This window comes from Hemitrygon akajei, chromosome 12, assembly GCF_048418815.1.
Source record: "Hemitrygon akajei chromosome 12, sHemAka1.3, whole genome shotgun sequence".
Taxonomy (NCBI): Eukaryota; Metazoa; Chordata; class Chondrichthyes; order Myliobatiformes; family Dasyatidae; genus Hemitrygon; species Hemitrygon akajei.
In genome coordinates this window covers 14,616,300-14,752,429 of record NC_133135.1, presented here as the reverse complement: position 1 = coordinate 14,752,429, position 136,130 = coordinate 14,616,300, and the positions used below count along the sequence as shown (strand labels likewise).

Sequence of the window (136,130 nt, the reverse complement as noted above, 5' to 3'; positions counted from 1 at the left end):
ACAGCAGTTGGTCAGGCTACAGAATGCATATTAATTGCCATGTGAGTGCACCAAATATGCTGGACAAACATAGAAACATAGGAAACCTATGGCACAATACAGGCTAATGCTGCACTGAACATGTACTTACTTAGAAATTACCGAGGGTTACCCATAGCCCTCCATTTTTCTAAGCTCCATGTACCTATCCAGGAGTCTCTTAAAAGACCCTATCGTATCCTCCTCCACCATCATTGCCGGCAGCCCATTCCATGCACTTACCACTCTCTGCATAAAAAACTTAACCCTGACATTTCCTCTGTACCTGCTCCCCAGCACCTTAAACCTGTATTCTTTAGTGCTAGCCATTTCAGCCTGGGGAAAAAGCCTCAGACTATCCACATGATCAATGCCTCTCATCATCTTACACACCTTGGATTGAGGGATGACTGCACAAGCATGTGGACATCAGCGAGTTAGACCAGCTCGAAGAGTTTAAAAGGCAACCAGATATTCAGGTGGAGAATAAATTTTGGTTCAAGATGGCACTGCTGAAGCTCAGAGACTACTTGCTGGTGGCCAATGAAAGAAAGACAGCAATTAAATACTTCACTACTCACACTTTTTTCTGGTAAACAGTTGTTTGTGGCTTCTCTGTCTGAGTTGAATCACCTGTATGACCTGATATTTTTGCGGTGTGGGCTGGGGTCTCAGAGACGCAGGACGATTGCAGCATGTCCAGGCCAGAGATGCTGGAGCGGACTTGGAGAGAATTCGATTTGACAGAGTGGAGGTGGGGTGAAGTCAAAGAAAGAGCAAAGGTTTGATCTATTTAAGAGTCGAGCCAAATTGGTTGCCACTAGGTTCCGATATGGCCCAAATGTGGAGTGATAGACACTGAAGCAGGTCGATAGTTTACAGACTTTAATGCAAACAGTTTTAAAGGGAAAAGAAAACAATAAACTCTAGGCCAAACAGGGCCATTAATTAAAACTGTCAAATGGAAAACAAAGCCTACACTGCAGCTGAAAAGAACAACTGGGAATAAAATGAATACCATGGGTCTTCAGAGTCAGTTGACTCGACAGTCCAATTTCTCAGGCAAGGTAGAATGCAAGCAGGTAGCAAAGTGTTGCTGTGTCCAAGTCTCAACAAATACTACGACAAAATGAATGAGTTAAATACTATCAGAATAAAATTATAATTAGCTGACACATGCATATTCACGAGTGCAATTGTTGTATCTGCTGCACTGCCAAATCCATGGTTGTGATATTGGTAAGTCAGGTACTAGCTGAATCAAGGTGATGGTGCCCAAGCCTGAGGGCGTATCAAAGCAGTAAAGAATGAGGAACTACCCGAGGTTGGACAATTTAAATGCCAGCCAGATTGAAATGGCCAGGGAGTCAGGGTTGGAGTCCATGGACAGTCCAGTTCGGCTCACTGCTCTACAGGGTTCGCTGCTCTCTCTGCTGGACTGATGCTGTGGCCTGCAACGAGTGGACTTCTGGATCAGCTTCAGTGATGCCTGGCTTTGTGAACTTCAGTTCTGAATGCTGTTTCCTTGCTTTTATTGTTTACATGAAGTATTTTTTCTCTCTCTCTGCACACTGGGTGTGTGATGGTTTTCTTTTATTTTTAATGAGTTCCATTCGATTTCTTTGCTTTGTGGGTGCCTGTAAGGAGACAAATCTCAAGGTTGTATAGAGCATACACCCTTTGGTAATATGTGTATTTTGTACTTTGAACTTTGATTTGGTGAAAAGAACAGTGTTTGTCACTGTTCTATCATCTGACACAAACATAATCAAGAAGCAATTGTTAAAATTTGAATATTTGCTGAGCATGTGCAGAGTTCCACTATCCATGTGACTTTTCACGTTTCCACTGTCTGGAAGGAGTTTGTACGTTTGCTCCATGACCATTTGGGCTTCCTCTGGGTGTTCTGATATTCTCCCACATTCTAAAGATGTGCGGGTTAGTAGGTTCATTGGTCACATGGATGTTGTTGAGCAGCACAGGCTAGTTGGGCCAGAAGGGCTGTTACTGTGCTGTATCACTAAATGATTGGTTTTATCCATCTTATCCGATGATGACAATATCTGAAACCTGTGTGGGAGAGTTTTTAAAAGTGGAAAAGCCATTGCACTTGGCAGTTCCACTCTTCTGACCTCATAAGTCCATTAGGAGTAATCTTCCTTGTTTGCAATGGGTGGCCATGACTTCTGTGCCTTGTCTTTTGCTCCTTGTGAAATGTTGCAGAGCCACCTTCCTGGTCATTGAATCTCACTGTTGGTCTTATCCTGACTTTGCATGCTAGGACAGGTATGTATGTCCTTATCTCACCAGACTATGAGGCCTGCCAGCTATGCTCACCAACAGTAGTTTAACCTGCCTGATGAAGCATTAAAACAGGATATAGCTGCTGTTGCATGCAAATAACTATATGGAGCAACTGGTGAGAGCTGAGTGTCCCTTGTGGACGAAAGATGGGGGAACTGCCCCAGAGTGGACATGACAAGCCTCTTCACCAGAGCTGCTACCACTCACTCTTACACCATCTCTAAAAAAAATTAAAATAAACACTCTGCTCAGGTTTACTTTATTGTTCAAAAGACTTTCTGAAAAGTTGTTTCCTTTGCATTGTGAATATGTCCGTTTCACATGATGTATTATGAAAGCATTTGGAATTAATCCTCAGCTGGGTTTATGATCAGTGCTAAGGAACTTGGCAAGTTAAGACTGGGCATCAAGCCATCGCCTTGGAGTCCTGTGAACAGAAGTTTTGTCTTTTGCTGTTGACTTTATGTGACTTTTGCATTTTTTTATTTACAACAAAACTGAGATTTGTTGTAAATCTCCACTGTACTAGTTTGATTTTTACACCAATATTAATTAGACCTGAACCATAACCAGAAATGTCTGTGCTGACATAATACTCCATAATACACAGTTCTTTTAGCATCCAGATATCTTCTGATCTCAGCTACGAATATACTCAGCAAGTGTGCTTCCAGAGACCTCTTTGATAAAATATTGACAAACCACGAGATAAAGAAATTTCTTCCAATCACTGCCCTGAATGCCTAACCACTCATCTTAAGAATGAATTTAGTTAGATATGAGAAATTTCCCAGAATTTCTGAAAGGTTTGATATGTCTCCCAGAATTTCTTGGAAGTTTGATATGTCCTCTATGAAAACTAAGTATAAAATATACTATAAAGTATAAGTATAAAAACAGGAAAGTAAGTGCCAGTTGGTACTTCCTTACTAACTCCAAAAGGATGTGATTTATTTTATGAAACTTTTTCATTTTAAATACTGAATGAACTCATAACTGTCAGTTTCTATCCTACTCTGATACACTATTTGACATTATGATGTATCCACCATCATACACCATTATCTGCCTGCATCCACCAACATCAAAGACTCCCATGCTCCAGACCATGATCTCTTTTCATTACCACCATCTGGTAGGAGCCTTAGGTTTCACACAGTCAGGTTCAAGAACAATTATTACCCTTCAACCATAAACCTTCCTGAATCTGTGTGGATAACTTCACTCACCAAAGCTCCAAATTGATTTCACAACCTACAGAATCACTTTCAAAGGTTCTACTACTCACGTCCTCAGTATTATTTACTGTTTTATTTGCAAAACTTGCTTTCTTTTGTAGAACGGTTGTTTGCCAGTCTTTAGTTATATTTTTTTCATAAATTGTATTGATTTTTTCTTTATCTTCCTGTAAGTGTCTGCAGGAAAATGAATGTCAAGGTGACATATGGTAACAAACGTGCACTTTGATAATAAACTTACTTTGACTTTGATTTAATTCTCCCTGCATACTTCTGAGGGAGAAGCCCAAGAAAAGAGTGCATTAACACCCAAATTAATACTGCAGTTGATATACTGTATCACCATTGGACACACACTATTAACGTTATATGAAAATGAATTCAACACATCATAACATCTAAGTTGCATAGATATGAGGTTGAAATTTTTGGTTGTTCTTTCTTCCATGGTTATCTGTTTATTTCAGTTCCCTTTCCAGGGCAACATAATATTGTTTTAGTTACTTGCAAACTATGAGCATTTGAAAATGTTAGAACTACTGTCCGAATTAGAAATATAGACCTAGAAAACCCACAGCACAATTCAGGCCCTTCGGCCCACAAAGTTGTGCCCAACATGTCGCTACCTTAGAAATCACTAGGCTTACCTATAGCCCTCTATTATACCAAGCTCCATGTATCTATTTAAAAGTCTCTTAAAAGACCCTATCATATCCACCTCCACCACTGTTGCCGGCAGCCCATTCCACTCACTCACCACTCTCTAAGTAAAAAACTTACCCCTGACATCTCCTCTGTACCTACTCCCCAGCATCTTAAAACTGTGTCCTCTTGTGGCAACCATTTCAGCCCTGGGGAAAAGCCTCTGACTATCCACATGATTAATGCCTCTCATCATCTTATACACCTCAATCAGGTCACCTCTCATCCTCCATCGCTCCAATGAGAAAAGGCCAAGTTCACTCAACCTATTCTCATAATGCATGCTCCTCAATCCAGGCAACACCCTTGTAAATCTCCTCTGCATGCTTTCTATGGCTTCCACATCCTTCCTGAAGTGAGGCGGCCAGAAATGAGCACAGTACTCCAGGTGGGGGTCTGACCAGGGTCCTATATAGCTGCAACATTACCTCTTGGCTCCTAAATTCAATTCCACAATTGATGAAGGCCAATACACAATTAACCACAGAGTCAACCTGCGCAGATGCTTAGAGTGTCCTATGGACTCAGACCCCAAGATCCCTCTGATCCTCCACTCATATTCTGCCATCATATTTGACCTACCAAAATGAACCACTTCACACTTATCTGGGTTGAACTCCATCTGCTACTTCTCAGCCCAGCTTTGCATCCTATCAATGTCCCACTGTAACCTCTGACAGCCCTCCACACTATCCACAACATTTCCAACCTTTGGGTCATCAGCAAATTTACTAACCCATCCCTCCACCTCCTCATCCAGGTCATTTATAAAAACCACAAACAGTAAAGTTCCCAGAACACATCCCTGAGACACCCCACTGGTGACCGACCTCCATGCAGAATATGACATGTCTGCAACCACTCTTTGCCTTCTGTGGCCAAGCCAGTTCTGGATCCACAAAGCAAGGTCCCCTTGGATCCCATGCCTCTTTACTTTCTCAATGAACCTCGCATGGAGTACCTTATCAAATGCCTTGCTAAAATCCATATACACTACATCTACTACTCTTCCTTCATCAATGTGTTTAGTCACATCCTCAAAAAATTCAATCAGGCTCATAAGGCATGACCTGCCCTTGGCAAAGCCATGCTGACTACTCCTAATCATATTGTACCTCTTCAACTGTTCAAAAGTCCTGACTCTCAGGATCTTCTCCATCAACTTACCAACTACTGAGGTAAGACTCACTGGTCTTTAATTTCCTGGGCTATCTCTTATCCCTTTCTTGAATAAAGCAAAACCTCCAATCCTCTGGAACCTCTCCTGCCCCCATTGATGATGCAAAGATCATCACCAGAGGCTCAGCAATCTCCTCCCTCACCTCCCACAGTAGCCTGGCGTACATCTCATCTGGTCCCAGTGACTTATCCAACTTGATACTTTCCAAAAGCTCCAGCACATCCTCTATATATTGTATAATTTCTCCTGATTGACAGATCCCCCTCCTCCTCTAATCCATTTCAAGTCATCTTGAGAAGTGGGTGTACCCTGCAGATCTATTACTTGCATTGCAGGAAGTTGGTAGAGCAGTCCTCAGTAAAAGAATGACTCTCACCCTGGGATCGCTAATCTACTCTCTCTTGAGTGTCTGCGTTATCAAATGTTCCAAGGTCAATTGGTCAAAAAATGGATATAGAAATACTGTTTTTGCTATAAATCCTAGTCTCCAATATAATCCCAAACTGATTGAAAACATTCAGGTGAGGTGATTAATTTTGTTACACTGTTTTATTCATTGTATGCTATTTGCATCAGGTTTCTCATCTTGGAGTTTACAATTTGGTGAGAGTTAAAGATATATTTATGTTCCTTTTTCCCTTCCCTGGGTGGGTAAAATGCATTTACTTTCAATCCTGAATTTACTTTGCAGGAAATGATGACTGAAGTCTCCTCCTACCTCTACAAAGCTACAAAACATCAACTTTACTACTCAGATGTAAAAATTCTGCTGCCTGCTGTCTGGCCATCGAATTCAAGTCTACTACTCAGTCATATGAGAAGGTAAGAACAGAGTGATGAGAGACCAAAACTGTTCTTAGTGACTTTCCAACAATGGAACTTCTTATAAAAATTTCTGTTCACACTTGTGAGTTTCAGTGGTGGAGCAAAAGACATTTCATGGAAAGACCGAACAAAACAATTTCTGGAGATATTCTGACAAATATAATCTCTGCTCCAGTTAACAGTCTGATATAAGGTCACAGAAATGCCACACTGATGTAAAAAATAGTGCAAATGATTGCTTGATATTCAGTGCAGAATCAGTGAGCCACAAGAACTATTTCTATGTCGTATGACTATGAGTCACATTTAGATAACTGCTGTGAGGAGTAAATTGAATTCTGAAATTTTTGCTGGTGCATTGGAGACAGATTTTTTTCCCTTGAAATATTCAGACAATTGTTATACATTCCTTTATTTGCATATTTGATATTTTTGTCTTATCTATCTGGAAGTCTGTTGCAGAAAAACATAAAAGTATTGATACCTGAGCTGAAGGATTCTGGAACTGTAATTGGGTTCTTGCTCTTTGATGACATGAGGCTATTCTGGAATCTGGCAGGAATGTTGTGGCATGCCTATCGTTTGTTAAACTTAAGAGAATGAATTGTGACTAGCTGATGACTTTTTGTGGAGTGTGTATAGAGTTTCACAAAAGTGCGAATCTGCAAATGAGGGTGGGCAAGTCGCAGATGGTTCAGGTACTGGCAATGAGTATGGCTGGGTGAGATCTGGGAGTCAATGAATTTCAACAACTGTGTCTATGCAGGATTCAAAAATTTGTGCATTTTGTGGTAAGAGAGGTACTTGGCATATAGATATTACCAGAGAAGTAGCCTCAATTCCAATAATGTTTTTGACATACCGTGTCAGAGAGCTTTTTGAATTGTGGAGTATTAGATACTTGAAAGGAAGATCTCAGTCATAGCCAGATATCACATAAACAAACTATTTCAGCTTACCATGCCCATGCTGAGAACAATGCCTATCTATGCTAATCTGAGTTGCAATATCATTTTATGTGTTTCCTTTCCAAGTACGGGTCCAAACACCTTTTAAGCATAGAATTGTAATTGCCTCCACTACCTCTTCTTGCAGCCAGTTCAAAATATTCACCACAGATCTCCTTTAAAAATTTCCCCTCTCACTTTGAATCTGTGCCTTCTAGTTCTAGACTCCTCCGGGAAAAAAATATTTTGCTATCTATCCTATGTATGGCTCTTTTAATTTTATAAACCCCTATAAGGTCACCCTCAGCCTTCTGTTCAACTGAAAATAAGCTCAGTCTACCCTATCTATTCTTATAACTACAGACTTCCATTCCAGGTAACATAGTAAGAGGCATTGATCATGTGGATAATCAAAGGGTTTTGCCAGGGCTGAAGTGGCTAACATGAGAGGGCAGAGTTTTAAGGTGCTTGGAAGTAGGTACAGAGAAGATGTCAAGGGTAAGTTTTTTATGCAGTGAGTGGTGGGTGCATGGAATGGGCTGCCGGCAACATTGGTGGAGGCGGATGTGATAGGGTCTTTTAAGAGACTCCTGGATAGGAACATGGAGCTTAGAAAACTAGAGGACTATCAGTAACCCTAGGTAATTTTTAAAGATAGAGCATGTTCGGTACATCATTGTGTGCCAAAGGACCTGTATTGTGCTGTAGGTTTTCTATGTTTCTATGTTTCTAACATCTTGGTGAATCTCTTCGGTGCTCTCTTTATAGCTACCACATCCTTCCTGTAGTGTTGCACCAGAACTGTACAAATGTGGCTCAGGTCCCAAGTCTTGTGCTCAAATCCTCAGCCTAGAAAGGCAAGAATGCCAAGAATAGCATGATCAGTGCCGTCCATATAAACATCATCACTTTCAGAAAGTTATGGATGTGCATGCCAGAGTCTCTCTGTACATCAATACTCCTAAGATCCTCCCAGTTACTTCGCATGCCCAATTAGATTTTGACCTTATATCTGGCTACTACTTCTCAACACACTTTTAAACTTAACTATGTCCCATTGTATCCTAAGACAAGCTTCCTCACCATAAACGACTCCGCCAATTTTTATAAGAGCATAAATCATAGGAGCAGAATTAGGCCATTCAGCCGATCAAGTCTGCTCCGCCATTCCATCATGGCTGATCCTGGATCCCTCTCAACCCCATGCACCTGCCTTCTCGTCATATCCTTTGACGCCCTGACCGATCAGGAACCGATCAACTTCCACCTTAAATATAAACACGGACTTGGCCTCCACCGCAGTCTGTGGCAGAGCATTCCACAGATTTACTTTCCTCTGGCTAAAGAAATTCCTCTTTACCTCTGCTGTAAAGGGTCACCTTTCAGTTTTGTCGCTGTGCCCCCTAGTTCTGGAAACCCCCCATGATAAGAAACATTCCCTCCACATCCACCCTATCTAGACCTTTCAACTTTTTGTAGGTTTCAATGAGGTGCCCCGCGTTCTTCTAAATTCCAGTGAGTACAAAGCTGCCAAATGCTCCTCATACGTTAACCCCAATGTCTAATAACACATAATGTGTTAAGTCCATAACACATGAGACATAGGAGAGGAATTAAGCCATTTGACCCATTCAATCAGCTCTGCACCTGTGTCATCTGCAAACTTACTGATCGCACCTTCTATATTCTCATTCAAGTTATTTTTATCTATTAAAAATAACTAAAGTCCCAGCACAGATCTCTGTGGTCTTCTGGCTCCTCACTCTTGGCTGACAAAGGCACAAATTCTCTGTCGGAGGCTCAGCACTTCCTTCCCTTTCTCCTTTGGAGATCCTGGGATAGAATCATTTAAGCCTTGGGGGGTTTCCACCACCTATTTTGCTGCAAGATGTTGAGCACTCCCTTCCCTTGCTCCCTTGGAGATTCTGGGATAGAGTCATTTAAGCCCTGGGGGTTTTCCACCACCTATTTTGCTGCAATATGTCCAGCACTTCCTTCTTCCTGATGCAAACGTGCTTCAGAATATCAGAGTAACCGTTAACTCTCCATCTTCCACATCCTCCTCCTTGGTGAATACCGATGAGAAATTTTCACTTAGAATCTCCCTTATATCATCTGGCTCTAAATAGATGACACCCAATCTCCACCCCCAGATCACAAACAGCAAGGCCAGTCAGCAAGTATGCAGCAGGAGGCTGGTTCTGTTTGCCTTCCACTGGCTCACGCATGTTATGATACTTATAAAACTGCTAAACTGCAGAGAGGCAAGAATGCATGAAGTCTACCACCGGATCACTGTCTACCACCAGAGTTCCATTAAAGTCCTGAAACTTATCCTATTTGGAAAGAAAGTTCAACTCACTTTTCCTAATAGATTTGTAGCATTTCTAAGTGAAAAGCAGCTTAGACAACAAATTGTTGCTGCTAAATCTGACATAATTTTCCTGTCAGATCTATTTGAAAAACTGAAATTATTAAAGCATCTACAAGGAATCTCAATCATCCAAAGAGACTATTACTGCTTCCTTGGATAATTCAAACATTTCAGCAGCAATATTGGAAGTCGCTAGTTATGCAATTTCCTTCACTGGCCACTCTTAAAATAGAATTGCAAGATGATGATCTGATTATATATCTTGATCATTTGAAACAACTGGACATTGATACGGAATTTCAGTTCAGAGACCTGCTGGAGATGCATATTACAGATTGGGTGGTGGATTCATTTGGGGTGAATGTGAATGATGTTGACATCACATTACAAGAATGTCTTATCGAGCTGCAGAGTGATATAACAGCTCAAGCAAAATTGAAACACAAAATTTCTGGATAACTCATGATATTCAGAATAAACTTCCATAGCTCTGGGAGAAAGCAAAGTTGTTTTTAATTGGACTTAGTTAAACACTTCAACTACAATCAAAGCTTGTAGCAGTCTTGATGTTGTGGAAAGAGGTGATCTTCGATTATCTTTAACCTAGTTGCAACCAGTTTTTCAAACGTTCACAAGCTTGCATCAGTCACAAGGATCTCACTATATATGCAAAGTAACAATACAAAGTGCTTCTTCATCACTAGTTGGAAGCATATTATCTACATTAAAAGTAAAATATCCTATTCAGAGTTTTGAAAGAATTGTTTTATTTGTCATATACACCTGTAACATTATATTTAACATATAATACCTATAACCTCTTAAAACATACATATTGACTGTACATTACAATAATTACTACAGCTGACCAAAAGCAACTTTAACAACTAACTGAGACTATGGAGGATGGGGGCCACAGAGGAAAATGAAAGTCACAAGTGGGCCACAAGAAGAAAAAGGTTGAGACCACGGTTTTAAAGCACTAACATGAGAACCTACATTACCTTGGACTTCCTAAAAGCTTATAGAGCTATGATCACTGCCCACAATTGCTGCTGATACATCAATCATTTATCCATCCTCATTCCCTAAAATAAGATCAAGTACTGACACATTTTGCTTCAGAAAACCTTCTGAATTTTATGAATTTCTCCTCATGTAATCCCCTTGTACCAAGGCAATCAGAACCAATACTGAGAATCTATTATTACAGCAACCCTATTCCTTTTCCACCCTTCTGCAACCTGCCTGCATATCTGTTGTTCTAATTCCCACTGACAATTGGGAGGGTTGTCGTTTCTCATTTAACATGGACAGAGTGAGTGCTCCTTTCTTATTCCTAATTTCTACCCATACAGCATCATTCACCTATCCCTACCTGCAGAATTTTCTGCCTGGGAAATGCCATTATGCTCACTAAAATCAGCAGTGAACAGCTATTCCACTTTTGCAACTTCTGTAATGCTTCAAATATCTATACCCAGCAGTGTTGAGCTTTCAGACCTGCCTGTCACTCAACCACATTCCTGTAATTGCAATAACATCATAATCTCATGTCCCATTCAAAATCTTGGAATGTTAAATAAGAGTTAGTCCTTTAATAGAACACAGCAAAAGGATCAGGAGCATTTTGGCATCTGGCAACTAGGAGAAGGACTTTGAAAGATTCAAAATTGGTTAAGTAACACACACAGAATGCTGGAGAACTCAGCAGGCCAGGCAGCGTCTATAAAAAAAGTAAACAGTGAATGTTTCGGGCCAAGTAACAGTATATCCATTACGCAAGTGTAATCATTCATTTCAAGAGGTCTAGAATACAAGAGCAGGGATGTGATGCTGAGGTTTTATAAGGCACTGGTGAGGCCTCACCTTGAGTATTGTGAACAGTTTTGGGACTCCTCATCTCAGAAAAGATGTGCTAGCATTGGAGAGGGTTCAGAGGAGATTCACAAGGATGATTCCAGGAATTAAAGTGTTATCATACAAGGGATGTTTGATAGCGTTGGGTTTGTTCTCGCTGGAATTTAGAAGGATGAGGGAGGAAATCTCATTGAAACCTTTTGAATGTTGAAAGGTCTAGTCAGAGTAGATGTGGAAAGGATGTTTCCCATTGTGGGAGATTCTAGGACAAGGGGGTTCAGCCTCAGGATAGAGAGACGTCCATTCAAAACAGAATACTCAACTCAGAGTAGTGTTAAATGGCCAGACCTACTCGGCCGGAAAGGACTTGGACAACGAGGAGATAAAACCACACAATGACAGTCCATTCGTATCTTTGCTCGAAGTGGCAGCAAATGGCCAGCAGGTCTCAGCCAGCCACGGAAACAACAGAATTCGTACCTTACTCAGAGCAGTGGCAAAACAGCTGGCACCTCAGCTGGACACAAAAACGACTGAATTTGCTAAGCAGCCACAGGCACTGAAGCGACTACAGTCCACGAATCTCAGCGGTCCCGGAATGAGCAAAGCCACAGTGGCTACAGTGAGATGACTGGTTTCCAATGACGTGCTTCTGGTGACGGTTCAGCAATCACCGCTGTAACACAGAGCCTTTTAAGTTGCCGGTACGAAATGAAGATCAGGTGCCTCAGTCAAGGCACCCAACGGAACACAGGGAAAAGGAAATAACTGGAATGAGGAATCCTCAGACTGGACCGTGACACTACCTATCATGGGAAAGCATGGGTAATTAAGCTCTAGGCCCTCAAATGCAGTGAAGAAGAAATGTGTCTATCAGTATATTGGAACCTGTTAAGGATTCAGAAATATTAAGAGGTGGAGTTGGATGAGGGTGGTAAAGAAGAGCAAATCAGAGATGAAGGGAAAGAGGAGAAAATAAGCTATTCTGAAGCTTTAGGCACTCTGGTACTAAGGTCTCGGACTTAGCATATGTGCAGTGTTGATGTTGCCATTCATTTCTTTTCATGTGCAGGGATTATTATATGGAAACATGCAATTTCCTTTTCATAGGTGAATGTGATCATTGCTGAGCCATACCTTAAATATGGAGATGCCCCGTACACCCTGCAGTATGGTGGATGTGGTGAGAAGGGGCGGTACATTCATTTCACCCCAAACTTCATGCTAAATGATGAAATGACCTCAGTTTATGGTCCAAAAGGTAAAATAATTTAAATAAGCCTGCATTGATTAGCATGTATTTTGAAAAATGAGTTAGGGACATAAGAGCAGGTGCCTGAAGTATCTTCCATCAATCAATGATATGATTGCCTCAACGTGACAAATTAGTCTAAGCATTTAGCCTATATCTCTCTTAACCTTTCCAATCCATGAACCTGTTGAAATGTCTTTTAAACTGTGTAATTTTACTTGCCTCCACAACCTCCTTTGGCTGCTTGTTCCATATAACCACGAGACCTTGAGAACCTGCTCTTCTGGTCCTCAATAAATCAAACTTATGCCCTCAAGTTTTAGACTTCTTTACATGTGGAAAAAGATTTTGACTAGGTATTCTATCCATGCTTTCATGTGGTTTATACCTCTCTAACGTCAGCCCTTCACCTCCTTTGCTGATCGCTGCCGGTGTCTCAGTAATATTTTCTTGCTTCCCACAATGAAACATTACACACCTGGTCAGGCACGAGGAATTTTCCACCTGTAGAGACTTACCAATACCTCTTTCACTATGACAATATGATTGAGTTTCGAAGAAATGTGTCCGTCTGAAACATCAACTGTTTATTCTGTTACGTACCCCGTAACTGGGTGTCAGACCAACAAAGACAGAAGTATCCATTGGAGTCTGGTGGTACTATATTCAAAAGTGATTATTAGTAAAATAAGCAAAACAATACCAATAATGCAAATATACATATAACACAAGTGAGCAGTAATAAACCTAAAAGTGTAGGAATAATAATAAGCAATAATAAACAAGCTCTATTGATGTCTAGGGGTAAATGAATTGTCATAGCAAAGTATAAAGTTCAGTTCAGTTCATGCGTGCTGAGGTAATTATGGTTGTTGGGTAGTAATCATTGGACAGAGAGAGAGAGCGAGAGATTAAGCAGCTGCAGTCAGCAAACCTTGCTGTTGCCTTTTGATTCCATTGCACCGTTGTTGAGGTAGTCATTCAGCTATGACCCCTCCGTCCTTCAGCTAGATCGTTCTTCTATGGTGGACTTGTCACTCTGGCATGAGTGGACACACACACAAGTCCCCACCGGCCCTGCTGTAACACTGTGAGTTTTACTCACCGATCTCCTGGTTCGGTCTCTGAAGCCCCCACCTTTCCTGTGGGTTCCAACACTCACTCAGTGTCCACTGGTGTGTCTGAAGAGTGTCTCTACAGACCTGTCTTTTTACCCCACTCATGGGGTCTCAGCTATCCATCAACTCTGAATGACTGTGTCCATCAAATCAGGCCATTCCTGCTATCTCCTGAGGAATGTTAACAAGCAAAATAGTAGAAGGTAAATAATCCTTGTAGAAGTCATAATACAGTAAATCAACAGTCTCTCTCCCCCTCTTATCTGTAGCAAATGTTCTTGCCTGGGCTTTATCTCTCTCTCTCAATAGTAGCATAACAACAGCAATAGTTCGTAGTTCTCAGGAGGGGGGTTGGGAATGGTTAACTCTGCACCCCATTGTCCATCAGGTCTATTCATCACTCATAACACCCCCATCCTTCTGGAAATTTTCACCAAGTTGAAAATTAACTAATAAAGCACATTACTGAATTACAGAATTTAACAAAATACAGAAGTGGGTTTAACTACAAGAGTAATACAGATACATTTTCAAATTAACATCTAGATAGACAATCAGCAATTACATTGTCACTTCCCTTTACATGTTGTATTTTAATATCGAATTCCTGTAACAACAGACTCCAACTTAGTAACCTCCTATTTTTATTTTTCATGTTAGACAAAAATAGCAAGGGGTTGTGATCAGTATAAACAATTAATGGTCTCTGTGCTGAACAAATGTAGACCTCAAAATGCTGTATCGCCAAGATAAGTGCCAACAATTCTTTTTCCACAGTGGAGTAATTTCTCTGATGCACATTGAACTTTCAAGAGAAATACGCCACTGGGTGTTCCACTCCATCCCCTGCTTTCTGCAATAGGACTGCCCCTGCAGCCTCATCACTTGCATCAGTCGCCAGGGAGAAAGTTTTCAAAAGGTCAGGTGCATTTAACACAGGGTGATGGCACAGTATGGTTTTCAACTTCTCAAAAGCTTCCTGACAAGGACTGCTCCACTCAAATTTTTCCTCCTTTCGTAGGAGTTTTGTAAGCGGGATGGCAATATCCGCAAAGTTCTTACAAAATTTCCGATAGTACCCCACCATGCCCAAAAACCTTCTCAATGCCCTCTTATTTGTTGGGACAGGAACCTCGGAAATAGCCTGTACTTTAGCCTGCACAGGAGCCAACTACCCCTGTCCTACCACATACCCCAGGTATGTGATCATGGCATGGCCAAACTCACTCTTTGCGAGGTTCACTGTGAGATGGGCTGCAGACATTCATTTAAACAGCTTCTCCACAGCCTCAAGGTGTTCATCCCATGTATCACTCCAGACCACTACATCGTCAATATAAGCTTTTGTGTTTGTTAACTCTCTAATCACTGTGTCAATCATTCTCTGAAATGTCCCTGGAGCCTTTTTCATTCCGAATGGCAACACATTGTATTCATAGAACCCTGATGGTGTGACAAAGGCTGAAATTTCTCGAGCCCTGTCAGTTAAAGGAACACACCAGTATCCCTTTAGCAGGTCAATCTTAGTGATGTATCTTGCTTTTCCCACTTTATCAATACAATCCTCCACCCTAGGGATAGGATAAGCATCTGTTTGTGTGATGGCATTCACCTTTCTGTAATCTGTTCAGAATCTTATATTACCGTCCGGCTTCGGTACAACCACGCATGGAGATGCCCATGCAGAGGAAGATTCACGAATAATACCAGCAGCTAGCATATGCTCAATTTCTTTTTCCACTAGCTTGCTCTTTTCCAAATTCATGCGATAAGGGGATTGTTTAATCGGCTGGGCTGAGGTAACAATTACATCATGCTCTGTTACTTTGCACCTCCTGGGAACATCTGGGCATAAATCTGCATGCCGATTAATTAGCTGTGTCAGCTGCTCTCTTTGTGCAGGCTCCAAATGACTGACTTTATCAGCAAAGTTGGCCAAAATAACAGAGTTCTCTAGTCTGGTGGGCACTATGCTTATCTTTTCAAAACTCTCAGGCCCCTCCTTATCAATCCTTTCTGCCTCATCGGTCTTCGCGACAACACCGACCACCGTGGGGGTCGCGTTATGATAACCTTTGAGCATGTTAACATGAACCAACTGGCTCGGCTTTCGCCTATCAGGTGTTTCGATCACATAATTCAGTGAATCTAGTTTCTTAATCACTTTGTACGGCCCTTCAAACCTTGCCTGTAGGGGGTTGGTAACTACAGGGAACAGGACCAAAACCTTATCGCCCACTTGAAATTCTTGCTCTCGGGCTCGTTTATCATACCATTGTTTCATTTTAGTCTGGGAGTCTTTAAGATTTTGCTTTGCAAACTCGCAAACTTTATGGAGCCTTTCACGGAACCTCAAAACATAGTCAATCACATTGACTTGCACGTTCGGACTAGACCATTTTTCTTTGAGTAAGGTTAAAGGTCCTCTGGGCCTGTGACCAAAAACGAGTTCAAATGGACTGAACCCCAAAGATTCCTGAACCGTGTCCCTCACTGCAAATAACAGAAGTGGTAATGCATCATCCCAGTCTTGAGTGTTTTCCGGACAGTAAGTTTTAATCATGGTCTTTAAAGTCGCGCGGAATCTTTCCAACGCTCCTTGAGATTCCGGGTGGTATGCAGAGGCTAGAATTTGTTTAACTCCCATCTGTGTCAACATTTGCTGAAATGCATGGGATGTGAAGGTACTCCCTTGATCTGACTGTATCTCTCTAGGTAACCCTACCGTGGTGAAAAATTTAATGAGGGCCTTTACCACCGCAGGAGTCCTAATGTTCCCCAGGGGCACAGCCTCTGGGAATCGAGTAGCAGCACACATCATGGTCATGACATACTGCCGCCCGCTCGCAGTTCTAGGCAAAGGACTCACAAAATCCACGATGATTCGGGAAAATGGCTCCCCAAAGGTGGGTATAGGTCTGAGAGGTGCCTTAGGGATAACCTGATTTGGCTTTCCTACCACCTGACAAGTATGGCACCTTTTACAATAGTCAACAATATCCTTCCTCATGTTTGGCCAATGAAAATCTTTCATAACCCTATCTACTGTCTTCCTTACTCCCAAATGTCCACCTAGCGGTCCCTTGTGAGCCAAGTTCAAAATTTCATCCCGATAAACCTTCGGAACTACCACCTGGTGTACCACTGCCCAGTCCTCATCGACTGGCACCGTGGTCGGCCTCCACTTCCTCATTAACACTCCCTCCTTCAGGTAGTAGCCCTCTGGTTCTTTATCAATCTCTACTTCAGAAAGAGCGGATTCTTTCAACACCACAAGCTCCTCATCACGACTCTGTTCCTTTATAAAGTCCCTCCTTGCTAATAGTAGATCTACCTCCTCTCCTTTACTCTCATTAGATCCACTATCCTTTTCCTTCTCATCCGGTAACCCCTTTTCATACAAGGACGGCAAAAATGTCTCTGCTAAATCAACACTGGACTCATTTAAACTGTCTCCTTTCTCAGCCGCCTTTCTAGACATGCTGCGAGTGATTGCGCATGCGGGATAAATCTTGGAATCTATGGGCGGGTCCTCAGCATTTACAGGCTTACTTGTCAGCTTCACTGCTGAATACACATCACCACCTGCCAGATCGTTACCAAGTAGGACGTCCACGCCGTCCATCGGTAGTTTCGACCGCACCCCTATTTTGACTGGTCCAGATACCAGGTCACATTTCAGAAATATCCTGTGCAAAGGTACGGCCTCGGTCCCTTTTCCGATACCTATTAATACAACCTCCCCAGTCTCAGTCTCAGGACCGAAGTCTAACATCTTCCTTAGAATCAATGACTGATCAGCCCTAGTATCTCTCCAGATCCGCACTGGAACTAGGGTTTCTCCTTCCTTCACAGACACCGTCCCTTCCGAGATAAACTTCTCACGCCCCTCATGTGCTCTATCTAACTTTCCCTTCCTCATCGATCTGTTGATCGGCTCAATGCAACCAGTCAGGACTGCCGTTTTCCCTTTTCCTGCCTCTGTCTTCGGAGCAAAACACTTAGATGCTATATGACCAGCTTTCCCACAATTATAACACGTAAAGTTGGGAACCTTCCTGCCAGCCTGTTTTTCCTCCTCCTTACCTCTTCCACTAGCTCCCAGCTTATTCTCTACCTTAGCCGGTGGGCTTTCTCTGCCATCCCTACTGCCTTTCTGGTAGCTCTTATTTGAGGAAAACTTTGACTCGTGGGTTAAAGTATACTCGTCTGCTAACTTGGCAGTTGCAGACAGAGTCTCTGTCTCCTTCTCATCCAAGTACGTCTTCATACTCTCAGGGATACAACCTTTGAACTGCTCCAGCAGTATTAACTGATGTTTATATGGAGTTTATCATAATCTCCAACAACCTCTTTTGAGGCGCACCAACGCTCACAATACATTTGCATCTCACGGGCAATCTCTAAATACGTGTGGTTCCATGACTTTCTCAAGTTCCGGAACTTCTGCCGGTATGCCTCTGGCACCAACTCATAACTCCTCAATACAGCCCTTTTTACTTCCTCATAATCCTTAGACTCATCCATGGACAATGCTGAATACGCTTGCTGAGCCTTCTCCCTAAGTACGCTCTGTAACAGAACAGCCCATTTTCTCTCAGGCCGGTTCTGATTCACAGCCACTTTCTCAAAATGGAAGAAGAACTTATCAACATCCATCTCCTCAAATGGAGGTACCAACTGGATCTCCTGACCAATCTTGAACCCCTCATTTGGGTCGGCTGCCCGGTCTCTTCCCTGCGATGCCTTTAACTTCTCCATTTCCAGCTCATGCTGCCTCTCTTTCTCTTTTTCCTCCCTCTGCCTTTCAGCTTCTTCTCTCTGCCTTGCAGCCTCCAACTCCTTTATCTGGAACTCATGCTCCCTTTTCTCCTTCTCCACAGCCAACGTTAATCTTTCCATCTGTAACTGAACCTCACCCTCGACTGGTTTCCTCTCAGGGAACAGGTCCAATGCCCCCGACGGAAACACACCTTGGGATACATAATACTCAGCTATTGCTCTCTGAATTTCCACCATCACGGGTTTCACCGCCGAGAGATTCAATCGTCTTGCAACACTCACCAATTCCACCTTCCTCACATCCTCTAACGCCCCCGAAATCGGGTTTTTTAGAAATTTGTCTATTTCCATCTCAGCTGGTTTCCCATCTGGTTATCCACACAACCAGAGCAGATAAGGGACTATTATCCCGATTCACTGGCCCCCCAATTTGGTAATCAAATTTTGAGACGAGGCCCCAATTTGTTACGTACCCTGTAACTGGGTGTCAGACCAGCAAAGACAGAAGTATCCATTGGAGTCTGGTGGTACTATATTCAAAAGTGTTTATTAGTAAAATAAGCAAAACAATACCAATAATGCAAATATACATATAACACAAGTTAGCAGTAATAAACCTAAAAGTGTAGGAATAATAATAAGCAATAATAAACAAGCTCTATCGATGTCTAGGGGTAAATGAATTGTCATAGAAAAGTATAAAGTTCAGTTCAGTTCATGCGTGCTGAAGTAATTATGGTTGTTGGGTAGTAATCATTGGACAGAGAGAGAGAGAGAGAGAGAGAGAGAGAGAGAGAGAGAGAGAGAGAGAGAGAGAGAGATTAAGTAGCTGCAGTCAGCAAACATTCCTGTTGCCTTTTGATTCTGTTGCACCATTGTTCTGGTGGTCATTCAGCTATGACCCCTCCGTCCTTCAGCTAGACCATTCTTCTGTGGTGGACTCATTCCTCTGGCATGAGTGGACACACACACAAGTCCCCACCGGCCCTGCTGTAACACTATGAGTTTTACTGACCGATCTCCTGGTTCGGTCTCCGAAGCCCCCACCTATCCTTGTGGGTTCCAACACTCACTCAGTGTCCACTGGTGTGTCTGAAGAGTGTCTCGCCAGACCTGTCTTTTTACCCCACTCACGGGGTCTCAGCTATCCATCAACTCTGAATGACTGTGTCCATCAAATCAGGCCATTCCTGCTATCTCCTGAGGAATGTTAACGAGCAAAATAGTAGAAGGTAAATAATCCTTGTAGAAGTCATAATACAGTAAATCAACAATCTCTCTCCCCCTCTTATCTGTAGCAAATGTTCTTGCCTGGGCTTTATCTCTCTCTCTCTCAATAGTAGCATAACAACAGCAATAGTTCGTAGTTCTCAGAAGGGGGGTTGGGAATGGTTAACTCTGCACCCCATTGTCCATCAGGTCTGTTCATCACTCATAACAATTCATTTCCATAGACACTGCCTGGCCTGATGAGTTCTGCCAGCATTTCGTGTTTGTGTTATTCTGTATTTCCTGCATCTGCAGAATCTCGTGTGTTTAAGCTTTTAGTAAAATGTTGTCGGAGTAATTATGGGCCATGAGCCAATGAGTAATATATGAACATTTTCATCTATTAACTATAATTACTTTAAATCTTTCAAAATTCACACTTGCAACCTGATATTGGTAGCAACACACACAAGATCATGAAGAAATTCAGCAGGCCAGGCAGCATCAATGGAAAGAGTAAGCAGTTGACGTTTTGTGCCGAGGCCCTTCATCAGGACTGGAAAGGGAGAGGAGAAGTCAGAGTTAGAAGGTGGGAGGAAGGGAGGAAGAAGTACAAGGTGGTAGGTGATAGCTGAAACCAGGAGTGGGGGAGGGGGCAAAGTAAAAAGCTGGGAAATTGATAGGTGAAAGAGATAAAAGGCTGGACAAGTGAGAATCTGATAGGACAAATTCCCAGTAAGGATATGTGGCTACGTTTGCAGGTCTGGGTGAGCATATGGTCAGAGTCAGAGGGGCGTACAGATCATAGAGGGGGTGCAGTGAGAGACAGTATCATTGAGCTCTCATTGAAGGGCGGATTTAAACTTCTTTGGGGTAGGCTTCATAGTAGTAGTAGTAGTATTACAAACACGAGAAAATCAGTAGATGCAACACGCATGAAATGCTGGAGGAACTCAGCAGGCCAGAGAGCATCTGCAGAAAAAAGTAAGAAGTTGGTGTTTCGGGCCGAGATACTTCTTCAGGACTGGAGAAAAAAGATGAGCAGTCAAAATAAGAAGGTGGGGGTAGAGGAGGAATATATAGCTTTTGATTTCCCTTCAGTCAAGTCAAGTTCAGTCAAGTTTATTGTATCTGTATTAGTATAGTAACAGGTACAATGAAAAACCTGCTTGCAGCAGCATTACAGAACGTGGGTGCTGACAACCTGGAGTGGATGCTTGCTGGCTAAATGAATAGCCAAAGTTGTTGCTGTCATTAGCTATGGCAAGTTCTCAGTTAAAACTATATTTCACTGCAGAATTACATGGGAATGAGAGGATTTTCAACTGATTTAAGCATCCATTTGAAAATGTCACCAGCACAGGATTCCAAGTGCTTGAGGGAAATTTGCTAGCAAGAATGGTGAAAGTGCCCAACCCGAGCTTGAAATATCCATACTTTCATGGGCAAATTGTGGATGCTTGATCTGTTCCCACTGAAGCTCTCTTATCTTATGAATACAGCTCACATTTGATGAGTCAACTTTTGGGCAAAATAACTGCCTATTTATTTTCATGATGCCAGAGAAAGAACTTTTTATCCTATCAAAAGCATCTTGCCTTTACAAGCAAGTTATGTCAACATTGATATTGGCAGAATATTAGTTTCTAACTCACAGAATTTCAAAGCACTGACTAAATTATCTTTAAAAATTGTTTTTTTATAGAGAGAGTATTCGTTTATGATTGGGCCAGATTCCGCTGGGGTGTGTTTAATGAACATAATGACTTGATTCCGTTTTACAACTCCAACGATGGAACCTCTGAAGCAACCAGGTATGACAAATCTAACTTGTATTCGGTCATGGGGATATCCCTTCTCAAGATTATGGTACATGAAAAGGAATAAACTTACAATTATCTAGCAACCTTCTGTAGAAATGCAAGTTTTTAAGTACAGACATGCAAGCAAAGAAGCATGGGATACTTGGGAAACCTGGCTGCATGGAATCAGAATTGGCTAGCCCACAGGAGGCAGAGGGCGATGGAATGCATTCTGCGTGAAGGTTGGTGACCACTGATGTTCTGCAATGGTCTGTTCTGGAATCCCCGCTCTTAGTGATTTTTATAAATGGCCAAGGAAGTGGAAAGGTGGGTCATTAAGCTTTCAGATGACATGAAGGTTGGTGATGTTGTGGATGATGCAAAAGTGTGTTGTAGATTACAAAAGAATGGTGACAGGATAGAGAGGTGGGCTGAGAAGTATCAGATAGAGTTCTATACCGAAAAGTACAGTGATAGGCTTTCAAAAGTCAAACTTGATGGCACAATGCAAAGTTAGTAGGAGGATTTTTAGCAGTGTAGCAGAATAGAGGGATCTTCAGGTCCAAATCCATAGATCCCTCAAAGATGGTGCTCAAATTGATAGGTGGTTAAGAAGGTGTATAGTACATTGACCTTTGTTAGTTGAGGTCCTAAGTTCAAGAACTGTGAGGTAATTTTGCAGCTCTATAAAGCTTTAGTTAGACCACACTTGGAGCGTTGTGTTCAGTTTTGATCACGTCATTAGAGGAAGGATGTGGAAGCTGTAGAGAGGATGAAGTGGAGATTTACCAGGATACTGCCTGGATTAGAGTGCATGTCTTATGAGGAAAGGAGGATGGGGGGTGACTTGATAGAGGTGTATAAGAAAATAAGGTGCATTGATAGAGTGGACAGCCAGAGCTTTTTTTTTCCTTGTGAAATTTCTAAGGTAAAGATATGTACGGCACAGCACTGTGGGCCAAAGGGCCTGTATTGCATTGTTGTTGTTGTTCGTCCTTCAGAGTCGAAGACGACCACGACTTCTGTCAGGTGGAGGGTTTGTGACTGTGGGTCCGGAGGTGACTGGTAAGGCCAATCCGGGCCCTGAAAGCTCGCCCACATGTGGGACGCATGAGGGTAGGTGCTGCAGTGGAAGTGGAGGTAGCTCGAGCCTTGCACGCGGCGCGTTTCCTCTGAGCCTCTGCGGTGCGTCTGATTTCTGCTACATACGCTCCTTTAGTGGTCCTGCTCCACCAGGTTGGGTGGTCCAGAGCGAGCGATTCCCAGCTACTGGGATTGATGTTGAGGTCTTTGAGGGACTCTTTGAGGCAGTCTTTAAAACGTTTCTTCTGCCCTCCAACTGAGTGCTTGCCCTGGCTCAGCTCTCCAGACAGCAGCTGTTTTGGTAGTCGACTGTTAGACATCCTGACGACATGGCCAGCCGATCTGGCTTGGGCTTTCTGTAGGAGGGTGTAGACATTGTGGGTGCTAGCCCGCTCCAGGACCTCCGTGTCTGGGACTTTGTCCTGCCATCGTACGTGGAGAAGTCTGTGGAGGCAGCTCAAGTGGAAGTGGTTGAGCTGTTTAGCGTGTCTGCTGTAGACAGTCCAGGTCTCGCTGGTGTAGAAGAGGGTGGTGAGAACCACTGCTTGGTAGACCTTCAGCTTGGTGGTAAGGCTGAGTCCTCTCCACTCCCATACATTCTCACGGAGTCTCCCAAAGGCGGCACTGGCTTTGGCAATTCTGTTGCTGATCTCTGCAAAAATGTTCACTACTCGTGATAGAGTACTGCCCAGATAAGTAAAGCTGTCGACTGCCAGTAGCTTCTGCCTTTTTACTGTGATGTGTGGTTCCTGGTAGGGCTTTCCAGGTGTGGGCTGGTACATAACTTCAGTCTTTTTGGTGCTGATTTTAAGTCCAAAGTGGTCACAGGCTCGTGAGAGGCAGTCCATTTCTCGCTGCATCTTCTGCTCTGTGCTGGCGTTGAGGGTGCAATCATCAGCGAATAAGAGGTCTCTGATGACGGTCTCCTTTACCTTTGTAACAGTCTGTAGATGCTGGAGGTTGAATAGCCCACCGCCAGTCCTGTATCTGACGTGTATACCATCCTGACAATCGTGGAAGGCGTCATTCAGCATAGCAGAGAAGACCATGCTAAAGAGTGTAGGGGCGAGAACGCATCCTTGCTTCACACCATTCGTCACTGGAAAGGCTTCTTACTCGTCACCATCATCCAAAACTTTCACCATCATGCCATCATGGAACTGCCAAACCTGCGAGGGCAGCCAAACTCCTCCATTATCTTACATAAGCCATCTCTGCTGACCGTATCAAATGCCTTGGTCAGATCGACGAAGGTCATAAAGAGGTCGCTGTGCTGCTCTTGACATTTTTCCTGGAGTTGGCGTGCAGCAAATATCATGTCGACAGTTCCACGCTCTGCAGGAAAGCCACACTGGCTTTCTGGGAGGAGACCTTACTCAAGGTGTTGGAGAAGGCGATTAAGCAGAATGCGAGCCAAGATCTTCCCAGCTATGGACAGGAGAGAGATGCCTCAGTGATTGTCACAAGACTGGTGGTTGCCTTTCCTCTTGTAGATGTGGACTATGTTGGCATCTTTCAATTGTTGCGGGACCTTTCCTTCGTTCCACATAGACTGGAAGAGCTCAGTCAGCTTCTGCATCATGAATGGGCCTCCTGCTTTGTAGACTTCAGCAGGGATTGCATCTGATCCTTGTGCTTTGCTACAAGAAAGTTGCCTGATGGCTTTTCTGACTTCTTCTGTGGGGAGGTTGTCAAGGTCCAGGTTGATCTCCACCTGAGGTAGGCGAGCAATGGCCTCATCATTGATTTTGGCAGGGCGGTTGAGGACCTGGTTGAAGTGTTCAGCCCATCTCTCCAAAATCTGCTTTTTCTCTGTCAGCAGCCGAGTCCCATCTGCACTGAGGAAGGGGAAGGAGCCAAAGGACTGAGGTCCATACATAGCCTTCAAGGCGTCATAGAAATGCTTGGTGTCGTGACTGTCTGCTTAGCCCTGGATCTCATCGGCCTTATTGCTGAACCAGATATCCTGCATCTCACGGAGTTTATTCTGCACTTTCCGTCTTGCACTGGCGAAGGCATCTATCTTTGCGTGTGATGTGGGATCATTCTGGTGCGCTCTCAACAGTTGGTGTTTCTCTGACAACAGTGCCTTTATCTCCTCATTGTTCTCATCGAACCAGTCTTGATGTCTACGGACTGCTGCTCTGAGGTGTTTGAGAGTGGTAGAGTAGACTGCATCTCTGAAAGCCATCCAATGCTCTTCAATGCTGGTGTGGTCATCCTGGGGTGTGTCAAGCAGCCTGCTGTCTAGGTCTTCACGAAATTCTTCTGCAACTACGCTGTTCTTCAGCTTGGAGATATTGAGCCTCTTTGCAGTCTTCTGACCTTGGGGTTTTCTCACAGGCAGGATGTGAAGTTTAAATTTGGGCACTATGAATCAATGATCTGTCCAGCAGTTGGCACCACACATGGCCTTTGTACCTCTCACGTCTTGCCAGTTCCTCTTTCTGGTGATGACATAGTCAATCAGATGCCAGTGCCTAGAGTGTGGATACATCCAAGATGTTTTGTTACGGGTAGGGAGGCGGAATAGGATGTTGATGATAACAAGGTCATGCGTAGCGCATGTCTTGAGGAGCAGCAGGCCATTGCTGTTACACTTGCCAATACCATGATGTCAAGCAGAGTTCGCACGTTGCAGGTGCCAAGGTGGAGTACCTTCACTTTCGTCTTCTTTGTAGTTCGACCGCTGAGTGGAATCCCTGCCAGCCGCAGTGTGCTGGCCAGGGTAAGATGAAGCAGGCTATGTTTGAGGCACCTTTTCTAGCAAGAATCCCTTCCCAAGTCTGGTAATCTGTCCCCACTCTAGTGTTAAAGTCCCCGAGGACAATAAGCTTCTCTGACTGTGGGACTGCTGCTACAAGGGTGTCAAGTTCTTCATAGAACTTATCATTGATGTCATCTGGGTTGGTCATTGTTGGGGCATATGTGCTGATCACCGTTGCACTCCTCTTATTGCCAAGTGGGAGCCGAAGCGATCATCATCAGGCAATCGTTGATGCCCTCTGGAAGCTTGGCAAGTTTACGAGCGAGGTGGGATCGGATGTCAAATCCAACGCCAGCCTCTCATCGTTCAGTGCTGCTGCGACCGCTCCAGAAGAAGGTGTACCCACCACCACGTTCTATAAGCTGGCCCTTGTCTGCTAGGCATGTTTCGCTGAGTGCTGCAATGTCCACGTTATAGCGGGCTAGTTCTTTGATGACCAGTGCTGTGCCTATATAGCTGCAACATTTCCTCTTGACTCTTAAACTCAATCCCATGAATGATGAAGGCCAATGCACCGTATGCCTTCTTAACAACAGAGTTAAGCTGCGTAGCAGCTTTGAGTGTCCTATGGACTCGGACCCCAAGATCCCTCTGATCCTTTACACTGCCAAGAGTCTTACCATTAATGCTATATTCTGTCATCATACTTGACCTACCAGAATGAACCACCTCACACTTACCTGGGTTGAACTCCATCTGCCACTTCTCAGCCTAGTTTTGCATCCTATCAATGTCCCACTGTAACCTCTGACAGCCCTCCACACTATCCACAACACCCCTAACTTTGTGTCATCAGCAAATTTACTAACCCATCCCTCCACTTCCTCATCCAAGTCATTTATAAAAATCACAGAGTCTGTGTCTCAGAACAGATCCCTGAGGCACACCACTAGTCACCAACCACCATGCAGAATATAACCCGTCTATAACCACTCTTTGCCTTCTGTGGGCAAGCCAATTCTGGATCCACGAAACAATATCCTCTTGGATCTCATGCCTCCTTGCTTTCTCAATAAGCTTTGCATGGGGTACCTTATCAAATGCCTTGCTAAATCCATATACACTACAATTGCAATTTCTAGATATGTTATCCATTAATGGTTGAAATATTTCTTACAATGGTAATAACCTGCATTGCTATAGTGTTTTTAAAAGGAATGAAGTACACCTGAACAGATTTCGCAGAATCCAAGGTCAGTAGAAGTGGCTGGATGCAAAATATTCTAACAGATAGCTAAACAGAAATGTTTATGAACTATCGAGTTTAAACTTCCTCCGTGTGGCACCATAGGTTTAAAATGGCTTAAGGTAGCAGGCAGAGTAGAATAGCTGAAGACTATTGAGAAAATTACCCCAGATGATATATTGGACAGAATTATACAGAATGGATTAAAATTTGCCAATTCCATTGAAAGGTAATTTCTGGACTTTATACAGACACTAAGAGAGGTAACTTAGCTTTTGATGCTGAGATATATCCTATGATGTGCTGGGACACATCATCAGTGATGTAACCTATGGTCATTGGCTGCTTCAGGTCTTACACAATCAGGCACGCTCAGCCAGGTAACCCAGCCAGGACTGATCAAGCACTTACTTGTGTCCCAGCAGCAGTGGTCCATGGGTCATATCTGTTAATCTATAACCATCTGGAGGCTTGCTTGGCAGCCCCTGTCATGGTCCTAATGCCTCTTTTCTTTGCAGTCCTTGTAATGCCAAGGAGAGAACAACCAGCAAAACTTCTAAAGCCAACATTGTACTGCCCTACTGTCACTTGTCCAGCAACAATGATTATATAATTGAGTCAAGTTTTATAAACAAACATAAACATTTATTAAGCTCTGCTCAACAATACCGAAAAGTATTCAAACACCTAACTTAACCAGAAGTTAACTGCTATACTGCAACTCTGGAACAGTTCTTAAAGTGGTAAATTCAAACACAGTCTTAAAGTGGTAAATGGGAACACAGTCTTAAAGGGGTAAATTCAAAAGTCCAAGTAATTTATACAGTCAATTAGGAGAGACTTTCCTGAAGTAAAGAATTCCTTGACGACGTGACATTACTGCAGATCCCAGCCGAAATATGCCTTGTCCGAAGGATTCATAACAATGGAAATAGAATGGTTTAAAGGAACTGACCTTTTTATTCTGGAGGATAGACACTGCACCAAACCTTCCTGCTCTTGCAGAGATTATCTCAGATGCAGGCCACTATTCTTGAACAAAGATTCAATAAGGTTAATCTTTTATAAAACTGCTAAACAACACCAAATTTCCCCACTTCTTTCTTCACTCTCCAATCCTGGACTGTAAAGGTAAATCAAAGATACCCTAAACAAAACTGGCAGCGATTGGTGAAACTGCCGGCACAACGATTTTACCTTACAGTAGAAGGTAAAACTCTACTTTAAAACGAAACTGCATCATGAGACAAATACACAGCAAAACTACAAACTAACAAAGTAACTGATGAACCAACCAACACAAAACTTCTGCTTCACAGCAGGGCTTTCCTCTTTTATATCTGTTTGAACAGGCCATCACATGACCTTACACTGGCGGGAAAATTATATCACCCACCATCAGAAGACAATTAACATCATGCTCACAAGATATTCAATTACATCATGCTTATAAGACAATCACAACATACCCACAGAGTATGTAACACCTCCCTCCAAAAAAAGGAAAATTTTGGTCTGTTAGGAACAAAATTTTAACAACTATTTACAAAAAAATACAAATGTATAAAATCTACAACATGCTCAATATACGTAGAATTATCATACAGCATCCTCCAAACTACTATACAGTAGGAGTGTTACAAATATTAAAATACCATTCTGTAAAAAAATTACATTGTACATTCAACATCTAGATAGACAGTCAGCAATCACATTATCTTTGCCTTTAATATGAGTTATCAAAATATTATATTCCTTTAACATCAAACTCCAGTTTAGTAACCTTCTATTTTTGTTTTTCATCTTACTCAAAAACACTGACGGATTATGATTGATGTAAACTATGAGTGGTTTCTGAGTTGTACCAACATACACATTAAAGTGTTGTAAAACCAAAACAAGGGATAATAATTCCTTTTATATAGTTGAATAGTTTCTTTGATGCTCATTAAATCTCTTAGAAAAGTAAGCTACTGCTTGCTCAACCCTGTCACCCTCATTCCTTTGAAGTAATACTGTTCCTGCAGCCCCATCACTAGCATCTACAGCCAATGAAAATGGTTTTTCAATGTCAGGTGCCCTGAACACAGGTTGATGACATAGCATAGTTTTCAATTTGTCAAATGCCTCCTGACAAGGCTCTGGCCAAACAAACTTTTCACTTTTTTTCAAGAAGTTAGTTAATGGAAGGGCAACGTTAGCAAAATATTTACAAAATTTACGGTAATATCCTACCATTCCCAAGAATCTTCTGAGAGTCTTTTTACCAGTTGGAATGGGTACCTCTAAAATTGCCCGAACTTTTGCCTGAACAGGAGCTAACTTACCTTGACCCACAACATAACCAAGATAGGACACAGTGGCATGACCAAATTCACTTTTAGCTAAGTTAATAGTTAACTTAGCTTTTGAAAGCCTTTCAAATAGTTTCTCCACCGCAGTAATATGTGCTTCCCAAGTATCATTTCCTGTAACTAAATCATCAATATAGGCATTTGTATCTTTTAACCCATGAATCACAGAATTAATCATCCGCTGGAAAGTCCCTGGGGCATTCTTCATCCCAAAAGGAAGAAAATTATATTCATATAACCCAGATGGGGTTACAAATGCAGAAATCTCTCTACCTCTATCCATCAATGGAACACACCAATAACTTCTTAACAAATCAATCTTTGTAAGGAACTTTGCTTTCCCCACTTTATCCACACAACCATCCACCCTAGGGATTGGATATGCATCAGTTCCTCTAACTCTAGGCCCAAACACCATTTCAAAAGAACTAAAACCTATGGATTCCTGCACTAACTCCGGTATTGCAAATACAAGTAAATATACACCCTCATCCCAATCCTTTTCATTTTCCACACAATACATCCTGATCATGGTTTTGAGAGTAGAATGGAACTTCTCCAAGGCTCCTTGCAATTCTGGATGGTATGCAGATGAAGTAATCTGTCTTGCTCCTAGCTTATAAACTATCTTCTGGAACAATCCAGACATAAAATTACTACCTTGATCAGATTATATTTCCTTAGGCAACACAAAGTAAAGAATTTTATAAGAGCCTTTATTACAGTTTTAGCCATTATATTCCTAAGTGGTATTGTCTCTGGAATCCTAGACGCTGTGCACATGATGGTCAGCAAATATTAATATCCAGTTTTAGTTTTTGGCAATGGGCCCACACAATCTATAATAATTTTAGAAAATGGTTCACCAAATGCAGGAATAGGTTGCAGAGGGGCAACGGGAGTAACTTGATTAGGTTTACCCACAATTTGACAAGTATGATACGTTCTGCAAAATGTCGCCACATCTTTTCTTAAACCAGGCTAGTAAAAATGTTTAAAAACCTTGTTCACAGTTTTCTTCACATCTTGATGTCCACCCAAGGGCATAAGATGAGCCAAAGTTAAATTCTCATTCCGATAAACTTTAGGAACTACTACCCGGTGAAAAATTTCCCATTCCCCACTTGCAGGAATTGTAGGTGATCTCCACTTCCTCATTAACACTCCATTCTTGAAATAATATCCTACTGGCACCTTCTCAATTTCACTATGGGGAGAACTTGTTCTTTTAATTTGTTAATCTCAGGGTCTCTACTCTGCTCTGCTATCATCTCCTTCCGAGACAGGGGCAAATCTTCATGGTCAGACTTACGACAAGAATCTTGATCAAACAATGAAGATAAAAAAGTTTCTGACACATTCTCAAAATTTGAATCCCGAGTTGAGCAGTCATGGGTAACAGACCCAACCTGCACATAATCTTGTTAGCCATAGCTCGGGTTACAAGACAGGAGGAATCTATGTTAGAATCCATCTTTATTTCCTCAGAGATGGGCTTTATTGTCAAATGCACTTCAGGAAAAACTTATTCATCTGCTAAGTCATTTCCTACAAATGAAGAAACATCATTCATAGGTAAACTGGGTTGTAGTCCTACTTTAACAAGTCCTGTAAATTACTCTGACCTTAAATTTACTTTATGCAAATGTACAAGCATAAGGGCACTCCCAACACCTCGTATATAGTTCACCTCACCAATGTCAGAGTCATCACTAAACTTTAGAACACTGTCTAACATAAATGACTGTGAAGCTCCACCATCCCTAAAGATTTTTATTGGCACTGGAGTGGATCCCTCTTTCAAGGAAACAAATCCTTTGGTTATAAAATGATTATATCCCTTCTTAACTTGGTCAGACTCTGACAAAGCTTCATTTGTATGTCTCAAATTCTGAATTTACAGGTTGTTCAATATGTTGCACACAAGCATCTGGGACTGCCTCCTTCTCCTTCCTCTTCAATCAGAAACAGTTAGCTATTACCAAGGAGATGGTGGTGGACTTTAGGAGATCTAGGCCTCATATGAAGCCAGTGATCATTAATGGAGAATGTGTGGAGCAGGTTAAGACCTACAAGTATCTGGAAGTACAGTTAGACGAGAAGCTAGACTGGACTGCCAACACAGATGCCTTGTGCAGGAAGGCACAGAGTTGACTGTACTTCCTTAGAAGGTTGGCGTCATTCAATGTCTGTAGTGAGATGCTGAAGATGTTCTATAGGTCAGTTGTGGAGAGCGCCCTCTTCTTTGTGGTGGCGTGTTGGGGAGGAAGTATTAAGAAGAGGGACGCCTCACGTCTTAATAAGCTGGTAAGGAAGGCGGGCTCTGTCGTGGGCAAAGTACTGGAGAGTTTAACATCGGTAGCTGAGCGAAGGGTGCTGAGTAGGCTACAGTCAATTATGGAAAACTCTGAACATCCTCTACATAGCACCATCCAGAGACAGAGAAGCAGTTTCAGCGACAGGTTACTATCGATGCAATGCTCCTCAGACAGGATGAAGAGGTCAATACTCCCCAATGCCATTAGGCTTTACAATTCAACCGCCAGGACTTAAGAACTTTTTTAAAAGCTATTATTAATGCTTTTTGAGATAGTGATTTAGATGCATATCTTATTTTTTACTGAGTTAAGTATTGTATGTAATTAGTTTGGCTACAACAAGTGTATGGGACATTGGAAAAAAAGTTGAATTTCCCCATGGGGATGAATAAAGTATCTATCTATCTATCTCTATCTATCTATTACGTGATCAGGTTTCTTACAATAATTACACATAGGACCAAACTGTATTTCCTTCGCATGTTTCCCTTCATCTTTACCTTTCTCACTAACTTCTGATTTAATTTCTGGTTTACCTTGGCTCTCTGTGCTATTTTTCCTTTTAAAAATTCTACCCAGAGGAGATTTACTCTTATGGATTAAAGCATACTCATCTGCTAATTTAGCAGACTCCTGCAGTGTATCAGTGTCCCTCTCATTTAAGTATGTCCTTACTTGAACAGGGATGCACCTTTTAAATTCCTCCATTAAAATCAACTCTTTTAAGTTATCATTTTTCCCATTCACATTTTTAGAGGAAAGCCATCTCTCAAAACACACAGTTTTATCATAGACAAATTCCATGTAAGTTTTTTCCACAGACTTCTTCAAATTTCTGAATCTTTCTCTATAAGCTTCCGGAACCAGTTCATATGCTTTCATTATTGCTGCTTCACAATATCATAATCAAGTGCTTGCTCAGCAGTTAAAGCTGTATAAACTTGTTGTGCCTTGTCTTTAATTACACTCTGTAACATCACTGGCCATTTCTCTTTCGGCCACTCTGAAATCAGAGCAACAGTTTCAAAATGTTGGAAATACTGGTCCATTTTTGTTTCATTAAATGGAGGAGCCAATATAACTTCCCAACTAGCAACAAACTGCTTCTTAGAACCAGAGGACTAATTCTCCATCTTTAATTTCTCTATCACTTGTTCAAACTCCCCCTTTCTGTCTGTTTCTCTAGCTTCGAATTCCTTCTGTTTATTTGCAGCTTCTGACTGACTTCATTCCAAATCAACTTCTAATAGTTTCTGTTTTAAAGCAGCTTCTACTCTAAGATTTTCTAACACCACCTGACCCAGGTGCAACTGGATCACTGCTTTACTTACAAGGAAGCTATCAATGCCACTTCATCAAGAACTCCTGAATTTATATAGCATTCCGCAATTTTCCTCTGAATTACCAGCTTTGTTGTAATGTTCAAAATTCCTTTACATTCCAACCTTCCAGGAATCTCGGATACATCACCTTTTTTCGCCTTCACTAATACCTCCAGGTCTGGCGATAGCATAAACTCGTCAATATTCATTGCTGCCGAATACCACCCACAGACCAATCAAACAAAAGAATCAGGTATTTCCCTTTTCCAAATCAGACTGATAATTAAACAAGCATTTAAGCTCATAATCAGAACAATCCTGGGCGAGCCCCCAATTTTTTTACGTGTCCAGCAACTATGAATATATAATTGAGTCAAGTTTTATAAAGAAACATAAACATTTATTAAGCTCTGCTCAACAATACGGAAAAGTATTCAAATGAGTAACTTAACTGGAAGTTAACTGCTATACAGCAACTCTGGAACAGTTCTTAAAGTGGTAAATTCGAACACTGTCTTAAAGTGGTAAATATGAACACAGTCTTAAAGGGGTAAATTCAAAAGTCCAAATAATTTATAGTCAATTAGGAAAGATTTTCCTGAAGTAAGGAATTCTTCAACGTTGTGAGGTTACTGCTGATCCCAGCTGAAATATGCCTCGTCTGAAGGATTCACGACGAAGGAAATAGAACGGTTTAAAGGAACTGACCTCGTGCTGTGGCTATACGGCATTGAGGCGCGTCCCCTGGGTGGTGGATGGGGGATCCCGCATCTGAGGGGTGCACTGGATAATATGGAAGAAGGTGCCGTGAACCAACATAGCCTAGGAGAAGGAACTCCGATTCCAAACCCGGGTAGGTAGGACTCATTAGCCTTAGATGGCAGCCTATCTAGGAGAGGGTAAACTCTGATTTCAAACCCGGGCAGGTGGAGCTCATTAGCATGGAAATGCCATCACCTAGGGGAAGGTGACCCCGACAGAAAACCCCTGGTCCTCCAGGTTGGGGGTTGTGCAATGGGCTAACAACCCGTTCATGTAAAACAAGCAATTGTTACAGAAACCGTCAACAGATTGTCAACCACTTACCCAGATCTCGGGAAAAGCAGGGCCCCATTCAGGAGGCTGACGACGCGCTGCATCCAAACCCATCAGGAAGCTGCAGGGCTGACAACCCTCCTTCACCCGAGGAAAACCAAAATGGAGGTTCCAAAGCTGCTCTCACAGAAGAAATCTATCCTAATCGGAACATGGAATGTGAGATCGCTTTGGGAGACAGGTAGGTGTGCACAGGCAGTGAAGGAAATGAACCGATACCTCCTCACACTCCTGGGCATGTGCGAAGCAAGGTGGAATACTTTTGGTGAGACCAAACTGCAGACCGGAGAAACTCTGCTCTATTCCGGCAAAGAAAAAGAGGAAGACCCACATGAGGCTGGTGTGGCCCTGATGTTGTCCAAAGAAGCAGCCAGAAGTTTGTTAGAATGGGAACCAGTGTCCGACCATATCATCACAGCCAGGTTTGAGTCCAGATTCCAGAAGGTATCCATTATCCTGTGCAACGCCCCAACTAACAATGCAGAGGAAGAAGAAAAAGATCTCTTCTACACCCAGCTTCAAGCAGTAGTTGGAAAGATACCTAAGCAAGATATGTTGATCGTCATGGGAGATCTGAATGCCAAAGTAGGCAGTGATAACACTGGCAGGGAGAGAGAGATGGTCCAGAATGGTTTGGGGAATATGAATGAAAATGGAGAACTCCTTACCGACTTCTGTGCCTTCAACAAACTGACCATTGGAGCTACCCTCTTTCCCCACCGACACTGCCACAAGATAACCTGAGTCTCGCCTGACCATCAAACAGAGAACCAAATTAATCACGTCATAGTCCGCCAGCACTGGAGAAGTTCATTGCAAGATGTGAGAGCCAAAAGAGGAGCAGATATTGGATCTGACCACCATTTGGTTGTTGCAAATCTGAAGATGAAGCTGTCAGCCAAGAAGAAGCAACAGAACACGCGAATAAAGTTTGATGTTAGAAAATTACAGACGGAAGAGAACAAGAAAGATTTCCACATTGCCTTGCAAAACCGCTTTGGGGCTCTTCAAATAGAGGAACAAGATGAGAGAACAGCGGAACACGCATGGATTACCTTCAAGTAGGTTACTGTAGGAGCCTGCGAAGAAGTACTGGGAAGACCACCAGTCAACAGTAAACCTTGGATCAGGGACGAGACATGGCAGAAGGTGGAGGAGAGGAAAAAGCTCAAACAGGAGTTGAATCAGGCCAGAACCCGGCAACAGAAACAAATCGCCACCAACAGGTACAGCGTGATGGCCAAGGAGGTGAAGAAACAGCTCAGAAAGGACAAGAGGTCATACTTCAATGAAATAGCAGAAATAGCGGCCAGTAAAGGGGACCTCAAGGCACTCTACATGACAACTAAACTTCTGAGAGGGAAGAAAAGCAATTTCAACAGACCTGTTAGAGACAAGACAGGCCACCTGCTCACTTCGGTTGAAGATCAGCTGGCGAGATGGAAGGAACACTTCCAGGAAGTATTGCATAGACCACCACCACAGAACCCACCTGACCTGGAGCCTGGAGACCCACTCAACATCAATATAGGTGAAACCACCAATCAAGAAATTTGAAAAGCCCTGAAAAGCCTGAAGAACGGCAAGGCTGCTGGAGAAGACATCATTCCTGCAGAAGCATTGAAAGAGGGTGGAGAGGTTATGGTGGACCATTTGCATATACTGCTGAATTTGATATGGAGAACAGGAGAGATCCCATCAGATTGGAAGAAGGGTCTCCTTGTGAAGATGCCAAAATCTGGAGATCTTTCACTCTGTGGTAAGTGGAGGGGGATCACCTTGTTGTCCATTCCTAGCAAAGTTCTCACCAGGGTCATCTTGGAGCAGATGAAAGACGCCATTGACCAGAGACTTAGAAATGAGCAGGCACGGTTCAGGAAAGAGAGATCATGCATTGACCAGATAGCTACACTTAGAGTCATTGTGAAGCAGACAATAGAATGGCAAACTTCGCTATATGTGTGTTTTATTGATTTTGAGAAGGCATTTGACAGCCTGGACAGAAAGTCAAAGTGAAGCATCTTACGACACTATGGTGTACCAGAAGAGATGGTGAATATCATCAAGCAGCTTTATGATGGCTTCTCATGCAGGGTCATCCACGATGGGAGACTGTCCGAAGAGTTCCTGGTCACTACTGGAGTCAGACAGGGATGCCTGCTGTCACCTCTACTTTTTCTTGTGGTACTCGACTGAGCTATAAGAACAGCCTATGCTGGCTCAGAGAGAGGCATCCAGTGGACGTTAACAGGGAAATTGGAAGACCTGGTATTTGCAGATGATCTTGCTCTTCTCTCACACCGGCTTCAAGATATGCAGAAGAAAGTAGATTCCTTGGGAGAGACCTCACAGCGAGTAGGCCTTAAGATCAGTCAGGAGAAGACCAAAGTTCTACGCATTAATAACAAACAAGAGGAGCCATTACGGATTGAAGGACAAATAGTTGAAGATGTAGACAAATTCACCTACCTCGGAAGCAAAATCAGTAAATCAGGAGGTACAGATGAGGACATCAGAGCAAGGATCGGAAAAGCCCAACATGCCTTCACAACCCTGCGACCTATTTGGAGATCTATGGCCATCTCTGTCAAAACTAAGCTCCGTATATTCAGCTCCAATGTGAAAGCCATCCTGCTATATGGATCCGAAACATGGAGAATCACTAAACCAGCTGCAACAACATCCAGACCTTTCTCAACAAATGCCTCTGGCAGATCCTCCACTTCAAGTGGTACGAGAGAGTGTCAAACCTAGACCTATGGATGAGAGCAAACCAAGAGCCCATTGTATTCCAGATAAGGAGGAGGAAGTGGAGATGGGTCGGCCACACCTTGAGGAAGAGCCAGTTGAATGTCACTTGACAATCACTCGAATGGAATCCACAAGGGAAGAGAAGAAGAGGTCACCCAAAGCAAACCTGGAGGCGTAGGCTTTTGGATGAACTGAAAGCTGCCGGCCAAACTTGGGAGACTGCAAAAACATCTGCTAGAGATTGCAGAAAATGGAGGACATTTGTTGAGGCCCTATGCTCCATAAGGAGCGAAAAGGATTAAACAAAGGAACTGACCTTTTTATTCTGGAGGATAGACACTGCACCAAACCTTTCTGCTCTTGCAGAGGTTATATCAGTTGCAGGCCACTATTCTTGAACAAAGATTCAATAAGGTTGATCCTTTATAAAACCACCGAACTACACCAACTTTTCCAACTTCTTTCTTCACTCTCCAATCCTGGACTGTAAAGGTAAATCGAAGATACCCCAAACAAAACTGGCAGCGACTGGTGAAACTGCTGGCACAATCATTTTACCTTACAATAGAAAGTAAAACTCCGCTTTAAAATGAAACTGCATCATGAGAGGAATACACAGCAAATCTAAAAACTAACAAAGTAACTGACGAACCAACCAACACAAAACTCCTGCGTCACAGCAGGGCTTTCCCATTTTATACCTGTTGGAACAGGCCGTCACATGACGTCACACCAGCAGGAAAATTACATCATGTGGCTTTACACTGGTGGGAAATTGCATCACCCCACCATCACAAGGCAATTACATCATGCTCACAAGATGTTCAATTACATAATGCTCATAAGACAGTCACAACATAGCTACGGGGTATGTAAAACTACCAACAACTGGTATTTAGCTTTCTTAAGCTCAAATGCCTCCTCAATCCAGTCACTGTCAATTCTACCATGACCACCTGTTTCGAAGTTTCTGACAGAATAACCATGTGATTATGATGCAATGAATTCGGAGAACTTTAATTGCTTGTGCCAAGATCCTTTTAGCTTACTTTAAACTTTCCTAGCATTTCCTTCAAGATTCAGCATTCAAGTTGATTTGTTATGTATACGATGAAACTTACAGTGAAATGCCTTGTTTACATTAACAAAAGCCCCAGACTTCCAACTCGATACCTGGACCTTGATCCTCGGCATTGTTCTTAGGATGCACCAGTCACCAACACTAGGCCTTGAGCTACAGCCTCACTAGTTTGCAAACTCAAGGGGTCATTGGAACACCTTCCTCCCGCTCACACAGAACTCTGACCCAGAATGTAGCTTCTGCATCTCTCTGGGACCTACAGATTTTTCTTGTTCCCCTCTTGCCCTTTCTGTTCATTCCCATCACCTCTATCTGAAACCATACCCCCTTCCGTTCTCCTATGGTACACTCTTCTCCAACCATCTTCATCCGTTTACCTTTTCCACCTATCACCTGACAGCTTGTACAGTACTCCTTCCCCTCACCCCAACTTCTTATTCTGGCTTGACACCTCTTCCTTTCCGGTCCTGATTAAGGGTTTTGAATTGAAATGCTGACTTTTGGTGCCTCACCACAGATGACCCCGAATCTGCTGAGTTTCATAAGACCATAAGACATAGCAGCAAATTAGGCCCTACAGCCAATCGATCTGCTCTGCCATTCCATCATGGCTGATTCCAGATCCCACTTAACCCCTTACACCTGCTTTCTCGCCATATCATTAGGTGACATGACCAATCAGGAAACAGACAACTACCACCTTAAATATACCCGCGGACTCCACCGCAGTCTGCGGCAGAGCATTCCACAGATTTACTACTCTCTGGCTAAAACAGTTCTTCCTTACCTCTGTTCCAAATGGTCGCACCTCAATTTTGAGGCTGTGCGCTCTAGTTTTACTCCCACCATAGGAAACATTCTTTTCACATCCACCCTATCTAGTCCTGTCAACGTTCATAAGATCATAAGAATTATGAGCAGGAGTAAGCCATCTGGTCCATTGAGCCCACTCTATCATTCAGTAAGATCGTGGCTGATCTGGCCATGGATTCATCTTCATTTACCTGCCTTTTCCCCATAAACCTTAATTCCCCTACTATGCAATAATCTATCCAACTTAGTCTTAAAAATATTTACTGAGGTAGCCTCTACTGCTTCATTGGGCAGAGAATTCCACAGCTTCACCGCTCCCTGAGAAAAGCAGCTCTCCCTCACCTCCGTCCTAAATCTACCTCCCCAAATCTTGAGGCTACGTCCCCTAGTTTTAGTCTCACCCGCCGGTGGAAACAACTTTCCTGCCTCTATCTTGTCTATTCCTTTCAAAACAGCATATTTTTCTATACGATCTCCTCTTATTCTTCTGAATTCCAATGAGTACAGTCCCTAGTGACTCAGTCTGTCCTCGTAGTCTAACCTCTTCATCTCTGGAATCAACCTGATGAACCTCCTCTGCACTTCCTCCAAAGCCAGTATGTACTTCCTCAAGTAAGGAGACCAGAACTGCATGCAGTACTCCAAATGCAACCTCACCAAAACCTTGTACAGTCGCAGCATAACCTCCCTGTTCTTAAATTTATTCCCTCTAGCAATGAGGGTTAACAATCCATTTACCTTCATGATAGCCTGTTGCATCTGCAAACCAACCTTGTGTGATTCATTCACAAGCACTCCCAAGACCCTCTGCATGGCAACATGCTGCAATATTTTTACCATTTAAATAATAATCTACTCTTTCCTTTATCCTTCCAAAGTGGATGACCTCACATTTACCAACATTGTACTCCATCTGCCAGAACCTTGCCCATTCGCTTAACCTATCTATATCTCTCTGCAGACTCTCCATATATCTTCTGCACAATTTGCTTTTCCACTTAATTTAGTGTCATCAACAAACTTGGATACATTACTTTCAGTATCCTCTTCAAGATCGTTAATGTATATTGTGAACAGTTGCAGGCCTAGTACTGACCCCTGTGGCACACCTTTCACCACCGATTGCCAACCAGAGCAATACCCATGTATCTCAACTCTCTGCTTTCTATTAGTTAACCAATCCTCTATCCATGCTAATACATCACACCCAACTCTATGCATCCTTATCTTTTGGATAATTCCTTCTATCTTATCTATCTTCTGACCCACAAGTTTGCTTAGCACTGTCTCTTTCGAGATATCTATTGTATTGAGGTCCTCACCTCACATTGCATCCATAACATCTCTCTTTGGCATGTTAGATGTGTCCTTCACTGTGAAGACCGGCACAAGATAGTCATTAAAAACCTTGGCCATTTCCTCATTACCCAATATCAATTCCCCTTTCTTGTCTTCCAAGGGACCTACGTTCACTTTAGCCACCCTTTTCCACTTAGAATTAGAAAAAACTGTTACTATCCGTTTTTATATTTTGTGCTGGTTTATTTTCATATTCTAGCTTCCCTTTCTTTATTGCTCGATTGCCCGCTTAGTGGTACATTGTTACTTTTTAAATTTTTTCCAGTCTTCCTGTTTCCCACTACTCTTGGTGACTTTATATCTACAAATTTTTAGTTTAATGCATTCATTTATTTCCTCAGTTATCTAAGGCTCACTCTCCCTACCCTTACTGTCCTTGCTTTTAACTGGAATATGCTTTTGTTGAGCACTGTGAAAAATTTCTTTGAAAGTTCTTCCACTGTTCCTCAACTATCACACCGTATAGCCTGTGTTCCCAGTCCCTCATCCCATTGTAGTTTCCATTGTTTAGGCATAATACACTGGTTTTAGATCAAACTATTGCACCCTCCATTTGTATGAGAAATTTAAGAATACTGTGATCACTCTTTCCAAGATGATCCCTAACAGCAAGATCGCTAATTTTACCTCTCTGATTGCACAGGACCAGGTCTAAGATAGCACATTCCCTGGTAGATTCAGTAACATGCTGTTCAAGAAAGCCATCATGGATATATTCCATGAAGTCCTCAAACTTCCTTGACCAACATGTGCAAGTTGAAGTCCCCTATGATAGCTACTGTCCCATTCTGACATGCCTCAAATATTTCTCTGTTTATTGCCTGTGCCACTGTAAATTTATTATTCAGTGGCCTATAGACAACTCCCACCTGTGACTTCTTTCCCTTTACTACTCCTAATCTCTACCCAGATGGATTCAACTTTCTGCTCCTTAGATTTCATATCGCCTTGAACACTCTGATCTCATTTCTAAATAAAAGGGCTACCCCACCTCCCTTTCAAGTACAATGCCCTTACACTCATTGTGCTTTTAATATCTTGTAATCATTTACTCTTTTGCAGTTGACTTTTCTTCACTCCGCTCTTACTTTACTCTTTTTTCTCTGTTGCTTTTTCTTTATCTTTATCTACACTTTTCTTTTTCACTTTATCCTTACTCCTCCAATCTGTTGAATCCACTCCCCTTCTATTTAGCTTAAAGCCCTATCCACAACCCTAGTTATGTGATTTGCTAGAATCCAGGTCCCATCATGGTTCAGGTGGAGTCCCATTGATGCAGCTCCTTCCTTCCCCAATACTGGTGCCAATTTCCCATGAATTCAAACCCACTTCTCCCACACTAATCCTTGAACCATGCATTTAACTTTCTAATTTTTTTGACCCTATGCCAATTTGCATGTGGCTCAGATAGTAATCCAGAGATCATCACCTTTCTGGTTCTGCTTTTTAATTTAGTCCCTTGCTGTTCAAATTCCCTCAGCGGAACCTCTTTCCTCATTCTACTTATAACATTGGTACCCACATGGACCACGACAATGGGATCTTTCCCCTCCCACTGCAAATTCTACTGCGGGTCAGATAAGATGTCCTAAACCCGGGCACCAGACACGGAACACAGCCTTCTATCTTCTATCCCGCAACAGAGAACTCTGCCTATTCCCCTTGCTATGCTATCCCCATTTACCACTACATTTCACTTCTCTCCCCCTCATGAACTACAGTTTCATAGTTAGTTTGTTCATCCTTCCTACAACCCCACCCTCATCCACACAGAGAGCAAGAATCTTAGACCTGTTGGACAAACTCAAGGGCTGAGGCTCCTCCACCACTGTCTCTTGGATCCCACTACCCACCTCACTCACAGTTACACCTTCTTGTCCCTAGCCACAGACCGAATTTGAGACGGCTGATCTAATGGGTGTGACTACCTCCTGAAACAGAGAATCTGGGTAACTCTCCCCCTCCTTGATGTGCTGTAGTGTTTGAAGCTCAGATTCCAGGTCATCAACATTGAGCCTGAGTTCCTCGAGCACCCAACACTTGCTGCAGATGTGGTCACCAGGAAAACAATGGGGTCCACCAGCTTCCACATCAAGCAGCTACAGCACATCACCTGATCCTGCATAATTCCTACTTTATTTAATTAGCTATAAATTAGTGACTTTTTATTCAACTATTACAACAGTCTTACCTGCTACCTACTTCTGCCTCCTCACTGAAACCTCTTGAGCCTTTTTTAAACTTTACTCTCCGACCTATGTGAAGGTCTTTCTCTCTCTGCGAATCAATTGGTCCCCTGCTAATTTGGTCAGTTTCAATGAGATTCTCCAACATTCCTGTGAATTCTGGTGAGTACAGACCTAAACCTGGCAAATGCTCCTCCATGTTAACCCTTTAATTCCTATAATCATCCCCATAAACCTCCTCTGGACTCTCTTCAATGACAACACATCCTTTCTGAGATATGGGACCCAAAACTGTTGACAATATTCTGTGTGGCCAGGTTAGCATTTTATAAAGCCTCTGCATTATCTCTGTGCTGCCTTTATGGCAGTTATTTAGTTTATAATATTTTCGCTTAGTAATTTGTTAGCATTTTTTTAGTTAAACTTAGAATTGTTTAAATCAATTTATTTGTCTGTAATACATCGCGGCTGCGATGACGTCACATCCGGGTTCGCCGCGTCTTGTGGGAAAATACCGGTTTGAGATAAACGCAAGGGTGGGGGTCGCTCACATGTGCCGCCACAGCGCTGGTTAAGTTTTCTCTACGCACCAAAGACACAGTGAAAGCAACGCTGTAAGTCATTAGATAATCGATATGTTGAGTTAAAATGTTAACGCCGATTCTGTTAAAAGTAACGACGGTCGATAAGGTTTATGTTTTCGTTAGTTAAAGAGTCGGGATAGTTTGTATTGAAGTGTATTTAAAGCAGTCAATGGAGCAGCTAGATTCTGACTGTATGCTGCACTTTAATGTAATGTAGTTTTACCTTTGCAAGTATTCACAATGTAAATGTGATATTTAGAAGGAAACAAACACTGTACCAATCTTGTATTGTTTTATCAACAGTTTTCACCACACGTTAATGTGAAGAGTGAACAGTAAATGGTTAATCTTACTGCGACCTTGTTTTCATTGTCTCCGGTTTATCTCGACATTTACCTCGGCGTTACCCGCAGGCCACTTGCAGACCAGCAAATTCCATAACAGATGTACGCCCTCAGTCGTGTACCTGCGGACATGTTCCCTCAGCCCGCACGCCACTTGCAGACGAACCCGTAGCACGGTATTTCGCATGACGGGATCTCGTCACTTCAGGACTATACCAGTTCAACGATAAACCTGAAAATTACCGTGCATGGCACTCCACATTCACCAACGCTATCGACGGAGTCCAGCTCAGAGCAACCCAGGAGTTGGATCTTATGGCAAAATGGCTGGGAAAAGAATCATGTGAACAGGTGAGACGCATGCGTTCAGTGTACATCAACAAACCCGAGCTAGCATTGAAGAAAGCATGGGAGAGACTTCAGGAGGGCTATGGAGCCCCCGAAATTATTGAGGCGGTGCTATGCCAACGTTTGGGAAATTTTCCTAAGGTGTCAGCCAAGGACCACACCAAGCTAAGAGAATTCGGAGATTTACTCATGGAGATTCAAGGCGCCAAAGAAGATGGCTACTCAGCTGGTCTAGTATACCTAGACACTCCAACCGGGATTAGACAACTCGTGGACAAACTTCCATTTGGGCTGCAGGACAGGTGGTTGTCCGTTGCCTCAGATTACAAGGAAGAACACGAAGGTCGATTTCCTCCCTTCGAGTATTTCACTAGGTTTGTGTGCAAGGAGGCGAAGAAGCGAAATGATCCTAGCCTCATAGGTCCAGGAAGCAGTACAATTTACACCAAGCCAGATAAATCCACTTCGAATAATTCCAACATTATTAAACCAGTCTGAGTGCTTAAGACCGAAGTCTTTACAACTAACAACGACCCTAGCAAGAATTGTCCATTGCATAACAAAACCCACCCCCTCAAGGAATGCAGAACGTTTAGGAAAAAACCCCTTGAAGAGAGGAAGGCCCTCCTCGAGGAGAGAAGAATATGTTTTAAATGCTGTTCCTCGACCTCTCACTGTGCTAGAGAGTGTGCGATCGCTGTGAAGTGCCCGGAATGTAATAGCACTAATCACGACGGGGCCATGCATCCTGGCCCGTTACCGCAAACCGACAACGCTCCTTCACCTCCACAACAGGACGGCGGGGAGGGAGAAGCTCACTCCAGGACAACCATTGTCAGCTCGAGCTGTACGGAAGTTTGCGGTCAAGCTCAGGCAAGCCGTTCTTGTTCAAAGATCTGTCTCACTAAGGTGTACCCTAAGGGAGCCAAAGACAAGGCCATCAAAGCCTATGTAATTCTGGACGATCAGAGCAACCGCTCGCTAGTCAGTCCAGAGTTCTTTAACTTGTTCAACATTGAGAGTGAGCAGTTCCCATACTACCTTAGAACTTGCTCAGGCAACATGAAAACTTACGGAAGGAGGGCCGAAGGCTTCCAGATCGAGTCCCTGGATGGTAAAGTCCTCATCTGTCTCCCTCCACTCTTAGAGTGCGAGAAAATCTTGAATAACCGCACTGAGATCCCGACGCCAAGTGCGGTGCTACACCAACCACATCTCCACCACATCGCCAAACACATCCCAGAGCTGGATCCAGAAGCAGAAATACTCCTGCTATTAGGGAGGGATGTTCTCCGGGTACACAAGGTTAGGCAGCAAGTCAATGGACCACACGATGCCCCCTTTGCGCAACGCCTGGATCTGGGCTGGGTGGTGATAGGAGAGGTGTGCCCTGGCAACATAGACAAATCAACGGTTAACACACTCAAGACCAATGTGCTAGAGAGTAGCCGCCATTCGATTCTTCAACCCCACACAAGTTCCATGTGCGTCCAGGAAGCACCACAAGGCTTTAACAAGCGCAAAGTAACTGACGAGACGCTGGGTCAGTCAGTCTTCGCCCAAAAGGAGCATGATAATAAACTTGCTCCATCGGCTCAAGACGCCATCATCTTAAAAACAGAGGACACCAAGGTCTTCAGAGACAAAGCAAATAGTGGGGTCGCCCCACTACCTTTCAGAGAACCACGCCAGTGCTTGCCAAACAACAAAGAGCAGGCAGTCAAGCAGTTCACGTCCTTGCAAAAAACCATGAAAAGGAAACCTGAGATGCAGCAACGCACCCGATCGACCCACGAGGTACTGGGCACACTAATGGCAGAGGTCACCACCATTATAAATGCATGACCACTCCTACCCGTGTCTTCTGACCTGGAAAACCCCTTCATACTCTCGCCATCAATGCTCCTTACGCAGAAGGCAGGAGCTGCCCCTCCACCAGGGGACTTCTCCGATAAGGACCTGTACACAAAGCAATGGAGAAGGAACCTTCAAGTTGGAGATTTAGTCCTGCTCAGGGACAAGCAAATCGCCCGCAACTGCTGGCCAATGGCCAGAATCACTGCCACATTCCCTAGTAGGGATGGACATGTCAGGAAAGTCGAGTTGAAAACTACCGACCAAGGCGATGTGAAAATTTACCAAAGGCCAGTTACAGAAGTCATTCTACTTCTACCTAATGACTGATTTAGAGACTGAAGTTTGTATTATGTTCATTGTGACCTTACGAAGGTCAAGCGGGGAGTGTGTTGCCTTTATGGCAGTTATTTAGTTTATAATATTTTCGCTTAGTAATTTGTTAGCATTTTTTTAGTTAAACTTAGAATTGTTTAAATCAATTTATTTGTCTGTAATGCATCGCGGCTGCGATGACGTCACATCCGGGTTCGCCGCGTCTTGTGGGAAAATACCGGTTTGAGATAAACGCAAGGGTGGGGGTCACTCACATGTGCCGCCACAGCGCTGGTTAAGTTTTCTCTATGCACCAAAGACACAGTGAAAGCAACACTGTAAGTCATTAGATAATCAATATGTTGAGTTAAAATGTTAACGCCGATTCTGTTAAAAGTAACAACGGTCGATAAGGTTTATGTTTTCGTTAGTTAAAGAGTCGGGATAGTTTGTATTGAAGTGTATTTAAAGCAGTCAATGGAGCAGCTAGATTCTGACTGTATGCTGCACTTTAATGTAATGTAGTTTTACCTTTGCAAGTATTCACAATGTAAATGTGATATTTAGAAGGAAACAAACACTGTACCAATCTTGTATTGTTTTATCAACAGTTTTCACCATACGTTAATGTGAAGAGTGAACAGTAAATGGTTAATCTTACTGCGACCTTGTTTTCATTGACTCCGGTTTATCTCGACGTTTACCTCAGCGTTACGTTACACCCGGGCGAGAACATTACAATCTCCTTGCTTTTATATTGTACTCCTCTTGAAATACATGCCAACATTGCATTTGACTTCTTTACCACAGACTGAGCCTGTAAATTAAGCTTCTGGGTGTCTTGCATGGAGCCTTCTGAGAGACCCTTTTCACCTCTGATGTTTGAACCTTCTTCCTAGATAATAGTCTGCACTATTGCTCTTTTTACCAAAATGCTTTATCCTACATTTCCAATATTGTATTCCATCTGCAACTTTCTTATCTATTCTTCCAATTTGCTTAAGCCCTGCTGCAATCACATTGCTTACTCAGACAACCTACCCCTCCGCCTATCTTCACATCATCTGCAAAATTTGCTTCAAAGCCATCAATTCCATTATCTAAATCACTGACAAACGATGTGAAAAGCAGCAGTTCCAATACTGACCACTGAGGAACACCACTACTCAACTGCAATCAATTAGAAAAGGCCCCTTTTATTCCTGCTCACTGTTTCCTGACAGCTATGCCTTTCTCCAACAGCCTCATGTGTGGCACCTTATCAAACTCCTTCAAAAATTCCAAGTAAATGACATCCACTGCTTCTCCTTTGTTCACCCTACTTGTTACTTCCTCAAAGAACACTAACAGATTTGTCAAGCAAGATTTCCCTTCACAGAAACCATGCTTACATTGACTTAATCATTTTTCTCCAAGTACCTTGAAACCTCATCCTTAATAATAGACTCCAACACTATCCCAGCCACTGAGGTTAGGCTAACTGATCTATAATTTCCTTTTTGTGCCTTCCTCCCTCCTGTAAGAGTAGAGTGACATTTGGAATCTTCCAGACCTCCGGGACCATGCCAGACTCAAGTGATTCTTGAAAGATCATGACCAATGCATCTGTTATCTCTTCAGCAACCTCTCTCAGGACTCTGGGCTGTAGTCCATTTGGTCGAGGTCCACCTTAAGACCTTTAACTTTGCCTTGCTCTTTTTCCTTTCCAATAGCAATGGCACTCACTCCTCCTGCCTGACTCTGACAGACCTCTGGCACACTGCTTGTGCCTTCCACAGTAAAGATAGATGCAAAGTACCTATTAAGTTCATCTACCATTTCTTTGTCCCCCATTACTACCTCACCAGCATCATTTTCCAGTGGTCCAATATCAACTTTATCCTCCATTTTACTCTTGATATGTCACGTACCCTTTGACCGGGATAAGAACCCGCAGAAATGGAAAACACTTTGGAGTCTGTTATTACTAGTAACTAATAGTGTTTATTAGTAACTTAGCAATACAGTACTATAAAATGCAAATATATGAAACAGGTTAGCAAAAGTGTGGAAATAGGAGCCAAAACCAGGCTCTTTCAGAGTTAGGAGTAAATGGATACAGTCTTATGATATGATGCAGAGTCCAGTTCAGTTCAGGACAAGGTAGTTGTTTGAGTATCGTTGGAGAGAGAGAGAGAGAGAGGTGATGAGAGGTGATGCCGTTGTCGTCGATCTTCCCGTTGTCTTTCTGTTGTGGTCACCGACTATGACCATATCATGTACGACCGTTCTTGAGTGGTGGACCTGTCACCCAGGCGAGGTGGACACACAAACAGTTCCCCACCAGTTGCACCTTTACACACTGTGAACCACTGATCGGTTTCCCCGATTGATCCTCCAAAACCCCCACCTTCACGTGGGTGCACAAAGCTCGTTCAGTGTCCCATGCTATGTTTGCCTGTGTCTTAGCAGACCTTTTTATCTCCACATGCTGGACACCGGCTGTCCATCAACCGGCTCTGCCCTGCTGTCTCTGCAGGAATCTTAACAAGCAGGCAAAAAGTGTCCTTGGAGCAAAGGTAAATAATTAGCCGAAGAACCACAACATTAAATCATGTTTCTCTCTCTCTCTCTCTCTCTCACATCTGCGCTGGACGCCTCCCGCTCTCTCTCTCAATAGCAGCTCAGGTCAATAGGGTCAACTCTGGACCCCATCTCAAACTCAGTTTGCCCATCACACCCCCCTTTTTAGGAAATTTTTACAGGGGTAAAAATTTAAACTTAAATATACATTACAGAGTTTAATACAATACATATGTGATTATCATGTAGTACATTACAGAAGTGTATACAAATACTAATATCTATTTCACTTTTAAACTTAACATTCAGTCAATCTACCATGATATTGTCTTTACCTTTCACAAGCTTTTTTACAAAAGAAGTCAAATTCCTGCAAAACCAGATCCTGTTATCGAAAGTGGCATTTGGTCAACCATTGTCCCTTTTCCACTTCAAACAGAACACTTAACCATCAGGTGATCAGCGTGCTTACCAGCTTGGATAAGGCCTTCATAGACTCCCTGCACAGGTGCTAGCTTATCACCAATGTTTTCCAAACTAAGCCCATTTGCTGAACTTCCAAATAACTCTTTAATTTTAAGCAAGTCATTAATTTTATCTTCAGGATCTTTAATTCTATTAGTTTCCATAATAACACCAGCAGATGATCTCTCCAAATCACAAACATGAACAACATCACCAAGTTGTTAATCTTTAAATTCCAAAACAAACTGTAACAGACTAGTAGGCACCTTATTACCAAACTACTGTCTCTCCAACAAGGTCAACGGTCCTGAAACCAATCCCGACTTTAAATTTACTTTATTCAGAAGTCCAGTAACACTTTTCTCAATATCTTCACTAAAATTCACCTCACCAGCTTTTATCGCATCACTAACTTTTAGAACACCTTCTAACACAAGTGACTGAGAATCCTCACTTTCCACTGATACCAAGGTTAACCCCTTACTCACTGAACCAAGTCCATCTGACACAAAAGGACTGCATTCCTTTTTAACCAAGTCAGACCCCTCAGACTTTAACTCAGTCTCAACACAAGGTTCAGTACCCTGTGAATCCACAGGTACTTCATCAACCTGAACACAAGCAATCCGGACAGCTGCCTCTTCTAGGCTTTTAATACCAGTCCCAGTTTCAAATTCCAGGTTCCCCTGATCCTCCCAGCTACTCTCTGGGAAACTCCCATCCAGAGTAAACTCAACCTTGTGGGTTAAAACAACCTCGTCTGCCAACCCAGCAGACTCCCGTGAGGTAGTGGCATCTTTTCATCTCAGAATGCCCTTACATCATCAGGAACACACTTCAGTTCTTCAATTACAACTATCTCTTTCAAGCTATAAAAATCACCAGGATCCCACACTGTCCACAATGACTCGGGAAAATGGTTCCCCGAAAGCGGATATCAGTCAGAGGGGTGCCCTGGGGATGGCCTAATTCGGCATTCCCACCACCTGGCACGTGTGACACCTTATACAATAATTAACAATATCTCTCCTCATATTTGGCCAGTAGAATTCCTTCATAACCCTATGTACAGTTTTCTTTATTCCAAAATGTCCACCTAGGGTTATCTTGTGGGCCAGGTTCAAAATTTCATCCCTATAAACTTTTGGAACCACCACCAGGTGTACAATCACCCAATCTGCATTTGCGGGCACTGTAGCTGGCCTCCACTTTCTCATTAACACTCCATCCTTACTGTAGTATCCCACTGGCTCATTTGTAATTTCTTCCTTAGAGAGAGCTGTCTCTTTTAAAGCCACAATTTCTGCATCTTTGCTCTCTTCCTTCACAGATTCTTTCCTTGACAAATATAAATCTGCCTTGTCCCCTTTACTGTCCTCATCCTTACTATCCTTTAAATCCTGTTGGTACAGAGATGGTAAAAAGGTCTCAGATAAATCAATGTTTATCTCAGCAGCCTTTTTCAACATGCTTCTGGTTACTGCACAAGCGGGATAAACTTCAGAATCTATGGGTGGTTCCTCAGCAGCTGCAGGCTTGCTCGTTAGCTGAACTGCTGAGTACACATCCCCACCTGCAAAGTCATTACCGAGTAAGACATCCACATCGTCCATCAGCAGTTCAGACCGCACCACTATTGTGACTGGTCCGGATACTAAGTCACATTTCAGAAATATATTATGCAAAGGTATGGCCTCTGTCCCTTTTCCAATGCCTTTTATCCACTTACTTCACCAGTCTCTGTCTCAGCACTGAATTCCAACACCTTCCTTAGGATTAATGATTGACAAGCCCCAGTGTCTCTCCAGATTCTCACTAGAACTGGGGTTGATCCCTCCTTTACAGATAACAACCTGTTTGAAATAAACCTCTCGCTTCCTTCCTGAACGCGGTCTGACCCCTCCTTCCTTAGCAGTATGTTAACCGGCTCCATACAGGCAGTCGGGGCTGCTGGCGTTCCTTTTCCTTTCTCTTTTCTTGGAGCAAAACACTTAGGCGCTATGTGACTGGCCTTCCCACAATTAAAATACGTTAAACTAGGGAACCTTCCTCCCGACTGTTTCTCGTCTTCTTTCTCTTTTCCGCTAGTCCCCTGCTTAAATTTCTGACTTAGCCAGTAGGCTCTCTCTATTATCCCTACTACCCCTCTGGTAGCTCTTACTCGCAGAAAACTTTACCTTGTGAGTTAAAGCGTACTCATCTGCTAACTTAGCAGATTCTGGCAGGGTCTTAGCCTCCTTCTCATCTATGTCTGTCTGTATGTTGTCAGGGACACAACTTATAAATTATTCGATTAGGATCAACTCCCTCAGGTGGTAAAAATCCTCATCCACCTTTTCTGAAGCGCACCAACGATCAAAATACACACACTTCTCATAGACAAACTCCACAAACGTTTGATTCCACTGCTTCCTTAAGTCTCTGAACTTTTGTTGATATGCCTTGGGCACTAACTCATTAGCACTAAGTATAGCCTCTTTCACTTCATCATAATCATCTGCGACTTCCTCAGACAACACTGAATACGCTCTTTGAGCCTTTCCCTTAAGTACACTTCGTAACAACACAGCCCACTTATCTCTCAGCCACTTCTGATTCATGGCCACTTTTTCAAAATGTAGGAAGTACCTATCAATTTCTGCCTCCTCAAGTGGAGGTACCAACCTAATTTCCCGACTAACATTCAACCTCTCCCCACGGTCTGCCACCAGATCCTCACACTGTCATATCTTCCTCTCAAACTGTCTCTGTCTTTCCTTTTCTTCTCTCTGTTGCTTTGCTTCTTCCACCTCTAACTTAAGTCTTTCTAGCCTGATCAGTTTCAAATGCACCTGGACCTCTCCTTTCCTTATAGGAAAGTGTTCTAACACCTCTGCCTCAAATTCCTTCACCATGACATAATATTCAGCTAATGTCCATTGTATTTATACCTTTGCCATCCCCTTCTTGACCTCTGTGAGTTTCAAGGCCTCAACAACTGCCCACAACTCATCCTTTTTAGCTTTCCGTAAGCCTGCCGGGTCTGGTCTTGCCAGAAATCCCGCAAAATCCATTTCTGCCGTGTTCCTCTAGTTTTCCACACAACCAAATCAGATAAGGGAATTTACCCCAATCAATTCAACAAGCCCCCACAATTTGTCGTTCAAATTCCGGGTGAGCCCCCAATTTTGTTACGTACCTCTTGACTGGGTTAAGAACCAGCAGAAATGGAAAACACTTTGGAGTCTGTTGTTACTAGTAACTAATAGTACTTATTAGTAAACTAAGCAATACAGTACTATAAAATGCAAATATATGAAACAGGTTAGCAATGATATATACAGAAGTGTGGAAATAGGAACAAAAACCAGGCTCTTTCAGAGCTAGGGGTAAATGGATACAGTCTTATGATATGATGCAGAGTTCAGTTCAGTTCAGGTCGAGGTAGTTGTTTGAGTATAGTTGGAGAGAGAGAGAGAGAGGTGATGAGAGGTGATGCTGTTGCCTTCGATTTTCCCATTGTCTTCCTGTTGTGGTCACAGACTATCACCATATCACGTACGACGGTTCTTCAGTGGTAGACCTGTCACCCAGGTGAGGGTGGACACACAAACAGTTCCCCACCAGTCACACCTTTACACACTGTGAGCCACTGATCAATTTCCCTGATCGATCCTCCAAAACTCTCACCTTCACATGGGTGCATAAAGCACATTCAGTGTCCCATGGTGTGTCTGCCTGTGTCTTAGATGACCTGCTTTTTATCTCCACATGCTATACACCACCTATCCATCAATGGGCTCTTGCTGGATTCCTGCTGTCTCTGCAGGAATCTTAATGAGCAGGCAAAAAGTGTCCTTGCAGCAAAGGTAAATAATCAGCCGAAGAACCACAACATTACACACACACACACACACACACACACACACACACACACACACACACACACACACACACACACACACTGGAACCCCCTCTCTCTCAATAGCAGCTCAGGTCAATAGGGTCAACTCTGGACCCCATCTCAAACTTGTTTTGCCCATCACAGATATAACTGAAAATAACGTGGTATCCTGCTTTATATTATTGGCTAGTTTACCCTCAGATTGCATTTTTTCCCTTCTTAGAGCTTTTTTAGTTGCTTTTATTTGGATTTTTAAAGCTTCCCAATCATCCAATTTTCAACTCTCTTTTGGTACCTTATATGCCCTTTCTTTGGCTTTTATACAGTCTTTGACTTCCTTTCACAGCCACGGTTGCCTACCCCTGTCAATTAAGAACTCTTCTTCTGTGGGATATATTTATCTTGCAGCTTGTGAACTATTCACAGAAACTTCAGCCATCTCTGTTCTGCTGTCATTCCCATCAGTATCCTCCTCCAATCCACCTGGTCAAGCTCCTCTCTCGAGCCTCTGTAATTCTTTTTTTATTCCATTGTGATACTGATACATGTGACTTATGCTTCTCCTTCTCAAATTGCAGTCTGAATTCAATCATATCGTGATCACAATCTCCAAAGGTTTCCTTTACATTGAGCTTCCTAATAAGATCTGGGTTATTACAAAAGACCCAGTCTAAGATGGCCATTCCTTGAGAAGGCTCACGCACAAGCAGCTCTAAAAAGCCATCATATAGGCATTCAACAAAATTCCTCTCTTGCGATTTGACACCAACCTGATTTTCCCAATTCCCTTGCATATTGAAGTCCCCCATTAGAATTGTGTCATTACCCTTATTACATGCCTTTTCCAGCTCCTTTTGCAATCTCAACCCCACATCTTGGGTAATATTTGGAGGCCTATATATGATTTCCATAGTGAGTTGCAATTTCTTAACTCCACCCGCAAAGCTTCAACATTCTAGTTCCAGTTCCTCTGGCATTTTGTGTGTTCCTCTGAATTTCCAGAATCTCTTGTGTTTATTTTTACACTGGGTGTTTTATGCTGACTTCCATCAGCCATTTAAATTTCTCATCTACAATCACTGAGTTACCTGATGTACTGAACATGAATTTACATGTGTTTTCTCCCCTTAACCTGTCTATTCCTCCTTTTGGGATCAAAGACATAAGGTATTAAATAGCATTATGTTAGAACATGGAAGAGTACAGCAGAAGAGTAAACCAATCAACCCACAATGTTGTGCTGAACCAGCTGAACAGCAAATCAGAAACACCCAAACACTGCCCATAATGTTGCACAAGGTTCACATTTCAACTTCCAGCAGTTCTTAATCTTCCAGTGTTTATCAGTTTCACTGCTATTTTTATCACTTTCTCTGCTATTCTCACTATTTTGCCCCTTCTAGCAAATATTTGAAGTTACCCTTGCTCTACTTTCTATTCTATTCTTAAGCATCTGTGGAAGAATGTACTTATGCATAACCTTTCCTTAGAGAATGTTACAGCTATACAATGTTACAGCTTCAACAATAATGACCAATTAGGTACAATGAAAATCACTATTAACTGACAAATACTGTTATTGGTTCAGTTAACAACAAGCACATGAAGTTACAAAACTAAGTACCTGTGCACACACTACTGGATTTCCCTGACACTCCCTGAACAGTCAAAGTAGGAAAGATACTACCTGGGACAGGATTCTATGATGGCCAGGTATTCCTCTTGATCCCATTGTAATCTCCATGTTTCTGACATGGGGTTATCCGCTTCTGCGATGGGTATTCTCCAGAGTTAGGAACATAGAAAACCTACAGCACAATACAAAACCTACAGCCACAAAGTTATGCCGAACATGTCCTTACCTTAGAAGTTACTAGGCTTACCTATAGCCTTCTATTTTACTAAGCTTCATGTACCTATCGAAAAGCCTCTTAAAAGACCCTATCGTATCAGCCTCCACTACCGTTGCTGGCAGCCCATTCCATGCACTCACGACTCTCTGAACAAAAAAGAACTTATCCCTGACATCTCTTCTGTACCTCCTTCCCAGCACCATAAACCTGTGTCCTCTTGTCACAACCATTTCAGCCCTGGGAAAAAGCCTCTCATTGATCCACACGATTAATGCCTCTCATCAACTTATACATCTCTATCAGGTCACCTCTCATCCTCATTCACTACAAGGAGAAAAGGCCAAGTTCACTCAATCTGTTCTCATAAGGCATGCTCCCCAATCCAGGCAACATCCTTGGAAATCTCCTTTGCACGCTTTCTATGGCTTCCACATCCTTCTAGTGAGGCCACCAGAACTGAGCATAGTACTCCAAGTGGGTTCGGGCCAGAGTCCTATATAGCTGCAACATTACCTCCCAGCTCCTAAACTCAACCACAATTGATGAAGGCCAATACACCATATGCCTTCTTAACCACAGAGTCAAAGTGTGCAGCTGCTTTGAGCATCCTATGGACTCGGACCCCAAGATCCCTCTGATCCTCCACACTGCCAAGAGTCTTGCCATTAAAACTACCGTAGATTCCGGATTTTAAGCCGCTACTTTTTTCCCACATTTTGAACAACTTTGAACTTTGCGGCCTTTAAAACGGAGCGGCTAATACATGATTTTTTTCATGCCGCCTCGTAAACATTTTGCCTCATAACAGTAGACCAATAAAATTGATGAGTAGTTCACAGAGGTCCAATGAAATTGTACGATAAATCAAGCGCACTTTCACAATTAAATTATTGTAAATCAGTCATTTGTACTCACCCTCATCAACATGGAAAACACTCGAAGCATTGTGCTGCCTTATGGCAGTTATTTAGTTTATAATATTTTTGCTTAGTAATTCATTTTCTAGTTAAAGTTAGAAGAGTTTTAACTATATTTGTTTACTGTACTACATCGCGGGATGCTATGACGTCACACCCGGTTTCGCGGTGTCTTGTGGGAAAATGCCGTTTGCGAATAAACGGAAAGGTGGGGGTCGAGCGGCGGAGCGAAACGCTGCTTTTAAGTTAAAGGCGATCGATAACTTTTCCTGGTAGGCTGCAGTATATATATTTTTTACCAGTCGTTAGGAGATATTGGAATGTTGTTCAGTAAAGAAGTATACGCAACGTATATTTAAAAGTAGCCGCGTTACGGGCACGGTTCGAAAAAAAGCATTTGCAATATGTATTTGTTTTTGTTACCATATGGATTTAATTAAAAGTTAAAAAATCCTCACGTGTAATATCTTTCTGTGTAAATATCTCATATTACAACGTGGGACACCTGCGGCCGAAAATCCGGTGCGGCCTAAAATCCGGTGCGGCCTTTACAATTAAAAAATTGATTTTATTTCTAAAATTAAAGCCAGCGGCTTTTAATCAGGTGCGCTCTGTAGTCCGGAATCTATGGTATATTCTGCCATCATATTTGACCTTCCAAAATGAACCACTTCACATTTATCTGGGTTGAACTCCAGAGAAATTCTCAGTTCTCAGCCCAGTTGTGCATTCTATCAATGCCCCGCTGTAACCTCCGACAGCCCTCCACACTATCCACAACACCTCCAACCTTTGTGGCTTCAGCAAACTTACTAACCTATCCCTCCACTTCCCACCCAGGTCATTTATAAAAATCATGAAGAGTAAGAGTCCCAGAACAGATCCATGAGGCATACCACTGTTCACCGACTTCCATGCAGAATATGACCCATCTACAACCACTCTTTGCCTTCTGTGGGCAAGCCAGTTCTGAATCCACAAAGCAGTGTCTCCTTGGATCCCATGCCTCCTTACTTTATCAGTAAGCCTTGCATGGGGTACCTTATCAAATGCCTTGCTGAATTCCATATACATTACATTAATCCATATACACTACATGTCACTGCCTGTATCTCGGCATCCTCCATTCTTATCCTTTTCCTTATCAGATCAATCTATAATCTCATAATTTTGTTCGTTGAGGCTGATTGACTTCTCTGGCTCAAGGCCCCAAGTAGTATACTTGGGCCTAAGACAACTTATTTTGTTCTTTCCCAAATCAACCTATTTCAAACCAGTTTAGCCAGGTCAGCCAAACCTTGGCGCATGGTTATGTCATAACACTGGTGGTTCTTTCTACAAACTGAACAAACAGCTTCTTGTTAGGAAATAGACTCTCATTTAAATAATTGTCATTTCTGAAGATTAAGCTAATTATACTCAGTTACACAAACTTCTGGTAATCTCTCAATGAAATGGGATATTCTTACCATTTTAAATAAACAATTTGCAAATATGTTCATTTACTTTCTAATCTCACTCCTATTTTACTTAATTTCTTGTTCTTAGATTATAGTTTCTCTCATCCCCGTTTCATTTAGAAATTTATTGCTGGGTTATTCTTTCTTTTGCATGTAAAGCTTCTCATTATAGGAAGGATGTGGAAGCTTTCGAGAGGATGCAAAGGAGATTTACCTGGATGATGCTGGAATGGAGAGAATATCTTATGAGGAGAGTTTTAATGAACTAGGGCTTTCCTCTTTAGAGAGAAGGATGAAGAAAGGCGACTTGATAGAAATGCCAAAAATAAGAGGCATAGATCGATTGGAAAGCCAGAAACTTTCTTTTCCAAGGATGCAAATGGTTAATACAAGGGGCATACCTTTAAGGTGTTGGAAGGAACATACAGAGGGATATCAGAGGCAGGTTTATTTTTACACTGAGTGGTGGGTGCATAAAACATGCTGCCAGGGATAGTGATAGAGTGACTAGCACCATTTAATATACTCTTAAAGGGAACATGGATGAAAGTAAAATGAAGGATGAAGCAGGAGGGGAAAGTTAGATTGATGTTGGAGTAAATTAAAGGGTCAATACACACCTTGGGCTGAAGGCCTGTATTTTGCTGTTCTGTTCTAAGTTCCATGCTCTATGTTCCATGAATATTTTTCCCTGACCAAACCTATGGTCAGCGACCTCTCCATCCTCTGCTAGGCCTCCCTTCCCAACATTTCTTCCTGAATGTCATAGATGCATCTTGTTACATTAAGTGGCTCCACTTAATTATAAATGATTTCTGCTAATGGTGACGAAGATGGAATATTCAATGTATAAGACAGGTATCTAAAGTTTCTATCGAGACTCAACAAGCTCCAAAAAATAACCTTCATTATGAACTCCTAAAAGGTGGTATCAGAAAATGAATAGAGTAATGCTACCAATTCAGAAAATATTGTTTTTATTGATACAGAGCTCCAGCAGGATTATTCAATGATACAGATTCTACCCCAGTAGAAAACCACATCCTCCTCCAAAAGCAGTGTTTCCAATCTAAAGCATCTGATCAACACAAGAAGTTAGGCAACAAATTTGGACAGGATATACGAAGAAGGTCTTCCATTTGTCTGGGAATGATTATAGATATCTCAGAAAATCTTCAATCTAATCTGCAACAATAATACCTCAGAATAATGTAAAAGTTCAGCAGCTGTATTGTCCGTATGTTATTGTCGCTACTGGAAATCTCTTTTTGTATTTCTTCTCCACAATATAATAAATAATCCCAATAATCAAACATACAATTACTGCCACTACAACTGCAATCCATATACTGTGCAGAACCCGTACTTTATTGTCCTCCAATTCATCAGGCAAAGGCACAAAGAAAGAAGAGCTGGCAATGTTGGACATCTCGGAAGACTGATTATTTTCGTCATAAGCACATAGAGCAAAATAAAACGTGGTAGTGTTTTTAAGTTCTGTACTTCCAATGGCAATTGTAAATGATTCCTTGGAGCCATATGGTTGTGGTTTCAAACTTGTCAAATTAACCTGTTCAGCTCCTGAGAAACTGTCCCGTAGCTGCAGCAGTTTCTCACTCATTCTCATCTCATAGTAGGAGGCTGATAAAGAAAGGAAATACTGTAAGTGATTGTATTGACATATTGAATGGTATCGGATAGATGTGAGAATGTGGTGAGTACCTTTGCAGCTGATCGGTTGTGTGGTAAATTAATTGGGCTTCCTGTGTGCAGAAAGCTCTCTCTTTTTGTGCGGGCTTTCGAGTGCATATGTTTCCATCTTGGCGGGCCAAGTTCGCTGCTCCCACATTGGAAGTTGCCCACTATGTGCAGTGGCTAACATGACTCAGTAAAAACATTTAATCAGTTGTCAGTGTTTCTCCAAGCATACATAACCACTTGTGACTGACTTGCCACTTTGATATCATTCTGCAACCTTTTTAATTCTTGTTTCAATGTCCTGGTAAGCAACTTAGGATATTTTGCATTCAAGTGAAGTTGTCATTACAAATCAGAACAATGTAATGCATTTTAATTTTGAAACCTTATCTGTTGAATTATTTCCATTCCAGTTCAGTATATTCAGATTAGATTAGCTTTATTTGTCACATGTATAATCAATTACCAAAACATACAGTGAAATGTGTCATTTGTGTCAATATCAAATCAGCGAGGATTGTGCTGGGTAGCCTATAAATGTCATTACATCACATGTTCACAACTCCCTAACCCTGACCATATGTCTTCAGAATGTGGGAGGAAACTGGAGCAGCCAGAAGAAACCCACACAGTCACAGGGATTACATACACAATCCTTACAGGCAGGACTGGGAACTGAATCTTATTTTCCATGGTTTTTGACTGGCTGTGGTCTTCAATACTCACAACATGGTCATAAAATGCACTTCAATTACGAAAAGGTGCTGACTCAGGTGCTACACACACAAAATACTGGAGGAGCTCAGCAGGTCAGGCAGCATCTAAGGAAGAGTCCATGTTTTGGGCTGAGACCCTTCTTCACAACTGAGAAGGAAGGGGGAAGATGCCGGAACCAAACGGTTAGGAAAAGGAAAGAGGCTAACTGAAACATGATAGGTGTATCCAGGTGGGTGGGAAAGATCAAGAGCAAGAGAAGAAAGAATGTGATAGCAGAGGATAGTGAAGAATAGGAGAAAGGGAAGGAGGAGGAGGCCCAGGAGAACTAATAGGAAGATGAGAAGAAATTAAAGGTCAGAGGGGGAACAGAGGAAGATTTGAGGGAGATTTGTTCACCGGAAGGAGAAATCCATATTCATGCTATCGGGTTAGAGACTTACCCAGACAAAATAAAAGTTGTTGCTCCTCCACCCTGTTCTGCGGCTTCATCTTGGTCAAGAGGAAGCCATTGATCAACACATCAGGACAGGAATGTGAGTGGGATTTAAAATGTTTGGTCACCAGGAGGTCCTGTTTGTGGTGCATGCTGTGGAGGTGCACACCAAAGCAGTCCCCCAATTTACAACAGGTCTTACCAGTGTAGAGGATGCTGCATTGGGAGCACCGGACACAATAGCCAACCTCAGCAGCTTCCCAGTTTGAAGTGTTGCCTCACCTGGAAGGACTATTTGGGGCCATGAATGGAGGTGAGGGAGCAGGTGAATAGGCAGGTGCAGCACTTAGACTGCTTGCAGGAATAGTGCCTGGAGGGGGATTAGTGGGGAGGGACAAACTGACAAGAGGATTAGTGGGGAGGGACAAACCAACAAGGGGATTATTAAGGAGGGATGAATTGACAAGGGAATTGCAGAGAGTGTGAAACCTGCAGAAGGTGTAATGTTGGGGGAGGGGGAGGGTTAGGGGTAAAGATATGTTTAGTGCTAGGATCTCTTTGGAGATGGCGTAAGTTTTGGAGGATAATATGTTGGATGTGGAGGCTGATGGGGTGGTAGTTAAGGGCTATTGTGGCATTGGGAAGATGGGGTGAGTGTGGATGTAAGGGAAATGGAAAAGAAATGGGAGAGAGCAGTATCAATATTAGTGGGAGGGTTACCCCATTTTTTAAAGAAGGAGGACATATCTGATGTCCTGGAATCAAAAGTAACACCCTGGGAAGAGATGTGGTGGAGGCAAAGAAACTGAGAAAGTTGAATAGCATTTTTACAGATGATAGGGTGGGAAGTGTTTCATCCAAATAACCTTGGGAATCAGTAGGTTTATAAAAGATGTCAGTGGACAGTATGGCTCCGGAGATGGAAACATAAAGATTGAGAAAGGAGAGGGAGGGATCAGAGATGAATTGTGTAAATTTAAGTGCACAGTTGAAGTTAGAGACAAAGTTGATAAATTTGACAAGCTCAGCATGAGTGCTTGCGCCAATTCAGTCGTCAATATAGCAAAGGAAGCGTGGGGAAGTATAATAGGGAAAGGCTTTGGAGTTTGGAGAAAGTGGGAGGACCCACCTTCTGAGTCTTGAAGGGCTCTGGACTGAAAAGTCGACTATTTACTCTTTTCCATAGATGCTGCCCAACATGCTAAGTTCCTCCAGTTTTCTGTGTGTGCTGCTTTGGATTTCTATCACCTGCAGACTGTCTTGTGCTTGAGACAGGAACTATTGGTAAAACCTGCCAGGAAGACCACTACAGATATGCAGTTAAAATTGCCACATTGAAGCTGTGTGTATGAACAGCAGGTGTTGGGAAGCATTTAGAACCTGTATTTCCCCATCTGGAATCTATCTCATTGTGAATATGTAAAATCCTTTAAACTAAAATGTGATCATTGTGTACCTAATTCTAACTACTGAAATAATGTTTGACCACAAGGAATCTAATTCATATGAGATTATAAGACATCGGAGCAGAATAGGAACCATTCAGCCCACTGGGTCTGCTCTACCATTCCATCAAGGCTGATTACGGATCCCACTGAACCCCATATACCTACCTTCTCGCCATATCCTTTGATGCCCTGACTGATCGGAAACAATCAGCTTCCGCCTTAAATATATGGATGGACTTGGCCTCCAATGCAGTCTGTGGCAGAGCATTCCACAGATTTACTACTCTCTGGCTGAAAATAGTCCTCCTTGCCTCTGTTCTAAAAGGTCGTCCCTCAATTTTGAGGCTGTACCCTCTAGTTCTGGACACCCCCACCATAGGATTACTGCTGCCATACTCTTCAGTTCCCTACCGTTCTGCACTAGAGGGTCAGACTTAATCCCAGAGGCACAACTGTTGTTTCCCTCAGGTACGTTGTTCCCCATCAACAGTACTCAAAATGGAGTACTTATTGTTGAGGGGAAAGGCCACTGGATGATATCCACTACTTGACATTCGACCTTTCCTTTCCTGACAGTCACTCATTTATCTTTCTCCTCTAGATTTGGAGTGAGGGGCCCTGTAGCTCATGTCTATCATTGTTTCAGTTTCCCAAACAAGCCAAAGGTCATCGAGCTGCAGATCCCGTTCATGATTTGGTAATGATAAACATTTTTCTTCAGTTTACACATATTTCATTGAAAGTGTGGAGAGAAAACGTGGGTACAGGACTTTATCTTGCTAAGCAGCCTCGTGTGGCACCTTATCAAATACCTTCTGAAAATCCACATAAATGACTTTGACTTATTTTATCATTAGTCTCCAAATACCTCAAAACCTCATCATAATAAACTCCAACACTTTACCAACTACTGATATTAGGCTATCTGGACCATAACTTCTTTTGTCTTCTTCTCTTCGTAAAGAGTGGAGTGACATTTGCAATCTTCCAGTCCTCTGGGACCATGCCAGAATCAAGTGATTCTTGAAAGATCATGACCAATGCATCCATTATTTCTACTGCAACATTTCTGGACTCTAGGATGTAGTCCATCTGGCCCAGGTGACTTACCCACCTTAAAACTTTTGACTTTGCCTCTCACTTTTTCCTTTGTAGTGGCAATGGCACTCATTCCTGCTCCCTGACACTCACAGACCCCTGGCACACTGCTAGTGTCTTCCACAGTGAAGACTGATGCAAAGTACCCATTAAGCTCATCTGCAATTTCTCTGTCCCCCATTACTACCCCTCCTGCATCAATTTCTATTGAAATATCAACTCTCACCTCCCTTTTACTCTTTATATAACTGAAAATACTTTTGAGTATCTTGCTTTATAGTATTGGCTAGTTTGCCCTCCTATTTAACCTTTTCCCTTCTAATTCCTTTGTAGTTGTCTTTTGTTGGAATTTAGAAGCTTCCCAAACATCCAACTTCCCACTCACTCACTCATGTGCAACACATCCCTTTTGTACAGGGCCCCTCTGCCCCAGAAGAGGTCCCAATTATCCAGAAATCTGAATCTCCAATTCTTCAGCCATGCTTGTACCTGCCACCTCATTCTATTCCTATCCTCATTGTCACGTGGTGCTGGCAGCAATCCTGATATTACTACCCTTGAGGTCCTGTTTCTCAGATTCCTTACTAACTCCCTGTATTGTTTTCAGGACCTCCTTCCTTTTTCCTGTTGGAACCAATATGCACCACAACCTCTGGTTGCTCAGTTTCCTTTTTCAGGATATTGTGGACATGTTTAGAAACATCGCAGATCCCAGCACTTGAGAGGCAAACTACCATCCATGTTTCTTTTTTGCATCCACAGAATTGCCCATCTGTCCCCTGACTATAGTCTCCTGTTACTATTGCCATCCTCTTAGGTTCCCTACCCTTCTGAGCCACAGGGCCAGACTCAGCGGCAGAGACACAGCTGCTGTTGCTTCCTGCAGGTGGGATCCACGCCACCCCCACAGGACTTAAATTGGACTACTTATTGTTGAGAGAGCCCGCCACACGGATGTTCTCCACAATCTGACATTCTCCCTTCCCTCTCCTGACAGTCATCTATTTGTCTGTTTCCTGTAGCCTTGGGGTGACTATTTCCCTGTCACTCCTGGCTATCACTGCTTCACTTTCCCAAACAAGCTGAAGTTCATTGATCTGCAGATCCCGTTCATGATTTGGTAACATTAAAAAAAAATTTAGTTTACATTTATATCTTTGAAAGTGTGGAGAGAAAATGAGGTATATTGTAATGTCAGCTGTTATATGATGATTAGTGCAAATCTTTCATTCTCAAATAAAGACATTTGATTGTAGAATAAGGAATTCTGTTACATTTAGGGGCAGTATGGCAGTATAGTGGACATTGTAAAGCTATTACAGCTCCAACGACTGGGTTCAATTCCACTGCTATTTGTGAGGAGTTTGTATGTTCTCCCTGTTTCCTCTGGGTGCTCTGATTTCCTCCCACACTCCAAAGACATATAATGAATTAGCAGTTAATTTGTCACATGGGAGTAATTGGGCAGTGTGGGTTTATTGGGACAGAATGGCCGGTTACTGTGCTGTATCCCCGAATAATTTATTTAAAGAAGTCATTCACTGGTGTTTCTTGCTTTATTTGTTCTTATTCTTTCATCCTGGGGAATGTGTTTTCATTGTGTCAAATCTCAGCTGGGCAGCAGATTTGTCAACTATCTGATCACTTCTTTGCTGGGAAGAAAAATTCCATGTAGGTTATTAAAATGCAGTGTTATGATACCAGCCCCCTCCTTTGTGAGAATTGCAAGAGCCCTAGTGAAAGGGGGGTCAATGACCCGAGAGAGAGAGCAAGAGAGAGAGAGAGACAGGCCGAATGGACACAGGAAATGGAAAGACAGCGACGTGCTGGATACCGCATTCCACTGGGACAAAAGCTGGCGACTGTGGCATTGTTCTCAGGAGACACCTGGGAACTGCAGACGTGCCAACTCGCAGGGACATTGTAAAGCCCTCGGGCAAAGTGGGCTGGTTGAGAGAGAGATTGCATCACCTGCAACCTGATTGACACCTGAGATCCCGTGAGGCAGTATAAAGAAGGGTCTGAAAGAGGACGACCCTCAGACGCACCAAGGAGACACCAAGAAGCACGATACCGCTTCCCGTGGGAACGGGAAGCCATTTTGAAGGAAGCCACGTGCGTTAAATTCCGAATGCGGAGTTTGTGGCTAGAACTAACAACGGGGAAGATCGCTCCCCTGATTCCACGGATGTTTTGGGCAAGTTTTTCCGTTTATCTCTCTCTCTCTCCAACACGTGAAACCAAAAAGGGAAAAGCCTGCAGACTTCAGAGTGACTCTTTATATTTCCAATTGGACTCAGTATTATACCCTAGACAACGAAAGAGCTTATTTCTGAGTGATTATTAATGTACCTGCGTTTTAGATTGAGTATTGACGCATGTTATCTGAATGTTTGTATTAACCTTAATTTTTGTGCCCCTTTATTAATAAAACTTTTGAAAATAGTACCATTGGACTTCAACTGACATATCTATCTTTGCTGGTAAGTGAAACCAGTTACTGGTTTCATAACAGCAGGAACATTTACCTGTTCCTTGATCCAGGTCTGCTCCTGGTGCTGTCCACTGCAGCTCAATTTTGTCTTTATCTATGGTTGCATGAAGGTCTGTGACTTTGCACGGTGGGAAGTTGACGATAGGTGCTCCTGGAGGTATTGAAAGTGCTCCTCCTGATTTCACCCTGCTGAAGATTCCTATTTGAGCCACAGAATCTTCTTTACTAACTGGAGGCTTTGGAGGATTTAAGTGAATAACACCTATTTAGAAGGAAAGAAACCAGAATTGAAATTGAAATTAATTTATTCTTGAAAATATGTGCTGAGGTACAATGAAAACCTTATTCATGCAGACCAATTCATTAAACAGTTTATTAAAATAATATCAATATAGAATAGATTGTAACAGGAATAGAGAAAGTGCAGTGCAGGTGAACAATAAGGTGCAAGATTGTGAGGTAGACTTTGAGGTCAAGAGCCCATTTTATTGTATTAGGTAACCATTTAATACTATTATAACAGTAGGGTTGAAGCTGTCTTGAGCCTGCTGGCATCTACTTTCAGGGTTTGCATCTTTTGCTCAATGGAAGAGTGGCAAAGAGAGGGGAGATGTGAAAGATACACATCTCCAGGGTCCAGACCATATGGATTGAACTATGGTTGAACCATGGATGCCTCCGGCACCTATTTGTTTCTGATTGGGGGAGAATTGAAGAGTAGAACCTCACTGCTTCCTAACAGAGTGAGGGGCAAGGACACTTAGACAGCCTTCTCCTCAAGTTCTTCTTGTTGTTGAGGAATAGCAGGTTGAAGGTACACAAGCTAAATGATATTTAATCTGACACTTTCTCTCTGATACCTTATGTTAAAGGAGAATGAAGGTCGACTGGCAGCACTTGAAAAGGAAAACGAAAAACAGCAACGGCAAAATTCAGAGCTTACTGAAGCTGGGTAACAGAGAGATTGCAGAATGAATTCTTTGGAAACGAAATTCACTTTGACCACTCATACATTGAAGCAGTAGAAATCAAGGTTATTGATTTGGAGAGTCGCAGTCACAGACAGAATTTGTGAATAATAGGACTCAGTGAAGACATTAAGAGCTGGGATCTTACTACGTTTTTTTCTTAATTCTTAATGGAGGTCTTTGGCTCAGAGGTTTTTCCTTCTCCTCCTGTACTCAACTGTGCGCATCGGGTGCTGAGACCCAAACTGTCAAAAGAGTTAAAACCGCGCTCTGTGATTCTTCAATTTCACTATGTGAACACTAAGGAGCACTTAATTCAAATTGCTTGTCAGAAAGGAATTATTGAACAACAAAGTCTTAAGTTTCGTCTGGTTGAAGATTATTGTCCTGAGGTAATGCAAGAAAGATTGTGTTTTAAATTGGTGATGTCAGAATTATATCAAAAGAATTTCCAACTGGCTTTGCTATACCCCACTAGTCTAAGGGATGTTCTGCCTGATAAATCGTTTAAATGGTTTAAATCCATGGATGACGCACAACAATTTCTTGAGGATCATTGTTTGAGCTCGGATGTCTAATAAATTTACCATTCCTTTAAGGTTTGTATACAATTGATTTATTAGTTAATAACCAGCTTATAGATTTGGACATTTTAAGTTTGTAGAACTTTGCCCTTGGGCTGATTCTTCTGGTACTTTGTTTTGGCGTATGTATGTTCATAATGTTTCTATGTTAAAGTTCCTTTCTTTTTCTTTTATTATTTTACTTTTTTAATTTTAATTGTTCGCTTTTGAAAATTATTAAGACTCTGACTCGGTGATCATTTGTTTTTTTCTTGAAATATTATTAAGATTGTATTCTGCTTCATTTTTTAAGACCTTGTCTTTTAAAATGGTCTGCAAATGGTTGATTTTTTTCTTAACATGTGTTTGGCATTCTTTTCGCAATATTTTGACTATGGGTTTTTTTTTTAAACTTTTTTCAAATTTTGGAGACTTGCCCTGAAGAGAGATGGGTGTAGGGAGGTTCTTAATTTTCTGTATCTATTTCAGGTGGTATCAATCTTCATCCCGAAATCTTTTTTTGATATTATTGATTCTAAAATTTCTTCATGTATATGGCAGAATAGAAATCCCAGGTTAAGTAAGAAACCTTTACAGAAATCAAAAAAGGAAGGCGGTTTGGCTTTGCTGAATCTTAGAGTTTATTATTGGGCAATTAATATTCAATATTTAACGTTTTGGACACAAGAGTTGGATGAAAATCAATGTCCACGGTGGATGAACCTCAAGTGGGAGTCTGTACAGGGTTTTCATTGGCTTCTATTTTAGGGGCTGCACTTCCCTTTGCAATTACTAAATTGAATAAACAAATGATAAATCCAATAATTAAACATACAATACAAATATGGTTTCAATTTCATAAATTTTTGGATTGAATAAATTTATCTTATCAAGTTCTATTATATTTAATTTTTTCCTTTCAACCATCTAGAATTGATCAAGCTTTTATTTTATGGAAAACAAAGGGAATAACATGTGTTCGTGATTTATTCATGGACGATTGTACTATGTCTTTTCAACAGTTGTCTAATAAATATAATTTGCCTAGATCACACTTTTTCAGGTATTTAGATTAGAAGCTTTCTGAACGCTACTTTACTTACCTTTCCGATATCACATCAAATTGAAGTTACAGAAAAAATTTAAAGTTTAAATCCATATCAGAAGAGTTTAATAGCATTTATTTATGAATTAATTATGAAAATACACTTAGGTACTTCTGATTAAATTAAGAATGAGTGGGAAAGAGAACTTCATATAACTTTATCTACAGAGAAATATGAGAAAATTCTTCAACTAGTTAATACTTCTACAATGTGTGCCAGACGCGCTTTGATACAATTTAAGGTGGTTCATAGGGCTCATATGTCCAAGGATAAGTTAGCTCGCTTTTACTGCCATATAAACCCTGTCTGTGATAGATTTAATTCTCATCATGTCCTCGCCTAGTTCCAGGGTCCGAGCCTGAGTCATGACCCAGGTACTGGGTCCTTGTGCTATCTCTGGCTCGGAGTCCAAGCGCAGGATCCTGATTCCCAGATCAATGTCCTGGTTCTGCTATCCTAGTCAAGTCCTAGCCCAGGCCCGGAAGCGTCTTGTCCAGGGCCTGTGTCATGTCCAGCATCCTTTCTTCCTCACTTCCCTTGTTTCCTTCTCATGCCTAGTCCTGTTCCTCGTAGTTTAGTGTCTGTGACTTGCATTTGGGTCTGCTCCCAATCCCCCCCCCCCTTATGACACTATGTTTATTCATTTGAAAATTAATAAAAAGATTGAAAAAGAAAGAAGCAGAAAACACAGGAAGCTTCTCAAAGAATCAAGCAATGTGCTCTGTTCATCAACTAGAGGTGTTATCACTGTATTTCTCCCTCTACAGGTGTTGCTTGAACAGATGAGAGCTTACATCATTCAGTTCTCTTCTCATTCTCTTGACCTACCCTGCATTTCTTCTACTTTTTTTTATTTTATCCCCCTGATTTTTATTTCTCCCCATTGCTTCATAATTCCATTCTCCATCTCTGCCATCTTATTCTCATTCAATCCATGGCATATTCCTGCCTGAAGTTCATAAATTTCCTCTAGAGACTTGGACACAAGGATCGAAGTTGACACAGACTAAGGGCATGCTGCTCTGTCAGAGTTACTGCTTGCCTGATGGGATTGTACCATAGTATGGATCAGGAGGTATTTTAAAATTCCGTTGAACTTAATTTAAGATAAACTAATACATTTGGAACAAAAGAGGAGTCCCAGTAATAGTAACAATGAAGTTGTGAGATCCTCAAGAATAATTTCTTTCTCAGTATTGTCCTTCAGGACAGGGAACCTGTCATCCTTCTGGAATTTCAGATATTATTCTACAAAAACACTAGTGTACTTTAAAATCACGTTTTACAGTTTTACACAGTTCATAGACAGCATTGGAAACAAGGCTCCAGTAATTACACAAATATTCTTGAAATATTCTATACACCACACTCCTTCCCACTTACCTATAAATTCCAACTCATTTCAATTAGACCAATAGCATATTTTCAGAGTTTTACTGTAGGAACCAATGTTTTGGAGTGAAGGAGGATGAGGGGGTGACTTGACAGAGGTTTACAAGGTGATAAAAGGCATAGAACGAGTGGATAGCCAGAGACCTTTTCACAGGATGTAAACAGCTAATACAAAGGGGCATAATTTTAAGGCGATAGGATGAAAGTACAGAGGAGTTATCAGAGTTAGGGTCTTTACACAGAGAGTGATAGATGCATGGAATGCCCTGCTAGGGCTGCTGATAGAGGCAGATACATGAGGGACATTTAAGAAGTCTTAGATAGGCACATGAATGATAGAAAAATGGAACGTTATGTAGGCAGGAAGGGTTAGATTGACCTTAGAGTAGATAGAAAGGTCAGTACAACGTTTTAGCCTGATGGACCTTTATAATACTGTAGTGTTCTATGTTCGATGTTCTTTCTAAATCTGGACACACCAGACAGTATCCACAGCAGCACATTGTAGACAGACAGTGAATGCAGGTGGAGTTGTGGGATTGTGTTCTTCCTGATGATGAATGACTGGACAAACACAGGCAAGATTGCCAGAGGAATGGGCACCAGTTCACAAAGCAAGCATACAATTCAATGGCTCACCCTGACATTACATCATAAACCAGGGAAGGCTTAGATGGATGTAAGTTAATGAAGACAAATGGCACTAGCACAGTCAGCATGGACAAGTTGGGCTAAAGGGCCTGTTTGCATGTTGTACAGCTCAATGATTCTCTGACACTGTAATGATAAACAAACCTGTGTTGTCTTATTGTGAAATCCTAATATTTATTACCATTTTCTGTGTATCCTGGTATGTACATGGCACTCCCATCTGTTCTGTTTGTCTTCGTGGTAGACCCTTCCTTTCCCTTTACCCGCACTTTGAAGTTGTATCTTCCATGTCCAGTAGCTGGCAGGAAATACTTAGAGTACACCCCATCATTGCTGACAATATCAGCACCTAAAAGTAAGTAAAGGTCAATGATTTTCAGCTGAGGAGAGAATGCAACACTAATAATACAATTTGTTTAAAAGCTGCCTATAGAAGTTTCCTAATCTCATCTCATTGGTAGTCCATTATGATGTCCTCAGTATATGATCAGGTCAAGAACAAACTTCAAATTTTAAATGTTTTCATTGCTGTGTATGCTGACAAATGTGAGATACTTCTAAGGCAACATTCAAGAATGGCAATTTTTTCATTAATTTCTCTGTTCCAACTCATCCACTGAACGCATACAGTAAAAAAGCCCTATGGCTATCTTGAATATTCATCATCGGTCAAGTCCAATACCAAATTTATTTTACATGTTTATGATGTACATGTGAGAAATTCTATTTCTCAAAGAGAATTTTATATGACTTACCTGAACCATTATCTAAAAGCTCCATTTCTTTTGTAGGACCCGTGGGTGCTTCAACAATGATTATCACTCTCGCAGATAAGACTGGTAAAAATCCTTGGGAGACTTTCACATAAATAAGCACTGGACTAGTGAGATTCTTTCTGGTGATTTTTGTGTTGACTGTGACAGGGTGAACTTTCTCATCCATTGCTCGGGATGTTACTATAACTGTTAATTGTTGCTTATTTCCAGGATTCCTGATACTGTAAGTCCAAGTTCCATCCTGGAAGATGATTATGGTTAGTTCTATGATAACCAAAGGCAGGAATAACTTCTCAGTGATATTTAAAATCATAAATACTGGATACGTGGTGTGACTGATTATCTCTGTGATTGGCAGCATTGAGAAAGTTGTGGTGAGTCATTATCTTCAGTGCTGTAAAGATACTATAAGATCATAAGACAGAGGAGCAGAATTAGGCCATTGGGCCCATCAAGTCTATTCCCTTATTCCATTATGGCTGATTTATTATCCCTCTCAACCCTATTCTCTTGTCCTCTCCCCGTAACTTTTGATGCCTTTGGTAATCAAGAATCTATCAACCCCTGTTTTAAGTGTACCCAATAACTTGGCCTTCACATCCATCTGTGATAACAAATTCCACTGATCCACCCCCCTCTGGCTAAAGAAATTCCTACTCGTCTCTGTATCAACAGGATGTTCTGATGTCATGGTTTTGAAGGGAATTTAATGCAAATAAATGTAGTTCAGAAACCTAAATATATTAACCAGCATTCTGCTAAATCCAGGCCCATTTCCTACCACTACTCTTGTCAGTTTGCAATGTCAGAATGGTAATGGCTGGTAATGATGCCAATAATACATCATGTTGGAAGAGCAATATCACATGAAAGAATTACAAAGTGATATAGCTCAGAAACAGCATCTTTGACCCATCAAATATAAACCAACCATCAAGCAACCATTTTACACTAACCTCAAATCCTATTTTATCTTCTTCTCATTCCCAACAACCTTTCAAAGTCTAACCTTATGACCCTGCTGTGAGAGGTGGGAACATGTTAAGGCTGGACGACAGGGCTCTGGTGAAGCTGTACAGGACAATCCCCTGTACGGTGGATACAATGGATTACAGAAACATTGATGAACTCCAACCATACTGTACCATCAACTTTGTGAGAAGAGGCTCAACATCGAGTGAGCACATGATACAGCACAGGGAAAGTCAACAGGACTCAGCACAGCCAGCAATTCTTTTATCACCAAAGTACCTGTAATGTGAGAATCATGTACAAGACAGGAAAATAGCAAATGAAATGAAAACAGACAAACTGGCAATTCTTGGACTGAGTGGGACAAGATGGAGGTCGTCTGCAGAGACTTGACTATGACTAACAGGATAAATTTCATCTACTCAGGCCATCAGAGCAATGATGCACTACACACAGAGGGTGTAGCCTTCATGATGATGCCAGAAGCATGCAGAACAATGACACGAGAAGCCATCCATTCCAGAATCATCACTGCTAGGTAGAAAACCATGCACTAGAAGATAACAACTCAAGTTATCCATTGTTGTGTATCAACAAACAACGCTAATGAAGAAGACAAAGACGAGTTCTACAGTTCTGTCAGTGGAATCATCAGCACAGGGAAGGAAAAAAGACCTGACCATGGTCATGGGAGATTTCAATGCCAAAATATGCAAGGATAATGCAGGATATGAACATGTAATGCGAAAACACAGTCTTGGAGAAATGAATGAAAATGGAGAACAATTGGCTGAAACTTGTGCTATCTTTAAGCTAATTATTGAAAGAAGCTTATTCCTACACAACTAAAGACACAAGGCAACATGGATGTCACCTAACAAGGTAACAGAGAACCAAATCAACCATGTATGCATCTCAAAGTTGTTTCAAAGATCACTCTATGATATAAGAGTGAAACGTAGAGGAGATGCTGAATCAGATACCATCTTCTGATCACCAAAGTATCGATGAAGATTAAAAAAAATCCTATGCACCATCCAATCAGTGACAGGAGTACAATGAGAGCTACTTGAAAGACAAGGAAACTGCTCAGAGATTTGCCCTCACACTTTGCAACAGGTTCCAGGCACTTGAAGACCTTGATATCAAAGATGAATGGAGTGCTGTCAAAAGGCACAAAATGAAACTTGCAAAGAAGTTCTGGGGAAAAGGGACATTTGAGCTCAAGGAGTAGACTACACAAGAAATGAGGGAAACAATCAGTAAGTGGGAACACTAAAAGAAAAATACAACAGAAGCAGAACAAGGAATGAAAAAGCAGAGGCACAAAGAGAGCGTAACAGATTTCCCAAGGAAGTGAGGAGAAACAAGGAAGGCAGAGGGCGGCTGTAGATGATTCGTATTCTGCAAGGAGGTCAGTAACCAGTGGCGATCCCCAGGAATGTGTTCTGGGACCTCTCCTCTTTGTGATTTTTGTAACTGACCTGGATGAGGAAGTAGAAGGGTGGGATAGTAAGTTTGTTGATGACACAAAGGTTGGGAGTGTATTAGATAAGCTGGAGTGTTGTCAGAGGTTACAGCGCATCATTGATAGCATGCAGAACTGGGCTGAGAAGTGGCAGATGGAGTTCAACCCAGATAAGTGTGAAGTGGTTCATTTTGTTAGGTTGCATTTGAAGACAGGATATAATGTTAATGGTAAGACTCTTGGCAGTGTGGAGGACAAATGAGATCTTGGGGTCCATGTCCATAGGACACCCAAAGCTGATGTGCAGGTTGACAGTGTTGTTAAGAAGACATATGGTGTCTTGACCTTCATCAACCGTGGGATTGAGTTCAGGTGTCGGGAGGTGATGTTGCAGTTATATAGGACCCTGGTCAGACCCCACTTGGAGTACTGTGTTCAGTTCTGGTCATCTCACTAAGGAAGACTACAGAGTGCAGAGGAGATTTGCAAGGATGTTGCCTGGATAGGGCATACCTTATCAGAATAAGCTGAATGAACTTGGCCTTTTCTCCTTGGAACGACAGAGGGTAGGACATGACCTGATAGAGGTGTATAAGATGATAAGAGGCATTGATCATATGGATAGCCAGAGGCTTTTTCCCAGGGCTGAAATGGCAAATACGAGCGGGCATAGTTTTAAGGTGCTTGGAAGTAGGTACAAGGGGGATATCAGAGGCAAGTTTTTCACACAGGGCAGTGGGTGTGTGGAATGCACCACCACTGGGTGGTAGAGATAGATGCAATAGGGTCTTTTAAGAGACTCTTAGGTAGGTACATGGAGCTTAGAATAATTGGGAAATTCTGGGCAGTTTCTAGAGTAGCTTACATGGTCAGCATAACATTGTGGGCTGACAGGCCCACATTTTGTAGATTTCTATTTCTCTCTGAAACATTGAGATGGACAAGAGAGAGCACATGAACATCTTTAAATTTCAAGCAGAACAATCCTCATTAAATAGTAAAATGAAGGAACTGTACGATACAACCAAGGAACTAGCTGGCAACTTCAACCAGATCAACACCCAAGTGAAGGATAAAAATGGATATCTCATACTAAAGAAGATGAACAGCTCTAACAGTATATATTTTCTTTATCTCTAAGAGTGTCATAGGTTTTAGGGAGAAGACAGGTTAAAGGAAAATTCAAGCCACCATGATTAATTAGCTGAGCAGACTCAATGACCCAAATGGCCTCATTCTGCCCTCCAGAACCTTCTTTAATTCCAGAAGCACCAGCAGACTTAGATGCCAACTGTGCCAAGCTATCAATGAAGGAAATCATACAGGGAATCAAGAGTTAAAGTCTAGAAAAGAAGATGGCCCTGTCATTGGATCACCAGAGACATTAAAGGTAGACCCTAAAGTTTCAGTAAACATCCTATACACTTTGTTCTGCAACACCCTGTTGAAACTTATGAAACATGGAATATCACAGAAATGTATCAATATCACCAGGAATTCCTGCAACATCATGTCATGCAAAGTCATACATGCAGGGTAATTGTCAGAAAGCCACACTCAGCTTGGAGAAACAACACCTTATATTCTGTCTGGCTAGCCTCCAACCTGATGGCATGAACATTGATTTCTCTAACTTCTGTTAATGCCCCTCCTCCACTTCTAACCCCATCATTCATTCATTCATTCATTATTTTCCCTTTTTCTCTCTTTCTTTTTCTCTCTCTATCTCTCTCACAATCACTCCTGCTCTCCATCTCCCTCTAGTGCTCCCCTCCCCCTTTCTTTCTCCCTAGGCCTCCTGTCCCATGATCCTTTCCCTTCTCCAGCTGAGTATCTCTTTTGCTAATCAACTTTCCAGCTCTTAGCTTCATCCCACCCCCTCCTGTCTTCACCTAACATTTAGGATCTCCCCCTCCCCCTACCACTTTCAAATCTCTTAATATCTGTTCTTTCAGTTAGTCCTGACGAAGGGTCTTGGCCCGAAACGTCGACTGTACTTCTTCCTATAGATACTGCCTGGCCTGCTGCATTCCACCAGCACGTTGTGTGTGAAGTTAGATAAGTCACCGGGACCGGATGAGATGTACCCCAGGCTACAGTGAGAGGCAAGGGAGGAGATTGCTGATTCTCTGGCAATGATCTTTCTGTCACCAATGGGGATGGGAGAGGTTCCAGAGGATTGGAGGGCTGTGGATGTTCTTCCATTATTCAAGATAGGGAGTAAAGATAGCCCAGGAAACTATAGACCAGTTCTTGGTAAGTTAATGTAGAAGATCCTCAGAGGCTGGATTTATGAATATTTCAAGATATATAATATGATTAGGAATAGTCAGTATGGCTTTGTGAAAGGCAGGCCGTGCCTTATGAGCTTGAATGAATTTTTTGAGGAGGTGACTAAGCACACTGATGAAGGTAGAGCAGTAGATGTAGTGCATACGGATTTCAGCAAGGCATTTGACAAGGTACCCCATACAAGGCTTACTGAGAAAGTAAGGAGGTATGGGATCCAAGGAGACATTGCTTTGTGGATCCAGAACTGGCTTGCCCTCAAAAGGCAAAGAGTGGTTGTAGACAGGTCATATTTTGCATGGAGGTCAGTCACCAGTGGTGTGTCTCAGGGATCTGTTCTGGGATCCTTACTCTTTGTGACTTTTATAAGTGACCTGGATGAGGAAGTGGAGGGATAGGTTAGTAAATTTGCTGATGACACAAAGGTTGGGGGTGTTTTGAATAGTGTGGAGGGCTGTCAGAGGTTACAATGGGACACTGATAGGATGCAAAACTGGGCTGTGAAGTACCAGATGTTGTTCAACACAGAAAAGTGTGAAGTGGTTCATTTTGGTAGGTCAAATATGATGGCAGAATATAGTATTAATGGTAAGACTCTTGGCAGTGTGAAGGATCAGAAGGATCTTGGGGTCCAAGTCCATAGGACACTCAAAGCTGCTGCGCACGTTGACTCTATGGTTAAGAAAGCATATGGTGCATTGGTCTTCATCAATCGTGGGATTGAGTTTAAGAGCTAAGAGGTAATGTTACAGCTATTTAGGAACCTGGTCAGACACCACTTGGAGCACTGTGCTCAGTTCTGGTCACCTCACTACAGGAAGGATGTGGAAACCATAGAAAGGGTGCAGAGGAGATTTACAAGGATGTTGCCTGGATTGTGGAGTATGCCATATGAGAAAAGGTTGAGTGAACTTGGCCTTTTTTCCTTGGAGTGACAGAGGATAAGAGGTGACCTGATAGAGGTGTAGAAGATGATGAGAGGCATTGATCGTATGGATAGTCAGAGGCTTTTTCCCAGGTCTGAAATGGCTAGCACGAGGGAGGACAGCTTTAAGGTACTTGTAAGTAGGTACAGTGGAGAAGTCAGGGGTAAGTTTTTTTACGCAGAGTGTGGTGAGTGCATGGAATGGGCTGCCAGCAACAGTGTTGGAGGCAGACACGATAGGGTCTTTTAAGAGATTCCTGGACAGGTACATGGAGCTCAGAACAATAGATGTCTATGGGTAACCCTAAGTAATTTCTACAGTAAGGACATGTTTGGCACAGCTTTGTGGGCCAAAGGGCCTGAATTGTGCTGTAGGTTTTCTATGTTTCTATGTTTCAATGTTCAAAGGCGTACAAACTGTGCAAAAACAATAGAGAAAAATAATAAATAAATGAGCAACAAATATCGAGGACATGAGATAAAGAGTCCTTGAAATTGAATCCATAGGTTGTGGGAACAGTTCAATGATGGGGTAAGTGATGTTGAGTGGAATTATTGCATCTGGTTCAAGATCCTGATGGTTGAGGGGTAATAATTGTTTCTGAACCTGGTGCTGTGGGTCCTGAGGCTCTTATATTTTCAGCTTGATGGCAGCAGCAAGCAGAAAGCATGGTTTGCTTTCTGTGTCCCTAATGATGGATGCTGAATTTCTGTGAGAGCGCTCAAAGTAAATTTGCTCAAACTGGGGAGGGCTTTACCTGTGATGGAATAGGCCATATCCACTACTTTTTGAGGGAATGTCTGTTCACAAGTGTTTTGTTTTCATACCAGGCCATGATAGAACCACTCAATATATTCTCATATAATCTGTCAAAATTTCTGTAAGTTTTAGATGTCATGCCAAATCATTACAAACTTCTAAGGAAGTAGATTTAATGCACTTACCTGCTGGGCCCTGGAGAAATCCTCTGAAATGCTGACCAAGGAACTTAACATTGCTGTGCCTCTCCACTATGATTCCCTAATGAGGACTGGCTCATGGACCTCCAGTTTCCTCCCCCTGAAGTCAATAATAAGCTCTTTGCTACCTGACATTGAGCAAGAGGTTGTTGTGGCACCACTCAGCCAGATTTTAATCTCCCTCCTCTAGGCTGATTCGTCTTCACCTTTGATCTGGCCAGCAGTGCGTGTCATCAGCAAACATGAATGAGGCATTGGAGTTGTACTTAGCTTCTCTGTCATAAATGTTCAGCAAATGAAACAAATGTAGTGTGATAAACATAACTGTATACACTAGTCCAATTTCATCTGTAGATTAGAAAGTGTATGGCAGTAAACAGATAACACTCAGTCAATAGAAACAAAATGAACATGACCAAATAATGGACATTGACCGTCATGTTAACAGAAAGTAAAACCAGAAAACTCTGTGGAAACTGGACAGGTCCATCAGCATTGGTGAAGAAAGAAATAGAGAATCTTTTAAATAGGTAGATGAATACCTGTGCAGTGCCTTCAATTTCGAGCCGTGCGGTTTGTACGTTCTCTTCTATGATCAAGTCATTGTTGCTGTATACCTTTCCATTGGGGTCACATACAAATATTTGTGGTGTGGACACCTCCCAAGTGAACACAAAGTGTGTGTTGTTTCCAACAGTTTTATCAACAACAATTGAATCATTAAACCAACTGTTTCCATCAACACTCCTTCCTGTACTTTCAAGCTAGGAACGAGGAAATAAGCATATTTTATTACATAGCACTTGGTAACATAAAAACAATAGGACATTAATTGTCTAAGGTAATCAAACCTGGATTGACTGTTGATTAATGTCACCATCTCCTGATACTAATTCAATGAATGCATCAATTAGTCCATTTGTGTCCACGTTGTCAGTGGCTGCAAACTGTCGACCTCCTATTTAATGGAAAATGAAAAATAATCCATAACTCAGATATTATCCATGGTTTCCTCTTTTCTTCCTGATCAGTCCAACCGTCACTCTAGTTATCCTCCTGCTTGTCACATATGTTCAAAGTGTCATTTCATTATCAAAGTATGTATGCAGAATACAACTCTGAAATTCATCTTCTCCAGATAGTCATGAAATGCAGAAAAATTATGGAGTTGTTCAAAGAAAACACATCAACAACCCCCCACCACACACAAAATGAAGAAACAACAAACCCTGCAAACTCCAAATCCCTTCAACTCACCGTCAATTGTAAACTAAGATATCACCCACAAGGAAATAAAACAATGATAATAACATCAAACCCCCACCTTCCCTCTCATATACAATAAACTAGCAGGTCGCCCAGTTGGAATAAAAACAGCAACAAGAACATCAGACTTCAAATCCCAAACAACACCCCCCATCCGCATACAAAAACAAATGTGTCACCAACGCAGATAAACAGCGAGAAGAACACCAAACCCCAAACCCCTAGCCCACAAATTAGCAACAAGAAAGTATATGGGCAAAATTCAAGGAAAAAAACACATAGAACCAAAAGATACCAATATGACCTACAGTTAGATTGAATAACAGTTCAACCCACAAATTGCACCGTTCAACCACTCGCTCACCTCTGGATTTGCCTCAATGTTTCACTTTTTCTCAATGCTTTTATTGGCAAGAAATGTAGCTCATCATGGCCCCAAGTCTTGTTTCTGATCTTCTCTTCGAGGTAGCTCATATTCGTGCTCCTCTCCCAGAATTTTCTGGTATAAAACACCTTGGGATGTTCCTTAATCCTGCTAGCCAAAATCTCTCAGGTCCCCTTCCAGCTGTCCTTGGTCCATTCTTAAGCTCTTTTCTGGCTACCTTGTAACTCTAGAGCACCTTGCTTCCTAAACTTAAGTAAACTCCTTTCTTCTTCTTGATTAGACATTCCACCATCTTTTGTTAACCGTAGTTTCTTCAACTTGCTATCCTTACCCTGCCTCAATGGGACAAAACTATCCAGAAACCTATGTAAGTGCTCTCACCACTGCCTGTAAGGAGTTAGTATATTCTCCATGTGTCAGCCTGGGTTTCCTCCAAGTGCTCCCACAGTCCAAAGACATACCAGTTGGTATGTAAATTAGCCATTGTAAATTATCCTGTGATTAGGCTAGGATTAAATAGGGGGACTTGTGGGTGGCGCAGCTCAAAGGGCAGTAAGGACCTATTCTGTGCTATATCTCAATAAATAAATTAGAAAAGCAAACTCCGCATTTCTGTTGTGCATTTCCCTGAGTAAATCTTTTCCTATTTTCTACTCCCAAGATTCTGCCTATTAGGATCAAAATTTTCCCTCCCCAAGTAAGTACATTCCCATGCTCCTATCCTATCCACGACTATGTAACGTCAGAAAGTTGTCATCGCTCCTCCAAAATGCTTGCCCACCAAAAGATCTGTCACCTGACCAGGTTCACTACCAAGTACCAGGTCCACTATGGTCTATCCTCCAGTCAGCTTGTCCACATATTGTGCTAACAATCTGTCCTGGACACACCAAACAAATCCTGCCTCATCAAAATGTGTTACACTTCAGAGGAGCCAATCAACGGGGGGAAGGTGAAGACACCCATGACAACAGCCCTGTTATCTTTGCACCTTTCCAAAATCCTTGGTATCTGCTGCTATTGGGGGGTCTGTAGAATACTCCCAATCGCTCCATTCTTGTTTCTGATTTGCACCCATACTGACTCAGTAGACTATCCTTCCACAACGACATTGCTTTCTGCCACTGTGAAACTATCACTAATTAGCAATGCCATCTCTGTTACCTCCCTCACTGTCGGTCTGAAAGACTAAAACCCCAGAATATCCATTAGCCATTCCAGCCTTTATGACAGCCACCTTTCTCTAATGGCCACAACCTCATAGTTCGATATACTGACGCATTCTCTAAGTTCGTCACCCATGTCCTCAGTCTTCCTGCATTAAAATAGACACATTTCAACCCATCCAACAAACTGCAATTATGCTCTATCCACTGCCTCCCAATCTCGCTACACACTGCATTTACCTTTTTACCAATCTCTTCATCCTCTGATCTATCACTATGCCATCTCCACTCACTGTAAAACTAGTTTAAACCCATCACAACAGCTTGAGCAAACCTGCCCAGAAGAATACTAGTCACCTTCATGTAGAAAAAGTTGAAAAGATCTACTAAATAGATTAAGCTTTATTTCAACTGTGGTGGTGACAATGTCTATCATTCTCTTCTATACAGATGTGTGGATTTAACAAGACTTTTTGGGTAAGTGTGCTGCCATGGATGAAGATTCTTTACTGCATAGAAGACAAAAGGTTGGAATAAAGGGGTCTTTTAAGCTAGAGAGACATAACTAGAGAGTCTGCCAAGGATCAGTTGGTGGTCATCAGTTATTTTGATTAGGTTCATAACTTTGATGAAGGGACAATGGGACTTCTGTGGTCTTGTGTAGGAATCACCAAAAGTTAGCAGACAAGTGCAGCAGGTCATTAGAAAGGCAACCCGGTACAGTGTCAGCTGTATGATTGGAGCTCAGTTCTCACCACAGTCTGTAAGGGCTTAGAACTTCCTTCTTGTGACTACGTGGGCTTCCTCCAGGTGTTCCAGTTTCCTCCTATTTTCCAAAGACGTACAAGTTCGGGTTAATAAATTGTGGTTTGCTATGTTTTGGCAATTCTTGCAGGTTGCTGCCAGAACATAGAACACACAACAGTTCATGCCCTTTGGCCCACGATGTTCGGTCAACCTTTTCACCACTCAGACTGTGTTGGAAATTAATGCAAATAATGCATTTACTTGCATGTTTCAATGTTTTGATGGACATGGGAGAAATAAAATCCTTATTCTTAAAATGAGTCATTCACCTTTAGTACAAAAGGAACAGAGTCTATAAATTGAATGTATTACTACAATTGTGTCATCCCTCCTCACTGGTGAAGATCTCCACCCCTGGTGAATCTCTGCCCCATCTCCAAATATGTTCTCACACAGTTTATCCTGTTGCTTACTATCTGGCTACTTGTTGCTGGTTACCTGTCTTTGCTGAGAGCTGGTCTAGATCCTTGGCTGCACTTGGCCCTAATGCAATTGTGTGGATCATGGCTCTACTTTGTTCCACCTCTGTGAAACAACTGTTAATACTGTTGTCCTCTCCATCCGTAAGCAGAATAATTTCATCACCATTTGTATCTTCATCATCACCACGAAGTACCTGCAAGACAACGAGTTGCCAACAAGTTGAGTAAAATGTAATCCCTGAAAGGAATGTGTTAATGAAGTTTTCCAGACCTACCTGAAAGCCAGATCGAACCCCCGCACAGATATTCGTTCCCCCTCCAGTTGTTGTTGGTAGCAACTTTATAAGTTCCTTCCTCACATCAGCATTTACAATCTTTTTTAAATATGCTTTAATGCTTGCACCAGAGTTAAAAGTGACAATTCCAACTTGTGATTCCAACTTGATGTGCCACAAGAATATCACAGCAGCTTGTCGAAGCCTGCCAATGCGATTTTCCTGTTCACCAACATAAAGCACAAAGTATGATGTAAGATTAATCTCAGCCCCATTTAATGGACTAGACAGTGCTGGATACAACTGAATATCACTGCCTTTATATGTAAACCATGAAGCTGTGACCATTCTGCTGGAATCAAGCTGTTGTTGCAATTCAGCCCCACATTACTGGATGAGCAAGTGACCAGCACATTTACCTATTTGGTAAAGTAGAGGTCAACATCCCCAGAGTGTGGAATGTTCATTCGGTGCTGTTTTCAAGGTTCCTACTGCTGTCTACAACTAAAACTGGATCAGCTTATTGTGATTTTCATAAATTGTCCAATGCAATTCAATTCAAGGTTGTTGATTATCATTCTTTAATAAACAAGCATAAAATAGAACAAAATGACTGTTACTCTGGATTTGATGCAGCATAAAAACATAATAAATTTAAACATAAAAGTAATCCAATAAAACAGACTGTTGAATATTTTCTGCATATACTCAATTAGCTTATATGCATAGACTGTATGTACATTAAGTGAACACTAGGAGCAACACATTGTTTCTTTGGGTTAAACTGTGCTCCAATGCAAACCTCGTTCTCTTGTTTATGACGTGAGAGTGAACAAGGAATATTGGTTTGAAGTTTAACTTAGTTAACACAAGTCTCCCTTGGCAAGGTCAGGCTTCTGTCCTAGAAACAGAGGTTATCAGTAAGTCCATTGGTCCCTAGAAAGTGAGTATCAAGCACAAACTTTGGCTTAACTTTTGGTCTGACCACATCCATGAAATGCTATCTAAACACTCCTTGCCTCCTGTACTCTCCTCACTGATCCTAATGTTGCTCCAACCATCCATATGGTCTGAGAGGAGCTACAGCTGATAAAAATGCTGCAGAAATTGTCCTTTTCCATGATCTCAGGAACATGACATTCCACTGACTGCCAGCACTACCCTTGCAGTGGACCAGCAGAGTTGAGGAAAAAGGCAAAATCCTACCTTGCCTTAGCCCATTGCTGCTCACCAACCTCACTTGCTCTTGCTGTTCACCAAACCCGGCACTTTGACCTACTGACAGTACCTGGTGATCTCTGCACCATTATACACTGAAGGTCTGACAAGCAAACACAGAAAGTTGTCCATTTTATCCAAGTATTCCCAGCTTCTGGTTGAGGGATCAGGTTGGGTAAATTCAGTTTGTGATAAGAAAGGGTCTCGGCCCAAATCGTCAACTGTACTCTTTTCCATAGATGCTACCTGGCCTGCTCAGTTCCTCCAGCATTTTGTGTGTGTTGCTTGGATTTCCAGCATATGCATATTTTCTCTTGTTTGTGGGTAAATTCACATACAACGTGTAGCTGTTTGGAATGTCTAAAGAAGTGTCCTCAGCATAATAAAGATGGCCACACTGTCCTAAGAATCTAATTGTTTTGAGTCTCTGCATTATTCATGGCTGGTTAGCAATGAAACACTCTGGTTCCGTCGACTGCGTAAGTCTAGGGAAGACAATCTCTGGCTCCACCAAACTTGTGAGATTGAAGTGTGAGCCCTCCCTGAAACCCCCTGTTTGTGTGGATGCAGTGTGATTTATTACTCTGTTACGAATAAGTACCACAAAATAGCAGACAGTACACCACATACAATTAAACAATTTAGCTTTATAATTCTTAATCTGCCTAAAGGGTTGGAAAAGAAAAAGCAATAAAAAAGAAAAGAGCCCATTTTAGTGGAACAGTCTAACGTGCACGTTGGAGTTCACGGTTTCTCCTTCGCTGATCTTCCTTCGATCTCCCCAGGCTTCACTGGATCATGGCCCCACTCTGGGTTGAGTCCTATGACCTCTTCTCTCCAATGTCTTCTCCCTTCACCTCCCACCAAACACAAGACCCAGCTCACTGCGGTGTCAGGCACACAACACGACAACACACTCCCTTCATTGGATGGCTCACATTTCAAAGCCTGCAATATCTCTAACCATAACCCAAACACTGACTCCACAGAAGTACCGTTACGTTAGCTATGAAACCTTTCCCAGGGTGTTACAGCTAAAAATTAGATTGCCTTCATATCCACAATGCTATTCTACCATTGTCTACCCATTGGATTATAAACCATCACTGACCATCTGAGTCCAAGGGATGGTCCTACGTTCTGAGTGGTATTAATCAATTTAGATTGGAAGAAATAAAGGAAAGAAAGAAGTAACATCGGCTCAAGTAAAAAGATGGGAAAGCTGCCTGTGATCATTTACACACATCAGCCAAAATCTCACCCCATCACTAAGTGAATGTTGTCTCTTAGTCCAACAGGAATGTTAAACCCATTTAAACATTTTGCAAAAATTTGAACCAAATAGTCTCCATATGTTTGTTTCTACTCATATGCAGTAAATGAAAGTGAAATGTTGTAAACAAGATATTGTAGAGCTCCCACACCATGACCTCTCTTCAATGATCAAAAATCAAGAATCAAAGATCAACTTTATTTACCATATAATTGACATGTTTGAGGAATTTGCTGTGGTGTAGTGGTCAGGCCACAACATGCAACAAAAATCAGCAATGTTCAACAATGAATATCAGAATGCATTTACAATGTCATTCTCTTGTTACCCTTTCTACACATTGCATTGAGTGGCCTTATCATAAAAGATAGATAGATAGATAGATAGATACTTTATTCATCCCCATGGGGAAATTCAACTTTTTTCCAATGTCCCATACACTTGTTGTAGCAAAACTATTTACATACAATACTTAACTCAGTAAAAAAAATATGATATGCATCTAAATCACCATCTCAAAAAGCATTAATAATAGCTTTAAAGACCTTACCTGACTCATGCTTCCTGATACATCAAGGACTAAGCAAAGTACACGGTCTTTGGCCTGTAGAAATGTGAATGTTGGGATGGTTGAACCAGTGTAGGGTGAAGAAATGCTTCTAAATTCTTCCGAATGGCTGATCACATCCCAAGTGCTCCTGCCATTGCACATTCTATTCTGCATGTTGGGTGCTTCCCTGTTGTGGGTCTTGTCAGTGCAGAATTCAGCTGCCTAGAAAAAAAAATGTGTTAAATAGATGAGCAGCCAGAAGGAGGTCCTCACCTGAAGGTTACAACTGATCTCTGAGAGCTATCAAAGAGTAGTAAGGGGATTATTCCCAGTTTATACCTGATATTTATCTTTCAATCAACACCACAAACAACAGGTCACTTGGTCAAAGACAAAAATATGCCCTTTGACCTAACATGTCCATGCAGCTTTTTGCCCTTTTACAATAAACCCATTTGCCCCCATCTGAACCATATTCTATTTAAATCTCTTTTTACGTGTCTAACATGGTGTATTTAAAGTGGAGTTTGATAGATATTTAAGGTGTCAAAGGTTATAGGGAGAAGGCAGGAGATGGGGTTGAGAGGGAAAAACAAAGAGCCACGATTAAATGGCAGAGCACAGTCAATGGGCCAAATGACCTCATTCTGCTGCAATGTCTTCCAATCTAATGGTCCTATCAGACTTCCCAAAATGTTCAGGATTATGAGTTAGGGAATATTCTCTTGGGATAAAATGGATGCTTGTGTTAAGGATTCTGACCTACCCTGCTCAATTTGAAATGTTGATTGGTAGTCCATGCCTGGACATCATTCAGGAGTGCTTTGATGGCTGAGAGTAGAGTCACATTGAACAATGTACAATCATCAGCAACAAGGTTAAGGTCATCGATGCTGACAAATTTCCAACTGTTTGTATCACCATCTGATATGAAGATACCAATGCATAGGATTGGAGAAAACTGCAGAGGGTTATGGAGTCAGCCAGCTCCATCATGGATACAAGAAGATCAGGAACAATCTCCAGAAAGTCATCTCACATGCGAAGTGGCAATTCCAGACCGAACCTGAATCAGAGGATGCTCAACAGATGTGGAAGGGTTTGAATGCTATCAACTTCTATAAAGTTAAAGCAAATGGCATGTGTGACAAAAGGATCTCACTCCCAGATGATCTCCATGCATTTTGTGTTCACTTTAGAGTCATAGAGTCAGAGAAAAGTATAGCAGAGAAACAGGCTACTTGGCCCATCTAATCCATGATGAAACCATTTAAACTGCCTACTCCCATTGATGTGCATTGGGACCATATTCCACCACATGATCCAATGTACCTATCCAAACTTTGCTTAAACATTGAAATCCCAATGCACCACTGATGCACACTCTCATGACCCTCTGTGTGAATAAGTTTTCCCTCATTGCCTTAACTTTCTCACCTTTCACACTTAAGTCATGACCTCTGGTTGTAGTCCCACCGCACGTCAGTGAAAAATGTCTGCTTGCATTACCCTATCTGTAACCCTCATAAATTTGTAAACCTGCATTAAATCATCTCTCCATCTTCTATGTTCCAAGCAATAACATCTAAATGTATTCATTCTTTCCTTTTACTTAGGTCTTGATCCTTGTCAACATCCTTTTAAAAATTCTCTGTACTCTTTCAACATTATTTACATCTTTCCTGGAGGTCGGTGACCAAAACTGCATGCATTACTCAAAATTAGGCCTCACCAATATCTGATACAGCTTCAACATAACTTCCCATCTGCTATACTCAATACTTGGATTCATGAATGCCAATGTGCCATATGATTTTTTAATGAAACCTAGAACCTGTGACACCACTTTCAATGAATTATGGACCTATATTCTCAGATCCCTTTGTTCTACCACACTCCTCAGTGCACTACCATTGACTGTGTAAGACCCACCTTGGTTGGTCCTATCGAAGTGCAACATCTTGTGCATGTCTGTATTAAATTCCATCTGCCATTTTTCAGTTCATTGTCCCAACTGGTCCAGATCCTGCTGCAAGCCATGATAGTCTTCCTCACTGGCTGCAACACCTGCAATGTTAGTGTCATCTGCAAATTTGCTGATCTGGTTAACCGTATAATCATCCAGATCATTGATGAAGATCACAAACAACAATGTACCCAGTGCCAATCCCTGCGGCACTACATTAACTACAGACTTCATTTCAGAGAGGAACCATCTATTACCGCACTCTGGCTCCTCCCACAAAGCCAATGCCTAATAGGAGCAGAATTAGGCCATTCAGCCCATTGAGGCTACCCTGCCATTTCATCATGGCTGATCCATTTCCCTCCTCAGTACTATTCTCCTGATTTATCCCCATATCTTTCATGGTCTGATTAATCAAGAACCCATTTCCCTCCAACTTAAATACCCCCTTCTGTAACTGAATCCTCGATTTCCTCACTTGCAGACCCCAGTTCATTTGGATTGGTAGCAGCATCAGCTCCACAGTCAATGTGAGCACTGGTGCACCAACAGGGTCTGTGCTTAGCACTTTATGCTTATGACTGAGAGGCTAAGTACAGCTCCAATCCCATATTTAAGTTTAGCCACTGTTGTTGACCGAATCAAAGGTGGTGATGAATCAGAATAGTGGAATTTTGAATGAATAGAGGTGCACAACAACCTCTCATTCATGTCAGCAAAACCAAAGAGCTGATTATTGACAAGAAGAGGAGGAAACCAGATATCAGCGGAGGTAGAAACCAGATGATTTGACAGATAAATGTATGGCTGAGAACCAGTAAGGGTAGAAACAGATGATTTGGCAGATAAACGTTGGGTGAGAAGCTGCTGCTAGGGTCAGGGCTTCAGATTCTTGGATAATTGGGATCTCTTCTGGGGGAGGTATGACCTGTTCAAAAGTGAGGGGTTGCACCTGAACCTGAGGGGTTCAATATTCTCATGGGCAGATTTAAAAGAGCTGATGGGGAGAATTTAAACTAATTTGGCAGGGGGTGGGAACCAGTGTGAAGGGATATGATGAATGGTAAAAAAAAATAAAGACAGCCTGCAGTCAGATTGTCAGGAAGGACAGGCAGGTGATGGGACTTAGTTACAGCCAACAGGCTGAGCACCAAATCATTGGAATGCAGATTCAGAAAGGATAGCAAATATGGTACTCAAGATTTTGTATCTAAATACACTTAGTATAGGAAATAAGGTGGGTGATCTTGTTGCAATATTACAGATTGTCAAGTATGATGTTGTGGCCATCACTGAAGTGTGGCTGAAGGATGGTTGTAGTAGGGAGCTGAATGTCCAAAGTTACATGTTATATTGAAGGCAGATAGGGTGCTATGGCTCTACTGGTAAAGAATGGCATCAAATTAGTTGAAAAATGTATCATAGGATCGGAAGATGTTGAATCCTTGTGGGTTGAGTTAAAGAACTGCAAGGGTAATAGGACGGTGATGGCATTTATATACAGGCCTCCCAACAGTGGTTGGGAGGTGGATCACAAGTTACAACAAGAAACTTGGGAAAATTCGGTTGGTTATGGATCTCAAGAGAGTGAGTTTGTTGAATGCCGAAGGGATAGCTTTTTAGAGCAGTTTGTTGTTGAACCTACTAGGGGGTCAGCTATACTGTACTGGATTGGGTGTTATGTAATGAACTGGAGGTGATTAGGGAGCTTAAGGTAAAAGAACTCTTGGGAACCAGTGATCACAATATGATTGTGTTGAACTTGAAATTTGATAGGGAGAAAGTAAAGTCTGATGCAGCAGTATTTCAGTGGAGTAAGGGAAATTACATTGGTATGAGAGAGGAGCTGGCTAAAGTCAATTGGAAGGAGCTGCTGGCAGGGATGTTAGAAGAGCAGCGATGACATCGGTTTGTGGGAAAAATGAGAAAGGTGCAGGACATGTCTATTCCAAAAATGAAGAAATCCTCAAATAGTAAAATAGTACAACCGTGGCTGACAAAGGAAGTCAAGCTATTGTAAAATCAAAAGAAAGAGTATACAACAAAGCAAAATTTAGTGGGAAGATAGATGATTGGGTATCTTTTAAAAACCTACAGAGAGCAACTAAAAAAATCATTAGCAGGAAAAAAACTAAATATGAAAGCAGGCTAATATCAAGGTGGAAAGAAAAAGTTTTTACAAGTATGTAAAAAACAAAAGAGAGATTAAACTGGACATAGGACTGCTAGAAAATGAGGCAGGTGAAATAATAACAAGGGACAAGGAGATGGCAGATGAACTAAATAAGTATTTTGCATCAGTCTGTAAAAGATACTAGCAATGTGCCTGATGTTGTAGTGTGCGAAGGAAGAGTGGTGCAGTTACTATTACAAGGGAGATGGTACTCAAAAAGCTGAAAGACCTAAAAGTAAGTAAGTCACCCAGACCAGAGGAACTGCACCCCAGGGTTCAGAAAGAGGTAGTGTTAGGATTGTGGTGGTACTGGAAATGATCTTTTAAAAATCATTGGACTCTGGCATGGTGCCAGAGAACTGGAAAATTGCAAACATTACTCCACTCTTTAAGAAAGGAGGAAGGCAACAGAAAGGAAATGATAGACCAGTTAGGCTGACCTCAGTGGTTGAGAAGATGTTGGAGTCAATTGTTAAGGATGAAGTGATGGAGTACTTGGGGACACAGGACAAGATAGTACAAAGTCAGCATGGTTTCCTTCAGAGAAAATCCTGCCTGACAAACCTGTTGGAATTCTTTGAGGAGATTACAAGTAGGATAGATAAAGAGGATGTAGTGGATGTTTCATATAGGGACTTTCAGAAGGCCTTTGTCAAGGTGCCACACTTGAGACTGCTTACCAAGTTAAGAGCCCATGGTATTACAGGAAAGTTACTAAGATGGTTAGAGCATTGGCTGATCAGTAGAAGGCAGCAAGTGGGAATAAAAAGATCCTATTCTGGTTGGCTGCCAGTGACTAATGGTGTTCTCCAGGGGTTGGTGTTGGGACCACTTCTTTTTATGCTGTATGTCAATGATTTAGATGATAAAATAGATGGCTTTGTTGTCAAGTTTGAAGATGATACAAAGACTGGTGGAGGAGCAGGTAGTGTTGAGGAAACAGGTAGGATGCAGAAGGACTTAGTCAGTTTAGGAGAATGGGTAAGAATGTGCTAAATAAAATACAATGTTAGAAAATGCATGGTCATACACTTTGGTAGTAGAAATAAATCTGCAGACTATTCTCTAAATGGGGAGAAAATCCAGGAATCTGAGATGCAAAGTGACTTGGGAGTCCTTGTGCAGAACACCCTGAAGGATAACTTGCAGGTGGAGTCAGTGGTGAGGAAGGCAAATGCCATGTTAGCATTCTTTGCAAGAGGTCTAGAATACAACAGCAAGGAGAGGATGCTGAGGCTTTACAAGGGATTGGTGAGGCCGCACCTTGAGTATTGTGAACAGTTTTGGGCCCCTCATCTTAGAAAAGATGTGCTGGCATTGGAAAGGGTCCAGAGGAGGTTCACAAGGATTGATTCCAAGAACAAAAGGGTTATCATATGAGGAACATTTGATGGTTCTGGGTCTGTACTTACTGGAATTCAGAAGGACAAAGGGGGAATCTCAGAGAAACCTTTCAAATAAAGAAAGGCCTAGATAGAGTAGATGTGGAAAGGATATTTCCCATGGTGGGAGAATCTTGGACAAGAGGGCACAGCCTTAGGATAAAAGGGCACCCTTTGAAAAACAGAGATGCGGAGAAATTTCTTTAGCCAAAGGGTGCTGAATTTGTAGAATTTGTTGCCACATGCAGCTGTGGAGGCCTGGTTGTTGGGTGTATTTAAGGCAGGGATTGATAGGTTTTTGATTGGACATGGCATCAAAGGTTGCAGGGAGAAGCCTGGGAACTGGGGTGGAGGAGAAGTTTAAAAAAAAGTATCAGCCATGATTAAATGATGGAGCAGACTTGATGGGCGAGATGGCCTCATTTTGCTCCTATGTCTTTTGGTCTTATATCCATGGGCCAGTCCTCATCAGCAAGGTCCCCTTGGATCCCATGCCTCCTTACTTTCTCAATAAGCCTTGCATGGGGTACCTTATCAAATGCCTTGCTGAAATCTATATACCGTACATATACTGCTCGACCCTCATCAATGTGTTCAGTCACATCCTCAAAAACTTCAATCAGGCTTGGAAGGTACGACCTGCCTTTGACAAAGCCATTCTGACTATTCCTAATCATATTATGCCTCTCCAAATGTTTATAAATCCTGTCTCTCAGGATCCTTTCCATCAAGTTAACAACCACTGAAGTAAGACTCACTGGTCTATAATTTCCTGGGCTATCTCGACTCTCTTTCTTGAATAAGGGAACAACATCTACAACCCTCCAATCCTCTGGAACCTCTCCCATCCCATTGATAATGCAAAGACCATTGCCAGAGGCTGAGCAACCACCTCCCTCGTCTCCCACAGTAGCCTGGGGTACATCTCATCTGGTCCTGGAGACTTATCCTACTTGACGCTTTCCAAAAGCTTCAGTGCATCCTCTTTCTTAATATCTATATGCTTAATCTTTTCAATCCAACATAAGTCATCTCTACAATTGCCAAGATCTTTTTCCCTTGTGAACACTGAAGAAAAGTATTCATTAAGTACATCTGCTATCTCCTCTGGTTCCATACACACTTTTCCACTGTCACACTTGATTGGGTCTATTCGCTCACGTTTTATCTTCTTTCTCTTCACATATTTCTAGAATGCCCTGGGGCTTTCCTTAATCCTTCTCACCAAGGCCTTCTCATGGCCCCTTCTGGATCTCCTAATTTCATTCTTAAACTCCTTCCTGCTAGTCTTATAATCTTCTAGATCTCTATCATTACCTAGTTTTTTGAACCTTTCGTAAGCTTTTCTTTTCCTCTTGTCTCGATTTTCAATAGCCTTTGTATACCACGGTTCCTGTACCCTACCATCCTTTCCCTGTCTCATTGGAACATACCCATGCAGAATGCCACGCAAATATCTGCTGAACATTTGTCACATTTCTGCCATACATTTCCCTGAGAATATCTGTTCCCAATTTATGTTTGATAGTTCCTGCCTGATAGCCTCATATTTCCCTTTACTCCAATGAAACACTTTCCTAACTTGTCTGTTCCTATCCCTCTCTAATGCTATGGTAAAGGAGATAGAATTGTGATTGCTATCTCCAAAATGCTCTCCTACTGAGATACCTGACACCTGACCAGATCAAGTACAGCCTCTCCATTTGTAGGCTTATCTACATATTGTGTCAAGAAACCAACTTGAACACACCTAACCAACTCCACCCCATCTAAACTCCTTGCTCTAAGAAGGTGCCAATCAATATTTGGGAAATTAAAATCTCCCACCATGACAGCCCTGTTATTATTACACCTTTCCAGAATCTGTCTCCCTATCTGCTCCTCAGTGTCCCTGTTACAATTGGGTGGTCTATAAAAAATACCCAGTAGTGTCATTGAACCCTTCCTGTTTCTAACTTCCACCCACAGAGACTCAGTAAACAGTCCCTCCATGACTTCCGCCTTTTCGGCAGCCATGACACTATCTCTGATCAGCAGTGCCATGCCCCCACTTCTTTTGCTTCTCTCCCTGTCCTTTCTGAAACATCTATAGCCTGGCACTTTACATTCCTGCCCCTGAGCCATCCAAGTCTTTGTAATGGCCACAACATCATAGCTCCAAGTACTGATCCACACTCTAAGCTCGTCCACTTTTGTTCATGATGCTTCTTGCATTAAAATAGACAAATCTCAAACCATTGGTCTGAGCGCATCCCTTCTCTATCACCTGCCTATCCTCTCTCTCGCATTGTCTCCAAGCTTTCTCTATTTGTGAGGCAACAGCCCTTTCCTCCGTTTCTTCAGTTTGATTCCCATCCCCAGAAATTCTAGTTTAAATTCTCCCCAAGAGCCTTTGCAAACTGACCTGCCAGGATATTGGTCCCCCTTGAATTCAAGTGACAACAAACCACAATACATGTCAGATGAATTCTGATTGTTCATGAAGAAAAATGGCATCAGACATTTCAAGTCAGCTCCTCACCACCCAGCAACAAATGGGTTAGCTAAAGTCACAACAATATCCATGTACCTATCCAAATGTCCCCCTTAAACTTTCACCTTTCACTCTTAACCCATGACCTTGGGTTGTAGTCCCACCCAACCTCAATGAAAAACCTGCTTGCATTTACTCAATCTATACCCCCTATAATTTTGAATACATCTATCAAATCCCCTCTCAATCTTTTATGTTCAAAGCAATAAAGTCCTAACCTATTCAATCTTTCCTTCAGACATGACAACATCCTTGTAAATTTTCTTTGTACTCTTTCAAACTTATTTACATCTCTCCTGTAGGTAGCTGATCCAAAATGCATACAATACTCCAAATTAGGCCTCACCAATATCTTACACAACTTCAACATAACATCCCACCTTCTGTACTCAGTACATTGATTTATGAAGGCCAATGTGCCGAAAGTTTTCTTTATGACCCTATCTGCTTGTTGTGCCACTTTCACCAACCCTGTATTCCCAGATCAAAAAGCCTCAGTGCCGTACCATTCACTGTGCAAGACCAACCTAGTTGGTCCTTCTGAAGAGCAACACCTTGCACTTGTCGGTATTAAATTCCATCAGCTATTTTTCAGCCCATTTTCCCAGCTGATCCAGATCCCTCTGCAAGCCGTGTTAGCCTTCCTCACTGTCCACCACACCCCCAATATTGGTGTTGTTTGCAAATTTTCTGACCCAGTTAACAACATTATCCATCCGATTGTTTGATATACTGTAGATGACAAGCAACAACGGACCCTGCACTGATACCTGTGGCACACCACTAGTCACAGGTCTCCAATCAGAGAGGCAACTATCTACTGCCACAGTCTGGCTTCTCCCTCAAAGCCAATGTCTAATCCAATTTTCTACCTCATTTTGAATGCTGAGCTACTGAACCTTCTTGACCAATCTGCCATGTGGGACCTTGTCAAATGCCTTGCCAAACTCCATGTAGGCAATATCCACTTCCATGCCTTCATCTGCCTTCCTGGAATCTTCCTTGGATAACTCTATAATGTTGCTTAAACATCCAGTGGAACAAAGGAAATTACAGAGGTATGAGAGAGGAACTGGCCCAAGTTGATTGGAAAAGTAAGCTAGATGGAGGGACAGTAGAGCAGAATTGGATGAAATTCCTACAAGAAATAAAGAAAGTGCAGGAAAAATATATTCCAAGAGAAAAGAAAATCATGAATGGAAAAATGGCACAAATGTGGCTAACGAGAGAGGTTAAGGCTAAAATAAAAGCAAAGGAGACGGTGTACAAGGAAGCAAAAATTACTGGGAAAACTGAGGACTGGATGACTTTTTAAAAACTTACAGGAGGAAACTAAGAAAGTCATTAGGAAAGAAAAGATGAATTATGAAAGGAAGTTGGCAATTAACATGAAAAAGGATACTAAGAGTTTTCTTAAATATATGAAAAGTGAAAGAGTGACAAGGGTAAATATAGGACTGATTGAAAATGATGCTGGAAGAATTATAATGGGTAACAAAGAGGTGGCAGAGGAACTAAATTAGTATTTTACATCAGTCTTCACAGTGGAAGACATTAACAACATATCTGATAGCCAGAGGTATCAGGGAATAGAAGTAGGTACGGTCAAAATTACTAGAGAGAAAGTGCTTGGGAAGCTAAGTGGACTAAGGATAAATAAGTCTTCCGGGCCAGATGAGGTGCATCCACGGGTTCTGAAGAAGGTGGCTTTGGAGATTGTGGAGGCATTGGAAATGATCTTCCAGGAATCAATAGACTCTGGCATGGTTCCGGAGGACTGGAAGGTCACAAATATAGTTCCACTGTTTAAGAAAGGAGGGAGGCAGCAAAAAGAAAATTACAGACCTATTAGTCTGACATAAGTAATTGGAAAGTTATTGGAGTCAATCCTCAAGGACGAGGTTATGAAATACCTCAAGGTACATGACAAGATAGGCCCAAGCCAACATGGTTTCATGAAGAGAGGATCCTGCCTCACCAACCTATTGGAATTTTTTGAGGTAATCACAAATAAAATTGACAAGGGAGAGGCTGTGGCTGTTGTGTATTTGGATTTTCAAAAGGCCTTCTATAAGGAGCCACATAAGAGGCTGCTTAATAAGATGAGAGCCCATGGAATTACAGGAAAGATATTGGAATGGGTGATAGGCAGAAAGCAAAAGATGGGAATAAAGGGATCTCATTCTGGTTGGTTGCTGGTTACTGGTGGTGTTCCACAGGGGTCGGTGTTGGGGCTGCTTCTTTTTATACTGTATATGGATGATTTACATTATGGATTAAATGGTTTTGTGGCTAAGTTTGCAAATGACAGCAAGATAGGTGGAGGAGCAGGAAGTGTTGAAGAAATGGAAAGGTTGCAGAGAGACTTGGTCAGTTAAGGAGAGTGGGCAAAGAAATGGCAGATGAGATACAATGTTGAGAAATGTACAGATGTACATTTTGGAAGAAGAAATAATCAGGCAGATTATTATTTAGATGGGGAGAAAATTCAAAAATTGGAAGTGCAAAGGGACTTGGGGGTCCTCGTGCAGGATCCCTAGAGGTTAACCACAAGGTTGGGTTTGCAGTAAGGAAAGCGAATGCTATGTTGGCATTCATTTCAAGAGGAATAGTGTATAAAAGTAAGGAAGTATTGATGAGGCTCTATGGGGCACTGGTGAGACCTCATTTGGAATACTGTGTGCAGTTTTGGGCCCCCTATCTTAGAAGGGATGTACTGATGTTGGAGAGAGTTCAGAGAAGATTTACAAGGATGATTCCTGGAATACAGGGGCTAACGTATGAGGTGTGTTCGTCGGCTCTTAGACTGTTTTCATTAGAGTATAGAAGAATGAGAGTGGATCTCATGGAAACATTTCAAATGTTGAAAAGGTTGGACAGAGTAGATGTGGAAAGGCTGATTCCCTTGGTAGGTGAGTCCAGGACAAGAGGCTACAGTCTTAGAATTAGACGGTACCCATTTAAAATAGAAATGAGGAGAAACTTTTTTAGCCAGAGGGTCGTGGATTTATGGAATTCGTTGCCACATACAGCTGTGGAGGCCCAATCATTGAGGATTTTTAAGGAGAAGATTGATAGGTATCTAATTAGTTAGGGTATCAAGGGATATGGGGAAGAAGTCGGAAATTGGAACTAGATGGGAGAACAGTTTAGCTCAGGGTGGAATGATGGAGCAGACTCGATGGGCCAAATGGCCTACTTCTGCTCCTTTGTCTTGTGATCTTGTGACCTCCCACACACAAAGCCATGCTGAATATCCTTAATCAGTCCATGTCTACCTAAGTACTTATATAACTTCCTTTGGAATACCTTCCAATAACTTTCCCACATTGATGTCAGACTCACTGGCCCATAATTTCCAAGTTTAGGTCTTGAGGCCGCATGAACAGTGGATCATTAGTTATTCTCCAATCCTCAGTGCTACCAAAGACATGCGAAAGCTCACTTGGAGCCTGAGAGCAAATAAATTCAAGTGAAGCCATCATAAATAACACTCTTTTTTAAGTAAGTTGTGATAAAGTCTCACCACAAACAATGAAGAAATGAGCAAAGTAAATTTGTGGGATGTGCCCTGCTGTTGCATTACAAAATCAACACACTTGGAGTTGGAGCTGGCTGGTTGGAGTGAATGATTCGGAGAGGAGAAAATAGGACAGGAGTTCCGATGCCCAACCAACTAACCAGTATACGAGGGTGGAACACTCGGTGGAACACCGAGCTGAATCAGAGAGATTGAGAATGGGTTTTTCGGCAGCGAAATCCAGGTCCAAAGCAAATTGATGGGCAGCATGTTCAAGGCCCAGAGTGATTTGCTGTGCTGTGGCCTGGATCCTAATACAAGGGCACAATCTGCTGTTTGGACAATCTAAATGTCAACCCTTATAGACTGGAAGGGCAGGGTGTTGAGAGCCAGGTGTGGCTGGATCATTCTGGGTGCTGAGTCAATTTGGAGAGGTTGAGAATGCTTCCTTCGGCAGTGAAATTTAGACCCAGAGCAATTCACCAGCAGCGGGGTCTGGATCCCAGTGCGAGGTTCGGACAATTTAAATGCCGGCACAGATAGGCTGAGAGCTTCTCTCTCTGCAATGCTAAGGCTGTGAGACTGCCCCCAGATGCTGTGCTTCCTGTCTGCGAACTTTGTGGGGATTTGCCCTGTTAACATGATGAGCTGAATGCCAAGGTTTTGAGCCTACTCCAGGCTTCTTATTTATTTATTCATTTATGGGACGTGGGCATCGCCACTTAAGCCAACATTTATTGCCCATTCCTAGTTGCCCTTGAGAAGATGTTGATGATCTGCCTTCTTGAACCACTGAAATCTCTGAGGTGTAGGTACACCCACAGTGCTGTTAGGGAGGGAATTCCATGATTTTGACCCAGCGGCAATGAAGGAACGGTGATATGCTTCCAACTCAGAATGGTGAGTGACTTGGAGGGGGATTTCCAAGAGGTGGTGTTCCCAGGTATTTGCTGTTCTCGTCTTTCTCGATGGTAGTGGTTGTAGGTCTGGAAGTTGCTGCCTGAGGAACTTTGGTGTGTTGGTGCAGAGCATCTTGTAGATTGTACATACTGCTGTAACTGCTCAATGGTGGAGGGATTGGATGCTTGTGGAAGAAGTACCAATCAAGTTGACTGCCGTGTACTGAATGGTGTCAAACTTCTTGAGTATTGATGGAGACACGCTCATCCAGGAGAGTGGTGAGTATTCCATTCCTGACCCAAGCCTTGCAGATGGTGGACAGGCTTCAGGGAGTCAGGAAGTGAGTTACGCACCACAGAATTCCTATCCTATTGCCTGCTCTGGTAGCCACGGTGTTTATATGGCTGCTTTGGGTATTTGGATCTAAGGAATCAATTTGGTTTAGAACGCTGTTGTTGCTGCTCACTTCTACTGTTTATACAATCTGTTTTGTGGGGTTTTTTTCTCTTTTTCTCTGCACACTGGGAATTAGTCTTATTTTTATTAATTGGGTTATTTTGGGTTCCTTGCATTACAACTGCCTGTATGCAGACAAATCTCAAGGTTGTATTATTTATATATTAAAATAATAAATGCCCTCTGAAACTTTGAAACTTTGGTACCTCTCCTGTCACTAAAGAGGATTTAAATATCCCTTATGTAATTTGTTTATTTAATTTTTTCTTCTGTTTTACAACTGTACAATTTGATACCTTCTGCACATTAGTTATTTCTCCATTTTTCTTTGAGTGCAGTTTGTCATTGACACTATTGCACTTCTTTTTGTTTTCTGTGAATGCCTGCAAGGAATTGAATCTCAGGGCAGTGAAATATAGCTACTTGGATAATAAGTTTACTTGGTCTTTGAATAGAGGACATCTTCAAAGAGTGGTGACTCAAGAAGACAGCACCCATCATTAAGAACCCTCACTCTGGAGAACATGCCCTCTTCTAATTATTACCATTCAGGTGGAGGTTCAGGAGCCTGAAAAACTGCACAATATTTTAGGATCAGCTCCTTCAACTCTGTCATCAGATTTCTGAATGTTTCATGAACACATGAACAGTACCTCAACATTTGGCTCTTTTTTTTCAATATTAATTATTTATATATTATATTGTAATTTGTGTTTTTCATAACATATGTCAGTACTAATAGTCTCTGTCCTGAACTCTGTCCTGTCCCACTTGGAAAATGTTGCCTTATATGGCAGGATGCTGTTTATCGACTTCAGCTCAGTGTCTAATATGATCATCCCTCAAAAGCTGGTGAGTAAACTGTCCTCGTTGGGACTTAGCATTTCTCTTTGTAACTGGATTTTGGACTTCTTGACACAAAGGCCACAGACAGCAACACCCCTAGCTCCATCACACTGAGCACTAGCGCCAATACCCACCCACATGGCTGCATGCTCAACCCTCTGCTGTTCACACTTCTAACTAATTTTTACAGGAGCATACAGTGACCAGATGCATCACCATCTGGTATTGGAATTGCAAGGCACCTGGCCATAAGACCTACAAAGGATTGTAATGACTGCTGAGAAGATCATCGGGATCACTCTTCCACCCATTTGAGATAATTATGAAGAGCGCTGCATATGCAAAGCTCTTAGCATTGTCAAGGATCCCTCTCACCTATCCCACCATCTCTCTGACCCCTACCATCAGGCGGAAATTAGGACAGCAACTGTTAGGATGGAAAACAGTTTCTCCCCCTAGGCCGTGAGATGACTGAACTCCCTGCTACAAACCAGGTCTCATCACATATAATGCGTCAGTAACATTAAGTGGCTTACTTTTTGACCTGTGTGTTGTAAGTGCACCTTACGCCAGATGTTAATCTTCTGGAGTATATTTTGGTATTTGTTAGTTTATTTGTGGTAATATTACTTTATGTGTTCTGTGTGAGTTATATGTAGTGTGTGGTTGAATGTGGAGGAATATGGTTTAGTTTAGCGAGATATACATGTATACAGTTGAATAACAATAAACTTGAACTGGAAGCAATAAACCTGGTTCTGAAGCAGCTGAATTCAGGCTGGCCTGGGATATTGCACTAGCCTACAAATTACCCAGGACATCTTTAGCAAGCAGTGTCTCAGAAAGGCAGCATCCATTATTAAGGACCTCCAGCACCCAGGGCATGATCTTTTCTTACTGTTACCATCAGATAGCAGATACAGAAGCCTGAAGGCACACACTCAGTGATTCAGGAACAGCTTCTTCCCCTCTGCTATCCAATTTCTAAATGGACTTTGAAGCACTGGGCACTACCTCACATTTTTTAATATGCAGTATTTCTGTTTTTGCACATTTTAATTATCTTTTCAACATATGTAATTGATTTACTTGTTTATTTATTATTATGTTTTATTTTATTTATTATTATTTTTTCTCTCTCTCTCTACTAGATTATGCATTGCATTGAACTGCTGCTGCTAAGTTAACAAATCTCACATCACATGCCGGTGATAATAAACCTGATTCTGATTCTGACGATGCTCTGCAATGATCAACTGTAACTAATACAATGAGCTGCAGGTAGAAAAGTTCATCATCGGTGGGGAAAGCAGTCCGGTGACTCCACTTACATTCTTCAATCCTTGATTATACATTATTGACGATGATGTATCCTGGTTCTTCTCTGGATAAAATGTACAATATCCATCTGGCAATCCTGTCTTTTTATTAATGGTACAGCGTGAACAGTCACCACCACTGCAATCTTTAATAACTCCTTTTATCACCTTTGAACACCTGAAAGACCAGTGACAAAAATAAATCAGATTTGTTTCTGAGTGACGTTTATATCATTAACCATTGAGTAATTGTGTGCCAGCTTTATTAGAAGAGGCTGAGAATTGGAATTTCCCTGAGGTGGAAGGTATACATAGAACACAGAAGAGCTCAGCACAGAAACAGACGCTTCAGCCCACATTGTCACTGCCAAACATGATGCCAAATTAAACAAATCCCATCTGTCTGCACATGACTTCTACCCCCTCCACTGAGGTTGGGTGGGATTACAACCAGAGATCATGAGTGGAGGGTGAAAGGTGAAAACTGTAATGGGAACATGAGGGGAAACTTCTTCACTCAGAGGGTAGTGACAGAGTAGTCAATGCAAGCTTGATTACAATGCTTATGAGAAGTTTGGAAAAGTACAGGGATGGTAGGACAATAGTTATGGAGCAGGTCGATGGGAAAAGGCAGTTTCAATGGTTCAGCATTGACTAAATGGGCCAAAGGGCCCTTTTCTGTGCTGTACCTTTCTGTGATTCTATGACTCTAAATTTTATGGTGCAAAATTTAGCTTGGTTGGGGAAGGATGGAGGGGAATAAAATATGATATGCAAAAAATTAATTTGAAGTGCCTCACCTTGTTGCCTCAATGATTTCATCTTCAGATCTGTAAAAGGGCATCTGATCATCATATTCATTAAATACACCCCACTGGAGGTGGGCCCACTCATGAACAAATGTTCGTCCTGTAGGAAAAGAAGTGTATTTGTTCAATGTAATGCATTAATTTTAAAAATTTTATTTTGAGATATAGCACAGTAACATCATCTTCTGACCGAACAAGCCTGCACTGCCCGATCAACCCTTGCAAACAACCTACAAACCCTCACAGCTTTGGAATGTGGGAGGAAACCACAGTGCTTGCAGGAAACCCAATCAGTCACAGGAAAAGTTTACAAACTCCTTACAGACAGCAGCAGCATTTAGTAAGGAGATAATGCAGAAGTTTATAAGACACTAGTCAGGCCTTGCTTGGAATATTGTCAACAGTTTTGGGCCCTTTATCTCAGAAAGGATGTGCTGTCATTGGAGAAAGTCCAGAGGAGGTGCATAAGGATGATTCCGGGGAATGGAGGGGTTAACATATGAGGAACGTTTGGCAGCCTTGGGGCTATATTTGCTAGAACTTAGAAGAATGCGGGGGATCTCATTGAAGCCTACCGAATGTTGAAAGGACTAGATAGGGTGGATGTGGAAAGGATGTTTCCTCTGGTGGGGGTATCCAGAACTAAAGGGCACAGCCTCAAAATAGAGGTGCGAACTAGGATGAAATATTTCAGCCAAAGAATGGTGAATCTGTGGAATGCTCTGCCACAGACTGCATTGGAGGCCAAGTCTGTGGATATATTTAAGGTGGAAGTTGATATTTTCCTGATTGGTCAGGGCATCAAAGGATATGGCGAGAAGGCAGGTGTATGGAGTTGAGTGGGATCAGGATTCATGATCAGCTATAATGGAATGGTGGAACAGGCTCGAAGGGCTGAATGGCCTAATTCTGCTCCTATGCCTCATGGTCTAAAAATAGCTTAATCTAGATAACTTTATCCTAAAGCAAGCTAACACTAGGGTGCTAATTTGCTGGAAAAAGACTGAAAAACCGAAAACCATTTTTACTCACTGTCAGTCTCATCCATTCTCTGACAATGAAGATAAAGATCAGCTTCATTTATCACCTGTACTTTGAAACATACAGTGAAAAGTGTCATTTTGCTTCATCCGAAGATGTGCTGGGGCAGCTCATATGTCTCACCATGCTTGCTGCACCAATACAGCATGGCCACAACTCACTAACCCTAACTGTACATCTTTGGAATGTGGAAGGAAATTGGAGAAGCAGAGGAAACCCATGCAGTCTTGAGGAGAATATACAGACTCCTCACAGACAGCAGAAAAATTGAACCCGGTTCGCTGGCATAACAATAGAGTAACATGCAGATTGTTAACAACACTTTTCAGAATGTTTAGTTATTGGTATGATATTTCTCATATCTCTTATTTCTATAAAATGGAAAAAGGCCATTTTACCCTTTGTGTCTATGCTAGGTCTCAGATGAATAACATCAGTATTTCCCCATTCCCAATCCACTTCTCACATGCCCGTCATACCGATCAAATCCAACCTTATTCTCTGCAGTTGGAGGTGTGTGTGTGTGTGTGTGTGTGTGTGTGTGTGTGTGTGTGTGTGTGTGTGTGTGTGTGTGTGTGTGTGTGTGTGTGTGTGTGTGTGTGTGTGTGTGTGTGTGTGTGTGTGTGTGTTTAGTGAGGGGGATGGGAAAGGAGTTCCTTTCATTGTTCGTGCCTGGTGTATGTTGTCTCCGTGTTGTACTGCTGAACGTTGTGGGTCAGCTTGCTATGTTGGCCTCAGAATGTGTGGTGACACTTACAGGCTGCTCCCTGCACATCCTCAGATTGTTATTTGTTAATGCTAAAGACACATCTCACTGTATGTTTCGATGCATATGTGTTTAATAATAAAGAAATCCAAATCTAAGTCCCATCACCTACCTAGATTACTAACATCAGTCCCATTCCCCATTCATCTAGCTTGTACCTTATTAACACCCAGCAACTCCAGCGTAATCCCCCTGACACCCACCAAACAAAAGTGCAATTTCTGCATTGTAATGCTTTTATTTTCTGTCACTAAAAATCACATTTCTGAATGTTTAAATACTGCAGTGATATGTCTCATTTCTCTTAAGGGGAGATTTGGCCCAGTGAGACAGCACCGGCTCTCAGATTAGCACCATTAGTATTTCCACATCCCTGATCCACTTTTCCATGTCCTAGTCAAGCCCCCCTTCAACTCCAACCTTATTCTCTTGTCACCCACCTCAATAAAGGGTGGTTTATATGTGGTCACTTAACTTACCACCCAGCACAAGTTTTTCACCAAAATCTCTGACTTCCTACTTTTTTCCGGGTTGCTGTCACAGTAAACCACTAGACACAGCTTCATCGGATTCAAAACATATGCTGCAAAGATGTTAATTTACCTTTTTTGCCATAAACTTCAACCAGACTGTCGTTTTGTAGGAAGTTCGGCGTAAGATGAATGTTGCGGCCCTTCTCCCCACATCCTCCAAACTGTGAGGTGTATGGAGTGTCTCCATAACGAGGATTAGGTTCAGCAATGATCACATTTGCCTGTGAAATATAATTGCCCATTTCCATGTGAAAATCATTGTAATAATTATACAGTGCACAATGTGCCTGTCAGAATAAAAGTAAAGATAACAAGTGTAGGGCACTTTAGTTTTCTGTACATATTAAGGCCCTGGTTAAGGAAAAAAAGGAGGTATAGGCAGGCAGGAACAAATGAGGCACTAATGGAATATAAGAAATGGAAGCGAACACTTAAGAAAGAAATCAAGGCTAAAAGAAGGCATGTATTTCCTCTAGCAGACAAGATGAAGGAGAATCCTAAGGAGTTCTCCAGATATGTTAAGAACAAAAGGATTGCAAGGGACAAAATTGGTTCTCTGGAAGACCGAAATGGTTATCCATGCATGGAGCTAAAGCACATGGGGGTGATCTTAAATGAATTCATTGCATCTGTATTTACTCAGGAGACGGACACAGAGTCTACAGAAATGAGGCAAAGTGACATCTACTTCATGGACCTTGCATAGATTACAGATGCAGAGGTGTTTGCAATCAGACCCTATGGGAGAAGAGGGTTGCCTTTCCAACTGGAGGCCTGTGTATAGTGATGCGCCACAGGGATTGGTGCTGGGTCCTTTGTTGTTGTCATCTATGTCAATGATCTGGATGATAATATGGTTAACTGGATCAGCAAATTTGCAGATGACACCAAGATTGAGGGTGCAGTGAACAGTGAAGAAGGCTATCATGACTTGCAGAGGGATCTGCATCAGCTGGAAAAATGGGCTGAAAAATGGCAGATAGAATTTAATGCAGACAAGTGTGGGGTTTTACACTTCAGCAGGACCAACCAGGGTAAGTCTTACATGGTGTACGGTAGGGCACTATGGAGTGCGGTAGAACAAAGTGATGTGGGACTACAGGTCCATAATTCATTGAAAGTGATGTCACAGGTAGATAGGGTGCTAAAGAAAGCAATTGATTTTCACAAATCAATGCATTGAGTGCAGGACATGGGATATTATGACGAATTGTGTAAGATGTTGCTGATGCCTAATTTGGAGTAGTGTATGCAGTTTTGGTCACCTGCCTGTAGGAAAGATGTAAACAAGAATGAAAGAGAACAAAGAAAATTTACAAGGATGTTGCCAGGTCTGGAGGACCTGAGTTATAAGGAATGATTGAATAGGTTAGGACTTTATTCTTTAGAATATAGAAGATTGAGAGGAGATTTGATAGAGGTGTACAAGATTATGACGGGTGTAGATAGAGTAAATGCAAACAGGTTTTTCCACTGAGGTTGGGTGGGACTACAACCAGAGGTCATGGGTGAAGGGTGAAAGGTGAGCAGTTTAAGGGGAACTCAAGGGGAAACCTCTTCACTCAGAGGGTCATGAGAGTGTGGAATGAGCTGCCAGCACACATGGTACATGCTAGTTCGATTTCAATGTTTAAGAGAAGTTCAGATAGCTACCTGGACAGAAGGGCTATGTTCTGGTGCAGGTCAATGGGACTAGGAAGTTCAAATGGTTTTGGCATGAACTAGGTCGGCTGGCTGGCCTGCTTCTGTGCTGTATTTTCTTATGACTCTCTGAATCGTCTAGCCATTCCTTCCCACATAGTCCTCCATTTTTTATTATCCATGTGTCTATCTAAGAATCTCTTAAATGTCACCAATGTATCAGCCTTTAGCACCACTGCTGTCAATGTGTTCCACACATCCATAATGCTCTGTGTAAAAACTTACCTCTTCCCACTACGCACTCCTCCAATCAACTTACAATTCTGTTGCTTCATATTAACCATTATTGCCTTTGGAAAAGTTACAGTCTGTCTGTCCACTCTGTCTATGCCTTTCATAATTCTATGCACCAGTCTCAAATCACATCTCATTATCTTTTGCTTCAAAGAGAAAAGCCCTAGCTCGCTCAGCCTGTCCTCATAAGACATGCTCTCTGATCCAGACAGCACCTGGGTAAACCTCCTCTGCACCATCACTAAAGTTTCCACATCCTTCCTATAATAAGGGGACCAGAAATGTACTGTATGCAATACTCCAAGAGTAGTCTAACCAGACTTTTATGGAGCTGCAACATTACCTCAAGGCTCTTAAACTCAATTGCCTGACTGCGGTGGCACAGTAGCAAAATAGTTAGCACAACACTTTATAGTACCAGTGACTTGGGTCCTATTCCCACTGCTGCTTATACGGAGTTTGTACATTCTTCCTGTGAGAAGGGCAGAGCTTTGTGATGATGATGCTAAACGGTGACTCCTTTGCTTGCATCTTCGGAAACAACTCTATTTCTATCTTTGATATCTCTTTTTTTTCCCTTTCATGGTTCATTTGAAGACCCTGAGCTGGAGTTACATGCTGACTTCGGTTCTTTGCGGGAATGGGACCCACTCTTAGGGCTTCATGACTGGCCGGTTTTCAATATGCCAAGGACACGGCCTAGGAAACTAGCACGCCTTTGGGGTGCCGGATTTTCATGTCTCTGGAGGCGGGCTGGTTCCGCTGATGACTGCTGCATCGTGGGAGAACACAGAAGATTGGAAGGAGTGGCTTGCTGCTGGCTATGTACCCAGAGACCTGAGTTGGGCGCAGGGCTCAGAAAATGTGACATAATAGACTTTTAGCACCATAAATCAGTGAGCTGCTTATTATATCTCCCATCTCAGTGTGAAATGGGGACATCTCTTTCTCCCTTATTAGGGAGAGAGAGCCTGTGGTATGTCAAATACCTGGTGAATGAGTAGTGTTTGGAGGTACTGCAAGACTGTATCTTTATTGAGGCCTTGCAAGCTTGAGTGCTCAGTGGAGAGCGCCAATGAACGTGGTTTCAGTTTTTTAACTGCATTGAATTTGTAGTTTCTAAATGACAATAAATTGAAATTCAATTAAATGCTTTTTGCTGGTGGGGTGGAGGGGATTGTAGCTTTGCTGCTACTTGTGTGTGGGAGGGGGTCTGGTGGGAGGGCTTTGGGGTTCTAGTATTTACTGTCATTCATTCTTTTTGGCACTCCTGTTTTCATGGATGTTTGAGAGAAAAAAATAATTTTAGGATGTATATTGTATGCATTTCTCTGACGTTAAATACACCTGTTGAAACCTATTCAAACCTATTGACTGAGTGTGCTTCCTCCCACAGTGCAAAGATGTACTGATTGGTAAGTTAATTGGTCATTGTAAATTGTCCCATGATTAGGCTAAGTTTAAATGAAGGGTTGCTGGGTAGCATGGCTTGAAGTGCCTAATCCGTATTGTATCTCAACAAACAAACAAAGAAACAAGTAAATAAATAATGAAGGCCAACACATCACATACTTTCTTAACCATTCTCTCAACTTGAGCAGGAATGTTGAAAGATTTATGGACGTGGATCCTAAGATCCTTCTGCTCCTCCCCACTGCTCATAATCCTGCTGTTCGCTGTCATCCTCTATTATGATTTCAAGTTTGAACTTCCAAAATGCATAACTTAAAATTTTTCAGAATTGAACTCCATCTGCCACTTCTCACTCAAGCTTTGATTGCTATCAATATCCTATTGTAACCTACAACAACACCACCAACCTTTGTTGGATGGTCAATAATTGGTCAGCAGGGATAAGGTGGGTGAAAGGCCCACTTCTATGCTGTTTAAATCTATGGCTTTAAGTTGTTCTTGTCATTTATATTTGGCCTCTCTGTAGTAATGGAGGAGGTTAATGACAAACAGGTCAGTGTCAGAGTGGAAAGGAAAGTTAAAATGACATGCAGCTGGAAACTTGTGGTAGCCACTGTGGACAGAGTACAGGTGCTCGGCAAAATGGTCATCTGGTCTCTGCAGACAGACTGATGAACACCTCCACCTATTAATACACTCCAGCACCACAACATCCACAAAATGCTGGAGGAACTCAATAGGTCAGACAACATCTGCGGAAATGAATGTTTCAGGCCAAAAACTTTCTTCAGGACTGGAAAGGAAGGGTTAAGATGCCAGAATAAAAAGGCAGGGATAGAGGAAGGAGGATAGCTAGAAGTCAGGTGGGTAGGAAAGGTAAAGGGCTGGAGAGAAAGGAATCTGATAGGAAACAAGAGAGGAGTGCAGTAAAAAGGGAAGGAGGAGGGGACCCAGGAGAAATGATAGACAGGTGAGAACCAGTAAGAAGCAGGAATGAGGAATAGAAGGACAGTAAAGGCAATTTTTCTACCAGAATGGGAAATTGATGTTCGTGCCACTAGGTTGGAGGCTAACCACACAAAATATAAGGTGTTGCCTCTCAATCCTGAGGATGGCCTCATCGTGGCACAAGAGGAGGCCATGGAACAACAATTTGGAACAGGAATAGAAATCGAAGTTAAAATGTTTCGCTGCTGGGAAATTCTGCTTCTAGTGCTTGATGAAGCGGTTCCCCAATTTATGATGGATCTCATCAATGTGGAGGAATCTGCAACAGGAGCACTGGACACAATAGGCGACTCCAGCAGATTCACAGGTGAGTTGCTGCTTCGCATGGAAGGACTGCTTGCGACCTTGAATGGAGATGAGGGAGGAGGTGAATGGGCAGCTGTAGCACTTTGGCCGGTTGCAGGGATAAGCGCCTCTGCCCCCTACCCCACCTTTTTATTCTGGCATCTTCCCCCGTCCTTCTCAGTCCTGAAGGAAAGTCTCAGCCCAAAATGTCGATTGTTTACTCTTTTCCAGATGCTGCTTGGCCTGCCGAGCTCCTCTAGCATTTTGCGTGTGTCAAAACTTGAATCTTATTTTCACCAGTGTAAGAGGCCACATCACAGGCAGTGAATGACCAGGTTGGAAGAGGGATAGGTGTGGATTACAGGAAGGTATTCGTAATATTTTAGATGTATCTTATGAACATTTGGATTGCCACAGACCTAGTGTCTGTAAATGGGATTGCTATATAGTTGATGTGGAGCTTGGACAAGATTGAGGGTCCGTTTCTGCATCTATAACTCTATGATTCATTGTCAATAAATTTTTACAGGCCACACTCTGTAACTGTAAACTGGAACAAAAAGAATGGACAATTAAATCACCAAATTACTACCAGCCTTGTTTCTGGAGTACATAGAACGTAGAATAGTACAGCACAGTACAGGCCCTTTGGCCCACAATGCTGTGCCGACCCTCAAACCCTGCCTCCCATATAACCACCACCTTAAATTCCTCCATATACCTGTCCAGTATTCTCTTAAACTTCACTAGTTTATCTGCCTCCACCACTGACTCAGGCAGTGCACTCCACACACTAACCACTCTCTGAGTAAAAAACCTTCCTCTAATATCCCCCTTAAACTTCCCTCCCCTTACCTTAAAGCCATGTCCTCTTGTACTGAGCAGTGGTGCCCTGGGGAAGAGGCACTGGCTGTCCACTTTATCTATTCCTCTTAATATCTTGTACATCTCTATCATGTCTCCTCTCATCCTCCTTCTCTCCAAAGAGTAAAGCCCTAGCTCCCTTAATCTCTGATCATAATCCATAATCTCTAAACCAGTCAGCATCCTGGTAAATCTCCTCTGTACCCTTTCCAATGCTTCCACATCCTTCCTATAGTGAGGCAACCAGAACTGGACACAGTACTCTAAGTGTGGCCAAACCAGAGTTTTACAGAGCTGCATCATTACATCGCGTCTCTTAAGCTCTACCCCTCGACTTATGAAAGCTAACACCCTATAAGCTTTCTTAACTACCCGATCTACCTGTGAGGCAACTTTCAGATATCTGTGGACATGTACCCTCAGATCCCTCTGCTCCTCCACACTAACAAGTATCCTGCCATTTACTTAGTACTCTGCCTTGGAGTTTGTCCTTCCAAAGTGTACCACCTCACATATCTCTGGATTGAACTCCATCTGCCACTTCTCATCCCACTTCTGCATCCTATTAATGTCTCTCTACAATCTTCAACAATCCTCTACACTATCTACAACACCACCAACCTTTGTGTTGTCTGCAAATGTGTCAACCCACCCTTCTACCCCCACATCTAGGTTGTTAATAAAAATCACAAAAAGTAGAGGTCCCAGACAGATCTTTATGGGACACCATTAGTCACAACCTTCCAATCTGAATGTACTCCCTCCACCACGACCCTCTGCCTTCTGCATGCAAGCCTATTCTGAATCCACCTGTCCAATCCTCCCTGGATTCCAGGCCTTCTGACTTTCTGAATAAGCCTACCGTGTGGAACCTTGTCAAATGCCTTACTAAAATCCATGTAGATCACATCCACTGCACTAACCTCATCTATATGCCTGGTCACCTCCTCAAAGAACTCTATCAGGCTTGTTAGACATGATCTGCCCGTCACAAAGCCATGCTAACTGTCCCTGATCAGACCATGATTCTCTAAGTGCCCATTAATCCTATCTCTAAGAATCTTTTCCAACAGCTTTCCCACCCCAGACATAAGGCTCACTGGTCTATAATTACTCAGACTATCCCCACTACCTTTTCTGAACAAGAGGACAAAATTCGCCTCCCTCCAGTCCTCCAGTACCATTCCCGTGGACAACGAGGACTTAAAGATCCTAGCCAGAGGCTCAGCAATCTCTTCCCTTGCCTTGCGGAGAAGCCTGGGGAATATTCCATCAGGCCCTGGGGACTTATCCATCTTAATGTATTTTAATATCTCCAACACCTCCTCTCCCTTAATATCAACATGCTCCAGAACATCAACCTCACTCATATTGTCCTCAACGTCATCAAATTCCCTCTCATTGGTGAATACCGAAGAGAAGTATTCACTGAGGACTTTGCTCACTTCCACAGCCTCCAGGCACAACTTCCCACCTTTATCTCTAATCGGTCCTACCTTCTCTCCTGTCATCCTTCTGTTCTTCACATAATTGAAGAATGCCTTGGAGTTTTCCTTTACCCTACTCGCCAAGGCCTTCTCATGCCCCCTTCTTGCTCTTCTCAGCCTCTTCTTAAGCTCCTTTCTTGCTACCCTATATTCCTCAATAGACCCATCTGATCCTTGCTTCCTAAACCTCATGTATGCTGTCTTCTTCCACCTGACTAGATTTTCCACCTCACTTGTCACCCATGGTTCCTTCACCCTACTATTCTTTATCTTCCTCACCGGGACAAATTTATCCCTAACATCCTGCAAGAGATCCTTAAACATCGACCACATGTCCATAGTAATTTCCCTGCAAAAACATCATCCCAATTTACACCCGCAAGCTCTAGCCTTATAGCCTCATAATTTTCCCTTGCCCAATTAAAAAGTTTTCCTGTCCTCTCTGATTCTATCCTTTTCCATGATAATGCTAAAAGCCAGGGCCAGAGTATAATGCAGAGACTAAAACAATGTGTTATGAAACAAAACTTATCTCATTTTGATAACACTAATTCTGGCAGCAAAATTATTCACTGCAGAGTATCTTTTGTTTTGTCAAAAAGGGTATTCCATGATTTGTAATCCTAAACAGTCTGAGAAATTTGATACAAAATCAGCTACTTCCCTCAAGCCGTCAGACTGGTCAACACCTCCACCCATTAATTAACCCACTCCACCACCCTCAACCTTCACAACACACACAACAGTCATTCCTTTCCACAGCCCCTCAACACACTTCAAACCACCCCTCATGACTTTTACTTTTATATTGTGTTTTACAGGATTGCTTTTACAATTATATTTATTCTATTTTATGTGTATTGTGTTTTTATATGCTTCATCAGATTTGAAATAACAATCATTTTGTTCTCCTTTACACTCATTTACTGAAGAATTACAATAACCAATATTAAATCTTGAGGAGCAACGTTTGGCTATTTAGCCCATTGAGTCTGTTCTGCCATTTGAGGGTTGGTGAGTCGTAGATCCTGGACAGCGAAGACCTTCATTTGCTTGTGTGGAGACTGAAATTTGAAAATTGAAGCCTGAACGTCAATCAGAAAACCAGAAGTCAAAGCGTAATGGCCGAAACCTAAAGAGTAGAGACTGGAGACCCAGTGATGCAAGGCCTGGGCTTGGGGTCCCATCACTGGCTTGGGTGGGGATCAATACAAAAAACTGAGGCCTGAATGTGGATCAGAAAACCAGAAATCAAAGACTGCTAGCCAAAGTCTGGAGTCTGGAGGACTGTCCATGTATGTGGATGGAAGGGAGAGAAGAAGGGGGCTTGTTGTGGTGTTGTCTTGTTGCCCTGTGGTGTCCCATGATGTTTTGCCAAGCATTGTGGGCAGGCTACGTTGGTGCCAGAATATGGGATGACACTTGAGGGCTGCCCCCAACATACCCTTGGATTGTGTTCATTGTTAATACATTACACTGTCTGTTTCAATGTACAAATGATAAACAAATGAATCCAAATATGAATCTGAATCTGGATCAGGAACTAGGCCACAATTAGTGTAAAAGGACCACAGGAAAAGGGAACTGTGTGAACTTAACAGGAGAGTGGGAAATAAGGTGCTATTGAATTTAAAGAGATCACATCAGAGTCCCGGTGTGTTAAGGAGGAAGGCAGAAACCAGGACTGGGTAAGTTGAAAGGGAGGGGGCAGAAACTGGGTTTCAGTACAGTGAAAGGGGGCTTTAGACATGAGGCACCGGGGAGGATAAAGAGGCACAGGAGAAAGGATTGTAGTATATCCAAAGGTGTGCAGGAACTGGTGTCCGGTTGAATTGAATGGAGAACAGAAATGGGGCACTGGTGAGTTTCGGGGGGTGGGGGGGTTGTGAAACTTCACAGTTAGCTGATGCTGAACCATCAGGATTTCTGAATGATTGAGCAGCAAATTACTGGTGTTATATTGTATATACATCAGTCTTTCTCTTCACCTGTAACTTGCTGTCTATTCAGCAGGTCCATCTACATCAGTGTACATTATCACCCTCTCACACTTTGCCACTCCTTCGTCCATAAATTTATAAATGTTATCCAACACATGCATTTCAGTATTGAACCCTGGGCAACTAGATACTAGCTCTCTACCATTATTCAATCTGATATACAACCATTTACTATCATATCACTCTCTGATTTCTTTGTTCTTACCTTCTCATATGATTGATTAGTTGGTCTTTGAACCAAGCTGGAGTTATATGGCCAAGTTTTGGGCAAAAGGATTTTAATATCTGAAAAATAGAGCTGCTGTTTGGTAGCTTGATGCAGGTAGGAGGAGGCTTCAATCATCATTGCCTAAAGGAAACTCAAGTTTAAAATCAATGTCTCATTCTATTTTAATTATCATTCCAGAGCAATTACAGGCACATATTCTTTTAACCCTTCCTCCTGTCATCAAATCTTAACTTCAAGGTAACATCATTGACATAAAGCAACAGATATGAATTCATTTTAGATCTTACCTGGATTTTTTTAGGAAGCTTCTCATCATATGGGATACTTGGGTTAATTGCAATCACAATGTCTCTGTATCCATTATCCACCACATGTATTCCACAGCTCCTCTCAACGTAAACACTTAGGAGATAGCTGAAGACCACGGCAAAGTTTTTCCGCAGAACAATCATTGTACTGAAGTTTTGCTCTACTCCACTCGCTTCCTATGCTTACAAAGACACCTTTGCCCAAGATTCAGAAAAAATGAATGAAATTTTAAACCCTCAGCACAAAAAAATGTATGAAATTGGCTCAGCATTTCTAATTTGTGTTAGTCTTTCATCATCAGCAAATCTTAACATAACAAGCAATTGCATCAGACATAGAGCTACAAGAATAGGTCATCATGGAATTAACCTAAGCAAAACCCTTCTGTGAGTAACAAATTCAACTTGCTTTGACTTTTCTCAGGTTTAAGCTGAGAGGACCTGAGGAACATTATGTACTGTAGATGGAATAGAAAAGGTAGGTCTTTCTTGCAATGGATAAGCTGTGAGCAGATATTGTGGAGGGATTTAGCCCTGAAGGAAACAAGAACAGATGAAGAGACTTTGAGTCATAAAGACATTGAAAAGTTCAGCAGAGAAACAGGCCCTTCAGCCTACCTGGTCTGTGCTGATCTATTAATCTGCCTACTCCCATCGAACTGCACTCAGAACATACCCCTCCTATCCATGTACTTAACCCAAATTTCTCTTGAAACTTGAAATTGAAGAAGTTCCTCCTCGTGTTCCACTTCAGTATTTTTCCTTTAACCTTTATCCCATGACCTCTAGTCGGAGTCTCATTCAATGAAAGTGGAAAAGGCCAACTCGCATTTACACTATCTCTACCCCTCATCATTTTGTATACCTCTATCAAACCTCCTTTGATTGTCCTATGGTTTATAGAATAAAGTCCTAACTTGTTTAACTATTCCTTATAGCTCAGGTCCTCAAGTCCCAGCAAAATTATTGCACCATCTGTAACCAATCTAATGGCTTTTTCCACAAAGCCAATGTCTAACCAATTTACTACCAAGCAGCTGAAAGTTCCTGAGCAATCTCTCATGCAGGACCTTGTCAAAGATCTTGCTAAAATCCATGTAGACAACATCTACTGAGTTGTCACAATAATATTAATGGTAACTCCCTCAAAAACTCTCTGTGAGATGTTTTAGACATGATTGATGATACTTAAAGCCATGTTGACTATCCTTAATCAGTGACCATCCATTCAAATACTTATATATCTGATCCCTTAGAACGCCTTCCAATAACTTTCCCACTACTGATGTCAGGCTCACCAGCCTAGAATTTTATGACTTATTTTTAGAGCTTTTCTTAAAGAACAAAACATTAGTTATCCTTCAACCCTCCAGTACTTCACTTGTTGCTAGGGCCCCTACAGTTTCAGCCATGTACATTGACAGAATTTTATTTGACCAAAGATTTAAAAGTGATGAGGGAATTACTTTTCCACATAGTGAAATGAACTGCCAAGTGATAGAATCAAAGAGGAATATTAGCTTTATTTTTCACATGTAGATCATAACATACAGTGAAATGAATTGTCATTTAAAAGCTATAAGGCAAGAAAAGATGAACTATGAAGGTAAGCTAGCCAATAATGTAAAAGAGGATAGATACCAAAAGTGTTTTTCAGATATATATAAAGAGTAAAAGAGAGATGAGAGTGAACGTCGGACCACTGGAAAATGACTGGAGAGGTAGTCATGGGAGAAAAAGAAATAGTGAATGAATTGAATAAGAATTTTGCCTCAGTTTTTTTTTGTGGAAGAAAGATCAGAAATGCAGGAGTGTCTGGGGGCAGAAGTGAGTGTTGTTGCCATTACTAAGGAAAAGTGCTTGGGAAACTGAAAAGTCTGAAGGTAGGTAAATCGCCTGAATCAAACAGACTACACTGAAGGTTCTGAAAAGGGTACCTGAAGAGATTGTTGAGGCATTAGTAATTATCTCTTAAGAATCTACAGGTCCTGGAATGGTTCCAGAGGCCTGGAATTTTGCAAATGTCACTCTACTCTAGGTAGAGAGGCAGAAGAAAGGACATTATAGGCCAGCTATCCTGACTTTAGTTGTTGGAAAGATGTTGGAGTCTATTATTAAGAATGAGGTTTTGGCATACTTGGAGGCACATGATATAATGGGCCAAAGTCAGCATAGTTCTCTAAAGGGGAAATCATGCCTGATAAATCTGTTGGAATCCTTTGAAGAATTAACAGACAGGACAGACAAAGGAGAATAAGTTGATGTTGTTTATTTGGATTTTCAGAAGGCCTTTGACAGGATGCCACACATGAGGCTGCCTAACAAGTTAAGACCCCATGCTATTTTAGTAAAGGTATTAGCTCAGATAGAAGATTGGCTGACTGGCAGGAGGCACAGAGTAGAAATTAAGTGGGCCTTTTCTCGTTGCTTGTGGTAACTAGTGTGCCACAGGGGTCAGTGTTAAGACCACTTCTTTTCACATGAATTAGGAATTAATAGCTTTGTGGCCAAGTTTTCAGATGATGCAAAGATAGGTGAATGGAAAGGTAGTGCTGAGGAAGCAAGATGTCTGCAGCAGGACTTAGGCAGATTCTGGGAATGGGCAAGAAAGTGGTAGATGGAACATGGAACCCTGAGCATTTTTATTTCCGTAAATGTTGTAAGCATGTAATGCCGTAAGCATTGTTGGGTTGGAGATTGACATAGATTCATAAAGTAATCTAGAACAGAATCAAGCCCTTTAACCCAACCTTTCCATGCCATGCAAAGTGCCCACCAAAGCACTTAGCCACATTTGACCCATATCCCTTGCAACTCTTCATATCCATTAAACTTTTAAATGTTGTTATTGTACCTATCTCAACTAATTTCTCTGGTGTATATGCACCACCCTCCAAAGTTGGCTCTTAGACACTTTAAAGTCTTTCTTCTCTCACTTTAAATCAATGCTCTCAAGCATTTTATTTCCTTCCCAGGGGAAAAAGACTGTGTGCCTTTATCCGGTCCTTGTCCCTCAAGATTTTATACGCTGTCAAAACCTTTCTACTCCCCAATGCCCCAATGAATAAAGACTTAGCCTTCCCAATCCCAGCTACATCCTTGTTAATCCTCCTTGCACTCTTTCAAACTCAACACCGCCTTTCCCATAACAGGCAACCAAAACTACACACAATTTCCAAAGTGTGGCCACACCAGCATCTTGTACAACTGCACCATAACATCCCACCCAGCTCCTATACTCTGTGCCATGACTGATGAAAGCTAACATGCCAAATGCCTTCTTCACCATTCTATCTGTGACACCAACTTCAACAAATTGTGTACTTAAACTCTGAGGTCATGGACAGCTACATGGATGAAATAAAAATGGAGGGCTATGTGTGAGGGAAAGGTTAGATTGATCTTAGAATAGGTTAAAAAGCACAACATTGTGGGCTGAATGTACTGTACTGGCTGTTCTAAGATACTCAATACTCCCTGTCTATTTATTGTACAAGTCCTATCCTGATTTGATCTGCCAAAATGCAATACCTCATATTTATCTGGATTTAAATCCATTGGCCATTCCTTGGTTTGCTTGCCAAGATGATCAAGATCCCATGTGATTTTTGATCACCATCTTTACTATCTGCAACACCATCAATGTCATTTTTTTTTTGGAGAAGGGAGTCAGAGCCTCACGTCTTAATAAGCTGGTAAGGGAGGCGGGCTCTGTCGTGGGCAAAGTACTGGAGAGTTTAACATCGGTAGCTGAGCGAAGGGCGCTGAGTAGGCTACGGTCAATTATGGAAAACTCTGAACATCCTCTACATAGCACCATCCAGAGACAGAGAAGCAGTTTCAGCGACAGGTTACTATCGATGCAATACTCCTCAGACAGGATGAAGAGGTCAATACTCCCCAATGCCATTAGGCTTTACAATTCAACCGCCAGGACTTAAGAACTTTTTAAAAGCTATTATTAGTGCTTTTTGAGATAGTGATTTAGATGCATATCATATTTTTTACTGAGTTGAGTACTGTATGTAATTAGTTTTGCTACAACAAGTGTATGGGACATTGGAAAAAAGTTGAATTTCCCCATGGGGATGAATAAAGTATCTATCTATCTATCTATCTATCTATCTATCTATCTATCTATCTATCTATCAGAGGATCAGAATGGGTGTGCGGTGGGAGCCATTTTGATTTTTTCCTTATTCTCATCGGAGCTAAGAGAGGCGGTACTGCGCAGGCATGTGACATCGGGCAGTGAAGCAGGGAAAATTTTAAAAGGGCAGAAATTCTGAATCGGGTTTCATTTGGAGGAAGAAGTCGGAGGATCAGAACGGGAGTTCGGCAGGCACAGCCTTAAACAGCGGGCAGCGGTGTGAGCCAGGTGCAGAGTGAAGGCTTAAGAGCTTTGGCTCAACGGGCTTAGGTGGAAACGAGCGAGGCAAGATAGGTTTCAGTTTCAGTTTTTCCTGTTATTTGAGGAAAGGGGAAGTATGAGTGTGAGGGCAGCTTGTTGTTCTCGGTGTTGGATGTGGGATGTCCTGGAGTCTCCTAGCCCCCCCCCCCCCCCCCCAGACGTCCACATCTGTGCCAGGTGTGCCGAGCTGTGGCTCCTAAGGGACCGTGTTAGGGACCTGGAGCTGCAGTTCAATGACCTTCGTCTGGTCAGGAAGAGTGAGGAGTTGATAGAGAGGAGTTACTGGCAGGTGGTCACACCGGGGCCACGGGAGGCAGACAGGTGGGTCACGGTTAGGAGAGGAAAGGGGAAGAGTCAGGTACTAGAGAGTACCCCAGTGGCTGTACCCCTTGACAATAAGTACTCCTGTTTGAGTACTGTTGGGGGGGGGGGGGGACAGCCTACCTGCGGGAAGCGACAGTGGCCATGCCTCTGACACAGAGTCCGGTCCTGTAGCTCAGAAGGGTAGGACAAGGAAGAGGAAGGCAGTAGTAATAAGGGACTCGATAGTTTGGGGTCAGATAAGCAATTCTGTGAATGTAATCAGGAGACCCTGATGGTAGATTGCCTCCCTGGTGCCAGGGTCCGGGATGTTTCTGATCACGTCCAAGATATCCTGAAGCGGGAGGGTGAGGAGCCAGAGGTCGTGGTCCATATAGCTACCAATGACATAGGTATGAAAAGGGAAGAGGTCCTGAAAGGAGAATATAGAGAGTTAGGAAGGCAGTTGAGAAGAAGGACCGCAAAGGTAGTAATCTCGGGATTACTGCCTGTGCCACTCGACAGTGAGAGTAGGAATGGAATGAGGTGGAGGATAAATGCATAGCTGAAGGATTGAAGCAGAGTGCAGGGATTCAAGTTTCTGGATCATTGGGACCTCTTTTGGGGCAGGTGTAACCTGTACAAAAAGGACGGGTTACACTTGAATCCTAAGGTGACCAATATCCTGGCGGGAAGGTTTAATAGAGCTGTTCGGGAGGGTTTAAACTAATTTGGTAGGGGGTTGGGAACCGGAATGATGGAGCGGAGGAGAGGGAAAACAGAAATAGATCTAAAGTAGTGAGCAGTAAGGATGTCAAGAAGGACTGGCAGGTGATGGAGCAAATTTGCAGCCGTTGGGATGAGTTGCATTGCAATAAAGTTGCAGTGCAATCAAAGCAAAAAGTACTAAATACTGGACTTAAGGTGTTATACTTAAATGCACGCAGCATAAGGAATAAGGTGGATGATCTTGTTGTACAGTTACAGATTGGCAGTTATGATATTGTGGCCATCACTGAGACGTGGCTAAAGGATGCATGTCTCTGGGAGGATAGGCAGGTAGGTAGAGGGGGTGGCGTGGCTTTAATGGTAAGAAATTATATAAAATCATTAGAAAGAGTTGACACAGGATTGCAAGCTACAGAATCTTTATGGGTTGAGCTAAGAGATCGCAGGGGTAGAGGACATGGATGGCAGTTATCTGCAGGCCTCCAAACAGTTGCAGTGATGTAGACTACAAATTACAACAGGAAATAGAAAAGGCTTGCCAGAAGAGCAGTGTTATGGTAATTGTAGGGGATTTTAACATGCAAGTGGATTGGGAAAATCAGGTCGGCACTGGATCTCAAGAGAGAGAATTTGTAGAATGTCTACGAGATGGCTTTTTAGAACAGCTTGTTGTTGAGCCCACTAGGGAATCAGCTGTACTGGATTGGGTGTTGTGCAATGAACCAGAGGTGATTAGAGAGATTGAGGTGAAGGAACCCTTAGGAGGCAGTGATCATAACATGATTGAGATCACTGTGAAATTTGAGAAAGAGAAGCTGAAATCCGATGTGTCGGGATTTCAGTGGAGTAAAGGAAATTACAGTGGCATGAGAGAGGAACTGGCCAAGGTTGACTGGAAAGGGATACTAGTGAGAAAGACGGCAGAGCAGCAGTGGCTGGAGTTTATGCGAGAAGTGAGGAAGGTGCGAGACAGATATATTCCAAAGAAGAAGACATTTTCGAATGGAAAAAGGTTGCAATCGTGGCTGACAAGAGAAGTCAAAGCCAAAGTAAAAGCAAAGCAGAGGACATACAAGGAAGCAAGAATTAGTGGGAAGACAGAGGATTGGGAAGTTTTTAAAAGCTTACAAAAGGAAACTAAGAAGGTCATTAAGAGGGAAAAGATTAACTATGAAAGGAAGCTAGCAAATAATATCAAAGAGGATACTAAAAGCTTTTTCATGTATATAAAGAGTAAAAGACAAGTGAGAGTAGATGTAGGACCGATTGAAAATAATGCTGGAGAAATTGTAATGGGAGATGAGGAGATGGCGGAGGAACTGAATGAGTATTTTGCATCAGTCTTCACTGAGGAAGACATCAGCAATATACCGGACATTCAAGGGTGTCAGGAAAGAAATATGCGCAGTCACAATTATGACAGAGAAAGTACACAGGAAACTGAATAGTCTAAGGGTAGATAAATTTCCTGGACCAGATGGAATGCACTCTCTTGTTCTGAAGGAAGTAGCAGTGGAGATTGCAAAGGCATTAGCAATGATCTTTCAAAAGTCGATAGATTCTGGCCTAGTTCCGGAGGACTGGAAGATTGCAAATGTCAATCCACTATTTAAGAAGGGGGCAAGGAAGCAAAAAGGAAATCGTAGACCTGTTAGCTTGACATTGGTAGTCGGGAAGTTGTTGGAATCGATTGTCAAGGATGAGGTTACAGAGTACCTGGAGGCATATGTCAAGATAGGCAGAACTCAGGATGGTTTCCTTAAAGGAAAATCCTGCCTGACAATCCTAGTGCAATTTTTTGAGGAAATTACAAGTAGGCTAGATGAGGGAGATGCAGTGGATGTTGTGTATTTGGATTTTCAGAAGGCCTTTGACAAGGTGCCACAGATGAGATTGCTAAACAAGATAAGAGCCCAGGGAATTACAGGAAAGTTACATACGTGGATAAGGCATTGGTTGATTGGCAGGAAACAGACTGGGAATAAAGGGATCCCATTCTGGTTGGCTGCTGGTTACCAGTGGTGTTCCACAGAGGTCCGTGTTGAGGCCTCTTCTTTTTACGTTGTATATCAACAATTTCGATTATGGAATAGATGGCTTTGTGGCTAAGTTTGCTGATGATACAAAGATAGGTGGAGGGGCCAGTAGTGCTGAGGAAACAGAGAGTCTGCAGAAAAACTTGGATAGATTGGGGGAATGGGCAAAGAAGAGGCAAATGAATTACAATGTCAGAAAATGTACGGTCATGCAATTTGTTAGAAGAAATAAACGGGCAGACTATTACTTAAATGGGAGAGAATTCAAAGTTCTGAGATGCAACGGGACTTGGGAGACCTCGTGCAGGATACCCTTAAGGTTAACCTCCAGGTTGAGTCAGTGGTGAAGAAGGAGAATGCAATGTTGGCATTCATTTCTAGAGGAATAGAGTATAGGAGCAGGGATGTGATGTTGAGGCTCTATAAGGCACTGGTAAGACCTCACTTGGAATACTGTGTGCAGTTTTGGGCTTCTTATTTAAGAAAGGATGTGCTGACATTGGAGAGGGTTCAGAGAAGATTCATTAAAATGATTCCGGGAATGAGAGGGTTAACATATGAGGAACGTTTGACCGCTCTTGGACTCTACTCCTTGGAGTTTAGAAGAATGAGGGGGGACCTCATAGAAACATTTCAAATGTTGAAAGGCTCGGACAGAGTGGATGTGGCAAAGTTGTTTCCCATGGTGGGGGAGTCTAGTACGAGAGGACATGACTTGAGGATTGAAGGGCACCCATTCAGAACAGAGATGCGAAAAAAAATTTTAGCCAGATGGTGGTGAATCTATGGAACTTGTTGCCACGAGTGGCAGTGGAAGCCAAGTCATTGGGTGTATTTAAGGCAGAGATTGATAGGTATCTGAGTAGTCAGGGCATCAAAGGATATGGTGAGAAGGTGGGGAAATGGGACTAAAGGGGAGATTGGATCAGCTCATGATGAAATGGAGGAACAGACTTGATGGGCCAAATGGTCGAATTCTGCTCCTTTGTCTTATGGTCTTATCTGCATACCTATCAAACAATGATTATGATTCAATTCCTACCGCTGTCTATAAGGAGTTTGTAAGGTTTACCTCGCAACTGCACATTCCAAAAACATACAGTTAAGGCTGGTGATTTGTGGGCATGCTATGTTGGCTTCGGAAGTGTGGTGATACTTGTGGGCTGCCCCCAGCACAATCTAACTGATTTGATTTGATACAATGTGTTTCATTGTAGTTTTTTTCAATGTTTTGATGTACATGTGATAAATAAGTCAAAGTTAATTTTTTATCATAGAACAGTTCTATGTCCGATGTCCTAACTTTGAGATCCACATTGTAATTTTAGAAATTCTGTTGTGCAGTGCATATAAACATTGAACCATGTGATAGAGAGCATGTCCTGCTTGGTCCAGAGTCCCTGATGATGGATGCTGCTTCACATCTACAGGAAACATTCACACAGAAAAGCAGCATCCATCATCAGAGACCTCTACCACCCAAGACACGTTCTCATCTCACTGCTGCCATCAGGAGGAAAGTACAGAAGCCTCAGGACTCTCGCAACGAGATGTAGGAATACCTCTCAACCATCAAGGTCATGAACAAAAGTGATGACTTGACTCAACTTTACTTGCCGTTTCATTGAACTATTCCCACATCCAATGGATTCATTTTAAAGAACTCTTCATCTCACGGTCTCAATATTTATTGTTTATTTATATTATTGTTTCTTTTCTTTGCATATGCACCAATTGTTGTTTACTGGGTAAAAGCATTAATTTGGCAGTCATTCATTGATTCTGTTATAGATTGATTCTGTTATAGTTACTATTCTGTAGATTTGTTGATTATGCCCACAAGAGAATGAATTTCGGGTTTGTCAATTGCAGTACATAGAACTACAATGTTGTGGCCTTTACTGAAACTCGGTTGAAAAGGGGCAGGAATGAGTGATTAATATTCCAGGTTTTTGAAGTTTTAGAAAAGATAGAAGAGGAGGTAAAAGGAGGGTGGGGAGGGAGTTGCACTACTAATCAGGGACAATATCACAACTGCACTCAGGGGAGACATAATGGAGGGGTCAGAAACTGAGTCCATTTGGGTGGAACTCAGGAATAAGCAGGATGTGATCACACAAATGGGATTGTACCTCAGACCCCCTAATAGCCACCAGGACATTGAGGAACAGATATGTAAGCAGATTAAGGAAATGTGCAAAAGTAACAGGATTGTTTTCATGAGGGATTTCAGCTTCCCTAATATAAACTGGGACCTTCTTAGTGTAAGGGATTAGATGGGGCAGAACTTGTTAAGTGTTTCCAGCTAGGCATCTTAAATCAATATTTGGACTGTTCAATGAGAGGAAAGGCTGTACTGGACCTGATGTTGGGTAATGAGCCTGACCAGGTGACTGACCTTACAGTGGGTGAATGGTTAGGAAACAGTGACCAAAAATCATTAACTTTCTGGATAGCTATAGATAAGAATAGGTATGGTTCTTGTGGGAGAATGTTAAAAAGGAGTAGGAAAAATTACAAGGGCAGTAGGCAGGAACTAAGATATGTTAATTGGAACCACCTTTTCTCTGGCAAGTCTGTGTTAGACATGTTGAACGTTTAAAGATCAATTGCACAGAGTAGAGGAAAGGTATGTAAAGGGGGGGTTGTGGGGAGTAAGTTTATTACTCAGAGTCATGAATGTCTGGAATGCACTGCCTAGTATGGTGGCTGAGGCAAATACATTGGATACTTTTAAGAGACATTTGGATAGGCACATGGATATAAGGAAGATCGAGGGTTTTGGACATGGTGAACATAGGATGGATTAGTGTTTGGTGTTTTTGATTTGCTTTTTAGCTGGTTTGGCACAACTCTGTGGGCTGAATGGTCTGTTTCTGTGCTGTAATGTTCTGTGTTCCATGGTGAAAACTATGATTCTAAGATTCCATCTATTTTAAAAGAACATTTTTACAAATGTCTTTTTCTTGAATAAATTAGAGGTTGTCTATTAGCTAAGGTACCTCACCATAAGCGATACTTAAAATGAGTGCAATTGCATAAATCTGATTGCTTTGCTGAAGCATCTGAATGTCTCTTAGTCTTTTTGTGTGTTAATAACAAGTTAGAGTCATAGAGTCATAGAACTCTACAGCACAGAAACAGGACCATCAACCCATTTATTCCGTGCTGAGCTATTCATCTGCCACATCCCATTGACCTGTAACCACGCCATAGCCCTCCACACCCCTCCCTCCAAATACCTTTTGAAATTGTTCTTAAAAGTTCAAATCAAATCTGTATCCACTACTTCTATTGGGAGTTTGTTCCACACTCTCAACACCCACTGAGTTAAGAAGTTCCCCCTCAGGTTCCGCTTAAATATTTCACCTTTCAACCTTTACCTGTAACCTTTAGTCCTAATCTCAACTAACCAAAGTGGAAAAAAATCCGCTTGCATTTATACTAACAATACATTTCTTAATTTTGTATGCCTTAATCATATCTCTCCTCGTTCACCTATGCTCCAGGAGATAAAGTCCCAACTTATTCAGTCTTTCCCTATAATTAGGTTCTCAGGTCTTGGCAACTTTTTCTTGGTGCTCTCTCAACCTTATTTTCTTTCCTGTTGGTAGGTTGCCTTGCCTTGCCTTGCCTTACGCCCTTAACCCCTGGTGGAGTCGTCCGGACGCTGTCATGTCAAGCTTTGCACCAGTCTGTTCCATCTGTCGTGGTTGTGTGCCAGAGCCTGGGTCACTGCAAATGTTTTCCCTGTCCATTCTTTAATGTTGTCCATCCATCTTTTCTCTGTCGACCTCTCCTTCTTTTCCCCTCCACAGCTCCACAGAACAGTCTTTTCAAGGCCACTGGATCTTGTTACGTGGCCGTACCATCTCAGCTTTCTTTTTTTCACCATTGTGAAAAGATCTTCATGGGGGCCAATGTGGTGCTGGATGGTCTTGTGGACCTGTTCATTTGTGATGTGGTCCAAGAATGAGATGCCCAAGACGATGCGATAGCATCTCATTTCCAATGTCTATAACTTCCTCTGTAGCTCTTCTGTGAGGGTTCGTGTCTCACATGCATACAGAAAGATGGAGAATACCAATGCATACAGGAATCTGATCTTGCACTTCATGGTGATGTTGCTGTCCCTCCATATTGTTTGAGTTTTGATAGTACAGTTACTGTCTGTGTGGTTCTTGACGGGACTTCTGGTCTTGATCCTTCATCACTGATGATTGCCCCCAGGTATTTGAACTGCTGCACTGTCTCAAGTTTCTGACCATGGACTGAAATGTCTGTTGTGATGGCACCACTGGCATTTGCCATGAGTTTGGTTTTCTCAGCACTTATCTCCATTCCAAACTTTGTGGAGACTCTGTCAAGATGGCTGACCAGGTTGGCCAGTCCGTCCTCTTTTCCTGCAAGTCCATCAATGTCGTTGGCAAATCTTAGGTTTGTGATGTTCCTCCTTCCGATACTGACTGTGCCCACATGATCTTCAAGGACAACACTCATGATCCGTTCAAGGAAGATGTTGAAGAGAGTGGGGGAGAGGACGCAGCCCTGACCAAATCCTACAGAGGTAAGGAACCACTCCCCAATGTGCCCTGAGCGAGTACTGCACTGGTTGCTTTGGCATAAAGCTGATGGATTGTATGAATCAGCTTCTGCCCCGTGTTGAATTTCTTCATGGTGGCCCATAAGGCATCATGCCAGACTCTGTCAACCGCCTTCTTGAAGTCTATGAAGACATGGTAGAACTCTCACTGGTGCTGAAGGTGTTTCTCACAGAGGGTGTGGAGGTTGAAAATCTGCTCAGTGGTGCTTCTGTCCTTACAGAAGCCAGCTTGTTCCTCGGCAATGATCTCTTCTGCCTGAGGTCTCAGTCTGTTCAAGATGATTCTGAGCATTACCTTACTTACATGACTATAGTTCTGGTAGGTTACCAGAACTATACTCAGTACTTTAAATTTGATCTCAATGTAACTTCCCAACTCCTGTACATAATACTCTGGGTAACCATCTCACTGTGAGCTCATAACGATTTAGCTATTACTCTGAATGAAAACAAAGAGAAACAATGATGAAAAGGGCATTTCCAATAAATGAACAGATCTAGTGTAAATATGATTCGGGTAAACACAAATAAATGTTTGAATATTTCTTTAAGGGAATGTATGACTACTGACCCCACACCCATGCATATTTACTTTTCTCCAGAATAAATTTATATTAAAATCGACTAAGTATTTTAAAGTACAAATAAATAAGGAAAAGGGCCCATCATATACATATATTGGTCTATAATTTATACGTAATCATTGGAGTTCATGGTTGTATAATCAATCTAGACTGCTTTACTTTGTATACTGGTGGTATCAAAATGGTTCTGCCCCGAAAAAACAAGTCCAAGTGAAACATAAATAAAAGTCCATGCAGCATCCAAGGAAAAGGCTTTGAACTTTCTCTAGTGTTGTGTGCTAGCTAACTAACTGAACGTTTTCTACATGTTCTCTGTGAATCCTCTGCATGAGGATTTTCTGACATCCATTTCTGTCCTTCCAAATGGGTCCTGTGAGTGTTTCACTGTTCTTCTGCTATCCCTGTTGTTTTGCCACTTTCCTTCTTTCTTCTTCTCTCACTAGAAAATCTCAGCAAAGTGTTTGTCACAACCAAGGATTCAGCAGTGCAGCAGATACAGCAATTGCACTTGTGAATATGCATGTGTCAGCTAATAATTACTTAGTTGAGATGATTTTTGAATTCCATTCTTCGCGTCATAGCACGTGTCGAGACTTGAGCAAAGCACAGCAACGTTTCGCTGCCTGCTTGCTTTCAGCCTTGCCTGGGAAAATAGGACAGTCGAGTCACCTGACTCTGAAGACTAGCGATATTTGTTTTATATTTAGTTATTCCTTTCAGCCGCAAGGTTGGCTTCATTTTCCATGTTTTATTTTCCCCCTAACTCTGTTTGCATCAAAACTATTGACCTGCTTCAATGTTTCTCGCTCCATAATTGGCCCATATCTGAATGCAGTGACAGTGTTTTGCTCAGTTGCAATGATCAGAATTTGGAAAACAAAACAGATTAACATTTACCCTTAGAATGTTGAATAGTGAAACATAAAGGTCTTTTGACAGTTTTACAGAATTCCTGTAAGCTAAACAATTGGCTTTTCTGACAATAGATAGATAGATAGATAGATAGATACTTTATTCATCCCCATGGGGAAATTCAACTTTTTTTCCAATGTCCCATACACTTGTTGTAGCAAAACTAATTACATACAATACTTAACTCAGTAAAAAATATGATATGCATCTAAATCACTATCTCAAAAAGCATTAATAATAGCTTTTAAAAAGTTCTTAAGTCCTGGCGGTAGAATTGTAAAGCCTAATGGCATTGGGGAGTATTGACCTCTTCATCCTGTCTGAGGAGCATTGTATCGATAGTAACCTGTCGCTGAAACTGCTTCTCTGTCTTTGGATGGTGCTATGTAGAGGATGTTCAGAGTTATCCATAATTGACCGTAGCCTACTCAGCGCCCTTCGCTCAGCTACCAATGTTAAACTCTCCAGTACTTTGCCCACGACAGAGCCCGCCTTCCTTACCAGCTTATTAAGACGTGAGGCGTCCCTCTTCTTAATGCTTCCTCCCCAACACGCCACCACAAAGAAGAGGGCGCTCTCCACAACTGACCTATAGAACATCTTCAGCATCTCACTACAGACATTGAATGACGCCAACCTTCTAAGGAAGTACAGTCGACTCTGTGCCTTCCTGCACAAGGCATCTGTGTTGGCAGTCCAGTCTAGCTTCTCGTCTAACTGTACTCCCAGATACTTGTAGGTCTTAACCTGCTCCACACATTCTCCATTAATGATCACTGGCTCCATATGAGGCCTAGATCTCCTAAAGTCCACCACCATCTCCTTGGTCTTGGTGATATTGAGACGCAGGTAGTTTGAGTTGCACCATATCACAAAGTCCTGTATCAGTTTCCTATACTCCTCCTCCTGTCCATTCCTGACACACCCCACTATGGCCGTGTCATCAGCGAACTTCTGCACATGGCAGGACTCCGAGTTATATTGGAAGTCTGATGTGTACAGGGTGAACAGGACCGGAGAGAGTACAGTTCCCTGCGGCGCTCCTGTGCTGCTGACCACCGTGTCAGACCTACAGTCTCCCAACCGCACATACTGAGGTCTATCTGTCAAGTAGTCCACTATCCAATCCACCATGTGAGAGTCTACTCCCATCTCCGTTAGTTTGTGCCTTAAGATCTACTTAAACTCAGTTCCAGCTATCTCTCACTCTAACAAAACATTCCTTGCCAAGAGAAATTTGGAGAAGTACATAGATGGGAAAGGTATGATTGGCCATGGTCCAGATGCAGATTGATGGGAATAAGCACGGTAACAGTTCGGCATGGACTCATTGGGACATAGTGCTCCATAACTCAATGAATCTATGATAAAAAACGTGATTCTGATTTTGAATCTGATATAATGTCAAACGCTAGGCTATCACAATAATTTGTGAATCTATTGAAGAGACCCCAACAGGATTTAGTCAGCCGTGTTCAGATTGGTTCTGCATTAAGTTCCAACTGAAGCATGGTTGCTATAGTGTCAAAACAGCTTCTTGTGCCCATAGCTCAGGTCATACAGCTTGTGTTTCACCAGGATCTGACAGGATCAGCCTTGGACAGTGAGCTGTTAACTAACCAGGACCTGGCATCTGACAACTTCTCACTTGGTTTGAAAATAAAAAGAGAAACAAAACCCATCTGTCTGAAGATTAGAAACTTGAAACAACTACTAGTAAGAACATTACTCTACCATATCTGCAATCTCAGTATCCGGTGCAGCAAGGCTGGAATGCAAAGAGGAATCACAATGGGCATGCATGCAGAGAGTGTGTGGCATTTCAGTAACTATGGTAACAGATTTCCATCCTACAAAATTTACATGCTCCCTGTGCTATCACTGGTTCAGGGACACTAAGTTACAGTGTGTCTGTGCAGGGAATGGGACATCTTACACCATTACTGTCTCTGTTAGATATTTATGTTTATTGCAGTCAATTTATGCCTGACATCATTGGACAACATTCCCAATGATGACTGGAATTGACACATTAGGTATTGTTACGAAGGATTAACTACTCTGATGGGCAGAAGGGTGCAGGGTTGCCCATGTCCCCCTCCCCTGGGAGAATTACAAACCGTTACTGTCACCAGGCTGCTAATGAGAGAGAAAGAGATGGAACAAAAACATACTGGGACTGGAACATTTGCTTCAGATAAGGGAGAGATAACACAGGGAGAAAGAGACTTGTTGTTCCACCATATTATGACTCCTGAAAGACTTATGGCTTCGGAGAAGGATTGTTTACTTGGTACCATTCTGTTCATTAAAATTCCTCAGTGGACAGCCGGAGTGGGCTGGTTTGATGGGCTAAGCCATTCAAAACTGATTGACACCTGAGACCCTGTGAGTAGGGATAAAAGTGAGGTCTGGGGAGACACCCCTCAGACGCACCAAGAGACACACTAGTGAGCACTGCTTAAGTGTTGGAACCCACAAGAAGGTGTGGGGGCATCGGAGTCTGAACGAAGGATCGGTCAATTTCAACTCACAGTGTTTATAGCGAGGCTGGTGGGGGCTTGTGTGTGTGTCCACCCTTGCCTGGGTGACGAGTCGACCATAGAAGAACGGTCTAGCTAAAGGACAGAGGGGTCATACCTGAATGGCCACAACAACACATCGATGGATCAAGATCGTAAAGGAAGGTTTGACTGACTGTCACTGTTTGATCTCTCTCTCTCTCTCTCTCTCTCTCTCTCTCTCTCTCTCTCTCTCTCTCTCTCTCTCTCTCTCCCTCCAATGGTAACAACAAAGGAACCAACAACTACCTCAGCCTACATGAACTGAACTGAACTTTATACTTTCCCATGATAATTCCTTATCCCCTAGACAATGATAGAGCTTATTTATTATTGATTATTACTATAACCACACTTTTAGGTTTAGTATTGCTAACGTGTATTATCTGTATATTTGCATTGTTGATATTGATTTGTATATTTTACTAATAAACACTGTTTTGAAAATAGTACCAGACTCCAACGGACACTTCTGTTTTTGCTGGTAAGACACCCAGTTACTGGGTACGTAACAAATTGGGGGCTCATTTGGGATTTGATACCAAATTGGGGGGCCAGTGAATCGGACTATAAGTCCATTATTTGTTCTGGTTGCATGGGTAACCAGACAGGAAACCAGTAAAGATGGATATTGATGAATTTATACAAAACCTGACTTTGAAGGCGCTAGAGAGTGCCAAAAAGATGGGCTCGGTGAATATTGCGAAAGGTTTAAATCTCCCAGAGGTGAAGTCATCAATGAAAAAGTGGGAGATACAGAGGGCTATAGACCAGTATTATATATCCGAGGATATGTTCACACCTGATGCATTGAACCTGTTCCCTGAAAAGAAACCAGTTGTTGGGGTGGCTCAGTTAGAGATGGAAAAAATAAGGTTGGAGACGGAGAAGAGGAAAATGGAGTATGAGATCCTGCTAAAGGAGTTGGAGGTGAAAAGGGAGAAAGAAAAAGCTGAGTTGGTTGAGAAGCAGAAGCAGAGGGAGCATGAACTTAGGTTAAAACAGCTGGAAGCAGAGGAGGAAGAAAGGAAAGCTGAAAGGAGGAAAGAGGAAGCTGAAAGGCGGATGGAGGAGGAAGAGAAACAACGGCAGTTCAAGAGGGAGAAATGGCAACATGTGGGTGCAGGGCAGACCGAGAGGAGAAGTTTAATGTTAGTAGGGAGTTTAGGTTAGTACCTCTGTTCGAGGAGACGGGTGCTGATAGTTACTTCTTGCATTTTGAAAAGGTGGCAGTGAATCAGAAGTGGCCCAGAGATCAGTGGGTGGCGTTGTTACAAAGTGCAATTAAAAGGGAAGGCTCAACGGGCATATGCTGCATTGTCCATGGAAGAGTCTGAGGATTATGAGGAAGTAAATGAGGCTATCCTTCGGGCCTATGAGTTGGCACCTGAAGCGTATAGACAAAAGTTCCGAGATTTAAAGAAACTGTGGAATCAGACATATGCAGAGTTTGCCTATGAGAAGGTTGTGCTCTTGGATCGCTGGTGTGCTGCAGAAAAGGTGGAGGAGGATTTCCATCATTTCAGAGAGTTAATTCTGATTGAGGAATTTAAAGGTTGTGTTTCGGATAATATCAGGATGTATCTGAATGAGAAGACGAATAAGTCTATATCGGAATTTTCCAGGTTCGCAGATGAATATGCCCTAACCCGCAAGACAAGGTTTTCCTCAAATAAGAGTTACCAGAAAGGCAGTAGGGACGGTAAAGAAAGTCCACTGGCTAAGGTAGAGAATAAGCTGGGAGCTAGTGGTAAAGGTGAGGAAGAGGACAAGCAGGCTGGCAGGAAGGTTCCTGGCTTGACCTGTTATAATTGTGGAAAGGTTGTTCATATTGCATCTAAGTGCTTTGCTCCGAAGAAGGAGACAGGAAAAGGGAAAACGGTAGTCCCTACAGGGTGTATTGAGTCAATCAGCAAATCGACGAGGAAGGCAAAGGTAGATGGAGTATGAGAGTGGCGTCAGAAATTTATTTCAGAAGGGACGGTGTCTGTGAAAGAAGGAGAGACCCCAGTTCCAGTGAGAATCCGGAGAGATACTGGGGCTGATCAGTCATTGATCCTAAGTAAGGTGCTAGATTTTGGTCCTGAAACTGGAGAGGTGGTATTAAGAGGTATAGGAAAAGGGACAGAAGCTGTGCCTTTGCATGGGATCATTTTAAAATGTGACCTGGTATCTGGACCAGTCGAAGTAGGGGTGCGGTCAGAATTACCGAGAGATGGCGTGGACGTCCTTCTTGGTAATGATTTAGCAGGTGGTGACGTGTGTTCAGCAGTGAAATTAATGAGCAAGCCTGTGAGGGCGGAGGACACACCCCTGGATTCTAAGATCTATCCCGCATGCGCAATCACTCGCAGCATTTTGAGAAAGGCAGCTGAGAAAGAGGACAGTTTAAATGAGTTCAGTGTTGATTTGGCTGAGACATTTTTACCGACCCTGTACCAAGAGGGGTTAGAGGATAGTAAAGCGGAGAATAGGGAGGTGAAAGAGAGCAATGGAGAGGAGGTAGACCTACCCTTAGCCAAGAGAGAATGTATAGAGGCACAGAGTAAAGATGAGAAACAGATAAGGCAGTTAGAAGGTCCAGGGTTGGACATGGATGATCTGTCTAGCTTGACAGAGCAGTTTGAAGTTGAAAAATTTAAATGTGTTCCTGGTAATGATATAAGGGCAGTCCTAGATGAAAAGGATGCCATTACCTTGAAGGAGTCTGCTGGGTTAGCAGATGAAGTTGTTTTAACCCACAGGGTTGAGTTTACTCCGGATAGGAGTTGCCCAGAGAGTAACTGGGAGGATCAGGGGAACTTAGAATTTGAAAAAGGGACTAATATTGAAAGCCTGGAAGAGGTAGATGTCCCGTTTGAGGATGTGAAGGACGTGGAGCCACAGGGTACTGAACCTAGTATTGAAACTCAGAAAGAGGCTGAGGTATCTGATTTAGTTGAAAAGGAATGCAGTTCTTTTGGGTCATATGGACTTGGTTCAGTGAAGAAAGGGTTAACCTTGGTACCAGTGGAGAGTGAGAATTCTCAGTTGTTTGTGTTAGAAGGTGTGTTAAAAATTAGTGAGGAGATGAAAGCTAGTGATGTGAATATTATTGACGGAGAAGGGAAAGGTATTGTTCCTAAATTGAATAAAGAAAATTTAAGGTCTGAATTGGTTTTAGAAACAGTAACTAGGCTGAAGGAACAATGGCTTGTTAACAAGGTGCCTGTAAATCAATTACAGTTTGTTTTGGAATTTAAAGATAAACAACTCGCTGATGTTATTCAAGGATGTGATTTGGAGAAACAGAATCAAAAGTGTTGTTTTGACAAAGAGGGATCACTTGCAGATGTTAAACTGAAAACTAATAGAATGAAGGGTCCTGAAGATAAAATTAATGACTTACTCAAAAATAAAGAATTGTGTGGAAGTTCAGAAAATGGGCTAAGTTTGGAAAACATTGGTGATAAGATAACTCCCATGAAAGGAGTATGTGAAAGCCTATTCCACACTGGTGAGCAAGCTAACTATGTGAGAGTTAAGTGGAAAAGGGGCAAAGGTTAACAAAATGCCACGTTAAATAACAGGTTCTGGTTTTGAGGGAATTCGACAAAGCATGTAAAAAATAAAGACAACACCATGGAAGATTGAATGTTAAGTTTAAAAGTAAAATAAAGATTAGTATTTGCACAAACTTCTGTAATGTACTACAGTATAATCACACATGTATTGGTTCACACTTTGTAATATACACCTAAGCTAAGAAAATAACCCCTTTAGTTTTTTTTGCTGACAAAAAGAAAAAACCAGGAGATTATTAAATTGGAGTCTGATGCTACAAGAGTTTGATATTAAGATACACCATATTAAAGGAAGTGACAATGTAATCGCTGACTGTTTATCTAGATGCTAAGTGAAGATATATCTGTATTGCTTTATAGTTAAGAACACTTCTGTATTTTTTGCTAAACTCTGTAATCCTGTAAAACGCTGTTCTAGTTAATTTTCGCCTTTGTTGAAAATTCCTAGAAGGATGGGGGTGTTACGAAGGATGAACAGCTCTGATGGGCAGAAGGGTGCAGGGTTGCCCATGTCCCCCTCCCCTGGGAGAATTACAAACCGTTACTGTCACCAGGCTGCTAATGAGAGAGAAAGAGATGGAACAAAAACATACTGGGACTGGAACATTTGCTTCAGATAAGGGAGAGATAACACAGGGAGAAAGAGACGTTGTTCCACCATATTATGACTCCTGAAAGACTTATGGCTTCGGAGAAGGATTGTTTACTTGGTACCATTCTGTTCATTAAAATTCCTCAGTGGACAGCCGGAGTGGGCTGGTTTGATGGGTTAAGCCATTCAAAACTGATTGACACCTGAGACCCTGTGAGTAGGGATAAAAGTGAGGTCTGGGGAAACACCCCTCAGACGCACCAGGAGACACACTAGTGAGCACTGCTTAAGTTTTGGAACCCATGAGAAGGTGCGGGGCATCGGAGACTGAACGAAGGATCGGTCTATTTTAACTCACAGTGTTTATAGCGAGGCCGGTGGGGGCTTGTGTGTGTGTCCACCCTTGCCTGGGTGACGAGTCGACCATAGAAGAACGGTCTAGCTAAAGGACAGAGGGGTCATACCTGAATGGCCACAACAACACATCGACGGATCAAGATCGTAAAGGAAGGTTTGTCTGGCTGTCACTGTTTGATCTCTCTCTCTCTCTCTCTCTCTCTCTCTCTCTCCCAACGGTTACAACAAAAGAACCAACAACTACCTCAGCCTGCATGAACTAAACTGAACTTTATACTTTCCCATGATAATTCCTTATCCCCTAGACAACGATAGAGCTTATTTATTATTGATTATTATTATACCCACACTTTTAGGTTTAGTATTGCTAACATGTATTATCTGTATATTTGCATTGTTGATATTGATTTGTATATTTTACTAATAAACACTGTTTTGAAAATAGTACCAGACTCCAAAGGACACTTCTGTTTTTGCTGGTAAGACACCCAGTTACGGAGTGCGTAACAATACTAACACTAAATATACATCTTAAGCAATAAATATCAAGAACATGAGATGAGTCCTTGAAAGTGAGTCCATAGATTGTCCACAGTTCAGTGATGAGGTAAGTGAAGTTGAGTGAAATGATTCCATCTGGTTCAGGAGCCTGTTGGTTGAGGGGTAATAACTGTTCCTACACCTAGTCGTGTGAGTCCTGAGGCTCCTGTACCTTCTTGATGAAAGCAGCAATTAAACAGTAGAGTTTACAGAAAATCTCTGCTTATTAGAAAAACATGCAACAATTATGTATAGTCAATAATAAGAGATAACTCACGTCTCTCCTTCCATTCACGGGATTCAAGAGCAATGACCAGATGTCCAGTCTCAACCTGACAAATTCTTTTGCAGCTGTTACAGACTTGGTCAAAGTAGAATTCCAACAATCTTGGCTTTATACTATCAAGCGAACATGACCAGAATGCAAAGGAAATTACTGCCTGTGATATTTATGACAATAGGATAATCTTGGCATAACACCAATGATGCAATTCCACATCCAATCTACAATTTCGGCCTTTACAGTGTATATTAACCCATTAAAGCCAGTGTATCATTATTCCACATGGTATAACTGTGACAAACACTTTGGACAACAGTGAATTAATCTACTTAACAGCAGTTGGTCAGGCTACAGAATGCATATTCATTGCCACGTGGGTGCACCAAATGTGCTGGACAAACATAGAAACATAGAAAACCTATGGCACAATGCAGGCTCTTTGGCCACAATGCTGCACTGAACATGTACATGCTTAGAAATAACTGATGGTTACCCATAGCCCTCCATTTTTCTAAGCTCCATGTACCTATCCAGGAGTCGCTTAAAAGGCCCTATCGTATCCTCCTCCACCATCATTGCCAGCAGCCCTTCCATGCACTTACCATTCTCTGCATAAAAAACTTATCCCTGACATCTCCTCTGTACCTGCTCCCCAGCACCTTAAAACTGTATCCTCTCGTGCTAGCCATTTCATAACAAACTGAGATTTGTTGTAAATCTCCACTGTACTAGTTTGTTTTTTACACCAATATTAATTAGACCTGAAGCATGCAATAAATGTCTGTGCTGACATAATACTCCATAATACACAGTTCTTTTAGCATCCAGATATCTTTTGATCTCAGCTATGAATATACTCAGCAAGTGTGCTTCCAGAGACCTCTTTGATAAAATATTGACAAACCACAAGATAAGGCATAGTCTTCCAATCACTGTCTTGAATGCCTAACCAGTCATCTTAAGAATGACCTCAGTTTCTAAATAGTTAGATATGAGAAATATCATCCCTACAAAAGAGCTTGATATGCTTCAGTGATCACCTCCAAATTATTCTGAATTCTACACAATATATTCCCAGATCAGTTACTCTCTCATCTTTGGTTTACTACCCATTCCAGGAATTATTCTTGTGATCCTTCATTCAATGCCTTTTACCTCATTTATCCTTCTTTATGTAATGAGACCTGACCTGCTCATGTGGCCTTATTAACACCCTAGTCAGGATAGCATGCAAAGACTTTCACTGTATCTCAGTACCTTCCCTTGTATAATCAGTATCTCAGATAAACCAATTCTCCTACCTCATTGTAATAAAGAACTGAAGTCTTGTTACAATAAAGCCAAAGTATTGTGTGCTTTCTGAACAGCTTGCTTCATTTGCACATTATCTTTTGTGATTACTTATAAGAGCCCAGGTGTGTCTCTCTCTCTCTCTCTCTCTCTCTCTCTCTCTCTCTCTCTCTCTCTCTCTCTTCTCTCTCTCTCTCTCTCTCTCTCTCTCTCTCCTCGCTCTCTCTCTCTCTCTCTCTCTCTCTCTCTCTCCCTCCCTCTCTCTCTCTCTCTCTCTCTCTCCCCCTTCTCCCTGTTCCCGGCTACCAAAATAGATGATGTCATATTTTTCCAGCCTATTTTTCAACTATTTTTCCTCACCCATCCAACTGATTTATCTACATTTCACTGAAGCCTCTTACCTTTCTCCACAAACCACATGCTTGATCATCTTTTCATCATTCACAGACTTGGATATATTACATTTTATATGCCAAATAGATGTTCCAAATCAGTGATATAGATGCAGGCCCTATCACTGATTGATATAATACCACAGCAGTGGACTAGTCACAGCCTTCATTTATTCCCATCCTTCATTTTCAGTCTGTTAACCGATCGCCAATCCTCACCAGCATCTTACATGCACTCAAACTTACCTTATGTGGTGACTACAGTATTTAGAGTTTCAGAATGTATTGACATCTTTTGTGTCACCATATCCATTGACAGGTTCCCCTTAATCCAATTAAACTCAAAAAACAGATTGATTAAACATTGGTTCCCTTTCAGAAACCCTTGTTGACTCTGCTGAATTCTATTATTTTTTCTACATGCTTTTGCAACCATATCCAGCTGTTTGCTCATTGCTGATCTAAGGTTGACCAGATTACAGCTCTTTCTTTTCTCCCAAACTTCTTTTGTATACAGTAGCAAAACATTTGCTGCCTCTGTTCTTTGGGGGCCATTCTGTATTCCATTTAGTTTTGGAAGATAACAAACAGGGCACTTATTTCCATGGCTGCCTCTTTTTTTACATTGAGATGCAAGTTATCAATCCCATGAATTTCTTTAATTTTTTAATGAGTCCCATTTCCTTTCAATTTCCCCTTCTATCCCAACTTTATTGTTCTTCATTATTTCTGGGAGTTTTCTTTGACCTCTTCCTTGAAAGTACACACAACATATCAATTTAATTTTTCTGCCATTTCCTTATTTCACAATATATCAATTATCTAAGTCTATAAAGTAGCTTCTTTCTCTTTTGTGTTTACATCCCTGCATGGGTACAAAAAAAATTTGTTTTCCTGTATCTCCCTAGATTACTCTTATATTCTACTTCCCTAGATTACTCTTATATTCTACTTTTCCTTTGCTACCATTTATTGGTTCTCTGCTGAAATCAAAGATCCTGATAGAATCAGAATTAGGTTTAATTGTCACTGACATATGTTGTGAAGATTGTGTAATATTATTTCCTGTACACAAGTGTAAAGGAGAACAAAACAATTTACTCTGGATCTGATGTAGCACAAAAAAACAACATGAAAGATGAGGAACACAATAATAATTTTAAAAAAATACAAATACATAAGATAACTTATATACATACTAGATTGATTATATGCCCATAGAATGACAATAAGTTGGACATAAGGTGACTGACAGGAAATAATAAAGTAGTGGTGGAGTTAGTGAGTGGAACTGTTGATCAGCCTTACTGTTTGGGGAGAAATAACTGTATTTGTGAGTCTGATAGTCCTGGTGTGGATACTATATAGCCTCC

The 136,130-nt window shown here is 42.0% G+C and overlaps 1 protein-coding gene across 4 annotated transcripts; it reads right to left on the bottom strand.

Moving 5' to 3' along the window:
• Window positions 1-57,471: 57,471 nt before the first annotated feature.
• LOC140736728 (calcium-activated chloride channel regulator 1-like) lies at window positions 57,472-133,158 on the bottom strand. 4 transcript variants are annotated; one of them, XM_073062601.1, is made up of 15 exons: window positions 133,070-133,158; window positions 111,584-111,799; window positions 111,273-111,416; window positions 102,146-102,296; window positions 99,727-99,835; window positions 98,939-99,104; window positions 83,832-84,053; window positions 80,791-81,012; window positions 80,532-80,709; window positions 77,321-77,427; window positions 77,012-77,233; window positions 69,835-70,096; window positions 69,261-69,428; window positions 64,434-64,661; window positions 57,472-58,152 (listed from the first exon to the last, which is right to left on the bottom strand). In XM_073062601.1, exons 2-15 carry the CDS (start codon window positions 111,746-111,748, stop codon window positions 57,731-57,733), a joined length of 2,766 nt encoding a protein of 921 aa, XP_072918702.1. In that variant the 5' UTR covers window positions 111,749-111,799; window positions 133,070-133,158; the 3' UTR covers window positions 57,472-57,730. The 4 variants fall into 4 exon arrangements, with proteins under 4 accessions (XP_072918702.1, XP_072918703.1, XP_072918705.1 ...); XM_073062602.1 differs by having other exon boundaries at window positions 111,584-111,781; window positions 133,070-133,151; XM_073062604.1 differs by lacking the exon at window positions 80,791-81,012.
• Between the last annotated feature and the right edge of the window lie 2,972 nt (window positions 133,159-136,130).

Excerpts from the sequence above, each read along its gene's own strand:
- LOC140736728 (XM_073062601.1), bottom strand. The coding sequence starts at position 111,748 with ATGATTGTTCTGCGGAAAAACTTTGCCGTGGTCTTCAGCTATCTCCTA. Across the intron at positions 99,836-102,145 it reads TGAAGTTTATGGCAAAAAAG|GACGAACATTTGTTCATGAG; the intron begins GTAAATTAACAT and ends CTTTTCCTACAG. Across the intron at positions 70,097-77,011 it reads AAATTGAAGGCACTGCACAG|GATGGAACTTGGACTTACAG; the intron begins GTATTCATCTAC and ends ATCATCTTCCAG.